At 39.9% G+C, this 119,007-nt stretch overlaps 1 protein-coding gene and 2 non-coding genes across 3 annotated transcripts; 1 reads left to right on the top strand and 2 right to left on the bottom strand.

Annotated features, from left to right (window-relative positions):
* Positions 1-21,555: 21,555 nt before the first annotated feature.
* LOC131226339 (small nucleolar RNA R71) lies at positions 21,556-21,662 on the bottom strand. Its single transcript, XR_009161731.1, has one exon. It is a non-coding gene; the product is annotated as a small nucleolar RNA R71 (small nucleolar RNA).
* Positions 21,663-46,944: 25,282 nt separating this feature from the next.
* On the top strand, positions 46,945-60,578 carry LOC131225760 (ras-related protein RABE1c-like). The gene is made up of 8 exons (XM_058221348.1): positions 46,945-47,150; positions 57,588-57,660; positions 57,742-57,842; positions 58,793-58,858; positions 58,965-59,062; positions 59,139-59,201; positions 59,291-59,383; positions 60,064-60,578. The coding sequence occupies exons 1-8, from the start codon at positions 47,078-47,080 to the stop codon at positions 60,145-60,147; spliced, it is 651 nt and encodes a 216-aa protein (XP_058077331.1). The 5' UTR covers positions 46,945-47,077; the 3' UTR covers positions 60,148-60,578.
* A 33,302-nt stretch (positions 60,579-93,880) lies between these two features.
* LOC131226428 (small nucleolar RNA R71) lies at positions 93,881-93,987 on the bottom strand. The gene has a single exon (XR_009161814.1). It is a non-coding gene; the product is annotated as a small nucleolar RNA R71 (small nucleolar RNA).
* Between the last annotated feature and the right edge of the window lie 25,020 nt (positions 93,988-119,007).

The following is a 119,007-nucleotide window of genomic DNA, read 5'->3' as shown; positions in this document are numbered from 1 at the left end:
TCAAATCGTTATTTATTCCTCTTAGACAATTTCGGGGACGAAATTGGTTTTTAAGGGGGGTAGATTGTAACATCCCGAATTTTTTCCAACTTGACAATGGACGTCCTTGGACGCAGAACTGCCCTAGGACCTTATTCTGTTGTAATTAGGGCATACTTTTGTTAAGTATTAATAACTTGGATCACTTTCTATACAAACTACAAAGGCCCAAGTACCACCTCAGGCAGAAATCCAATAGGACCAAATCCTTTAGAAACTAAACGAGAATTAATTTAGCGCTAAACTAGATTTTCTGTGTAATGGGCCCAAATACAAACTGCAAGACCCAAAATGAGTAGAATCGATACCGCTACAACACCTTAAAACTTAGGATTAATCCCTAATCCCGTTTACTCTTGGGAGCACCTTGAAACTCCGTATCGGACCTGGACCGCACGTCGAAAGTCCGATTACCCCGAAACCATATGGTTATAACTACCTTGCTGGACTTGACAATCTCCTCAGAAATCAAGTCCTAATAGTGTCTAGAAACGCACAACTTGAGCCCGGAGCAAAGTGTGTGAGAAACGTGAATGTTTTAGAAATAAAAATTCAAACTTAAGTAAACTGAGTCGTGTCGCTTACAGGCTAAATATAAGGATTCAGACCGTCAGAATCTGACCCAAATACACCCTCAGATCAGGGGAAATTTCCCATATATGGCAGTGAACTTGTGGCCCTGATCGAGTGTCGATGATCGTTGAACTGAAACTGGTCCGCCACGGTCGATCTGTAAATTCGATCGGACCGAAAACTTATCCTGACCTAGATCCATGGTCAGGGAGCTTAACTCCGACTGCATGCAGAAAAGGGGCCTCCAGAACATCTCCGTTGGACCGAAACGGCCCGTATTTAGCTATAACCTAAGTATACCTCGACCCTGGGGTCATTTCCATCAGTTCTGGGCCTATATAAGGGCCTTAAACCCTCTTTCTCTCATTCCATACGATTTTGCAACCTTAGGAGAGAGAAGAGAGCAAAGAGAGAGTAAAGAGAGAGAAAGTGAGAGAGAACTTGGAGAAGATTCCTGGTATCCTACCCTGCCTCTTCCCGTGCTTATTCATCACTACCGGATCGCTATTCCGGCGAATTCCATTCCACTATTGGGTAAGGAATCCTAACCTTAATCCGTTCTAAGGTTTCCATTAGTTAAAGTAACGAAGTAACTAACCTATGTCATGAAATAGGTTGCCGTTGGGCCGTAGACGGAGCGTGAGTGAACGAACTGAGTTCGTTACATGTCTATCAGCGTAAGGTACGGACTATAGACGTATAGGTTATGATTTTCAAAGCTTTCAATGTCGGTTAATGATTTATAACTGACATGGGTGCTATTTTACATGCAAAATGCGTTGTCTGTTTCGTTTTACAAGTATATATGAACTGTGTAGTATATAGTGTATTCTATGTATATGTTGTGATGTTTGAATACGTATGGAATTTGGATTTGTGCCTAACATGATTATCTGTCGTGGATATATGCTTGTTATATATGCGACAACTCCTTAGCAAAAGGACTTACCCTAAATTACACAACAGCCAATATACGTTATATATGTTAAAGTGTGTAGCCCAAGTGTTTGTGGAAATGATTAAATGAATATGGAACCCGGATTCATGCATGCCATGATTATCCGCTGTGGGTATATGCGTGTGGTATACGGGGCAACTCCCTAGTGAAAGGATTTGGCCTAATACATGTGTGATCAACATACATCATGTATGAAGATGTATGTTGACTAAGTGTTTGTAGAAATGTCTGAATGAGCTAGTTGTTACTAAGGAGTAATTTGTATGAGGGTTGAGATATGAATCTCAGCTACCTTAATTATGTGTACGATTTCCTCCATGTATGTTACACTATGATGTCTGTTTCATTATGGAATTAATGTTTGTACACTCATGTTTACGTTGCTTTTCACTACATGCTCATATGATAGTAGAAATTGAATTATTGTCCGTTATTGCTTTGACGGTCTCGTATGATTACTTATGGAAACTGAATGAGGTTGGGACTATGATATACTCCAGGCAATCGATAATAGGCCCTGATTTGGTGGCTGAAGTTGTTTTCGCCACATTGGACATGTTAGGTGAACCCGAGTCGTACTTGGTCATCGTCAATGGTTAGGCGACACGAAGTGCTTACGTACTTCATGTCGATCGATTCGATGTGCGCTCATACTAGTCGAGCTCGTTAAGTAACCCGATTAGCCCTATTGTATGTTTACCATGTATGAACGCTACTGTTTAAACCTAAGGTACCAAACTTACCAGTGAAACCCCGTTAACCTTGGTACCTCGATCCGCTAAGACTCATGAGCCGGACATGGTGGTATGGGACACCATGGTTGAGCTGTTGGCCTACGCTGGGGCAACGAGCCTCCCCGTAGTGTCCATTGAGCAATATAGACTCGTGAGCTGAATACGGTGGTATGGGACACTGTATTCGCGCTGTCGGCGTACAATGATAGGTGACGAGCCCTTTGTAGTGACCTCGAGCATACTCTGAACCAGCGGTGAGGCGACGAGCTTTTCCATAGTAATTAGAGTATAACTAGGCCTACACTGATCTGGTGACGAGCCCTTTGCAGCAACCTAGAACCACAACATCGTATGAGATTAACTAGGACTGACGACCCTAGAATGGATCCTTGTTTGGGAATGATACAAGGGAGGTACCTTAGATTCTCAATCCTGCTGTATGAAAGGGACTAATAATAACTCGGTAATCACACTCATTCCATCGCACTGCATGTGCCCCGGGTTGAAGAGCACAGAGGGAAGAAAGTATACCGCGACTGTAAGATGGTGTCGCACGAGGGAGTGTAGGCGAGGGCATGCATCATGCTTACATTTCATCCTTGCATTAATAAGAGTATCTAGGAATGTCTGATATGTCTACTTTATCATTACTGCTTGACTGAATTGATAACATGCTAACCTTTGCTCTATGGTTCCACTGAGTTGATCACTCACTCCCACGTTACGGGACGATGTTTTAAACACCAATCAGACTCTGTCTTAGTTGCAGTTGATGGCGATGCTTATGAGGCAGAGCCGGACTTTAAGGATGATGAGGAGGGTTTCTCCTATATGCAGTTATCAGGCATGTCTATGTAGACCGTGTTCTGATCGACGGGGCTTACAGGGATGCTGACTAGATATCATTATACTCGTTATGATTGTATTTTGGAACATGCATGTATATTCATTTTGTACATTTTGGGAGTATATATGTACATGTTTAACCTAGTAACCTGATCATACTTTGGAGACTTACTACAGTTCATATATCTTAAAAATCTAATACAGTCTTCCGCTTGCACAATTCACTTGTCTCTGGAGTATGATATATTATTTTGGTATAATCCCAACCCTGTTTAAGGCACTAATATGGACAACATTTAATCATTATTATCTATGTTGCATAAGTGATGCGTTGGAACTCGGGAGTCGAGTCTATGCTCGACCCCCGATTTCCAGGGCGTTACAATAACATTTATTTTCAATCCAGTTTGTTCATAAGGTCATAAAGACCTAAACTAAGAGGAAAAGCAAATTTTATATTGGTCCAAAACTTCTGTGACCCAAAAAGGTTTCAATAATGGACGTTCACTCCCCATGTTTTCTGCAGTGTGGTCCACCTAATAGATTTGCCTCATTTATTATTATTATTATTATTTTAAAAGCCTTAGGACGATCTCACCCAATGGATGGATGGTTTGGATGTAACACATACATCAGGGGTGGGGTCCATGTACATGGCCCACCAGAGATTTGAATCTGCTTCTTTTTTTGTCTCAAGCCTTAAGACGAGCTCACCAAATGAATGAACGGTTTGGATATAACACATACATCAGACGTGGGCCCCACTATCCAGCAGTTATTGGATGGTGCAAGGTAAAACCCATGCATCAAGGTGGCACCGTCCAGATGGACGGTGCTGATATACAGCATATGCATTTAAAGGTGGGTCCCACATAATTACTGACGTCAATACATCAAATATATAGTTGGTGTATGGACGTCCAGCCAATCCACTCTCTCAGCAGGTGGGTCCCACGTGGGGCCCACCAGATATATATGCATATATATTATATCATTTTATTTTATTTATTATTATTATTTATTTTATTATTTTTTATGCTGAAAGGGCCCAGCAGGCTGCTGGCCAGATGAACGGACGATGCTGATGCATGCACTAGGATCTGTCCCACCGTCCAGCCATCTGGACGGTGTAAATAAAACACATACATCAGCTTGTGTAACGCCCTGAAAATCGAGGGTCGAGCGGATGCCCAACTCCCGAGTTCCAACGCATCACTTATGCAACATAGATATTGATGATTAAATGTTGTCTGTATTAGTGCATTAAATATGAATGAGATTATACTAGATCAACATATCATACTCCAGAGACAATTGGATTACGCAAGTGGAAGACTGTGATAAGTATATAAAGCATATAAGTGGTTGTAGGTCCCCAGAGTATGAACATGATACCAGGTTAAATAATTACATGTTTAGTTCCAAAATATACAAAATGATGAAGTGTAATGTTATCTAATCCATATCCCTGTAACCCCGGTGATGCAACTTCAGATCTACATAGACCTGCAAGAGAGTTCCAGATAGGAGAACTCCTCTTCATCGTAGAAGGCAGGCTCCATCTCGTAAGCCTTGCCATCATCTGAAACTACAACAAAGTCTGGTTGGTGTTTTAAAACACCGTCTCAGAGTGGGAGTGAGTGATCAACTTAGTGGAGTCATAAGGCAAAGGTTAACATGTTATCAATTCAATCAAGTAGTAATGATAAAGCAGTACAACAATCATGTTCTAAGTACTCTTATTAATGCAAGGATGGGATGCGATAATGATGTATGCCTTCGACTGCACTCCCTCTGCGACATCATCTCACGATCGTGCATGCAACACTACCACTGTGCTCAACTCCAATGCTAAAGGCACATGCAATGCGGTGTATGTACGTGATTAGCCAAGTTCTTAATTAGACATATTCATACAGTAGGTTTGGGAAGCTAAGGTACCTCCCTTTATATCATTGACCCAAATAATGATCCATCAAGGGTCGTCAATCCTAGTTAATCATATATGATAGGTAGTTCAGGTCACTACAGAGAGGCTCATCACCTCAGCGCAGACCTAGTTTATACTCGAGGTCACTACGGAAAGGCTCATCACCTTAGCATAGTCCTAGTGTATACTCAAGGTCACTACGAGAGGCTCATCACCTAATCATAGGCCGACAACTCGAATATAGTGTCCCATACCACTATATTCAGTTCACAAGTTTGGTTTGCTCACTGGTCACTACGAGAAAGCTCGTCACCCTAATGTAGGCAGACAGCTTGACCACGATGTCCCATACTACCAGCTTGACCACAATGTCCCATACCACCATGCTTGGCTCATGAGTCTTGGCGGATCGTGGTACCAAGGTTAAATGGGCTTTACACTGGTAAGTTGTTACCTGAATCATAACCTAAACGTGGAATACATTATTTTCAACATATTCATACGAACATTTAAACAAACACATGGAATGCATTATTTTCAACATAGTTCATATATGTGTAATACACGGAAAACATCGTATCTAAGCATATGTGATAGCAATCAAGTTAATCATAAATCATTAACTGACATTGAAAGCCTTGAAAACCATAACCTAAACGTTTATAGTCCGCACCTTCCATTGGTAAACTCATATCGAACTCAGTTTGAACACTATGCCTTCGTCTACGGCATAACGACTACCTGAATCACGAAATAGGTTAGCTATTTCATCGATTCTTCTACTTGGATACCTAAAATAGATTAGGGTTAGGATTTCTTATCCAAAAATGGAATCAGAATCGCCGGTGTAGTGACACGGGTAGGGTGATTCGGCACATGGAGCGGTGGGAACGAATCCCGGTAGCAAACCCCAACTCTCTCTCACTTCTCCTCACTCTTTCCTTCTCTTTTCTCTCTTCTCTCTCCTAAGGTTAGGAAATTCGTATGGAATGAGAGAGGGGTGGGTTAAGGCCCTTATATAGGCCCAGAATTGATGTTAATGGCCCCAGGGCCATGGTATACTAGGATATAGCCAAAGGGTGGTTGTTTCGGGCCAACGGAGCTCATCTAGAGATCCATTTCCCACGTACGGTATAAGAAAAGTTCCCTAACAATGGATCTAGGTCAAGCTAAGATTTCAGTTTGATCAGATTTATGGATCGACCGCGAAGGACCAGTTCCAGTTCAACAGTCATCGTTACTCGATCAGGGCCACAAGTGCACTGATATGTGTATGAAAATTTCCCTAATACGAGAGTATAGTTGGGTTAGAATCTAATGGTCTGAAACCTTAGATTTGGCCTGCAAACGAATGGCCCAATTCACTTAAGTTTGAGTCTATTTTCTAAAGATATTCGCGTTTCTCACACACTTCACTCCGGGCTCAAGTTGTGAGTTTTTGGATACTATTTGGACTTGATTTTCGAGATGGTTGTCAAGCCCAGTAAGGCGGTCATTACCGTATAGTTTCACAGTAATCGAACTTTCGACACGCGGTACAGGTCTGATACGGAGTTTCAATGTGCTCCCAAGAGCAACTGGGTTTTGAGATCGATCCTAGGTTTTTAGGTAATGTAGAGTTAGCGATTCTACTGGTTTTAGGTCTTACAGATTGTATAGAAAGTGGTTCAAGCTAATCTACCGATTAATTCAGTTTAGCACTTAATTAATTTTCTATGTAATTTCTAAAGAATTCGGTCCTTAGTGATTTATGCCTGAGGTAGTACTTGGGTCTTTATACGGATTTTTCCAAGACGTTACAGCTTGGTCCCACAGACCTTACTGATGTCATAGCAGTGGGACCCACAAAATTTGGTGGCGTCAATACACTAGCTATATAACTGGTGTGAGGTATTCAGCCAATTCATTTCCCCATTTCAGGTCTGTCCCAAGTGCTTAGCCCACCAGAGCTTGCTGTCATTGTACAACAACTATATAGCTACTGTAGGTACACCGACCAATCAGCTTTCAAGATGGGGTCCATCTCGTGGACGGCGTGGATCAAGTGGGCCATGCAATCATCATCATCATGAACGAAAGGAAAGAGAGAGTGAGAGAGAGAGAGAGATCGATGAAGTGGAGGGACCCCGCCACTATGAGCCCCTCTTTGATCACAACACATACATCAAAGTGGGCCCTTAATATGGAAATCAACGGTGGATCACCCACCTATCACATTCCTGCTTGGTCCCTTAGCTTCCTTAGCTCCTATGCTCAACTTTTGACGATAGAGGATGAAGTTTTGATGGTGGGGATGAGAGATTGGGTGGTAGAGAAGTAAGCCACACTTGGGTTGCTCTTGGAAGGCTTGGACGTTAGATTTTTTTTGTTGCTTGGGAGATTGTTTGAGAAATAAGGGAGAGAGAGAAATGATGGATTGATAAGGAATGGTGGAATGGGTGTTATAAGGAATGGGGATAAGAAGGTATGGGTTTGGTTGAAATTTGGGTAAAAGAGGAATGGGTGGGGAGATAGAGAGTTGACTTGGGAAAAAGAGAGAATGGATGCTTATACTTGTGATAGGGTGAGGTGGCATGGGGTATGGATGATGTACTTGACTTGATTGATGTGATGGATCGTAGAGATTCTCTCGAAATTTGCAACGCGCGGCATTTCTTTGGAATGAACGCGAACCCATATCTTCTGGTCTGGGTATCGCATTGGTGCATGAGACGCGGCGATGGCGCAGTCGCTAAGTTACAAGTTTCGAGTCGAGTCGACTTCAATATGTAGGACTCAACTTAAGATCACGCGTAAACATCGGATATAGTTCGAGGGTTGCCAGAATTCGACTAGGAGGACCACGGAAGCCTACGGAACTGTACGGACTAAGACACGGGCCTTACAGCTCCCCCATGTCCTCTGGGTGTATAGGACCACTGCCCGAATGGCTATGGGAGAAACTCCTTTCTCCCTAGCCTTCAGTGCTAAGGTCGTTGTCCCAATAGAGATTGGGCTCCTTACTACTTAGATTCGCTCTTACGACGAAAATCAAAATGCCGAACATATGGTGCTGGACCTCGACCTGCTTGAAGAAAGAAGAGAACAAGCCCACCTCAAGGTCGCAACGCGACAGCAGAAGGTCACCCAATTCTACAATTCCAAGGTAAAGACAAGAAGGTTTTGAGCTGGAGATTTGGTCCTCCGCCGAACCTTCCAAAACACTAAGGATATCGATTCGATGATATGGAAAGGTGACCGCTACCACACCCATGAAACACTGAACATCTGAAGATCTACTACCCATGAAGACCGACCAAACCTTAGGTCGAAATCTACATGTCTCTTGTTTAGAATCTACAATAAATGACCGACTAGGTAGAAATCTACATGTTCTGTTCAGAATCTACAATAAAAATCCCAAGGTTGGAATTTTTTTTATTACACTCGTTGTCTATAATGTTCGGTCTACACGAAACTACTGAGGGCTTTCCTTAGTGCAAGGGAGAAATGGCTCTCACTAACCGTCTGACCCCTGAAGAAGAGGTTGGACCGTTAATCAAATCTACTACGTGGCCTACTAAGAACTTCCCTTAGTGCAAGGGAAGAACAGTCCTCGACTAGTCGCCCAACCCTTAAAGAAGAGGTTGGACCTATAAGTGCTATGGTTTTATGCTCCTTTGGTTCTCAAATTTTGTGGTGCCAAAACCTCAATCTATGTCTTATGTAGCTCATTGGTATATAAGTTCAAGACATTGCATATGGGTTCAAGACATTGCATCATCTCTCTAAACACTTTGCTTCAAGTCAAGAACGAAGAACTACTTTAAACCATTTCAAGAAATGCAAGTATAAGCTACAATGAAAGAAGTGATTCAAGTTAGTGTACAACTCAAGATGAAGTGTAATTCAAGCTCTAGAAGATCTCAAGTTCAATGTTACATCAAGTATAAGAGGTCTCAAGCTTTACAATCTTCAAAGGTCAACTATAATCTGAAGAAATGAAGATTCAATGTCCATACTTCAAATTTAAGGTATGAATGACCTTAGATTGACCTTAGGGTAGGTCATTTTGTATACATAAGTCAATTGAATCTTTTTATAAGTGTTTAGACTGTTCTAAGACTAGTCCTGGACCTTGTTCGACTAGTCATAAAACTGGCTCGACCAGTCCAAGAAATTCTAAGACCAGTCCTAAGTTTGTTGCAATTTTTTAAAATTTTTTGTTCGCCTACGACCAGTCCTAGACTCTGCTCGACCGGTCATATGAATAGTGCACGACTCATCCTACAACCAGTCCTAGACCTACGACTCAAATTCCAGCAACTGTTCCTGGTTTCTCACAACTAGTCATGAGTAAGTCACGGCCAGTCGTAGAGGGCTCACGACCAGTCATGGAAACCCTACGACCAGTCGTGGAACGATTTTATCCGATCGTACTTAAAATTTCAAAATGCAGTTCGTCCTACGACCAGTCGTAGGTCCTCAGGACCAGTCGTAGATGTGATTTCTGCAACTATAAATAGAATATGAATTTCAGAGTTTATTAATCCAATTCAAGTAAAATCAAGGCATCACTCTGAGAGATAAGTTGTGTTCTTTTTAAGCTACATTGTGCATATTTAATATTCTCTTTTGTTAGCTTTATTGATTTGATTTTGTTTCTATATTCCAATCTGAATTGAAAAGAGGAATTGTTGTATTCCTTCTTCTTGGAATCAAAATCAAATATAGCTAGCCCAACTGGTTTAATTTAAAATCAATCTAGAACCTAAAACCATTTCTTAAGTGAGTATTGGATATTGAACTTCTACATTCGAACTTCTACTCCGATTTGGCTCTTCTGGGCTACAACAAAAGGAGAAATCTAGGTATTTTATATTATTGTAAATTTTCTTCATTGGTTTTATTTGAGATTAAGCTAGAAAAATCTCAATTTGTTGGTTATCTGAGGAGACCCAGAAAACTCAGAAGTGGGGTTTTTGAATTGTGTAAGCCCATTTGAAAGACACAATTGTGAGGGGTTTAGGTGAACCTGAGAAACCTATTTTCATAGTGAATGCTAATATCCCCTGTGTGAGGATATTAGGAGTGGAGTAGCAAGCTATGTGGCTATTGTTTAACAGTTGGTATACACACAGGCGAACCACTATAATTCTTTATGTCTTGTGGTTTGAATATTTGTTTAATTTCTATATCTTTTATCATTCAAGTTTGTGGGATGTATGTGTGGATGTGAATGTTGTAATATTTACATTTCAAGCATTGTGGGGAATGTTGTAATAGTTTAGAATTTATTTCTTATTATTTCCTTTATTTCCTTTCAGTTTGAGTTTTTGATATTCAAATTGTTCTAGTAAGGTTGTCCTGCCATAAACCCTTGGTTTTTATGGTGTAAGGTTGTCCTTAGAACAACATTGGTATCAACCTCTCTCTTCTAGTATTTGAAGGTTGCTTTACATTTTCATACAGTGATTAGTTTATAATGTTATCTTTACTTTATTCATTTAAATTCCGCTGTTAAAGTTTTAATTTGGCATAGTCCTATTTACCCCCCCCCCCCTTTCTAGGACATATAGCTTGGCCTTTTCAGGACCACTAATTAATAATGCTACTCGGATTGCGCAATCTACAATGAGGATCCCTCAGTATGGGGGAGAACAATCCTCCCAAGTAAACTGCTCGGCCTTCCATGGAGGGATCATTGCAGCTCGTTCTTTTACCCTAAAAAGGCAAAATTTCCTTAATAAAAGGATGAGCTCAAAGGCTTGGCTAATATGCTTGGCCTGTCAACACGGCCGACGAATGGTAAATTGACCTAATAAGTCCACTTAAAATCTCATACACAATAGATACCACAAAAAAAAAAATCCCTTTTTATTGATAAGATGAGGGGATATGGAAAGCATACAAAAAGAGGCCCAAAATAGAAAAAGGAGAGAGTTCAGAGTCCCATCGAGGTCGATTGCTCTGTTCTTATAAAAGATGGGTCCTCGGGTTTCGAAAGAGTCAGATCTTTGGCAGGGCTGTCCTCGAGAGGAGTCAGGTCGAGCTTGGGGTATAACACCTTATATAACACCCCGAACTTTTCAATACCCAAGTATTGAAAGTTCTCAAGTGTTATCGTGGAATTTAATGTAATATGTACATGTGTACGATACCAATCTAACTATCCTAACCTTACATATATTCCCTAACACAAATCAAACCGTTGGGAATGATCTCCATTCGTAGATCAACCCATCCATCCATTAATTTTCAAGATAGGCCATCATGTCATCCCGAAGTCGAATCTACACCGTTAACCTTGAGTCCTAAATCCATTCATACCTAAAACCATGTGATCCAACTGATAAATACTTAGGTAACTACCTAAATCCACCTAAGACCCTCTTAGGAACCTTAGTATCACTAACAACCAGGTTAGAAATTGATATGACCATCTAATTGACAAAAACCCACAATAAAACTCAAAAGTCATTAAGTATGGCCCACATGAACATTGGATTTGCCTAATTTTTTACTAGGAATCCATTTGGACCTGAGCAAGCTGATGGACAGAGTTGATTGGGTCACACGCTACTGTGGACCCCACTCTGTGTCGCATGTGCACAGTAGGTGCATGCACCTGCGCTGCACAGGACCGGGAAACCCAGTCAAGCAGGTTTGAAAAAGAGATTTCTCTCTTCTTTTCTCCCACCACAACGAACAGACGAACGTAGTCCATTTCGCCTGGCCAGTGGCCCACCAACAAGAACCGCCTCAATGATCAGAACCGTCCATCATGTGCGCGACATGGGACCGAATAAAACCATGCCATCCATACAAGTCCATGCAAATGTGCATGCACACAAACACAAGCCCAAGCAGTGGTGCGTGTGATGTTTTCGAAAATGAAAACTTTCCATTGTTGACGCGATGGTGGGCCACTATCACGATTCGTTGGAAGATCTGGACCGCCCATTACGCATGGGACCCACCTCCGACCAAGGCCTAATAAACAGAACACAATACACGCCATGATCAAATGCTGGGGCTACCAGAACACGGATTGCCTCGAAACTTAGGGTCGTTAACTGAAATCTCTCTACCAAACTGATGAACGATGCAGATGGTCCAAAGAAGTAGTAAAGATGGGCTTCACGGACTCCAACAAGAATCAGAATCCAATCCCACCGCACCTCTTCCGCATTCCTTCCGCAAACAGCAACAACACAGAGCAATCGGTGCACTCGTAAAGTCTTCCGCATAGTGCATACGAACTGAGAGACTTGGCTTCGATCTGGGCTGTCCAAATCCAAAGAAAGGGAAGCCGATTCCCTCCATGACATCCAAAGGAAAGAAAACCGGACAAGTTTCTGCACCAGCTGATCTCTCGTGCAAGGAAACCGCACCGCACGAAAACACGTATGCAGTCCCACTTTCGGACGATCAGACCTCTGATCTGATGGGCCAGGGAGCTTTGAAGAATAAATCCGAGTTGTCTGAAAGAAGTGCTTCGAACCCAAGAATCTCAAAAACTTAACTGCCAACAAGAGCAGAATCTGCCTCCCCAACTAGCGGACCCGACACCCAAGGGTGCACATCGAACCGGTAGAACCGTGGAACCGGACCGGAACCAACCAAACGGTCTGGTTTGGTCTGGTTCAAGAGTGCACCTGTTCCGATTCTAAAAATTAAAGAACCGATTACATCGGTTCGGTTCTCGATTTGGGGGTATGTAGAACTGAACCGAACCGTGAACCAATCCGTAGAACCAAACCGTGGATCCGAACTGCGAAACCAAACCGTGGAACCGAACCAAGAACCCTTTGATTGTTTCCATATTTGACTCATGATTTATTGTTTACAATGAACCATTTGATTGTTTCCATAAATGTATTTTAGCATACGTTATACAATATCTAAACCATTCATCAAATGGATCACAACACGAATGGACATGGGTAAGATTATAAAATAAAACATACAATTGAGCTAGATTATAAAAGGCCCAGAACCATGGAACCGAACTGGTTTTAACGATCTAGTTCCAATTCAATTCTAGGGTGCTAACGGTCCGATTCCGGTTCCGAATATCCTAGAACCGTTGGGAACGGTTTGGTTCCAGTTTCAACCCAGAACTGGACCGAACCGACCCGTGTGCACCCCTACCGACACCAACAACCTTACGCTCGATCTTACGCATGACTAGCATATCCTCTACATAGGAAGCCTCTGGAAAACAATAAAGATCCTATAAATACCCAACCTTTTCAACAGGGAACGCACCTCGTGGAAAGAAAGAAGAAATGAGCGAGAAAGAAGAGTAAGAACAGGAAGAGGAAGCAGGGCGCTGAGAGCAGAGCCCAACCCCACTAAAGATCAACAGGCATCTGGGCCTGACGGAGCAACTCCGGCCAGCCACCAGAGGCAAGGAAGAAAGAAAGAAGGAAAGAAAGAAAGAAAGAAAGAAGAAGCGTTGTTCCATCGAGTTCCGTCGAATATCAGCAGCAATTCAGGTCAGGCCGAGCTCGTCAATTGGTGAAAATCTTCCCTCCTCTTTTCCTTAAATAACTTTCCTTCAAAATTCTTTTACCTATAGTGATGGAGAACTCCACCATGATAGGACCGAGTTGACTTGGTGGAAGAACATCCAAGTCTCAAATAACTTGGGTTATGCATAATTCAACTTAGAAAACTCTAAACTCATTTAGTCGAATTCAAAATAGGTGAATCAATATTCTAAAAGTTACTCGAACGTTAAACCTTAAAAGACATCCAGGCAACTAAGGTGAGGGTTTTATTCTTTAAGATTTCTTTAATTTAAGTTGATATGATTTAATTGCCTTTTTGCATGTTTTTATGTTACTATGATTCTCTCCCTGCAATCATATAATTTTACCACTATTAATTATTTATCCTTTGAAAATTATGATATGACTTCAATTACACATGATCTTTATGAATTTATGTGGGGCAATGGACACAAGTCTTGCCCTTACCTTTACCAATTTTACTGAGTTAACCCTTGTTACTCTTCTTTTTATTGAACTAGCCATTGCCACTCTTCTCTTTATTGAGTTGGCCTTTGTTGAGTTAGCCATTGCTACTCTTCTCTTTGTTAAGTTGGTCATTGCCACTTCTCGCTTTGTTAAGTTGATCATTGTCATTTTTCTCTTTATTTTGTTAGCCTTATACTATTTACCTTTAAGGCTTGGGCATGTGTCTTGATATTCCAAAACCCCCATGATTCAATTTACATTCTCTATCAACACAAGTGATGTGTTAGAGGTATCACAACTAGTGATGCAAATATTTATCGTGGACGTAATGCGTTATAGGTAGCGGCCCTCTTGGTTGGCACATAATTTCATGGGTTGGTTGGTTTGGTGGAAAATCGACGTAAGTAAATTGCCATGTGTGTTACATCACTTTTTAGGATTGGATGTCACAAATAGTCATTCTATGAACACATCATGTTATGTAAATCCCTTAACCGCATTGTTGTGTCACTTTGAGATGTTCACATAAATCCACATTAACGTTGGACATGCCGACGAATATCCGTAGTTATGGAATGCAGGCCAACTCAGGTTTTCTATGAATTATATTCCACATTGTGATGATCACAACGTATGATGAGCCGCACAAACTTTGCTAGGCATGCATCTCATGTAGGTTGTTTACGCATGCTGATACCCCTTATAGTAGTGGAGAATGAGACACATCAGAACCCTTTACATTACTTTTATGAATCTCTTGAATTATTGTTAATCTTAAAGGATAACCATCACTATGAGTAGGGCATTGACCCTCTCAACTGTACAGATGATGCATGTGATGTACAGATTGAAAACCTGGAGGACCATCTCCCTATGAAAGATTACACTGAATGAATTAGAAGATAGTTTTATGATTTAGTTTTATATTTTCACTGCGCCACTCTAATAATGTAAGAAGCTCTTATTGAGAGTGCATTTGATAGTTTGTTAAATTTTTTTAACTCTAATGAAATAATAAACACAGTTGATTTTATTCTTGTGAATGGTTACCTTCATGAATGTAACTGGATGTGATCTATATATATATATATATATATAATGTAATTTTTAAAGCATCCAATTCATTCAATTATTAACACCTGTTTTCTCGAGCATGAGTATAAACTCTGGCTATGAAAATTCAAAATGTTATACCCTAACATCTTCAAGGCACTTGTCGTACCCGATATTATAAAGCACGTCCCTCTCCTCCTCCCATTCTTTGGAGGCCTTAAACTCCTCCAGAACCACCACCCGAGTTGCTGGAATAGCTGCCTTGGCTTCCTTCAGTTTGGCTCCCAAACTGATCTTCACCTCAACTAGCTCCACCTTCCATTTGGCGGCCTTCTCCTGGGCTTCCTTCAGAAGTGAACCCGACGCTTCCATCTTGATGTTCACCCGGGACTCGTTCTTTCGAGCCTCCTCCATCTCGACCTTTAGAGCAGCAACCTCAGATTAGAGATGCTCAGACTCAACGGTCTTCCTCATAAGACCCACCTCTGCCTTCTTGCACTCTTCCTCAACCTGTAACATATTTCAACGAGCAGATAGGACAATAGGGGTGAATTGAAAAGTATATCCATGTCAAAAAACCAAGAAAAATCTCTAAATATAAAAGATGTGACTATAACGGGGAAAGCATCCTACCTTATAAAAAAGAGCTGCCACCTAGCCTATAGTAGCTGACGGAGGCGTCTCCATCACCCTGGTGAACTCAACATCAGGAATGTGTCGAGCTACCCAAGGCAAAAAGGCCCTCTATCATGGCAGAAGTAGACCAGAGAGCCCCTTGGGCCTTGCCCCCTTGGCAATCAGCCGAGTTGCCCGCCTGAGCACGAGAGATGGGGGGCTGAGCCTCAGGAGCATGAGCTACCCAGACCTTGAAAGGTTGGGCTTCGACACTAGGGGTTGCCTCCCTTGATGAAGCGACCTCAACCAATTCTGAGACCACTGGTGGGTTTGAAGTGGGAGTGGCGGCAAGGTCGGTGGCCGAGCTTGACCAACCTATCATAGATAAGGGGCGGTTCCCCTCCTCTTCGAAGATAATTTTTATTTTTTCTTGGCCACTTCGGCCTTAAAAGGAGCACGACGCTTAGAGCGAGCTTGCTCAGGCATCCTTACATGACAAAAAAGGAGTGATTAATAAACGAACAAAAGATAAAATGATTTCCGACTAAGTCAACCCATTCCCTAGTGGAGGTGGCTAACACTGAAGTGTGTACTGACAATGGGGGTGTATACTAACAAGTTAACCCAAAAAAATAGACGTACCTGATACAGATGGGGCAAGACCAGATTGATGGAGCAGCTTGGGGCGTGATCAGTAGCCTCCAAGACCTTAGCCTGGTATCCAACGACCTCGCCTCGGCAATCCGACTGCGCTCCAAATCACTCAAGTCAGAGGGATACTTGGGCAAAGCTGTCAGAAGGCACTATAGTCAGAGATAAGACTACAGAAATATAAGCTGAAGAGAAAAAATCAGTTTGGATATACTCGACTTGGATGAGCAAAATGGGTCAGAACCCGAGGTCATATCCCCAAGAGCAGCTGGAGTCTCCCAGTCTTGAACGCCTAGAACCACCTGCTCTTCCTGTTCTTGTTCGAGGTCAGGGCATCTATAATCAAGGCCTTGCCTTTCTTCGTCCAAGCCGAAAAGTAATACCAACCCTCATGACGAGGGTAGGACTTCACCTGGTATAAGTGGAGAAATTCATTCGCGGTTAGGTCAGGGTGCCCAAGTTGGAACCACATAATAAATGACCCCAGCAGGGCTCTCAAGGCATTTAGTATTATCTACCTGGGAGCCAACCCCAAGCGTAGAAGGACCTTCCTGATTATTAGATGGAGAGGGAGTCTCAAGCCGCACTGCGGGGCGACCAAAAACATGGCTACCTCAGCATCCTTGGGATCACTTGGAATTTCACCAAGTGCGGGAGCTCAGAGCACCATTAAGTCTGGAATGTGGTACTCTGACCTGATCCGCACCAAGTCGGACTCCTTTAGTGTCAACCTTATCAGCCCGGTTTCTTCTAACTATGCCGATGACTGACCAACTTCCTCCCTTGCTGGGGTAGACCGCTCAACATCTATTGGTCACTTGACTGAGGACTATTCGGCCATCCTTGACCCGTGCGATGCCTGGAAATCCTGATAGCTCATCATCACGAGTGGAGATGGTGGGTTTTCCAGTAAGTCCAAATCCTTCGGTACTCCATTGTGCTGGAAGGACCTCGATTCCTCCCACTGATTGGATGGGTGTGACATTATTGACCAAAGTTATGATAAAGAAATCAGGGGCCCATAAGAAAAATGAAAAAGGGAGGGAAGATGGGAGAGATGATGCTCACTGGAGAAGGACGAGGATCCCTTTGAGGATTGTAAGAAATTGCCTAAGTCTGAGAGAAGCAAAGAGAGAGGCAGGGAGATGACAGAGCAAATGGGCATAACGATGCTAGGGCATCCCCTTTTATAGGGGACTTAGCCATACAATATTTAATTCTCACACTTATTACAATAGCCAAAATGGATCCTCGACGCCCGCGCCTAAACACGTGGAGCTCTGCCACTCGCTAGTTGACCCGACTTTTCGGAAGACGCCACGCCTCAGCACCCCATAAATTGAGAACCGAACAGGCGCCCTGACAACGCACGTTGAAATTGCTGTTTATACCGCTGATACTGAAGAAAGAATCTGAGTTAAGGTCCTAGAGGGGGTGAATAGGACTTTTTAAATATTTTCGCCTATTTAAAGTCCTGATTGCCAAACTTAAATAATCATTCAGTTTAAAGGAAGTAAGGTAATATAAATCTAACAGCTTCTAGGCCAATTAGAGGTTTCAATCACAAAGGTCATTAAAGATATGCAGATACAACAACTAGCCTAGTATTATGAGCTTGTGTGTGGAATGTGCTTCCTATCAATTCATAACATTCATTCAATCATGTAGGAGAAGTTAAAATGTTCAAGTATATAGAAGCATGATTAAACAGATGCGCAAATGACAGTTGATCAGGGTCAAATATTGCATATCAGACCCCAGTAATTACCAGATTTTACGTATATGAAAATGCTTAATAGAGTATTTTAATTGTATTTTTGTTACAGAATGAAGTCAGGAGCGTTAATTGAAAATTGATGTTAAAGGCATGGATTTCATGATCCAAAGTCTCCAGAGCACGGGATGGACTCTAGGGAATCAATAATGAAGATTTTACACGCCTGAGATCTGAGGAAAGTAAGCCAAAGGGGCCCGAAAAGGGTCCAGAATGCAAGATCACATGGTTCCCGCTATCCGATCAGTTCGAAACTTCATACATGGGATGAGGGCCGTAAATTAACCGTACATATTAAATTTTAGCCATTGAAGAGCTCGGGAAGTGGTCTAACGGCCAGATCAGCCCCTTAATTCATTAAGTGGGGCCCGTTGGATATCTGGATATACATCAATTTTGGTCCTGACGGTGGAAATAATATGAGAAAAAGGATAGACGGTGCGGATTTCTCGAAATCATCACAGTGGACCTATATCTATAGCGTGTGTACACAGTGCACATGTGCACTGCTTGAGCACCGAACGGACTAAAGTCGGTCAGCAGCGCTGACCCGACTTTCTTATTTCAAAAACGGAGATTTCCGTTTCAGCGCGCGTAACGGACGGAAATCCATTTTTTATGGACCGCTGTGGGCCCCACCGGCAGCACGTACGGATAATCTAAACCGTTCATCGTGTAGAAGGGCTCAATATCTACAAAACCATGTTTTCCGTTTATGCTCATGCGTGCACACGTGCGTGATACAGAGGCCACAAACAGGCCGTCTTGTGACGTTCAAAACTGATTTTGTTCTGATTTCTTCTCTGGGCTGCGTCCACGCAAATTCAAAACCATCCATATTTGAACGAAATCTCGTCCTCTATCCAATGGACGGGGTGGATTTCCCCGAAAAAGCTTATGTGGGGCCCACCGAGCATCGCAGCGCCGGACGTGCGAAGGCTTACGCACGTCCGCGAAAAAACTGACTTCCGGGCGGTTGTGGCCCACCATCTTCGATCAGATGGAAGATCTGATCCGTCCATCGTGTAGAGGGCGTCGAGAGCTTTAAAACTATGTTGATATTCCTCGCCCATGCGTACACACGTGTGCAGTGCAAAGGCCAAAAGTAGACTGCCCCGGGACGTTCAAAACTGATCTTTTTGTATTTTCTTCTCTGGGCCGCACTAATGGACCTTCAAAACCACCCATGCTTGACTGAAATTTCGTTCTGAATCCAATGGACGGGGTGGATTTTCCATAAAATACCTCTGTGGGGCCCACCGATCACAGCTGCGAAAATTTGTACTCCGAGTCCTTCTACGACTCTGCCACCGACCCCAGCCATCCAACAGCTATAAAAGGGGAGTTTTGGATGTGGGAAAGGCATTCAGAACCAGGGGATTTCAGAGATCTGGAGCAAGGGAGAGAAGAAAGAGAAGAAAGAGAAGAAAGAAGAGAGAAAGAGATTGTTTGGTTTGACGTTTCTTTTATGAATTTTATTTAATATTTTTTTTATGGATTTTATGGGTCACTAATCTCTCAGCTAGGGCTGAGATGAAGCCCCTAATTTGATTAGCTCTTGTATTGGTTGATTTACTTTGAATTTCAATTAATTTGTTTCTTTCTTTAAGTGGGCTTTATGGGTTTAAATTCTATACTTCTCCATCTATGAACTTGATTAAAGTATATATATGGATGTTGTTTGGATGCTTATTATAGGTACTTGTGTCTGATCAAGAACAAGTTTCCTATAGAGGAAGAAACATGGTGCTTTAATGAATGTACATTCCATGTACCCGACCAAGGATACGGGATATGTCATTCATGGCATTGCTTAAAGGAATTAGACAGTTTGTATGCCCGATTAAGGACACAGATTGTGCTTTCTCTGTATAAGTGGTATCAATCTAGATCAAGGTGAATCAACAGACAAAACAAGGTTAGAATAATTAGGGGTGGATTCGAAAGTCCTAGTGCTCTCTCTCTGATTGAAATTTTCTTCCCTATTCTTAATTAATTGTTTTTCATAAAATTGTGCTTAGTAATTCATTCCATTATTTGTTGGATTAGTTAAGGAGAATCATAGATTTGAATTGTGACGACCAGTCCTCGTGGGAACGATCTCGTAATACGTACCGTATCTGCATCTGATTCGTATACTTGCGAGTTTAAAAATCATTTAAATCGTGTTGGTTTAAATAAAACATCAAGTTTTTGGCGCCGTTGCCGGGGACTGTTTTGTTCCAATTGGATTTAGGATTCTCTCTTATCATAATTCATAGTCTTAGGTTTTTTTACTAACTCTAGGTTAAATTTTTTTGAAACTAACCTATTTCCTGTTTTGTAGGGACCTGACATAAACTACTAATTTGGTAATCTCTTTCCAAATTTTCTATTTTTTTCTAATTTCTATTTTTAGAATTAAGGTTTTATTTTTTTTTTTTAGAAAGTTTCTATTTCTAGGCTATTTCATTTTATTTTATTTTATTTTTAGAAATTTCCTATTTTCTAATTCTAGATTCTGATTCTTCTTTCAAGTAACTTTCTATTTTCTAGTTTAGGTTTTATTATTTTTAGAAGAGTCTTTAGGTTTTATTTTTTTAGAAAGTTTCTCTTTTTAGAAACTAACTTAGCTTTTATTTCTAAGATTACAAACTTTCTTTTTTTAGAAATTAACCGTTGCTTAGGATTTTTTTTCTAGCATTATTTTAGTAAATTTAATTTATTTTTGTTTTCTTTTTGTTTACAGGAATTAAGGAAGGAAGCTGCTAAATAACATTGACTTCAAAAGGAGGAGCTCTCTATTCTTCAGACATCAATCATCTCCTTTTCCGGGTTCTTTCTTCCCATTCTTAATTACATAGTTTTAACTTGTTTTAGAATCTCATAGTTTCTAGGTCTAGTTTTATTTCTCTTAGGTTGCTTCTTAGTTTAGTTTTCTTTCTTACATTGCAATAACATAGTTTATGCTAGGACGTAGATCTCTGAATTTAGAACTAGCACCGTTTGATCCTGAGATTGAAAGAACAATTCGTGAAAGATTGAGAAATAATCCTGTTGAAATGGCGAATGAGACTGAAGTTAAAGCTCTCAAAGATTATTCAGCTCCTGTCCAATTTAATGCGCCTTCATGCATAGTGTTGCCAACCACTACGGCAGCACACTTTGAACTTAAACCTGGAGTCATACAATTGTTGCCATCCTTTTATGGATTGGACAAGGAGGACCCATATCATCATGTGAAAGAATTCTTAAACATTTGCTCCACCTTTAAGTTCCAAAACTTCTCCGACGATTCGATCCGCATACGCATGTTTCCTTTTTCTTTGAAGGATAAGGCGAAAGCATGGTTGAATTCTCTAGAAGTTGGATCTATCACTACATGGGACCAACTGTCTAAGAAGTTCTTAAACAAGTTCTTCCCCGTTCACAAAACCAATGCCCTCCGTAGAGAAATTACTAACTTCACACAAAAAGAGGGCGAGCACTTTCATGAATGTTGGGAAAGATGGAAGGACTTGCTTCTTAAATGTCCTCACCATGGTTTTGAGAAGTGGCAACAAGTTCAATACTTCTATGACGGTCTGACACCACAGAACCGTCGCATGGTTGATGCCACCAGTGGAGGGTCATTCATGACCAAAAGTGATGTCGAAGCGTGGAACTTCTTTGAAACCTTGTGCGAAAATTCCCAGCAATGGGATTATTCAAATAGAGGTGACAGAAGTCCCCAACCACAAAAGAGAGGTGGTATATATGAGATAGGAGTCATGCCAGAGCTGAGCGCCAAGCTTGATAACCTGACAAAGAAAGTTGATGCTCTGGTATTAAATAGTGGACCACCACAAACAGCTCAAGTCGATGCATATGCCACATGTTCTAGTCCTGCCCATCCTATGCAGTCTTGTCCATCTGGTGCAGCATTCCCAGAACTTCTCTCTGAACAAGTTCATGCTATGAACACTTTTCAAAAATCTGGGAATGATCCTTACTCGAACACATACAACCCAGGGTGGGCTAGACATCTAAATTTCTCTTGGGCAAAAGGACCACAACAAGGAGGACCATCTGGAAATCCTCCTATGCAACCTTACTCCCAAGTTGGCAGTCAACAACCTCAACAGTTTCCACAATATCAACAACTGCCTACACAATCAAGGAAACCATCTCTTGAGGATACACTCCATCTTTTCATGCAGAGTTCTCTCCAATTCCAAAAAGACACCCAACAAACCTTACTGGCCAACCAGCAAAGCTTACATGCAAATGCACAATCCATTGCCAAGCTGGAAGTACAATTGGGTCAACTAGCTGCCACATTGAGTGAGAGAGAGAAGGGCAAGCTCCCTAGCCAACCTGAGGCTAATCCAAAGGGACAGTATGAGATTGGCTCTAATTCCAACCAAGGGCAATATCATGAACAGGCCAAATCGATCACTACCCTTAGGTCAGGCAAGCAGATTGATAACAGAATAGAGATGCCTGGGGATGAATCAAATTCTAAAACAGAAGATCAAGATGAAGCAGAAAGCCATACCAATGCATCCAAAGTCCAAAAGCTCTCTGACTCTCCAAGAGCCACTAATGTGCCACCTTATGTGCCCAAAGCACCCTTTCCTCAACGTCTGGCACCAATAAAGAAAAGAAATAACTTTGATGAAATCTTGGATGTGTTTCAAAAAGTGCAAGTCAACATCCCGTTGCTTGACGCTATCAAGCAAGTCCCTGCTTACGCTAAGTTTCTTAAAGATTTATGCACTCAAAAGCGTAAGCAGAATGTTCATAAGAAAGTCTTCCTTGCAGAGCGCTCAGCTCCATGATTCAACATAACACCCCTCCTAAATTTAGGGATCCAGGAGCTCCCACCATTTCTTGCGGCATAGGAGATCATAAGATCGGGAAGGCATTACTTGATTTAGGGGCGAGTGTCAATTTGTTACCATATTCGGTTTATGAGCAGCTAGGACTTGGGGAGTTGAAACCGACTAAGGTAACATTACAACTAGCCGATAGATCTGTCAAGGTGCCCCGGGGTGTTATTGAAGATGTGTTAATCCAGGTTGATAAATTTTATTTTCCAGTGGATTTCATAGTTATAGATACTCAGCCTGTCCAGAATCTTCATAGTCAGATCCCAGTCATTTTGGGTCGTCCATTTTTGGCCACATCTAATGCTATTATCAATTGCAGGAATGGAGTTATGAAATTGTCCTTTGGTAACATGAATATTAAACTCAATGTTTTTAATGCAGGACAATAACCCTCAGATTTGGATGACATATTTGAAGTGGACATGATCGAGAGCCTTGTGCAGGACTCCTTCCGTACATCTTTTGAAGATCCTCTTGAGACCTGCTTAACACAATCGGGCATGGATTTTGACATTGATAGTCCCATCCATGAAGTCAATGCATTGCTCAACTCCACTCCTATATTGGAGACTGAAAAATGGAGAGCGAAAGTGGAACCTCTTCATCCCTCTGAGACTCTTCCTGACAGCACAGTTTGTAACTCTGAGAAGACAAAGGCGAGCAGGCTGCTTAATGTTCTTAGAGCATATAAGGCAGCAATTGAACGGAAGATAGAAAAAATCCAGGGAGTATGCCCCCCTGCATGGATGGATCATGCTGTGGTAATATCGCATAACATGCAAAGGAAGCGTGATCCTAACATAGAAGAAGTCGTTCGAGCAGAAGTCCTTAAATTATTTGACGACAGTGTCAGTTGCCTTATTTCAGATAGCACAGTTCATGGGAACTCACATCACTTGTCTAGGATCGGTTAATGAAAGTGTTGAGGTAATTTCTTTGGCGGACCCTGGTTATAAAGATTATTTCATTCATGGTCCGTTCTTGTCTGGCTGAAGACGTTAAACTTAGCGCTCATGGGAGGCAACCCGGCCTTTTGCTTTATTGTATTGCTTTTTATTGCATTCATTTTCCTTTTTCTTAGTTAGTTACTTCAATGTTTGTGGGTAACATTACTGCAAACCCTCACGAGACTACAACTCGTCCACTAGGGGTAACCTAGGGGTTTAAAGGCTTGTTGCATGCGCTAAATGCAATCGAGAGCACCTGCGAAAGTGGTATAGGTAGGATCTTCTTTTCTTTTTCTTTTTGTTATTTTTGCTTCTGTTAATTTCTCTCTTGCCCTAACTTGCTCTTACATTGATAATTTTGGGAAGCCTCTTGATTCTCCGTCCAGGTACTATCTTTCCCTCATTCCTCTTTTATTATTCGTTGTTCCATGTGCATCGCATGATTATTTCTTTTACATTGAGGACAATGTAGATTTTAGGTTGGGGGTGGGAGATTAGGTTACCTAATCAGTATTTTCTTGGTCTTGAGCAAAATTTGTGAAAATTTTAAAATTTTTTCTGGAATTTCTATTAAATTCAAAGTGATTTTGAAGGATAGTTGTGATTTTACCATTATAAGATACATGATGTTGGTAACTAATGACTCTTGGATTCGGCCATCTGCTTGATTTCACAGTCCATTTTGATTTGTTAATCCATGATTAGACATTGTAAACATTGATTGAGTCATGATTTCACATATCACATCTCGCTTACACATTAAGCTTTCGGTTCAATAACTGAATGATTAACTTGGTAAAAAGAAGAATTAAAAGGCTAAGTCACATAATCTTCACCATAGGTTTGCTCCCTATAGCTATAGATTTGATTCTCCATAGTTGACTTATAAAAAATGAGGCGACGAGTTTTCGCCATAGGTTTGCTCCCTATAGGTAAGAACTTGATTCCCCTCATTTGCGTTACTGCTCATAAAGAAAATCAAAGGCTGGTAAAATTAAAAATTAATCTGTGAGATAAGTGTTGGTTTCAAACTTGGTTGTCACGAATTACCAATGATATCATGAGATTGACAATTGGATCTCTTAATGTTTGTAAGTCGAGATTACACTTTACATTCATGGAGCTCGATGTTCAGAAATGTTCTAATTAATGGATTAATATGTTGAACTCGATTATGAAGTTTATTGTGAGCTTGATTTCATGAGAAAATTCTACTTACCATTCATGAATCTTAGAATTTTCACATCTCATCTATGTTCACAAGTTACTTGAGTTACAGGAATCATCTTTTATTTCTAAAATTATTTTTCGCATACTTTGCTCGGGACTAGCAAAATGCTGGTTGGGGGTTGTGATCAGGGTCAAATATTGCATATCAGACCCCAGTAATTACCAGATTTTACGTATATGAAAATGCTTAATAGAGTATTTTAATTGTATTTTTGTTACAGAATGAAGTCAGGAGCGTTAATTGAAAATTGATGTTAAAGGCATGGATTTCATGATCCAAAGTCTCCAGAGCACGGGATGGACTCCAGGGAATCAATAATGAAGATTTTACACGCCTGAGATCTGAGGAAAGTAAGCCAAAGGGGCCCGAAAAGGGTCCAGAATGCAAGATCACATGGTTCCAGCTATCCGATCAGTTCGAAACTTCATACATGGGATGAGGGCCGTAAATTAACCGTACATATTAAATTTCAGCCATTGAAGAGCTCGGGAAGTGGTCTAACGGCCAGATCAGCCCCTTAATTCATTAAGTGGGGCCCGCTGGATATCTGGATATACATCAATTTTGGTCCTGACGGTGGAAATAATATGAGAAAAAGGATAGACGGTGCGGATTTCTCGAAATCATCACAGTGGACCTATATCTATAGCGTGTGTACACAGTGCACATGTGCACTGCTTGAGCACCGAACGGACTAAAGTCGGTCAGCAGCGCTGACCCGACTTTCTTATTTCAAAAACGGAGATTTCCGTTTCAGCGCGCGTAACGGACGGAAATCCATTTTTTATGGACCGCTGTGGGCCCCACCGGTAGCACGTACGGATAATCTAAACCGTTCATCGTGTAGAAGGGCTCAATATCTACAAAACCATGTTTTCCGTTTATGCTCATGCGTGCACACGTGCGTGATACAGAGGCCACAAACAGGCCGTCTTGTGACGTTCAAAACTGATTTTGTTCTGATTTCTTCTCTGGGCTGCGTCCACGCAAATTCAAAACCATCCATATTTGAACGAAATCTCGTCCTCTATCCAATGGACGGGGTGGATTTCCCCGAAAAAGCTTATGTGGGGCCCACCGAGCATCGCAGCGCCGGACGTGCGAAGGCTTACGCACGTCCGCGAAAAAACTGACTTCCGGGCGGTTGTGGCCCACCATCTTCGATCAGATGGAAGATCTGATCCGTCCATCGTGTAGAGGGCGTCGAGAGCTTCAAAACTATGTTGATATTCCTCGCCCATGCGTACACACGTGTGCAGTGCAGAGGCCAAAAGTAGACTGCCCCGGGACGTTCAAAACTGATCTTTTTGTATTTTCTTCTCTGGGCCGCACTAATGGACCTTCAAAACCACCCATGCTTGACTGAAATTTCGTTCTGAATCCAATGGACGGGGTGGATTTTCCATAAAATACCTCTGTGGGGCCCACCGATCACAGCTGCGAAAATTTGTACTCCGAGTCCTTCTACGACTCTGCCACCGACCCCAGCCATCCAACAGCTATAAAAGGGGAGTTTTGGACGTGGGAAAGGCATTCAGAACCAGGGGATTTCAGATCTGGAGCAAGGGAGAGAAGAAAGAGAAGAAAGAGAAGAAAGAAGAGAGAAAGAGATTGTTTGGTTTGACGTTTCTTTTATGAATTTTATTTAATATTTTTTTTATGGATTTTATGGGTCACTAATCTCTCAGCTAGGGCTGAGATGAAGCCCCTAATTTGATTAGCTCTTGTATTGGTTGATTTACTTTGAATTTCAATTAATTTGTTTCTTTCTTTAAGTGGGCTTTATGGGTTTAAATTCTATACTTCTCCATCTATGAACTTGATTAAAGTATATATATGGATGTTGTTTGGATGCTTATTATAGGTACTTGTGTCTGATCAAGAACAAGTTTCCTATAGAGGAAGAAACATGGTGCTTTAATGAATGTACATTCCATGTACCCGACCAAGGATACGGGATATGTCATTCATGGCATTGCTTAAAGGAATTAGACAGTTTGTATGCCCGATTAAGGACACAGATTGTGCTTTCTCTGTATAAGTGGTATCAATCTAGATCAAGGTGAATCAACAGACAAAACAAGGTTAGAATAATTAGGGGTGGATTCGAAAGTCCTAGTGCTCTCTCTCTGATTGAAATTTTCTTCCCTGTTCTTAATTAATTGTTTTTCATAAAATTGTGCTTAGTAATTCATTCCATTATTTGTTGGATTAGTTAAGGAGAATCATAGATTTGAATTGTGACGACCAGTCCTCGTGGGAACGATCTCGTAATACGTACCGTATCTGCATCTGATTCGTATACTTGCGAGTTTAAAAATCATTTAAATCGTGTTGGTTTAAATAAAACATCAACAGTTCCAAACACAAGCATTTAGAGTGGTTCGGCTATGTGCCTACTCCACTCCCGGCATCCACACCCAATCCCAGAGTGAATCGGATTTCACTATTAATGGTTTTAAAACAGGTTCACCAATAACCTTTATAGTTCTACACTAAGGACACCAATGTATGCTCCCTGCAAGAGCAAAGGTCCTACACTAAGAACTCATGTTTAGGCCCACCGGACAAGGTCTCACACAAGGAACCTAAACGAGTTTGTTGATAGCAAACTCTTAGCTTCAATCATACACGAGGAAAGAGACTAAACTTTGAACTTTTAACCATGACACTTATTTATCGGATATAGTTCTCTTTTGTACCTCGTCTTAGGATGCTTGATCTTCGCACTCTCATGCTTGAATCAACTTCCCGGTGCTCCCCTGATCGCGTAGCTTAGATTTACCTGTTGGTTTGGCTTCACGATCAAGAACCATGCATAAGATGTACATATAAACGTGACCAAGGTAATGGGAGTTGGTTGAATCTCCTATCTAGGATAATGAGTGGATTTCCTAAGGGATTCAACCTATCGATGCTCTAGAGTATCAAAAGATAAAGGGTTTTCCAATTGGTTTGGTCTTTGTACTCTAGAGAAGGCACGAGTTCATGTTCTTCATTAATAGGAGCTTTGAATGCTCATAAGAGTGAAAGATCACAATGAAGAGAGCATGAAACTCGTATGGATAGAGTTTAAATGGGCTAAGATAAGCTTGGGATACACTAGAGACTCTATGATGCCTATTTTCACCAATTTTGTAAGTTTCTACAAGCCACTTTTATAGATAAAAAGTTCCAACGGATAGAAAATGTCTAGTTTACAGTTCTACTGAAGCCAACTTCGGTATCACCGAACTTACTTCGGTGGTACCAAAATATCTTTCAGTAGTACTGAATTAATTCCTCAAGTTGTTGAATGAAAAAGGTCCCTTTCGGTGGCACCGAAATTTGTTCGTCGGTGTCACTGAATTAACGTTGTAATCTTACTGGATTGTTTTGAGCCCCTTCGGTGATTCCCAAGGTGCTATGCGGTAGCACCTTCTTCCTACTGAAAGTGGAAAGATTTCCTTTTTTGTCCATTTAATCATTCACCAACTTGGGACTTGCTAAAGCCAAGACTAAAGGATAAAAACTATGAACTCAAAATTGCTTTGAATAGATGACTTAAGTAGGTTTTCCTATTTGGGTTGGGATCATCCATTTGCAAGGTTAAGATGGTAGAAGCAGTCCTTTGTCTTCAATGTGGCTTCAATGCTTCTGATCCAGTTGCGTCGCTGGTCTTCATTTGCTAAGAACTTGTCTGACTACTTGACACAACTAGTCACGTGATTAACAAACACGTGTGCAAATAAGTGCACTAACAATCTCTCCCTTTGTCAATTATGTGACAAAAAATAACCTAACCTACGACCATGTCATGGTCCATACCAATGACATATCAAAATAATAAAAGATTACATATCAAAAGTGAAATTTACAACTCAAGAGTTGACATGTAACACAAAATCATGCTGCTCCCCCTTAGTGTCTTCCAAGAATAACCTGTAACAAGGGAAAAAGCAATTTCAGCATAAAACAGACATTCTTTTGGTGGGTAGGTTTCTTCTCCCCATTTTTGTCAGTTATTGGCAAAGGATTTACCAATGAGTAATCCAATAACATTGAGATGATAATCGAGAGGGTAAGAGAATAGGATAAATATATAATGATATAAGCATAAAGACCATCATCTAAACAAAGAAATATATCATTATAAGCAGTCAAATCATATGTTAGATAGAAAATAAAACCATAAAAGGAGTTTCTAACATGAGCAGAAAAGATAATACCATAAATTCTTCAAAATTACTACCCCAAGATTGGGTAGAATAAACCACCATCCAAAAACCAACAAGCCCTTAAGGGCATAAATATCCAAAAAGAAAAAGTATTATGATTTAGCAATAACACAGTAAAATTCATTTGGATGATCCACCCTCATATGGAGGGATATAAGAACTGCGAGTCAGAAGCAATTCAATGATGTGCTCCCCAGTATGTTGAAGAGTGAAAAGACGCGGTTCAATCTCAGAGAGTCGATTTTCGCACTGTCGGAGATGAGCTTCTATATTTGATTGCCCTTTAAAAAGTTGACGAGCTGGATCGTTCTGGCGAAAGAGGCGCTTAGTATTGACAGATAGTGGACTTGGTGCAGGTACTGGGGTGCGACAAGAGTCCTAGCCAGTGGTCATGGGAGTGTCTTGAACTTCTTCCTTACCCTTGCATTCATGATTATCTTTAAGTGCTTTTAGTAGTGTTTTCTTGGTAAGGTATACGGCAGGATATATTGTATCACAAGTAGGTGGCATAGTGAGAAACTTTGAAAGTTTGCAGATGACGCTTGGAAAGGGAATACTTGTGTGGTGAATACCTTTGACAACTTGAATTAATTGTTTCAAAATTAGAGTGGGTAGACATAATTCAGTTCTCTGATAGATATTACATGGGGTATTTAGAACAACTGTGGGAGATTATCTCCAAAAACTTCACAAGGATATGCATTAGTACTCAGTATCTTGTGAAGCACTTTTGTGGTAGATTCCAGATGCAATGAAGACAGGTAGTTTCCTTTGTTTCTGGGTATCATTAAGTCACCACATAGTGTTCTGGTCACTTCTTTCCAGACACTTGGATCATTTAAACAATGATCAGTTGGTGAGGTATGTGTGACTGGAAGATTCGGAAGCTGTACCAACATCAAAGGAGTGATCTCCTTGGTTTGATTCATGTAGTTGATGTCGATTGATGGAGGATCATCTTAAACATTATGACAAGAATTCAAGAATTGATAAATAAGGTCATATTATATTTCTCTCCCTAAATAAAGAACGTTATCCCACCCCATTAATCCCAGATAAATGTCTATCCCGTATGGCTCTATGAGACTGGATTTAACAAATCGGTCAAAGGTAAATTCATTTGTCTTGGCAGTAGAATGCGAATAGGGAGTATGGGTTCTAATTTTTCTAGATGTGGTTTCTCCTTTCGCATCTTCCTTTCCCTTGATCTTGACCATGTCGTGCTGAAATAATAAATTAAAACAATAAGTATAAAAATAATAACTAATCTGAAAAGATGCTTGTATCCCCTGACCGAATCAGCGAATCAGGTTATAATTACAAAATTTTCAATTAAGTATATATAGATCATATAGTGAGTTCCTTTCAAAATAACCACTTTTGATTCTGTGTATTTGTAATTCAATAGGTTGTTTTGGAACACAATGGTATCCTTGTAAGAGTTGATATGCGGTATAGAGTGATTTAACTATTCCACCATCACAGTCCAATTTAACCCCCCCCCCCGGATAGTGTGTAATGGGACAATATTAATAAGGCCAAGATTTCATTTATTGGTCTCAAAGTATAGGCATCTTTGGAGAGAGGAAATCTCTTGAACCTTGAATTTTTCAAGACAACTTTCATCCATAATTTTTGCACACATAAAAAAAAATGTAGTAATGTGCCTAAAGGGATTAGGGTTTTAGGAAGACGAGGGTCTATAGGTTTAGCTAGATGATCGTCCTCGTTTTGGAATGCTGAGTTTATGCTTAGATGTGATTGATTCTTTAATGTCATGTTTCTTCTCGGATCGATTTTTCTCTAAACAAAGATGACTCCATTTTATGGAAAATGAAGTGGAATGATAAGGACCTATTAAGAGAAGATAAACCTAAGTCAAATGGTCCTAGTTTTTGAGATGTAAAGAGAAAGCACTAGGAGATACCTTAGATTTTGCTAATTTTGGCTCCACAATCCTTCAACCGAACTTTGGAAGAAATAAGAGATAGTCTAAGCAGAACTGAGCAATGAAGGATTTAAATAACTTGACGCGACTTGATTTTGGTAGCACCGAAAGTAAGTTCGGTGTTATCGAAGTGTTCCTAGAACTCAAAAGGATCTTTAAAACTGATTTTCCTACTATGCATAATTTAAAATAGGATTCCATGGTATGGTTGAGAGTGTGAAATCCATCTATGGAATATTCAAAATGTTTAGAGGCCAAGAATCCTCAGATTTATCTTTTAGATCAAAATGAACTAATAACCATTCATAGGAGATGGTTGATCAATAGGTAATAAATATTTAATTGCAGTATGTGTATCAACCTTTTCTAGTTCAAGATAAGTATCATAATATTCATGAGTATTTTAAAAGTTATGTATGATACTTGATATATGTGGAGTTTTGAAGCATTTTTATCAAACTCCATGAAGAAATTATTAGTCAAGAATTTTTGTGAATTGATTCAAAAGTAATATGCTTTTGAGAGCTCAGATCAATTTTAACCAAACTAAATTTATTTCTTGACCAATCATTTTTTTAAATTATTATTATTATTATTATTATTATTATTTTATGGCTCCCCTTTACTTGACCCATTATTAAATATATCAAAAGATGGGTCGAGGTAACTTGTTGATTTACATGGACCGGATGTTACAAGGGCCTGAGTCATTTCTAGGGCATTTGTGTTTGTTTTTTGTTATCCATTTGGTAATCATTTTTTTTGAGCTAGAAGAATATTTCTCTGAGTGACTTTCAAATGATTTGGATGTAACTTTGTGGTTTGTCTTGGAAGTAACATCAGATTTCTTTACCATAAGACATTCTCATTTGTAGTGTCCTATCTTTCCACAGTAATGGCATTTAACTAGATCTTTCTGATTTGGAGTAGTTGAATTTGTCATCATTGATGAGGTAGAAGAGGATTCCGATTCATATCCTAGGCCTGTTATATTTTTGAATTTTCTTCCCATTCCTAGAAGTTTCTCAAATTTTTCATTGCTTTAAGTAAATTTTCGGGTTAGTTCTGCTTTTTGATCAGAATGTTTTACTTCCATTTTTAGTTTCTTGTTTTTTCTTTTTAATTTTTCAACTTTTAATTCTAGAAGTTCAATTTTTTTGATCAGATTATCGAAAGTTATGCTTCTAAGTCTAGTTCCTCTCCCTTTTTTAATTTTCTCAAGATCAAGTTCATCTTCTTCATCCAAATTTTTGATAATGACTGTAGTGGTGGAGGCCATGAGAATCTTCAGTGATTTTATGTCTCTATCAGTACTTGACTCATCTGAATCTAAATTTGAGTCGTCAGTGTCATCCTAAGTGGTTGCCATAGCTTTTCCTTTGGACTTCTTTGTAGGACATTCCGTGGAGATGTGACCAAACTTTTTACAATTGTAGCATTAAAGCTCTTTGGACTTGTTAAATTTTTCAGTTTGGCGCTTATGGTTTGATTGGGCTCCCTTGTTGTTGTACGGTCTTCCACGATTCCTATTAAAGAATCTTTTAATTTTTTTTAGCTAAGAGAGCAACTTCCTCATCTCCATCTTCATTCTCACTATCTTCTTCCTCTATTGTATTAATGGTGTTAGAGGTTTTGGAGAACAATATTTTTGAATTTTGTGGTGGTTTGAAGTATAGTTCAAAAGTCTGTAGGGAACCTACTGGTTCTTCTACTTTCATTTCTTCTATATTCCTACACTCTTCAATGGTGGTGACCTTGGAGTTAAAACGTTCCAGTAGGGATCTCAGAATTTTCATACATATTTTGGGTACCAGAATTCTTTCTCCAAGTCTACCCACGAAGTTATATATACAATTTAGTCTTGTGAAAAACTCTATGAACATCTCTTCTTCCATCTTTATGTGTTCAAACTGAGATGTTAGGAGTTGAAGCCTTGACATTTTTACCGTGTTTGTTCCTTCATGGGTAATTTCCAATAACTCACATGCTACCTTAGAGTTTGCACACATGCTTATTTGATGAAATACTTCCTGTGAAATTCCACAGCAAATTGTATTCATGGCTTTGGCTTCAAACATCCTCATCTCTTTGTCATACTAGGTCCAGTTGGCCTTTGGTTTTGATTTGGTGATTGTTGTGCCATCCTCAAGAACAATTTATTCTGTAGGTGCACTATATCCTTTTTCGACCATCTCCCATACATCATCATCTAAGGCCTGGAGAAAAAATATCATTCTGGCCTTCCAGTACGCATAATTTGTACCATTAAAGACGGGTGGTCGTGAGACGGATGGTCCCTCTCCTTTGCCCATAATTCTTTCTTCAGTCAAGATCTTCTTCCAGGTTGTTAAACCTTTTTCAAAGGAACCTCGCTCTGATACCAATTGAAATTGTAATTTATACCACTGATACTGAAGAAAGAATCTAAGTTAAGGTCCTAGAGGAGGGTGAATAGGACTTTTCAAATATTTTCGCGTATTTAAAGTCCTGATTGCCTAACTTAAATAATCATTCAGTTTAAAGTAAGTAAGACAATATAACTCTAACAGCTTCCAAGCCAGTTAGAGGTTTCAATCAAAAAGGCCATTAAAGATATGCGGATACAACAACTAGCTTAGTGTTGTGAGCTTGTGTGTGGAATGTGCTTCCTATCAATTCATAGCATTCATTCAATCATGTATGAGAAGTTAAAATGTTCAAGCATATATAAGCATGATTAAACAAATGCGCAAATGACAATTCCAAACACAAGCATTTGTAGTGGTTCGGCTACGTGTCTACTCCACTCTTGGCATCCATACTTAATCCCAGAGTGCACCGGATTTCACTGTTAATGGTTTTAAAACAAGCTTAACAATAACCTTTATAGTCCTACAATAAGGACACCAATTTATGCTCTCTGCAAGAGCAAAGGTTGTACACTAAGAACCCACATTTAGGCCCATCGGCCAAGGTCCCACACTAGGCACCTCCGTTTAGGCCCACTGGCCAAGGTCCCACACAAGGCACCTCCATTTAGGTCCACTGGCCATGGTCTCACACAAGGCACCTACGTTTAGGCCCACCGGCCAAGGTCCCACACAAGGCACCTACGTTTAGGCCCACCAGCCAAGGTCCCACATAAGGAACCTAAACGAGTTTGTTGATAGTAAACTCTTAGCCTTAATCTCACACGAGGAAAGAGACTAAACTTTGAACTCTTAACTATGACACTTACTTGTTGGATAGAGTTCTCTTTTGTACCTCATCTTGGGATGCTTAATCTTCGCACTCTCATGCTTCAATCAGCTTCCTGGTGCTCCCCCGATCGCATAGGTCGAATTTACCTATTGGTTTGGCTTCACGATCAAGAACCATGCATAAGATGTACCTATAAATGTGATCAAGGTAATGGGAGTTGGTTGAATCTCCTATCTAGGATAATGAGTGGATTTCCTAAGGGATTCAACCTATCGATGCTCTAGAGTATCAAAAGACAAAGGGTTTTCCTATTGGTTTGGTCTTTGTACTCTAGAGAAGGCACAAGTTTATGTTCTTCATTAATAAGAGCTTTGAATGCTCATAAGAGTGAAAGATCACAATGAAGAGAGCATGAAACTCGTATGGATAGAGTTTAAATGGGCTAAGATAAGCTTGGGATACACTAGAGACTCTATGATGCCTATTTTCACAAATTTTGTAAGTTTCTATAAGCCGCTTTTATAGGTAGAAAGTTCCAACGGATAGAAAATGGCTAGTTTATGGTGCTACTAAAGCCAACTTCGGTATCACTGAACTTGCTTCGGTGGTACTGTTCACTCCCCAAGTATAGGGTTGTGATGTAGTAATAAACTCGGTGAGACCGAGGTTGAATCCCAAGGGACTGATACTTGTACGTAATCTGAAACTAGGTAGAAATAGAACTAGCCTAAGATGAAATCTAAATCAATTATAAATTGATGAATAATGGTGAGAGATTAATGTAAAACTTAAGAGAAATCAGAGATAAGAAACTAGGGATTCAGAGGATCCACTTGTATAGATCAGGGAGATCTTATGCCTGCTTCAAAAATCATGGAAATTAAACTGAACTTCCTCTGATATAATTTTAAAGAGATGAAAAGTATATGAAGTAGAATGGATTCCATCACCAAACCATGCCCAGAAGACAAAGCAAATAACAAAATTAAAGTAATTACCAACCAATCAACATGCTATGAAGGTTAGGAAGGGTACCATCATCCTAACATGCCCAAGAGACGATGGTGAACAACAGGGCTTCCTGATGTCATAAACATATAAGGAAGGAACATGCTCAAAGCCATCGCAGACCCATTGTAATTTCAGTCACAACAGACCATTAAAAACTAAAAATATTCCCATAATAAAATTAAATCAAAATCCATTCAATCTAAACAAAAGGCACACACATAAATTCTCCCATCACGCTACAAGCTTCACCTCTTAGCCCTAACTAAGAGGTTTAGCCAGACATGATCTAGCTAAAATATCTTAAAAACATAAAAGGGAAAGGAAGAAAAAGACTAGAAGAAAGAGGGAGAAAACTCCACGTTGTTCATGGCTGATCACACGTCCAAGCTTGGATTCACCTTCACGTCCACAACCGAGCTCATTTTCTCTCTTTCTTCTCAGGACTGAATCCATCACCTCTCTGACATCTCTTTCTTTTATAGGCTGATGGAGGATGGACAGCTGGGTGTAGAGGCGGTGGAGATCTCCTGCGGAAATTTTTTTACGCAACAAACTGTGAAAGTGGAAAGTCGGTTACCTACGTAACTCCTTACGCTAATGTATTGGTGGCCCCCACATACGATCTCTGATAAAAAAATCCACTCCGTTCACTAAGATCAGCACGGAAAAACGGTCGGACATGACCATTTTTCTTCTGTTTTGGTGTGGTCCACACAATCTTTTGTGCTACCGTCCGTCCTCCGTTTGGATGGTTGAAATCCAATCTTTATTTATTCCTGCAATTCCGTCATCTAGGCTTGGATGATAGGGAGCGTGGGCTTCAGATGGATGGTCCAGATCCGACCGATGAAGCACGGTGGTGGCCCACAAGATTCATCCGCAGGCTCTGTTTGTGAAACAGAGTTTACAGACCGCTACTGCGATGATCGGTGGGCCCCACCTTTATGTCTATGAAGAAATCCACCCCATCCATAGAAATCCTGGCGAAAAACCAGTCGAGAAGGAGTAGTTTTAGTAGGTTCTTGTGTGGTCCACTGTACTAACTCAATTTGCCGTTCATCTTCCATTTTCTGACGATTCACATGCGTACACGTGTATGGGCTAAAAAGGGCAGCTAGGTGATGGTCACACCCCCCTTCTGGACATGTTGAACGGTCCAAATCATCAAAATATGATATAGGTGGGACCCACTTGCCAAAAACGGCCTCTGTGAGTAAAGATGCTGGATGGCCTTTTATATTTTGAAAATTGGAGTCGGTCAGCGTGTACTGACCGACTTTGTGATATTTGGTGCATGGCTAGTGCACGTGCGCATGTGCATGCACGATGCACATGTGGGATACACTGTGATTTTTTCGAGCAATCCAATACATCCATTTAGTTTGTATCCCCATTTAAGCCGTTGAGTCCAAAGCTGAGGCATATCCAGAGATCAGGTGGGCCCCACTTAAGGAATTAAGGGGCTGATCTGTCCATTGGGCCACTTCCAGAGGTATTTAACGGCTGAAATTTTACATGTACGGTTAATTTATGGCCCCCATTCCATGTATGAAGTTTTGAGCCGAATGGATGGTTGGAACCATGTGATCTTACATTCTGGACCAATTTCGGGCTCGTTTAATGTGAGTGGCCTAATTTTCTTGAATCTCTGGCATGTAATTTCTTCGATCTTGGTTCCCTGAAGTCCATCCCTTGCCTTCGTGACTTCAGAGCGTAAATTCCATGCTTTTAGTATCCTTTTCAGTCCACGCTTATAAATCCACTTTGTAACACAAACACGATTAAAATAGGGCATTAAACAGTATCATGTTCATAAATCCAGGTAATAACTAGGGTCTGATATGTAATATTTGACCCTCAACAGGTACTGAAATATCTTTTGGTAGTATCGAATTAATTCCCCAAGTTGCTGAATGAAAAAGGTCCCCTTCGGTGTCACTGAACTTTGTTCGTTTATGGCAGTCGATGTCACTGAAACATCCAGTCAGTGACACCGAATTATAACGCCCTAAAAATCGGGAGTCGAGTAAAAGTCCAACTCCCGAGTTCCAACACATCACTTATGCAACATATTTAATGATGATTAAATGTTGTCTGTATTAGTGCATAAAACATGAATAAGATTAAGCTAAATCAACAAAACGTAATCCAGGGACAGTTGTAATATGCAAGCGAAAGACTAAAACAAATAGGTATAACTTGATAAACTAGTTTAGGTCCCCAAAGTATGTATGCATTGCCAGGTCAATAATTACATGTATTGTTTCAAATTACAAAATGTCAAAATGTAATAGTCCACTACGAGTATAACCCTAAAGCCCCGCCGATCAGAACGGTCTAGGTAAACCTGCCAGAATACTGCATATAGGAGAAGGCATCCTCATCATCTACGAAGTCCACCTCCGCCTCATCAGTCGGGTCTCCATCTGCATCTAAGACAGAGTCTGGTTGATGTGTACAACACCGTCCCGTAACGTGGGAGTGAGTGATCAACTCAGTGGAACAATAAAGCAAATGTTAACATGTTATCAATTCAGTCAAGCAGTAATGATAAGACAATACAATCAAACATTCCTAAGTACTCTGGTTAATGCAAGAATGGTATGTATAAATGATGCATGCCCTCGCCTGCACTCTCTCTGCGATCTTCATCTAACGGTCGTGCATATCAGTCACTTCCTCAGTGCTCTGCCCAACGCCAAACAACACATGCAGTGCGGTGCATGAACGTGATTACCAAGTTCTTATTAGTCCTTTTCATACAGCAGGATTGGAAAGCTAAAGTACCTCCCTTATATCAATTCCCAAACAATGATCCATTCTATGGTCGTCAATCCTAGTAAATCTCATATGATGTTACAGTTCTAGGTCGCTGCAAAGGGCTTGTCACCTTATCAGTGCAGGCCTAGTGTACTCCTGTTGCTACGTAAGGGCTCGTCGCCTCTATGCAGTCTTAGCGTACGCTTAAGGTCACTACGAAGGGCTCGTCACCTTATCAGTGTAGGCCGACAGCTCGAATACAGTGTCCCATACCACCGTATTCGGCTCACGAGTCTGTGTTGCTTACTGGTCACTACGGGGAGGCTCGTCACCCCAGCATAGGTCGACAGCTCGACCACGGTGTCCCATACCACCATGCCCGGCTCATGAGTCTTAGCAGATCGAGGTACCAAGGTTTAAAGGATTTTCACTGGTGAGTTTGGTACCTTAGATTCAAGCAGTAGCGTCTATACATGGTGAACATACATCAGGTCAATCGAGTTACTTGACGAGCTCGACTAGTACGAGCGCACGTTGAGTTGATCGACATGAAGTACGTAAGCACTCCGTGTGGCCTAACCACTGCCGACATCCCAAGTACGGCTTGGATTCATCAATCACGTCCTATGTGGCGAAATCAACCTCAGCCACCTATTCAATGCCTGTTATCGATTGCCTGGACTATTCCGTAGTCCAAACACATTCAATTATAACAGATAATCATACAAGCTTATCAGAACAGTAATGGATCAACAATTCCAATCTTATAAGCATGTGAGCATTTGATGGATTTTAACTTAAACATGAATTCACACATATGCAGTCCCTAAGTAAAACAAACAAAGAATATAAGTTGCATGGAGGAAATCATACACATCGTTAAGGTAGTTGAGAATCTCTTCTCAACACCCATATAAAGTACATTATATTACACACTTGTTCATTTAGATATTTTTACAAACACTTAGACTATATATTCTGAGGTACATGACGTATGTTGGTGATAACACGTCTTAGGGCAAATCCTTTCGCCAAGGAGTTGTTATACATACAACTAGCATAAACACACGACAATTAATCATGGCAAACACACGTTCAAATTCCATACGTATACAACCCGTTCTACAAATACATGGAATTCACTAGACTTGATATAGTTCGTATATATCTAAAACGCGAAACAAACATCGCATTTGGCATGTGAAATAGCACCCACATCAATAATAAATCATTAACCGACATTGAAAGCCTTGAAAACCATAACCTATATGTTTATAGTTCGCACCTTTCACCGGTAGACTCGTAACGAACTCAGTTTTAAAACTAAGTCTTTGTCAACGGCGGATATGCAACCTATAACATGAATTAGGTTAGCTATTTCATAACTTACATCATCTAAAATCCTAAAACAGATTAGGGTTAGGTTTTCTTACCTAAGAACGGAATCGGAATCACCTGTATAGCGATACCGGAATGGTGGTTGAGTGCGTGGAGTAGCGGGATCGAATCCCAGGAAGATTCTCTAACTCTCACTCTCACTTTCTCTCTTTTCCCTTCTCTCTCTCCTAGGGTTTTCTCAAATTCGTATGGGGTGAGAGAGAGAGGGTTTTAAGGTCTTTATATAGGCTCACATTTGATGGGAATGACCCCAGGGCCAAGGCATACTTAGGTTATATCTAAATACGGACTATTTCGGCCCAACGGAGCACTTCTGGTGGCCCCTTTTTTCACGTGCGGTTGGAATTAAGCTCCCTGACCATGGATCTAGGTCAGGCTAAGTTTTCGTTCCGATCGGATTTACAGATCAGCTGTGGCGGACCAGTTTCAGTTTAACGATCACGGTCACTCGATCAGGGTCACAAGTACACCGACATGTGTGGGAATTTCTCCTGATCCGACGGTATATTTGGGTCAGATTCTGACGGTCTGAATCTTATATTTGGCCCGCAAGTGACGCGACTCAGATTACTTAAATTCAGATTTTTATTTTTAAACATTTTCACGTTTCTCACACTCTTCGCTCCGAGCTCAAGTTGTGCATTTCTAGACACAATTAAGACTTGATTTTCGAGGGGGTTGTCAAGTCCAGTCGTGTGGTCATAACTATATAGTTTTGCGGTTATCGGACTTTTGACGTGCGGTCCAAGTCCGATACGAAGTTTCAAGATGCTCCCGAGAGCAACTGCGTTTAAGGACGGATTCTAGATTTCAGGGTAATGTAGTGTCAATGATACTGCATAGTTTGGGTCTTGCAGATCATATTTAAAATGATTAGTGTTAATTTCATAAGCACTCTAGTTTAGCACTTGCTAATATTAACCTAATTTCTAAAGGATTTGGTCCTGGGTGATTTCTGCCTGAGGTGGTGCTCGGGTCCTTGTACGGATTTTTTTGAGACGTTACACGAATTAATGTTGTAATTTTGCTGGACTGTTTTAAGCCCATTCAGTGATACCAAAGGTGCTATTCGGTAGCACCTTCTTCCTACCGAAAGTGGACATATTTTCCTGTTTGTCCATTTAATCATTCACCAACTTGGGACTTGTTAAAGCCAAGACTAAATGATAGAAACTATAAACTCGGAATTGGCTTTGAATAGATGACATAAGTAGGTTTTCCTATTTGGGTTAGTATCATATATTTGCAAGGTTAAGATCGTAGAAGTAGTCTTTTGTCTTCAATGTGGCTTCAATTCTTCTGATCTAGTTGCGTCACCGATCTTCATTTGCTAAGAACTCATCCGACTACTTGACACAACTAGTCACGTGATTGACAAACATATGTGCAAATAAGTGTACTAACACACGTGACCTCGAACCACGACACACCACCTCGAGCGTGTTGTGTCATGATTGCAGATACGCTTCGGTTCCTATGCACGTTGCCTTATCTAGCATTGATTATGAGCATGCTCGACATCCTAGGCACAAGAAAGTTCAATCTCACCAATATCGACTTACTTCCCGAGCCTGCTGCGTAAGCTCGAAAGTAGGGGGGCTTCTTTACGAGTAAAAATGGACTGACCAATAAGATAAGGTCAAGTCAGACACTCGCAGTCAGGTCGGATACTTGCGTACAACCTAAGCTCAGACAACATATGTTATGACCAAGGAGCCCCTAAACGGACAAAAAGAAACAACACCCTACTAAGGAAATAGTCTACCCCTCGAGCTTGGTTGCTAGAAGATGAAGTACCTCTGCTTCCATCAGATGTCAAGCTCTTCCATGGTCTCATACATTTTCAAGTTACTGCTTGGATCATCTCTTGAGAACAACTCCTGTCCTATGCGATAACATGAAGATGATGGTCATGCTGGATTTCACCTACATTTTGCTGAGGAAAGGAGCTAGACCTCTGCACTCGGACAAAGGTAGGTTTGCAGGTCGACCATGCGCTTGGTACCGAGGGAAAGCCTATCCACGGTTCACAAGAGATTCTAGGTGAGCAAGCCGCTTTCAGAAGCAACCATATATGTCACCTCAGACTCTCCACCTCGGTTTCTTGCCACGCGCTTTTACTAGTTCTGACCAGGTACCGATTGTCCAGATCTTACCAAACTTACTCATCCGAGATCCTAGCCGAGAATATAGGGAGACGACTACAACACGGGTCTGTCTGAGATCTTCGCCGAAGATCTCGGAAGATTATTGCGATACACCAGGGATCCGAATTCCTCTACAATACGTCCCTGCTAAATAGGGGGATCTCCTTTCACACCACCTCCTTCTCTCACCTATAAATAGGAGAGTCCCTAGTGGTGAATGGTACTCATAATCTAACCCTAAAAACCCCATTCTCTAGTAGACCCAGATTTCCTACCTAACTTAGGTATCGAAGGGTCCCCTGCTACAGCCAGGGTCTCTTTTGTTTTCTCTGTGTGCAGGTACTCGAAGGTCCAGGGAGGGTTAACCAAATTTCCGCATCAACATTCTTATTTTAATATGAAGAAAGAGAGAATTAAATATTGGTTTTTGGACTGAGATTGAACTTAAGACTGAGAAGACAGACATATCTATTTGTTTTGAACATATTGTGCTTGAGAGCCTTGAACAGAGGACAAAGAGCCATTAATAGGGGAAAGGCATAGATTGAGCTAGGGTATCCATAGACAGAGATGGCATGCCAACAAAGAGATAGTAAATCCTATTAGATAGAAGCGGTCTCTAACGAGCCCTTTAAATGTCATGCGTTGGATGAGGAGGACGAGTTGAGTATAAAAGCATAAGAAAGAGGCAAGGGGAATTGGGGGAAATAGAATGCATGTACATGTGCAATGTACAAATGTTGGAATTTAGTGTGAGTCTTCCTCTTTTGAGGAATATCTGACTTCATGGCAAGTCACTTTGGAATATAAGTACTTACAATCCACTCCATCTAAATTATCCAGCGAGTAAATCTCACCATTGATCAATAGACTCACCATTCTACGGCTCACACACTCTGAAAACACTCGACATTATGAGATGTTACTATGTGGTTGAGCGCATGTACCTTTCCATATATATATATATATATATATATATATATATATAAAAGAGGAATGCTCCACTACACACTAGCTCTCATTGGTGCTCATGATAACTTATTGAGAACTCATTTATGGGGATATAAGTCCAAAATCTGAACCTATCACCTGATGTAGCACCATATGTTGCCCCTAGGCTTAACTTTTTACCATTCAAAACTTTGGTGAGCCATTACGGAAGATAGGTGAACCAAGGGAGAAAACTATTTTCTCTTGCTATGGCCTGCAGAGTCGTAAATCAAGGTAAAAGTCGGGCCTCAAGGGTTTCATGGGGTGCTGCATGAGGTGGATGCTTCTAATTTTTGGCTCATATATTAATAAATGAGTTCTCCAAAAGTTCTCACAATACACACACATACACGTGGGAAATGCATAGTTGACTTCATCATGAGGTTGAGTTGTGTGGGCCTAAAGTACTGTTTGTCTAACATCAACACCGTGCATTTGATGGGTCCATGAGTCAGAAAATCTCCGTCCTCTCTTCCCGGGGTGTGGGCACATGAGTCAGGAAATCAATGTGCGGCTACACCGTTCTAGGAAGTGGATTGGCTGGTGTACCACACACCAGATATATAGTTGGTGTATTAACATCAGTGAGCTATGTGGGTCTCATCATGATGTATGTGTCATATTTAAATCATCCATCCATTAAGTGAGCTTGTCATAAGGCTTAAGACGAAAAATAGGACAGATCTAAAGATCATTTGGACCACATTGCAAAAAGCAGTGGGGGATTGAACATCTATCATCGAAACCCTTATGGGGTCACAGAAGTTTCAGATTAATATGAAATTTGTTTTTCCTCTTCATCCATTTATTTTTAACATTAATAACAGATTGGATGGAAAATAAACATTATGGTGGCCCTTACAAATTTTTTAATAGGGAAAATCACTATCCTCGCTGCTATTTTTTGTGTGGTCCATTTGGGTATTAGATATGATTCATTTTCCATCTAATGCTCTAAAATAATCTTAAAAAATAGATGAACGGTGTGGATATAATAAATACATCATTGTGGTCCACGTAACTTTAATCTCCTTTCAACTGTTCATGCAACTCGGCGCTCAAGGAGTGACGGCGCTCGCCTGCGCCCTTGGCCTAGCACGTATCTACACCAGCTATATATCTGTTGTGTGGTACACCAGCTATACCGATGATGTCTCGGCGAGTCCCATCATGAGGTATCTGTTATATCCAAACTGTCCATTCATTTGGCTTAAGGCCTGAGCAGAAAAGTAAGATATATCCAAAGATCAATTGGACCCCATTGCTTTGGGGATTGAATGTCTACCATTGAAACCCTTTCGAGGGTCATAGAACTTTCATATCTCTTCATCCACGTATTCATGACCTTATTAACAGATTGGATGGAAAATAATGTTATGTTGGGCCCTGCGATTTTTTTAACGGTGAAAATCATGATCATAACTGCTATTTTTGGTGTGATTCATTTTAGAATCGGATATGATTAACTTTTTTGCAAAATGCTCAAAAATTATCTTAAGAAATTGATGAACGGTATGGACATAATAAATACATAGTTGTGGGGAACATGTAACTTTGACCTCCTTTGAACCGTTGGTACAACTCGGAGCTGGAGGAGCGTCGGCGCTCATCTACGCCAGCCAATCCAGCTCTATAGCTGGTGTGTGGTACACCAGCCAATCCGCTTCCCTGTAGGACCGAATCCGTGCGGGGTACTTATACTCTGGCAAGTGTGATGATTGATACAAGGGATCTGAGAAACTGTATACCTGGAAACTGTCCAAATGGTAATCTGTCATTGATAGGTCATCGTGATTCGGCAATTAAACTCTCACTAATGGGTATTTGTTTATTGCTTATTCTGGACAATCAACCAGTTCTCATTTCAATCGTTTGTTAAATGTGCACCGTTCATCTAGTAAAAAAAAAATTCGAATCACCTTAAATAATACATATAATCCGCTAAAGTGGGTCACATGATATGGACGGTTCAATTTGAGTTAAGTGCATACGACAGGTACAATCTCTTAGTGCCTGCATATCAACAATTTACACTGCTAGAGTATCAAACTTTCCCAAGAATGATTGATACTTTCCACAAGTACAGCCACTGTACACTCTGCACAAGTATACCTAAAAAACACACCATTGAAACGCACAGCCACTTTTAATGCGCTTTTCCTAAAAATCACAATCCTAACCCCTTATTAGGTGACATTTTCTTTTGAATTTGGACCGTTGGCTATTTCTGGTTTAATTATTCATTCGATGGCCAGTAAGTATTATCTGCAGTAGAATATTTTTTTTCCACTTCTACCTTTCTCCATTGTTCCTCGCTTTGAACGGTTTGGATGAAGGCATGAGCCTGCCACGTGTACGGATATATGTATATATATATTGGAAAAGGTTTTATGGTCGAGCTCATGGGAACCTCCCATGAGGTCGAGCTGTGTGGGCCCCACCATGATGTATATGGAACATCAACACCGTGTATTTCATGGGTCCTCTTTCAATTATGGGATATCTAAAAAATCAGCCGTATACGGAACTTAGGTGGGTCATACCATCTAAAATCATGCGAATACATGCCTAAAACATATAAAAGCACTTGGTGGGGGCTCACCTGAAATTTGGATGCATCTGAAACTTGGTCTGACCACTCATTCAAGTGGGACACACATAATGGATGGGCTGCATTTGTGAACCACATCTCGGTGGGCCCAAAAAATAATTATGAATGTTTTAATGGTGGGTAACCCCTCTCAAATTTTGTACGTGGTGTGGCCCCAAAAGTCACGGATTGACTTGATTTTTAATCCCTGGTCCTACCATGGAATGGTGCATCTGAATGATGGAGTAGATGTTCGACAAACATCATGGTGGGGCCACACTGCTCGACTTCATGGGAAGTTCCCATGAGCTTGACCGCATATATATATATATATATATATATATATATATATATATATATATATATATATATATATATATATATATATACAGTTTGCTTGAGAATACCGCCCACTGTGAATGGACGGACGGTATCCATTGGAACGCAGTCGCCGTTGAGGGCGCGGATGTCATGAGAGAGTCTTTTGCAAAGTTCCTGCGCAAGGATGTTGGGTGGCCCACCAAAGTATTTAATCAGTCTAAAAGTGGGTCTTGTAGGTTTCATAAAATGTTGCATCACTTAGATGGTTCAGATTTTGATATCATATCATGAGAGATGAGTTCTCAAAAAGTTCTCGCGAGAATTTGTGCCCAGGTGTGTGTGTGTGTGTGATATATATATATATATATATATATATATATATATATATATATATATATATATATATATATATATATATATATATATATATTTTGCGTGCGCATGGATCTTGATACTCGCTCAGCTAAGCAAACAACTCCTCACAGCGAAAGCAATAATGACTGCTCGCATGAGATGGACAGTGAAGGTCGCGGCGCACGTGGTAACACAAGCAGGTGCCATGCCACTCATCTGGTAGGCCTCGTGATCAGCAGCCCTGGACCAAAATCAGACGAGTCCAGTTGTCAGGTAGGCCACTGGTCGACCATTGAATATGGACCGTTGTAATTTCTTTCAGCCATTCAATCTTCTCAAACAAGCAAGGCCCATCTGATGAACGGGTCCCATCTACAATATTCGCTACCTTATGCATGTTCTGGATCGGTCACACGTGTCCGTTGTAGTACCGTGTACCCCAACACCCGATTCCTTCGCGCCAGCGAGTACACCCGAGTCGTCGTCCTGAAGTTATTTTGTCTATGTTGCGACTGATTCCAAGCGTGTGTCGCCATGCACTGGGGCCAAAATGATGAGATGGTCCAATGATTTGAACCGTCTATATTCTCTGTACTACCATAAATAAGCTATTACTCGATAATCACACATCAGTGAAGATCTTAACCTATGATTTTTAGAGTTGAATGCAAGCCATTCAAAATGCTCTGGTCATTGTTCTAAATTAATCTATAGATACGGATGGTAGAAGTAATCCGTTCGGTGTATAATTCCTGTAATTGTCTGTATATCATAGACTACTCAACATGGACGGTTCCGATCATTGGAACGCAGCAAGTGGGCCCCAGTGGCTAGCGACCTATTCGTCTTGACAGAGGCAAAACGAACTCTTCCCTGCAAAGAGAAGGAATTAACTGGAGTCAGAGCTGGGTTTGGGGTTAGATCGAAACGGAGAGAGAGGAGTCTCCTTCTCCAACAGGTAACAGCTTCCGTTTGATCGAAAAGCAACGAACAAGATATGGCAGCGGCCCCTTCGCGAGCTCGGGCCGATTACGATTATCTCATAAAGCTTCTGTTGATCGGAGATAGCGGCAAGTCTTTCTTATTATTTTTTTTTCCCAATTTTTATTGATTTTGACGGAGAATCGTCTTTTCTTTTCTCTTCCATTTGATTATTTAAGTGAGAATTCTATCATTCTTATCGTGTTTCTCTATTCTTCTCGGATCATCAAATCATGAGGTTCGCTAGGGTGGCCAGCGTGCGGCATGCTCATAGGGTAATTGGAACCGTTGATCAGGTGGGCCACTGATGGCATATGGGATCGATGGATTGAATAACTACTGATGGTCCCTCAATCACGCAAGCAGGGAAAGAAAGGAGAAGGGGAATTCAGGGAAATCTGATATATTTGGCTTGCAATTTGCAATCCAAACACCCAAACTAATACAACTAGATCAAGGAAGAAACTAATTATAATGAAGTTCAACGTACCAATTGAAAGTTCAAATCACACAAGAGAAAGATGCAAGAAACGGTGAGCAAGCTCAACAGTCTTGTCTTATACTAAAGTTCACTACTTCCCCCTCAACCCACTACTGTAGAGAAACAAGAGAACTTGCTCACATAAAATATCATTCGACTTAGTCTCAGGGCCTCTGCGTTATTTTTAATGAGTGTTTACAAGGTTTCCTCCTTGAGAAAATCTCTAGCATAATCTAAGAAATCTAAAAATAGAATTCTTTGTTAGCCAAGATTCCTAAAATAAAGAACCCTTAAACGTGAAAACCTAATAATACTTATTTCCTACATGGAGATATTTTTCCTAACATTGAGATATGAGATAAAGGAAATTAGAATAAGTTGAAAAAGGCAATGGGGCCTTTTCTCCTGCTCATGTGTGGAGTGTATACATGTGGGATATGACGCGATTGTATCAATTCCACTTGGCTTGGAAAAACTTGGCTCTGTTGAGTTAACGACCAGTGTTTTAAATATCGACAATATTGGCCGATATATCCCACAATATATCTTATATCCCACCTATGCGATACAAAATGCACAAGTAATGTGATATATCCCACATGTTTGATCCAACGAGCATTTTTGATTTTCAATCCTTTTTTTTTTGGCCTATAAATCATGTTAAATCAGTGTCAAATTGTTATAAATCCATGAATTTTTTTTCTTCATATTTTGTATGAAAAATCATAGATTTAGAGCTTCGATTTCGAGATTTGGAGGAGATGGGCCGAGTTGTTGAAAATTGAAAAAAAAAAAAATCAAAATTTCTCAATTTCTCGCAAATCAGTTGCAATCTTTGTGTCCAATCATAAATTCAAACATTTATGTAACCTAATCTAGCGATTCTTTTTTCGTTTTTGAATGTATTGCTTGTGTTTCCACACGTTTTCTTATATTTATAAATTATATGAATAAACTTTGAATATACTTGCATCAATTCAGTTAGACAACGCATAAATAGGACTCCATATAAAGAAAACCTATTATGTGCACTTGTTTTTTTTTTTTTTTAATATTTTGATTTATAAGTGTGTATTGATTTCTTTTTTTAACAATCACTGAAGTTTCATTGAAAAATTCGACCAATTTCCCAGTGTTTCCAATAACATCGGTACATTATGTGATACAATTGATATATCCCATGCGATAATTGATACGTATCCGTATCCCAAGAATGCGATATGTAATGCAATACTGATATTTTAAACACTGTTAATGACAATGTACTCATAGAGCTCATGGTTGATGTGCTTGAAATTGCAAGCTGAGATCCATGTGTTGTCAGATCTCGATTAGTCCCTCCACTTGACGAGAGACTTTTGATACCCTCCTTAATGTGTAGAAACTATCTGATCGTCCAACATGTCTTCAATAATTTCTTTAAACTAGCATGGTACCTCGGGTTATCTTGTTAGTTCATTATGTCGTGCTCTCGTCTTAATGATATCCAAAATAAACTATAAAGTCTTCCACATCGAAAAATGGGTTGGTCTTCGTTGTGGGTTGAAGCTCGATCAACTTATGATCTCATGAATTGATTCGATCACCAACCAAACATCGAAGAAGATTCCCAAGAATGCGATTGTCGACCTTGGTCTGTTCATCTGTTTGCGGATGACAAGCACTTGAGAATTCTAATTTAGTTCCCGTTTTAGACCACGGAGTTCATCAAAAGTAGCTCATAAACTTATCATATAATTGATGTGGGCGCATCTTGGTGTGACTCCAAGGATTCACCGTATCTCCACACTGGGGGTTGGGTGGCCAACGAGGTGGGGCCTGTGAGATGCGGGATGGCCACGAGGTAGGACCCATTGTGAGACCGTGTGATTCGGGGACCTGTGCGATGCGGGGTTGCCCATAGTGAGGACTCGCTTGGGTTTGCCTGGGATAGCCAGAATATAGGGATAAATCAGTACTCCAACAACTCTGGGGCTTTTAGTGTATTGACCGGCTGTCTGCTATCAAAGTGGTATTAGAGCAGAAGCTTAGGGATTGAGTCTCCTCACCGATGTAGGTGGATGACGCTGGGGCATCTTGGTGCAACTCTAAGGATGCACCATATCTCCGCACTGGGGTGGGGTGGCCCATGAAGTGGGGCCTGTGAGATGCAGGATGGCCACGAGGTGGGACCCATTGTGGGACCGTGTGATTCGGGGACCTGTGCAACGTAGGGGTCGCCCACAGGGAGGACTCGCTTGGGTTTGCTTAGGAGAGCCAGAATATAGGGATAAATCAGTACTCCAACAACTCTGGAGCTTTTGGTGTATTGGCTGGTTGTCTGCTATCAAAGTGGTATCAGAGCGGAATCCCAGGGATCGAGTCTCATCGTCGATGTGGGTGGATGATGCAGATGCATCTTGGTGCGACTCCAAGGATGCATCGTATCTCCACACTAGGGATGGGGTGACCCACGAGGTGGGGCGTGTGAGATGCATGATGGCCACGAGGTGGGACCCATTGTGAGATCGTGTGATTTGGCGACCCGTGTGACGCGGCGGTTGCCCACGGGAAGGACTCGCCTGACTTTGCCTAGGAGAGCCAGAATATAGGAATAAATTGGTACTCCCCCAGCAGCTCTGGAGCTTTTGGTGTATTGGCCGGTTGTCCGCTATCAATAATAAGATTCAATTGTCTTGGGAACACATGTAGACGAATCACCTCCTTGAAGAAAATATTAGCATGTATCTAATGTCTTATTACAAGGGATGTAATGGGCCATCTTAGAAAACTTGTTAACTACGACATATATAGAGCCATAGCCATGTTCGGTAATCCCAGAATGAAATCCATGCTAATGTCTTCTCAGGGAGCCTTTGGCATAGGCAGTGGAATAAAAAGACTGGTCTTCTGCTTGCTATCTTTACCTAGCTAACATACTCAACATTGTTGAATGGCAATTCCAATATATTTCTTTAAACCTGACAAGTAGAAACGGTCCTCGATAAGGGTTGATCTTTTTTCAATCCTAAAGTGACCACCGAGGCCAACCATATGAAGCTCTCCTATCACAAACTCTCACAAGGAGCTTTTAGGAAGACGCAACCTCATATCATGGAATAAGTACCCATCCCGCAGATTATATCGTGGGCACTCGGTACTTACACTTGTGGAGAGTGTTGAAAATACCTTCATAAAATCATCATTTGCTGCACAATCTTTTTTAAATTCCTTGAACCAAAAAATGGAGATGAATTTTGGCTGAGGGCACCTACTTCCTTATTTTCTATGACAGCCTAGTGTTTCAGATTGAATGTAAGCACTCCACTTTGCATGTTATGCGCTAAATTTATTCAGGGAATTCAAATAATGCAATGCTTCATGATTGGAATATAACACAAACTCCCGTTGAATGAGGTGATGATGCCATGGTTTTAAGCCTTTACAACAACTTAAAACTCCGTGTCGTATGTAGAATACTTATTTTGTGCCTTGTTGAGTTCACTGAAGAAGGCATGTTCTTCCTAACTGAAGACGCCAATTATGCCTTCGTGGGATGCATCGTAGGCACCCTTGTATTATATCTTCACAAAATTAGAAAGCATAAGCACTAGAGCTTCCATCATTTTTCGCTTGATTTCTTTAAATGCCTTTATTGCTGCTTTCGTCCACTCAAAAGTACCAGCCATTGTAGGCTTGTACATTCAGTAATGGGCACCATGATGGAACTAAAGTTCTGGATAAACCTTCAATAAAATATTGCTAACCCAAAATAATAGCCTTTTCTTTTAAGGATCAACCCTCATGCCTTCCACTAACACGACGAACCCTAGAAAGACCATGTAGGGATTTATGAAGATACACTTCTTTAAATTGATGTGGAGTTTCTCATGGCGTATACTTTCATCACTTGCAAAGATGGATCAAATTATCTTCTCGTGAACAACTGTAGATGAAGATGTCGTAGAAGTACGAAACGATGAACTTGCCTATGAATGGCCATAAATTTGCACTCATCATCGCCATGAATGTACTAGGTGCAGTTGTCAAGCTAAAAGGCATGACTGGCCACTGATACAATCTATCATTTGTTTTAAAAGTAATCTTCCATTTATCCTCATGATCAATTCTTATCTAGTGATACCCACTTCGCAAATTGATCTTCGAAAAGATTGTAGCATTTGCCATCATATCCATCATGTCACTTATTCGTGGAATTGGAAAACAGTACTTTATCATTGTCTTGTTGATGGTGTGGCTATCAACACACACTTGTCAATTGCAATCTTTCTATGCCATCAACAATGCTAGTGCAACAAACAACTAAGGCTTTCATGAATGAAACCCTTGGCTAGCAATTCCTTCAACTATCGATGAAGCTATGCATGCTATGCTGAGTTCATTCAATATGTTGGGAGATTTGGTAATGGCACTTCGGGTACTAAATCAATCGTGTGCTTTTTGTCACATATGGGTGGAAGCTCAGTAGTGGTTCGTTAGGGATCAAATTCTGAACTTGGGACATAATGTTTTGAATCTCAGGCAGTTGGGTAGAAACTTCACTAGTTGGATCAATGTTGGATTCACATCCTACCAGAGCATACATGATTTCTTGTTCTTGACTTTCCTCTACGAATCAAGCTACACTGAATATTGTGGAAGTCAACTTTGCCTCTTTGGGTTTGTCATCTCTCATAGGTTTGAGAGTGGTGATCTTTCCTTTGCACATTAAGTTGTACATGTTCTTGTGACCTTCATAAATCACATCTCTATTGTGTATCCATGGGCACCCCAACAACATATATGTGACTTTCATTGGAATGATGTCAAACCAAAGTGATTTTTTGTAATGACTAAAGGAGAAGTTCACTAAGTACTGCTCAATCACGGGAATGAATGTGTCATTCACCCATGAAATCTTATATGGCTTAGTATGCTTTTGAGTCTTTAGCTTTAACCTGTCCACTATGCTTTACAAGGCTACCTTTATACTGTTGTCTTCGACAAAATGGCCTCAACAACCGTACCACCACATGATACTTATGTATGGAAGATGTTGATTCTCAACCAGTCTTCTTGGGCCTCCTTTTTGGTGCCGTTAGAATCCTCTTAACCACCAACGATAACTTAGTTTCCTTAAGGCCATCTATGCCTTCCTCAGGTTCCGGATCCTCACCTTTCGGATCACTTTCATGTTCACCTTCCTCTGTCTTCAACAAAGTCCTTTTTGAACCATTTATCTCTTGTATAATGCAAAATTGGAGATTGCAAGGGGGAATACTCTATTGCATAATGTTTGTGACCACCACACTTGAAACAAGTGTTGATTGACCTCCCTTTTGTTGGCACAATAGACTTTCCCTTTGTGTCAACGTCTTGGGAAAGAGGATTCACCCGCTTATTGGGACCGGGAGTGTTAAAGGTGGAATTTTACCAATTTTGTAATCCCTAATGAAAATTATTGTGGGGAGCAATTGGTTGCGAACGTGCTATGGAGCCACTAGCAGTATGGTGGTCGAGTGTGTTGCCCTCAACTTGAGGGCTAGTGTGTTTTGCCACTAACTTCTACTCCTGCACTTTTCAGACCATCTGCTATGCTTCGCTCACAATGTTGACCAGTTCTCTTTGAATATCTAACTGTAGTCCATTGTAATAACGCGACACTTGTTGCTTTCCCATCTTTGTTAGGTGGCAATGGATAACCAATTCAGAATAACACTATGCATATTCCTACACAATCAGATTGCCTTACTGCAGTGTGGGGAGCTCCTAGATGGAAGCCACGATGTTGCAAGTTTTCTTCGACAGCCAGGCTTGGGCTGCGCTTTAAGTTTTAGGAGTAGCAAAACGCAGCTTGATGGCTTCTTCTCCATCGACTTTAGCCAATCAATGAAAACCTTGGGATCTAGATTACCATAATAATATGTAATTTTAATCTTGACATGCTTGGTGAGATGGATTGCAAGGTTTGTGGTGAAGGGATGAAATAACAAGCTGGTTTAGGGAACTCTTTTGAGGACATGTTTGGGTTCAATAGGCCAAAAGGACGTGGTTGGATGTAGTAAGAAAAGACTTTGTGACCTATGATTGTATTGTAGGTATGGCCCTTGATAGATGGAACGGCAGAACATGATTCATAGCCAACCCCAGTTAATTGGGATGTAGATGGTGATGATGATTAAACAGCTCTCGAGGAATGCTCTTATTGACAAATTTAATTACTTGCTTAACAAAATCCTTTAATTTAGTTGTTACATAGGTCATATTAATGTGGGAAAACAAGAGATAAACATATAAACATCATAAAACAAAGGTGTAACCTGCATTGACATTGACACATCACATGAAGTAGTGCCTAACTACTTTCCCTTAGTTTGGGGGGGAGGGGTGCTCATGAATGAGTAAGAAGATGTAAGAATCAGCAAACTACAAATACATCGTCATTATTGGTTAAGATGAAGAGGGTAAATAATCAGTTCAAGGATACAAGACTTACATACCAAATTTCCTTCTCACCTTATTAGATAGTCATTCACCAATTTTAAGGCAAAGAATTTCTGATATATTCAACACATTCTCTCCATCATACTCTAGCACTTCTCCCCTATATGATAATAATTTGGCATTTTTTCTTTTCACTTGTAATCTCACCCCAATATCATGTGTGTAATAAATTTGAAACTAATTTGCAATAAATTCTTGTTAGTCATATCGAAGGCATATTTCAACACAACTTCTATTGCCTCGACAACACTATTTATGGTTTCCCAGCTTCTTGAACAAGCGCAATGGTTTTTCCCCCTCCAGTAGGGTCATGATGAATGAAAGTAGATATATCATATTTACTATCCTTTCTCACCCATTTGTTCTCTTTATCTAATACACAAGCGTCTTCTAGTGCCCTGGGTCTGGCTGAATAAATCATTGTTGAATCATCAATAATGTCATTCGGAAAGTCACAGAGAAGTATTTTTGGGCAGATGTGGATTCTTGTGTACAGATGCCACCATCTCCGCCAATTCCAATTCATCCAAAATAAACCAATCAGATGTATATTTTCCACATTAATAAACATATCTTTTCAAAGTCCGCTACTGCCAAAACTGATGATTCAGACATCTTTTGGGTGGTTTGAAATCTATATATTTGGTTTTTTTGTCTGCGCAAATTGTTGCCCATCTAAGCATTAACTTGCATGAGCCGCGATCATGCTAAAATTTCACATGAATCAGTGATAAAATGTAGCCAATTCACGGAAACTTTGTACATCACTAATAATTTTAGATGTAGGCCACTTGAGTATAGCTTTTGCCTTTCTCTTATCTACATGAGTCCCATCTTTAAGGGTGCAAATGGGTTGGATGGGATTGGCTTGAGGGCAGCCTCAGACCCAGCTGATTTAATAATTGGGTTGGAACTCATGCCCCAAACCCTACCCATCAAAATTCAGGCTGCGTCTGGGTCGGGTCCAAGTAAAAAAAGCCAACCCATTTATTTAATGGCTTGGGCCTAGGTATAGGACCCAAACCCCACCCATTTATCTCATGGGTCAGTTATAAAAGTTACAAGTGGGTTTTCATGCAAATAATATTCCAACTACCTTAGTTGTATCAAGGTTTAAATCAGATGAGATTCCAGAGCAGATGGTCCTCCAAAAGGAAGTTTCCAAAATCCAAAATGCCCATTTCAAGTGGGTTTTCATGCAAATAATGTTCCAACTATGTTAGTTGTATCAAGGTTTAAATCAGATGAGATTCAAGAGCACATGGTCCTCCAAAAGGAGGTTTCCAAAACCCAAAATGCCCATTTCAATTTCCAACTTACCAGATCTATATCCAGGGATCAAAATCCAGTTATCAAAAGTGGAACTGTACAACCACTTTAGTTTCATAGATCCTGCTACAACATATCCCAATCTGTCTTTCCCATTGCCACCCCACCCAACGTCCCGACCTTTTCCGACAAGTGATCAAGATTTTGACGTCTTCCTAGAAGTGATGTTCCGGGATTTTGCACATACCTACCTATGGTTGGGTTTATTGATTGTTGGATCTTATACAATTCCTAGTCTTCCACTTGCCTTGGGTAGTATTAGTAATAATTAATCAACCAAATGCTTAGACTTCCCTATTCTCACATTAATTAACTACTTTTTTCTAGATCTTGGTTGGGTCTGGGCTTGGGTTGGGTCCATTTTAGGATGGCCCAAATTGGACCCCTCTAAAAACCAAATTCAGGTTGGGTTGATTTTAAAAGGTCTAAGACCCGGCCCATTTAGTGATTCAATTTGAACTTTTGGACCTAGACTTGCTCCATGTATTGTCAGGTTGGGTCCAGTTAACCATTGGGTCAGGCCTACCCATCTCCACTAACCAAATAGCATAAGAAAACAAGGCTATTGGTTATAAAGTTGCACTCTATGAGATTCGCATACAACTCCCTTTGCAATACAATTACCACATCTCGCAAATGTTGCTCATGCTCCTCGCTTGTGCTATAAATGAGAATGCCGTCAAAATACACGAAAACAAATTCCCCACGAAGAGTCAATAGTACTTGATTCGTCAACCTCATAAATTTAATTGTATCATTTGACAACCCAAAGAGCATAACCAACCACTTGTATGGCCACTTGTTTATTTAAAAGTAGTTTTTCATACATCGCTTAGTCTTATGTGTATTTGGTGACACCCGCTATGCAAGTCAATCTTACAAGAGATTCTCGACCTGGCTAACATATTGAGCCTGTCATCCAAGCCTGGAATGGGAACTGATACTTTATAGTTATCTTATCTATGGCCCTACTATCCATGCTTGTTCTCCAGCCACGGTCTTTTTTCGGTGTTGAAAGTGTACAAATGGCATATGGATACCAGCTCTCCCATAGTAAACCCTTTTGCAATAAATCATTCACTTGTTATAGTTCATCATGCTCTTTCAGATTCATCCGATAACGAGCTAAGTACATAATCCAGAAGATGGCAAACACAATCCAGAAGATGGCATCAGACCTAACGGTCAATGGAACTCAAAAATATTGACCACGTGGATCCCACCATGCCATGCGTCACTTGAAGGTGGGACTAAACTCCATTGATGACGGATGTAGACTTATGTTTCTACACCAATAATGATCAGCATATAGACAAATTCGAGAAGCTCCATTACAAACAAATCAAGCTTTCATCCGCTGCCACCTAATCCATATAAGATGATATTTCGACATCCTAATCCATATCTTTCTTTCCAGTCCATATCACATCTTTCTAGTCCATCACATTACATTTTCGCTCATCGTGACGGAGAAAAAGTATGGCATCCATTGGGTTACTGACCAATTTTTTCCCCCTTTGTGGGGGTCAAGGCAATCACCACCATTGTGTTTGTGAATAGATTTCGTTGAACCCTATCAATCCTAATATATTTCATCGAAATTGGAAATCTTGTTGAGCCCTTTCTTTGCTTCTCACCCCTGCAATTTTCGGAAACAGAGGAACCTTGATAAAGTTTGGCAAAATGCTAAATAAATATAGGCAACTTAATGCCAATTGGATGGTGTATACCCAGACTAAGTAGATGAAGTTGACTGTAAAAGAGGAATTTTCTGGACTATTAGGTCCAGACTGAGATCTGGAGGAAGTGCTAATAGATGCGACGAGAGTCGCAAGTCTACATGTTATTAATCCATGATGCCTATTTGCTTTGGATCAATGCTTGCAGACTGGAGTTTACCTAGTTATTTCTTTCATGCTGTTACTTTCTATAAGCCCCTTTCAACTGTTTTACCATTGCTGCATTGTTTTAACCGTTTGAGCTTCATATTAAAATAGAAGTTCTTTTTAATCTTCTTTGATTGGGTGCTTGGTGTACCCATCTTTTCAATTTTTGGTCTTTATAACTGCGGTCGGTTAAAGCCCTGCTTTGTTGTTCTTCTTCAGGTTTGCATTGACTCTTGGCTTATCAAGCAAACTGTGTGATCTTAAGATGTTACAAGGATGAACTTTCTTTTTATTACACCTGTTTTCTCTTGTCAATTTATTTGTAATATTTTAGTTCAACTCTGCAGGTGTTGGAAAGAGTTGCCTGCTGTTGCGTTTCTCCGATGATTCTTTTACTACTAGTTTCATTACCACAATAGGGTGTGTAATCTAAACATTTGATTTGGAGTGCCTGGTAGTATATCATTCTGCTTTCTAAAGTTTGGATGATCCCTTTATTAGGATCGACTTCAAGATTAGGACCATCGAGCTTGATGGGAAGCGTATTAAACTGCAAATATGGGATACAGCTGGTCAAGAACGTTTCCGTACTATTACCACAGGTAATTTTATGACATTTAAGAAAGAAAGAAAAATAATAGAAAAGATTGGTTCAGTAGCAGGAGTTTCTGAACTCTCTCTCTCTCTCTCTCTCTCTCTCTCTCTCTCTATATATATATATATATATATATATATATATATATATATATATACAGCACTCTATTTGAGAATATTACACTTTCACTAGTGCTATTGGGGTTAAGTGATCCAAAACAGTTGATGTGATGGGGCCTGATGTAGATGACCCATGCACCAAAAGTCTCCCAGACTAGAAGATCCTAGGCATTGAATCTTTGGCCTTCTCGACTGATGTGGACCATCATGCTAATAAAAAGAAGAACATCACTTTTTTTTTGGAAGGTAGCACCATCACTTTATTTCCCCATTAAGCATAGTGTCTGGCCACCAAATGAAGGGTTAATGTTTTGCCATCATGGGGAATTTTGGTGCTGTGGCCATCTATTGTTTGGTCCAGCATATCAGTTGTTTGGATTCCTGATCGATGGGCCCTGTTTGTAAAAATTGAATGCCCAAGTGAACTGTGCAAACTTGGGCCCTGATGTTGATGGCCCATGCACCTAGGCCCCCAGACTGGAAGATCTTAGCTGTTAAATCTTTGGCCTTTGCTTGATTGAATGTGTACCGTGAAATTATCCCAAAAAGGACCATCAATCATATCACCACCAAAGTGTTACATTTTGCAATCTTGTAAATTTTTGGTGCAGTGGCCATGTACGGTTTTGACCAGTATTTTGGATTACTGAACCATGGGCCATGCTCGTAAAAACCGAATACATAGGTGAAGTTCACCTACTGGAGTGAGCATTGTGTAATAACCCTCTTCCACGACACTTTTTTCACTTTTAAATCAAACTTTATTGTCTTATGATCTTGACTATTTTTATGTTTTCCCATTCATCTTTTTTTATTCAGTTCATTATTTCCCATGTAGCTTATTACAGGGGAGCCATGGGCATTCTTCTAGTGTATGATGTCACGGACGAGTCTTCTTTCAACAGTATCCACATCTTCTTTTGTTCTTTATTCTCTCTGTTTTAAAATTTTCTAGATTTTCAAATTTCAAATGCAATAATTAGTTGTGTGAACTCATTGAAAATGTGTAGACATTCGGAACTGGATCCGTAACATTGAGCAACATGCATCTGACAATGTTAACAAAATATTAGTGGGCAACAAGGCAGATATGGATGAGAGTAAGAGGGTAAGCTCTGTTCGAATTATCTCATTGCTTTCCTTTTAGATGATGTGCTCATGATATTAGTTGACTTATTCTACAGGCTGTGCCGACGTCACGGGGCCAGGCACTAGCTGATGAATATGGCATTACGTTCTTTGAGACGGTGAGTTGAATTGACATATGCTCTCACAGATCCCATTCTCATCTCTCCACTGTTGCAATGATATTATGATCCACCCCTTTTGTCTACAGAGTGCGAAAACAAACTTCAACGTGGAGCAGGTTTTCTTTTCCATTGCTAGAGACATAAAGCAAAGGCTTGCTGAGAGTGACTCCAAAGCTGAGGTATGGCCCTGCTATAAGCATGGTATTCAGTAATGGTAACGGCTGGCTGTATGGATGTTACAGCCCTGTAACTGTCTAATTTTTTGAAGGAAAAAAAAAATCCATTGCTACTGTTTTGCCCTGTATTGGCCCATTACGGCCCCATAAAGGTCGTTAAGGCTGATGCAGGCCTGTTACCAGCCAGTCTTTCTTCCAGATTGGGCATTACAGCTCTATATTGTGTAATGAGTCCCACCATTACCATTACGTAACCTTTTTGAATACCTTGCAGGGTTGGATTCACAATCCTACCCTTGGCACAAGTTCATGAAATCTGAGCTGTTTGTTAGGTTGCCTCAGTATGTATGTGCTGTGGCAGTCAACTGGTCTGGTCATCAGGAGGGCCGAGGGCCTTATGTTTTCTTTGATGCAGGCACTGGTCACTTTTTTCTTTCCGTCCATTTTTCCTTACACAGTGACCCACCTGATGATGCCCATGCTAGGCTAACATTCAGGCCACAGCACATACTCAGTGGGTCCTATGAAAAGACGGCTTGGATCGCTCATGCATGGAAATAGTAGGATGAAGATTCACACTTTCCAAGCCTACACATTTCCCCGAAGGTGTATGTTATGCTTTTTGAACTTGTTCTGGTACAATGGGGGTTTTGCAAGTTAAAACATATTTTCATCTTATGTAGCCACAAACAATCAAGATCAGTAAGCCAGATCCAGTTAAGGGTTCTGGCACAGCTCCAGAGAAATCTGCTTGCTGCAGTACTTGAAGGTTCACGAGTAAGGATCGACCTGGGTTTTTCACCCGCATCTGCCAGTCATATGACTAGGGAATTGTATCGCTGTTGCTGAGGCACCCTGGGTGGCACCTATATCACTGTATTACTGTTTTCTCACCTTGTATTTTCCCCCTCAGTTTGATTGTAGAGTCCTTCAAATGCTTTATAGGCTTTGGGAGATGCTTGTCCTGCAGTTAGTGGGTCTCTATAGTCTTATTTGGATTCTTTCTCATTTAGATATGGACATCTCTCTCCTTTGGTCTGAACTATCACCGACCAATCTCTGGTTGGCTGTATTTCATTTTCATTTCCTTAGAAACAAAGTGTGTATATTGTACTTCCATGATGCATATATTTGCTTGTACTCTCGTTAATACTTGCTGTTGGTACCAAAAGGGAAGTGCAGGATCGTGTTCTCAGTACATTGTCTTCTTGACATTTATCTCTTACAATTGATTCAATTCATCTAGAAATTATGGTTTTGCAAGAACCCAGAGATGATACTACAATGCATATATTGTGCACTTTTACTGACTGTGTAAGTGGGCAAGGACAAGTTGAAATCCCTTTTTCTAACTGAAAAATACCACTGTTTACTTGAAAATCAGCTGAATCGCTATGAGACTTCCAACAAGATACACATGCTTCTAAGAATGAGACTAGAGATGGACAACTGAACCGTTCATGGCACTCACCAAAATCCCAACGAAGGTTGCTTTGAAAAGCTTCATAGGGACCTTTCGGCGGGGAAAGAGTGAGACCACAAATACCACCCTGCGAAGCACGATTATGTCAAAAGAGAGAGAGAGAGAGAGTAATGCGCACACGCTAGGCTTTCAACCGGCTCAAGTAACAAGCCAGAGAAATATAATGAGCAATTGGGGGGAAATTGGTTGGGTTTTTAACTTTTGGGTGGTTATTTGATACTCTGCTAGAATATGACAATTGGTATGCAGGCAGGCAGAAATTGTACATGTGGCACATGTAAAGTTAAATTAAACGTGCTAAAGTAGAACCCGCTATCGCGCTAAGCAATGCTATTAGTTGTTTTTTTATTTTAAACCGTCATCAATCTCACAATCAGATGATCCGTAAATTTTTTTATTAACGATGCATCTAAACTCAGAACGGCTGTTTGGACGTTTTTAATTTGATTACTTGAACTCCATATATGGAGTTACATAGTAATTTCTAAGTGCCTGCGTATTATATATCACAAGATCAGAGTATCAAAAGTCTCTCTTTTAGCGAACCTTTATTAGCGTTGCTTGTCTTGGCGAGCTACAGTTAAGAGTAGATACTCACCCATTGAAACCTTCGTGATCATTTATAGGGCCATTGGGAGGTGGTTAGACATACAGCCCATCCATTGTGTGTCCCACCTGAATGAGAGGTCACACTAAGTTTTAGCTGTATCAAAAACTCAGGTGGGCCCTACCAAGTGGTTTTATTTGTTTTAGGCACAATTTCATATGGTTTCAGATGGTATGGCCCAGTTGAGTTCCAGATATGGCTGATTTTTGGAATATCCATGACCTAAGGGATGCAGCAAATGCAGTGTGGATGTCCAACACGCCCCATGGTGGGGCCCATAGAGCTCGATCTTATGGGAAGCTCTGATAAGGTCAACCTCATACGATTTTCCACATGTATTTCGCTGCTTGTATTTTCTCTCTTCATTCTCCTCGACTCCTACCTCTGACTGTACTGAAGTACCAGGTTTTCTAGGTTGCCTTTTGGTGCTAACTTTTTCATGGACTGTCCTTGAGCCAGATTCTCACTTTGGACAATCTTCAAAGACAAGTAGGAAATGTGGCCCTTCCACACATTTTTGTTTCTTGTTGGAAAGAGGCGAACCAGTAGACATTTGTTCATTTGTTGCCCAGCACATGTGGGGGATTCATATCATCATCATCATCTAACCTTTATCTAACTAATTGCAGTCAGCTGCATGAATCCTGTTACCCCAATTATCGGGATTTCAAAGTTATGGAAGATGTTTCATGCCAGCTGCTAACATGACGCATACCTCCTCTATCAGGGCTTGGGATTGGAAATGAGTGCACAAAACTATCACACGTGCTATTTGATAGTCTATATAGGTTGATTAAAATAAACAAGTACAATGCGGGAGATTTTTTTTTTAGTTGTTTGAGGTCTTCCAAAGTTGGAAGTAGGATCTCTTGATGGATTGGAGGAAAACTTTTCTACTCTGGCAAAGTGTAGTGGATAATAGTCAGGTGGTTGGAAATAGCATATGTGAATCCAAGTATTTCATATTACTTTTGGTAGCCATTAAATGGTTGGTTAAGAGTATTAAATTCAATGGGTAAGTAAATGTTCAGGATAATTCACTGATTAAGAATGGGTTTGATGATTTGGATGATCTGGATTTAGTTGAAAATTTATCAAGATTGTCAATGGAACCTGCTATATCGATTAATCGTGAATACGTAGGAGTGCGCACTAACCATTTCACCAAACAGGTTAGATGTGCTGCAACGGTTAACATGCACCAAAGAAAGGTCAGATGTCATATAGGTGGAATCGTAATTTTTGGGGATTTTTGGTGTGTGGAACATCCATGGTGAGGCACATCATATCCAACAATTGGATAAATGATACATGGGCCACACTTGTACGAATAGAAAACTAAAATCAAGCCATCCAACCCATGCATTAAGCGTGCCCTACCATGATCATTTGTGTTGTGCCGATGCCTTGGATTCTGCATAGTCTGGGAGACAAAGCAAGATTCTATCGGTCCAACAGGCATAGTTCAAGAATTTCTTAGTAGTAGAGCAAAGCTCTATTGGTCCGACCAACAGTTGCCGACGGTCAGACCAACGGATCAATGCACTTACACATTTTTGTGCAAATTGGAGTATTTAAGCCTTGTTTCGATTAGGGTTTGTTCAAGATGGGTGTTATCTCTCAAAGGTCTAGAGTTTTGCAAAGTCAGAGGGTTTTCTACACTTTTTTTTTTTTTTTTCCTGTTAGCTTGTTAGGAGACCCCACTGTTAGTTCACACATCACTGTTAGCCACCCCTACTAGGGATCGATACCAAGACCTCGGGTTTTCTACACTTGTAAAGGCTTAGGAAGGGATTTTCTCAAGGGTTAGAGTTTTTCTAGGGTGCGCATTGCAAGGGGAGATCAGGGTGCTTCTGTAATAGAAGAAGATGAGTAGTATAACTTTAAGGTTTTGATTATAATGGAGATCTTTGTTGCTTTATGCCATAATTTTTCCTGCAAGGGTTTTCTATGTAAAAAAAATCGTGTGTTTGTGTTTGATTTGATCGGTTGTTTTTATTTTTATCGTTTGATCTTCATTAAACGTACTTCCGCAAAGCATAAGATTAACAATGGTATTAGATCCGAGTTTCTAATATTTAAGCTTAATACAGGTTTGTTGTGGCTCAGAATTACAACAAAGTGATATCAAAGCGTAAGGTTAAGGATGCTCAGTGATTCAACGAATATGTCAGGGTTGAAGTTCGATATCCAGAAATTCGACGGGAATAACAATTTCGGTTTATGTTAGTGGAATGTTAATGATATTCTAGTATCACAAAGGTTTAGTAATGCGTTATTGGAGACTAAACTAGAGAAGACGTGGCAACTGGAGCAAACTCAAGGAGAAGCCTATGGGCATCATCTGTCTTTGTATATCGGATGAAATCATGTACAACGTTCTAGATGAGGAATCAGTCCCGGATATGTGGAGGAAACTAGAATATCTATACATGGTGAAGTCCCTTACGAACAAGTTGTTTGTGAAGAAACAACTTTATGGACTATGAATGACATGTAATGAGGATTCTCAGCCAGAAGGATTAGTTAGGAAAGGGGGTCAAGGATGTGGGAGATCCGTGGAGTGATCTCAGTCTGACAAGAAGAAAATTTCTATATCAAAATCAAAGGCCAAGGACGGATGCTTCTACTATGGTGTGAAGGGGGCACTTCAAGAGAGATTGTCAGAAACGGAAGGAAGACCTAAAAAGAAAGAATAAAAGAAACACGGGCTTATCGGCAAGAAAGCTTAGAAGGAGTCCTTCTCTCGATCTCATCAGGTATGAGTCATCTTATAGATACATGGATACTTGATTCGGGATGTTCGTATCATGTGCCCAAATAAGACTTAATTCGATACCTACAAGTCCTATGATTGTGGGAGTGTTCTAATGGGGAACGATGTTGTATGTAAGGCCATCGGAATAGAGACCATCAAGATAAGAATATTTGATGGAGTTGTACAAATTCTAGGTGATGTTAAGCATGTCCCAAATATGAGGAACTCGATATCCTTGGGCATTCTAGATACGAATGTGCGCACATTTACTACATTTAACAGTGTAATCAAGGTTACCAGAGGTGCAATGGTGTTAACGAAGGGACATAAGACGACAAATTTGTACAAGTTGGATGGGAGCATGTTTACAGGTGAGGTTGCTACCACCTCACCTGCAGAACCTGACACATATGACACTAATCTATGACATATACGGCTAGGGCATATGAGCAAGAGTAGCTTGATGAAACTCTATAAATGAAAACTGTTGAAGAGAGTTAAGGTGTGCAAGGTGGATTTATGTGAGCATTGCATCTATAAGAAGCAGTGCATGATAAGGTTCAAGTCTGTTATATATGCTAGCAATGGGGGTGCTCGATTACATACATTCTGATGTATGGGGCCAGTGACAGTACTGTTTAAGAGAGGACCACGATACTTTGTGAGCTTCATAGATGATTACTAAAGGAAGGTTTAGGTCTACTTCTTAAGGCACAAATATGAGGTATTCGCCAAGTTTAATGAATGGAATGTGAAAATAGAGAAGCAAACCAGGAGACAGGTTAAGTGTCTCAGGTTAGATAATAGCATAGAGTACAGAGAAGCGAAATTCATGAAATTCTGCGAGGAGCAAGGCATCACAAGGCACTTCTCAACTCCAAAGACCCCACAGTAGAATGAGGTGACAGGGGATAAACAAAACTCTGTTACAGAGGGTGAGAAGTATGCTGTTACATGTAGGACTGCCTAAAAGCTTGTAGATAGAAGTGATTAACATGACATGCTATATTATGAATCATTTATCAGCTATATCGTTGGACTTCAAAGTTAATGAGGAACTCTGGACAAGGGATTACTTAGGGATGAGAATCTTCAGGTGTCCAACATATGTCCACGTGTAGAGTGGGTAGAGGATGAAATTGGATCCCAAATCTGAAAAGTGCATCTTTATCGGTTATGAGAAAGGTGTTAAGGGTTACAAACTTTTGGATATAAATTCTGAGAAGGTGATCATTAGTAGAGATATCATCTTTGATGAGGAATTTATGTTGAAGGCCAACAAGGATGCTACAGAGAAATCGAAAAACATATAGTGAGGCATAGAGATTGTTGGTGCAAGTGGAGCCAGTTGAGCCGGTTATTGAAGGTGAAATTCAGAAAGACCAAGAAACTGATTAAAACAATCAGGAGGATACCTAGGATAATATAGCTATAGATAGAGAGAGATAAATCATTAGAGCCCCAGTTTGATATGGGTTTGGGGAAATGGTTTCTTTCGCATTGTTCATAGAGAGTGGAGATCCCTCCACCTTTTAACAGGCTAAGTCCGAAAAGGATGGTGACAAATGGATGTTGGTCATGGCGAATGAGATAGATCTCTACACAGGAATTAGACATGAGAGTTGGTAGAACTTCCAAAAGTTCAGGGGGCTATAGGGTGCAAATGTGTGCTCAGAAAGAATGAAGCATTCACATAAAAAGAGGGCAAAAAGTTCAAGGTACGGCTTGTAGAAAAATGATACTCGCAGAGGGAAAGAGTAGATTATAATGAAGTTTTTTCTCTGATTGTGAAACATATGTCAATCATGGTGCTACTGGCTATGGTAGCAAAATCCAATTTGGAATTGCAACAAATGATGTGAAAATGGCATTCCTTCATGGGAACTTGGAGGAAGTTGTTTACATGAATTAGCTAAAAGAATTTGAGGTGCTTGGTAAGGAAGATCATGTGTGTAGGTTGAAGAAGTTATTGTATGGGCTGGAGAAATCTCCTAGGCAGTGGTGTAAGTAGTTCAATTCCTACATGTTGGAGATTAGTTATATCAGATGTGACTATGATTGTTACGTATATTACAAGGTACTTGAGGATGGCTTCTGCATTCTGTTGATGCCATATGTTAATGACTTGCTGATTACTGCAAAGGACAAGAAGGAGATACTATTACTTAAGTCTCTGTTAAGAAAGGAGTTTAATATGAAGGATTTGGGCAATGCGAATAAAATCCTAGGCATGGAGATTCATAAAGACAAAGAGTCTAGGAAGTTTTAGCCATCTCAGAAGGGATATGTATAGAAGGTGCTAGAGAGGTTCGACATGGAAGGAGCTAAGCCAGTTAGCACGCCTCTAGTAGGTCACTTTAAGTTATCAATTAGGTCATGTCCAAGCACAAAAGAAGAGATTTCAGACATATCACGGGTGTCGTACGTGAGTGCAGTGGGGAGTCTCATGTATGCGATTGTTTGCACAAGGCTAGATATCTCATAGGCAATTAACGTGGTCAACAGATATATAGCGAATATGAGAAAAGAGCATTGGAATACAATTAAGTGGATTCTCATATATCTCAAGGGTATAGTCAACACTAGGATCATGTTCGGGAGACATGGAGCTTCAGGTGGAGTTGTAGGCTATGTGTATGAGGATTATGTAGGAGATGTGGACAAAGAAGGTCCACTATAGGATATGTTTTCACATTAGTAAGTGGACTGATATGCTAGAGATCTACGGTACAGTCTACTATAGCATTGTCTGCAACAGAGACGGAATATATGGCAGCGACGGAGGCATCAAAAGAGGCATTATGGTTGAAGGGTTTGATTGGTGAAGTCCGACTGAAGCAAGAGACAATTCGATTGCATTGTGATAGTCAGAGTGCTATCCATCTAGCGTTGAATCAAGTTATCATGCGAGAACCAAGCATATATCGAGAACTCATTGCTTTGGAAGAAATTCAGTTTTAGAAGGTCCACATGGACGAGAATGCCGTAGACATGTTGATGAAGCCGGTGACCATGGACAAGTTCAAGCACTGCTTGGGCTTGATCAATCCCACCAATCAATGATGAGATTAGGCACCTTTGCACAAGGGTGCAGATGAAGTTGCATTCCAGGTGGAGGATGTAAGGAATGATCTATGCTCAAGGTGGAAGCTAGCATGGGAGATCTTCAGGGTGACTTGGCAAAATACAAGTCAAGGTAGAGATTGTTATGCAGATGCTTTAAATTCTATATAGTTTCGGAGACAGAGTAGGAATCTGTCAGTTTGACCAACAGAGTTCAGGAATTTCTTAGTCAGATTAGAGCAAATCTCTGTCAGTCTGACCGAGGACCCTCTTGGTCTAACTAACAGTCGCCGACGATCAGACTAATGGACTGATGTAGTTATGTAGTTTTGAGCAAATCGGGGTATTTAAGCCCTATTTTGATTAGGTCTTATTCAAGACCGGTGTTTTCTCTCAGGGGGCTAGGGTTTTGTAAGTGAGAGGGTTTTCTACACTTGTAAGAGTTTAGGAAAGAATTTTTTCAAGGTCTAGGGTTTTCCTAAGGTGCGCATTGCAAGGGAGAATCGGGTGGTTCTGTAGTCAAAGAAGGTGAGGTGAGTGGTCTAACTCTAAGGTTTTGATTAAAGTGGAGATCTCTGTTGCTTTGTGCCATGGTTTTTTCCCATGAGGGTTTTCCACATAAAAAAATATGCGTTGGTGTCCACTTTGATTGGTTGTTTCTATTTTGATTGTTCTATCTTCATTGAACATGCTTTTGCAAAGCACAAGATTAATAGTGGTATTAGATCCGACTCTCTAATATATAAGGTTAACTCGCGTTTGTTGTGGCCTGGAATTACAACAATTTGATTGCCTAAAAATCAGGGCAATCCAATCATTAGATGTGCCACACCCAAAACAAAAAAAAAAAAAAACAACATACAACCACCCAACACCCACCAAGTTACCGTGGTAGCCTACCTGATAATTGGATTCCCCTGATTTCTTGGGTGTCCAGCATCCACCTTTCATAGTGGGGAGACCCTTATGGATGGGTGCAGATTAGGTGAGGTAGGGGTAATAGCTTGGTGAAGCCCTGACCGTGGGTTTGACCTTGATGAATGTGTTGTATATTCACATGTTCCATCCATTTTTCCAACTCATTTTAGGGCATGGTCCAAAAAATTGGCAGATCCAAATCACAAGTGGACCACACAATAGGTATTAAATTCCCATCATTAAAAACATTCTTGGGGGCACAAAGTTTTGGATTAACCAACTGTTTATGTTTGTGTGCAAATCAAAGTGACAATACAAAAATTAATGGATGATAATTACTCCAAACACAAGCAAACAAACAATCAAAGAAGTTGAGTACAAGAGACATAAAGATTTTTATGAGAAATACCCTTTCATATGAAGGGAAAACCATAGGATCTACTTTGGCAAAATCCATTATAGTATAATACTGGATGGATACAAGTCTTCTTTACTTTGAACTAGAGTATTTAAAAAAAAAAAAAAACCTCTTTTGGATACACAAATTCATTATCAAAGCTGGATACAAGTAAACACAAGAGATGAGTTTCTCATTAATTTGGGATGGAAGAAAGAACTAAAAAAGGACCTAACATTGTGGATTGAACTTCACGAATCCAGAGATAAAGATTTTGTTTGTAAAAGGCTATTGACCTTTTTCTTCTTTAAAAAAAGCATTTCCTTTCTTTCTTTCTTTTTTTTTTTTTTTTCTTCAAGTTTCTCATTTTTCTCTTTCAAATATGTTGCATGACCTCTAAGGCAAAAGGCTAATTTTTCTTTCTTTTCACCCCACCAAGGGATGAGGTCTACTACTTATTAAGTTGGACAACTCGTGGCACACATGCACATTCACAACAACAATGTTGCAGAAAAACACCCATACATGCAAGGAAAACAAAACCATAAAAGAAAATTGTCAAACAAAATCCAAAGGACCAAACAAAATATAAGAGAAGAGGTACATGAATTTACGTGGTTTAATATGACTCCATCTACGAGGCAATGACATAGAGTTTTCTTCTTCACTAAAATAAGAAAAATCAGAACTATAAAGCTTACCTCTCTCCTAATGTTCCTCTGTATAAGAACTTTTCACACCAAGGAATACCCAAAAAGATGATGAATGAATTAAGTACCTCTCTTTACCAGTGCTCTTCCATATATAGACCACAAGAGAGAGCATATAACAAAACTTAGTGGAACTATGCTTTACATGAGGAAAGAGCTTAGGGAGAGAGAGAGAGAGAGAGAGAGAGAGAGAGAGAGAGTCCTCTCTCTTCATAAGAAAAAGTTATTATGCTTTAATGTTTTCCCACTTGAAGACTAGTTTTTTCTAATAGTGCAAAAAATACTCCCAATAACAACCGCCTAAAACATTACCAATTGCCAAGTAACAACAAGCTCAAGAGAAGTCATGCACAAAACTTTTATCTTGCTATAGGCTTCGTCAGCATAGCCGCTACATTTTCGTTAGTGTGAATCTTCTGCAATGAGATTTGTCCTTCTTCCACTGCATCACAAACAAAGCAATACCGAATATCTATTTGCTTAGTTTGAGCATAAAATACTATATTCTTAACCGAGTGTAGGGCGCTCTGATTGTCATAATGAATCACCATCACTTTTTGCTTGAATTTCAATTCTTATAGCAACAACTACATCCAAATACCTTTTTTGTATGTCTGTATAGTTTACATGTACTTTGCTTCTAAAGCAGACAAGGCCACTATTGACTGCAATCTTAACATCTAAGTAATCGTACTACTAGCTAAAGAGAAAACATAACCAGTGATAGATCTTCTGCTATCTTAATCTCTTACTGTGAACATTGGGATCCTGGGCCAGAATCGACTCAAGGTTGATTTTTTACTGGTTGCCTCTTTCGAGGGCTTTGTGTTGTGATTGATTGATTATGTTTGACCAGAGTCACCACTAGATAACTTATTCATCTCTACAATGGATTAGACCCTATAGAAACATTAGGGTAGAGATCTAAAGATTTTTTGCCCTAAGATGACTCTTTGGTTTTACAAGGAGGAAAGGTGTTTGGCACCCACTTCGCCCGTATAGATGTACAGTCTCTACTTCATAGGATTTGCTTGTTCTTAAGGGTTAGGATTTAGTTCTTGTATATGAATGTGTGCAATGCTTATGACAAAATGTGAAGTAATTAACATGTTTTCTATTGGGAAGGGTCCGATTAAATCAGCAAGCCTCAAAGCATACTTTTGAGCTAATTTGGTATAAGGTGTGTTGAATGATGAGATGAATATTGCGCTATGCAAATGCTATGGCTAGATGAAGCTTGATTCGAAAATAGTTGGGTGAATGGTAGTGTTGCAAAGATCGTATCGAGTGGCTTGAATTGAACTTGGGTTGGCTCAAGAGGCTAGTGTTAGGACTGGACCTAGGCTAAGCTCTCTTCCTCACTCTTATTGTAAGACCCTACCTGAGTATCAATTTTGTTCCTTTAGGTCCCGCGGTCCTACCGGTCGAATCCCGGCGACCCTTGACCTATGGATTCCGTTTGTGGTCATCCTTAATTTTCATCTTGCTTTCTTGAACCGGATCGACCCGAAACCTACACCGTTGCAACCGCATCGACGCCACGGTTCCAACGCCGTGTCTTGTGCATCTATCCAATATATACATCTTAAGTTATAGGTTACGCATTATATGGGCCATTGATTATGTATGTGGGACCCACCTAGACCCTTGCACGTTTCCCCATGTAGGCCCCACCCTAGTGCACCTTTTTCTATGCTAGCTACTCATTGTCTAGCCTATAGCCTAGCAATGATTGTCCCTCTTCTCTAAACTAATTATGAGTCTCTTTTTCTCTTTTCTAGAACTCATCATGAGATATTTTCTCTATCCCATGCAATCTCTCTTCCCTAGCTAGCGCTCTCTCTACCAAACTACTCATTACACTCCTACAACCCCTCCTCCCTCTCTCTCCTCTCTCATTTCTCTCCCTCTCCCTCTCTTGCATGGTGGAACGTCCACCATTTCTTCCAAAATCCAAAAACCTTCTCCTCTTCTCCCTCCCAATCTAGCCTTCCTAACACCATCACCACCATTAGAATCCCACCTTTGGAGCTATGGAGTCTATGGCTTGAAGAGGATGGGTGATCTTGAAGGTGGGTGATGTATTTGGAGCTTCTTCCTTCCTTTCTTCTTGCATATTTCTTTTCTCATGTTTGGGAGTATGTAGGACCCACCAATTAATGGTGGAGGTCCTACATAGTTCCATGATGTGTGGCTAAGAGCCCACTTGATGCATGCATGTTGCCATGGTGGGCCATCCTCCATGGACCCATCATGATGGACTCATTTTGATCTAGGATTTGTTGGGTCAACTAGACCATAAATGTATGGTGGGGATGGCATCCCCACCTCAGAAATTTCTTGATTTGTAGAGATCTTATGCATGCATGCATGTAAGATGAAAGGTGTTGATTGTGTTGGTGGAGGATTCATAGTATCCGAATCCTCCCCTATGGCCATTGATCTCTCTCTCTCTCTCTCTCTCTATATATATATATATATATATATATATATATATATATATATATTCTTCTTTCTTTTTACTACTGATGATGGTGGCCCACTGATGTGCCATAAAGATCCCAAACCCATCAGATTTTGGGACGTCCAGGCCCACTAGGTTGGACGTCCATGTGCATGTGGGTTGTATGGATTGGATGGCCCCATAAGGCATGATCTCTTGGAGATTTTTAGATGGATTTGGGTCTGAAATTTTTGTGGTCCATCTAGGTGGACCCCACTTTTATAATATGGACATTTATCCCTCTGATTATTTTTCTATGGGTTGGAAATGGACAGCATATGTTGTTGTCCATATTTCAGGCCCATTCGCTGCATAGTTTTTGGGCATTGATTTGGGCCTATTTGCATGTCTTTTCTCCTTGATTTCTTTGGGGGTTTTCTGAGGTGTGGACTCCGCCTTGATGTAGGATGGAGCCCACACCCTCTATCCCATGATTGAGACCTATGGGATGGGCCAAAGAGGGCTGGACATCTAAAATTTTTTGGACAGTCCAGCAATGTTGCATGTTGGAAATGGACCTAGTATACCTTGAATTTGGAGAAAGTGGGCCACTCCAGTGGACCCCACTTGCCGTCCATATGTGGGACCATCAAACCCACCATTTTTCCAGTGATTTGGGCAAGCCTAGGTCCACCCCATGAGGTGCTAAACATGGGGACAACAAAAATTTCAGCAGCAGAATTTTTCTGGTAAATACTTTGTTGTATTTTTTTTTGTGTGATTGTTTGGGTTGGTGTTTGACCCTAAAATTTATCTCTCTGGTGGCCCACCTTGCTGGGACCCACCCTATGTGAACATAGGCCATTAGGGCCATCAGATTGTGGGGTGGAAGTGGCTGGACAGCCACCTTGCTGGACGTTCCAGCTAGTTGACGTCCAGCAAGGGTGGCTGTCCCACCTCCATGTGGCCCAGCTTGATGTAATGTTTCATCCATACGTCCATCCATTTGTGTGGCCCACTTGGACGTGGCCCCCTCCTAAGCGGGACGTCCATGGTGGGGCCCACTTTAACCTTTGATGTGGGCCAGGACATCCAGCCCCTTGGACGACCCACCCCTAGTGGGACGCCCACTACATTGGGCTGCTGCTGGACTTTCAATCCAGCAGCAAGGCCCACCTGATTTATGTGTTGTGTATGCACTCCCTATGTGGTGGGCCCCCTTGTACATGTTGCTAGACCACCCTGGACTTATATCTCAGTCAGAAATGTATTTTTACTGGACTCCAGCAGGCCCAGATAGCTGGTGGGCTGAAAATCCAGCATGATACTCTATAAATGTGCATTGTTTATGGCTGGAGTTCAAGGGTGTGGGTCCCACCATATTGTGAGGATTTGTGGGGATATTTCATGCCTTTATTCCCCTAGCTTTTGGGCTTAATTAGTGCATCTTGGAGGCCCACTTTGGTTGGGTTGTATGAGCATATATGTAACCAGATTTTTAGGACTCCTCGTAGGCCCAGATGGGTTGGAATGTCCTAGTTAGGCCCAGTGGATTTATGGGCTATGTCCACCATTATGTTAGGCTGGTTGGGCTGGAAATGTATGTGTGGTTGGGCCCTTGGTTGCCCACCAAATGAACTAGATTATTGGGCTAAGGTTGTAAGGCCTAATTTGCTTAACTTGAATGTGATTCTTGCCCATGTGATTGGGATAATGGGCTGCCCACTAGGCCCACCATAATGTATGGACTTGGTGACCTTATTCTTGGGCCATAACCTTCCCTTTAAGCCCATGATATTAGGTATGGATTGGGCCATGTATTGCCGTATTGCCCTTTGGACCCTTGTTATGTATGTAGGCTTTGGGCCATTTATTTGAGGCCCAACATGTGATGTATGTGGTATGTATATAACTGCCCATTTCCTTTGTATGATTGTACTCGGGCCATGGGCCTTGATTCTTGGTAGGATGTCATTGGGCTACCTTGTTGGGACAAATAGTGGTTGAATGTCCACATTTGTGGCCCCATGGTAGGCCCACTTGCATTTATGAGTGGTTAAAGGTCCACTATAGACCCTTATTAGGCCCATTCTCATCATTTAGGCCCATGTCATAGTCTATCTTAGACTTGTGGGCCACCCCAGGCTATTTGGCCCACACTAGAGGTTGTATTCCTTTTGGAAAACTTTCCAAGTACCTAGACCCTACTTGGTTAGGAGGCGAGTACATCTTCACTGTATTGGCATCTTTGTTCATCTTCATAACCCACTCCCATACGTATCATATGCATGCTTGGTTGAGATGTGATTGGTCATAGTTGTGCCAATGGGTAGGATATTTTGGTATTCCCTGAGGGATGGAGTATCCCCTCTTGAGCACGTTGGATGCTTGGGATTATGCATGGTTGATTGTAAGACCCGTATCCTAGTCCGTACTGTTCCGTCGACTCCTACGATCCTTCCCATCGAATTCCGACAATGTGCGACCTATAATCGATGTTTGCGCATGATCCTAAGTCTTATCCTATAAATTTGAGTCGGTTCAATCAGTGACTTGTACTATTACGACCGCACCATTACCGCGGTTCCAACACCGTGTCTCACATACCGATCCGACACCGTGGCCAGGGGATATGGGCCCGCGTTCAGTTCGAGAAAAACACCGCATGTTGCAAATCCCAAGAGAATCTCTACAATATGTCTCATCAATCAATCAATCAATCAAAGTACACAACCCATGCTTTCTTTCTCCCCAAGTCAAGCAATCTACCCCAAAAGTCAACAAATCTCTCACCTCACCCATCACTCACCTCACATCCATCACTCATACCCATCACCTCTCTTACAACCGCCCCTTCCCTCTCTCTTTCTCAACAATTTCCAAGCAACACCAAAGAAGAAAAAAGTGCACGTCCAAGCATTTTTCAAAGAGAGAAAGTGTATTGTGTGGTCCACTTCCTCTCCCAAAATCCTTCATCCTAACCCTTCATTTCTCATCATCTTCCATCAAAGTGAAACACAAGGAGATCGGCGTTCCATCAGACCAAGAAGATTGAACGGTGGGTGTTTCTATAGGCCTAGATTGCATGATTTTGATGATGGGTCAAGTGGGACCTACTGATTGATGGTATGAATCTCACTTTAGACCTTAGGTGTGCTGATGGCTCACCTTAATTCTCATGATCATTCCATGATGGGGCCATTCTCCATGGACCCCATCATGATGTTTATTTTCCTTGCATAAATAGGGTCATCTAGACCTTACATTTTGGTGGAGAAAGGATCTCCACTGTTGATTTTCGATTTGATGGGCCCATGTGTAATGGGACCCACTTGATGTATGATTGAATGTAAGGGAGGGCCCATAGTGTCGGGGTCCCTCCATCACCACTTGTCTATTTCTCTCTCTCTCTCTCTCTCTCTCTCTCTCTCTCTCCCTCTCTTTCATATTTTTTTGGTGTGATGATGTGGTCGTGTGGCCCACCCGGATGAACCCCATCTTGATGTATGTATTACCCATGCCGCCCAACCTTTTTTTTTTGGTGGCCCACGTCTATAAGTGGGGCCCACCTTAAATGTATGTGTTGTGCCCAAACCGTCCAACGTCGTGAACTAGAAACAAAAATATTAGCTTGGTTCAAAGCTTTGGGCTGAGCTGCTCATGTAGGCCCCACCTTGATGTATGAGTTTAATCCACACCGTCCATCCCATTCCTCAGCTCATTTTAGGCATTGAGCCAAAAAATGAAGTGAATCCGACTATCTGGTGGGCCATAGCATAGAAAACAGTGGCTTTACTGTTGAAATCTACTTTGAATTTTCCACATGCCAAAACATACCAGATATTGGGCTTGATTGGTCTGTCTTAAGCCATGGAATGCAATGGCTGGAGTGGATCCACCTGATGTGGGCCCCATATACGAAAAACCGTAAAAAAACTAATTTTTTTCAAAAAAAATAGCATGTAGCGCCTGCTGCTGCTGGACGCTGCAGCAGGACGCTGCTGCGTTTTGGTAGGCAGGCAGGGACCACGGTCCTAGCTGTGGGCCCCACTGTGATGTGTGTAGAACATCCACACCGTGCATTTGGTGGGCCCCCTCCAAAAATCAGTTGTATGAGGAACTCAGATGGCTTACATGGTAAGAAACAGTGGGATTAAATGTCTAACAATGAAACCCATTTGGGTTTTCATAGAAGTTTTGGATCATTACGAAATTTGTTTTTCCTTCTCATTCAGGTTTGTGTGACCTTATCAACGTTGGATGGAAAATAAATGTTAAGGTGGGCCACACATGTGGACCCACCTTATGAAGCAGATTGGCTGGAGTGCCACGCACTAGCTATATAGCTGGTGTACATGACGTCACCAAGTTATGTGGGCCCCACCTGTTTCACCCTCGCCGTCCATCTATGGGACCCACCATGATGCTTGTGTTGCATCCAAACCGTCCAACCATTTTGAAAGATAATTTTATGGCATGAGACTAAAAATGAGACAGATCTAGGATCAGGTGGACCACATTACAGAAAACAGTGGGATTGAGCGTCCACCATTAAAACCCTTGGACTACAGGGTTTAGACCATTATGATATTTGTTTTCCCTCTTAATCCAGGTCTTTAAGACCTTATGATTAGATTGGGTGGAAAATAAACTCTATGGTGGGCCCTGTGATTTATTTAACAATGAGAATTATTATCTCCACTGCTATTTGTGGTATGGTGCAAATGATCCTTCAATATGACTCTGTTTGGGTATGTATGAGACTCATCTTGATGTATTGGTGGTCCATCTGTTGAGGACTACCTTGGTATATATGTGAGGCCCATCTTGATGTATTTATGGCCTTCCGTTGAGGCCCACCTTAATGTATATAAGGCCCATGTTATGCGGCCCATTGTGATGTATTCAAGACTCATGGGTTATGACCCACTACAATGTACATAAGGCCCATTGGTGTGGCCCATTAATGCGGCCCACTTGATGAATATAAGACCCATGTGATGCAGCCCATTTGATGTATCTAAGGCCCAATGGGATGTGTGATTCCACCACGGTCTATGTAATGATGTTTATGGCAGGCTATGCCTTGGGAGCAATGATGGTTTGACGACCACATTGTAAGTACAATGTTGGTTAAATGTTCGCATTGTAACTCTCTTTAGGGCCTATTGATAGGCCCATACTTGTTGTGTGTAGGCCGTCTAGGCCCATCTGCGTTGTAAGGATAGTTCATTACTTTATAACATGCTTAGTATAATTCCATGACTCATGCTATACGCATCATATGTATGCTTGATATGAGTAGTGACTGATCATACCATATGCCATTGGGCAGATTATTTATGGGACTCACTGATAGGAGTTACCCACATAAGCGCGTGGTATGCACAGAATTGTTGCATGACTGGACAGTGTGATTCATGCATCTCGCATATGTGTGACATGATCATTATACGTCCTAGCGACGTCAGGGCCTCGGCCTCCACAGGCACATCGTGGATGGCCGGATTGGATACAAAAAATATTGGCTCTAACACTGTGGGCACTTAGGATGTCCTTGGGTGAAAGTCTCAGAACCTTTTTGGTACCAGGAGATGCTCTAACTTCTAGACCGAGTGGATACATGAGCACAATATTGCCAAATACCAGTATGCCGCGTCTCCCACTGTGTCGTGGTCGGTTGAAAGGGGGTGTGGCCTTATCTACCCAAGTGAGGGGGTTATAAGTTAGGCTGAGTTTGACTAGCTCGCAAATGAGTCCGCTATCGATGAGCCGGGTAGGTATTGGCAGACTACTGGTCAGACAGATAGTGTGGTCTATTCTACTTACTAGGCTGTGCAGCTAGGGAGACGGTAGTCAGTGTGAAGTGTATTAGACCCCGGTGATATCCCAGAGAGAAACTGTATTGATATATGTACTTGATGATGACTGGCATGCTTGCTTTGCATCTCGCATATGACATTTGGCTACATAGGCCTCACATTGCATGGCCTTGGTACAGCCGTTAGCATTCATGCTTTGCATCACATAGCTTTGGTATAACTGATAGTATTCATGGACTTACCCGCATACTTCCACATTACTCTGATATTGTATACTTGGCATTTGCCATGCGCACATACTTACACCACCCTCTAAGCTTTTGTAAGCTTATGTACGACCGTTGCGTGTAGGTGTCATTAGATTGCAGCAGCGTTAAGGTAGGAGTGCATATCGAATTATTTTGGAGCTTTTTGATTATCCTGTATTTTCCTTCCCGCATTGTACTTAAAGCTTTTGATATAGTGGATATGTGGTGATGTTGTTTTGTGACTTGGTTATGCTTGTGGTTATGCTCCATTACAAAAAAAATACCGAAAATCCTCCTTGTAGGATCCCAGGATCGAAATCTGACATATGAATGCCAAGAGCCGAGAATGGGGCACTACGAAGGCTGTTGACGCCGGATTCGGCAATCGAAAATTTTGTGAGCCTATTTTCTAAGTTTGGGGTGTGATGTTGATTGTGTGATTCATGCATCTGGCATTGTATAGCTATAGCATATGGAAATTTACCCTTGCTTCATCAGGGCCGTAGCCTCCACAGTTGTATCGTGGATGGCTGGATTTGGACACCGAAAATGTTACTTAAGCATTTAGGACACTTAGGATGTCCTTAGGTGAAGGCCCCTAAACCTTCATGGTACCAGGAGATGCCTCAACGCCGAGACCGAGTGGAAAACATGAGCGCCTGAGTGCCTTATACCATTAGGCTGTGACTCCCACTTAGAGTGGTCAATTGAGAGGGGGTGTGGCCTTACCCGCTTGAGTGAGAGGGCAATAGCTTGGCTGAGTTTGACCAGCTCGTGAATGGGTCCACTACCGTCGAGCCTTGCTGGTGATTGACTATCCACAGGCAGGTAGTGAAGTCTCTTACTCTCACTAGGCTGTGCAGCTAGCAGAACGGCAGTCAGCAGGTAGTGCATTAGACCCCAGTGGATTCCTTAGAAAGGAACTATATGATACGTAGACTGGATATAAGGACTAACATATCGCATTTACACTTTACATATGGCATTGGCTATGTAGGTCTCTTGTGCATCGCCTTGGTATGGCGCCCAGTACTCATGTGTTGCATCGCATAGCCTTGGTATGGCTTATGGCATTCATGCTTGGTATAGCATAGCTTGGGTATGATTGTTGGCATTGATGGTATTCATGGTTCATGCCGTATTTTCGTATTCCCTGATATTGCTTTCCCAACACTGGTATTACACACACTTACACCGCCCTCTAAGCTTTCTATAAGCTTATGCATGATTGATGCATGTAGGAGATTCTAGGCAGTAGTCGTATCTAAGGAGGAGTGTTGGAGAGTACCGAGGACCTTTTGGAGATTTCCCTTATTCTGTTTATGTATTTCCCTTTGAGCCTTGTACCTTGTATAAAGTTTAAATTCGTAGTGAATTTTGTAATACTGTTCCTTAGTTATCACCTGTGGTAACTATGTTATGATCTTGGGTATACTCTTTATGAATCGGATTATGTTATAGAAATCCTCCTTGTGGGATCTCAGGATCGGAACCTGGTGAATGGGTGTCAGGAGCCGAGAATGGGCTACTACGGAGGCTGTTGGCACCGAAATCGGCTATTGGGATTCTTGTGAGTTCCGGTCACCAAATCTGGGGCGTGACACTTACTCTCCTTGGTGGGGGATGGCTAATGGGGTTTAAGATGCTTCTTGATTAGTAAGGAATAGTAAGGGATGATTTATTGAGGATGCTTGAATTTTGAAGGGAATAGGGGTATTTATAGCCTTTCGGCCTGGTTTTATAATAATTCCTGCAAAGCTTGAGGTTAAAAAGTGCTTGGATGGCTGGAATTTGATATTACCATGTGGCAAGATCTCATGTGTTGGTTTGGATGTCATAAAATTTAGCTCAAGGGAGGGGCATTGAAGTAACTTCAAAGTTTTGCACATGCATGAAATAGGTAGGGAGGACAACTGCACACAGGTGGGCAACTAGCCGAAGTGCGACTAGTGCCACATGGCGAGCAGCACCCTAGGTGACGCTCGTCCTTCACTTTGGGTCCAACTTCGGAGGAAGGCTCCTCCTGGACACATGGACATCTTTGGTCCTCTAAAGCTACCTTGCTATCTCCTCTCTCCTCTAATTTGGGCTTTGAAATGGGCTTAGGCCAAAATGGGTTTAGGGACTTAGCTTAACAAGATGAGTTGATAGGGTCGGCTATGTGAGTTGACCAGGTGAGTTGACTCAGTGGGTTGACTCTATGGGTTAGGTTTTTCCCAAAGTTTAGGTTTGGGACCTATTTTAAGATTGGTTTTAATGGTTCTAGGGTTTGGATTAGGGCTCAGATCAAGGTTTAGGGTTAGGATTCGAGTTTGGCTTAGAGTTACGGGTATTGATCAAGGTTTGACTTAGGGTTAAGGATTTGGATTAGGGTTTCTGTTCAATCAAGCTTATCGGCCCGATGTGGGGTGTCTATAGATGCTCCTCTTTGGCAGAGGTTGTGTGAAACTGAATGTCAAAGCAAGAAGATACTCGACCCTCCGTAGTCAAATTAAAATGTGGTTTAGACTCATCGTCTGCCTTTGTATATGAATCAATTGATTGTTTGAAAGTACATGACTTGCACATATCTCGAGGGTTTGGAAAAAATGTTGTGATTGTTTATGCGCTTTCTATGGCTTTACGGGTAACCAATTATAACCTTTTTGCTCCTGATCAGTACTAACATCGAAAGAACCTAGTACAGTAGAGCACCTGCGCTTTCCGCGGCCTTACGGTCTAGAACTGGAATGTCCATTACTTCCTATATCACCCCAGGAGTACATGTTTCATATGATCGTCAAAGTGGTTAGCTTTCCCAGTGCTTTCAGCGGCCTTATAGGGATCTCACTACGCCGACTTAGATTCAATCAAGGTATGCAAATATCCAGGACTAGGTACGTATAGGTGATTATTTTTTGTGCAATTTGCTAGTTTTGATACTTAGGTTACGATTTGTCTTTTTCACCATTTCGAATGGTTTTTTCTGACTACGAATTGGCCTATCATCCATTCATAGTTTTGACATTTAGTGCGACCGTTCTGTCACTCTGAGTTTAGAACGACCATACTTTGTGCGCATGTGGATACAACGGTTTTGGGGAAATCGAGAATCATCGTATCTTATTTGCTTTTATACTAGCCTCCACCTAGAGATATGAAAGATCTCTTAGTGCCTTGGAAGCATGACGTTCTTTTTGAAGTTTTTCGATAAAACTCACCCCACACTGGGGAGTGATACTCCGTGGGGTTTTTTTTTTATTGCAAATAATTTTTATAAATGTGATTTAACCTGCATGATTATCTCTATTAGGGATGCTTGCAGACTTTCAGCGAACTAGATTTTATTGAAAATATGCAAAAGATCGATCCGTCTTCCCATGGTCGGGGCGGCTGAGTTATGAATTTAGATTTTCTAGGGACGATAATTGGGATATGATATTTCAATTTTCTTCCCTCTTGTTCTGACCATGATTGACATCGATTTGACAGTCGTGATCAAGATTTCGACCTATGTTTATCAATTCCATCATCTTAATGCCATAGTGTGACTCATTAGGGATAATTGAGGTTTAAAACTCCACTTGGGAGTGAACCTTTCGTGGGTGCCTTATGGGGGTATTTTTTAAAAAATGTTTTTTAAATGATCTGTTCCATCAAATTGCAAACTTGATAGTCACAAATGATACTAGTTTTTATTGAAACATATTTTTGTTTTTTTTGGGAAGTGATCCAGTCCATTAGATCGCAAAAATTGACGGTCGTGAACGATGCTGGTTTTTATTGAAATTATTTTGTGCTTTTTAAAGATGATCTAGTCCACTAGATCGTGAAATCGATAGTTGCAATCGATGATGGTTTTTGTTGAAATATTTTTGAGACTTTTGGAAATGATCTTGTCCATTAGATCGCGAAATCAATGGTATCAATCGATGGTGGTCTTTATTGAAATATTTTGCGATTTTTAAAAATGATTTCATCCATTGGATCTCGAAATCGATGTTTGTGATCGATGCTGGTCATTATTGAAATATTTTTGAGATTTATGAAAATGAACCAGTCCATTGGATCACGAAATCGATGGTTGCAATTGATGATGGTCTTTATTGAAATATTTTTGAGATTTTAAAAAATTTTAAAAAGTCTCTCTCTCCCTTTCGTTCTCCTCAATTTCCCATTAGAAATTTGGATTTGAATTTGTTTTAAAAATTTCCTCCATTTTTTAATTTATTCCTCTCTCTCTCTCTCTCTCTCTCTCTCTCTCTCTCTTCCATAATTTTTCGCTTCCTTTCGTGCAAGATTTTGTTACAAAAACCTTTCCCAAAGCTCCTCTTTTTTCAAGGGAAGAGTGTTGTACCCAATCCCATCACCTCAAAAGTGACGAGCGACCCACTGGGCGCCCCTCATCCTCCCTTTACCCATTGTTTTTTTTTTTCATGCACCGGTTAATGGCGTGCATGGATGTTTTCTATATAATGTGGCCCAAGGGTGGTCGTTACCATCTTATGTTTTCAAGCTTCTCTCTCTCCCTTTTTCATTTTCTCTCTTCTTCTTTATTTTCCCCTTATTTTCCTTAGTTTCTTCTCTTTTCCTTTGGTGATGGCTTTTTTGGAAGCCCTTGGACAACAAGGTGGTGCATGTAATCCTTCCTTCCACCCCCCCCCCCCTTTTTCTTTCTCTCTCTCTCTCTCTCTCTCTCTCTCTCTCTCTCTCTCTCTCTCTTTTCTTTTATTTCCATCGTTCTCATGTTATTTCGCTCTTTCCTTCTCTCTTCTTGTCCCCATAGGTGGTGTTTGGATCGATTAAAGGAGACCAAGGGCAACAAGATCAAGTGTTTCTCAAGATACCATGGACATGGAATTGAAGTTTCTTCCTTTCATCTTTCTTCCATTTTCATTTTTAGTTTTCTCTCCCGCTTGTACAAATGTTGTTCTTTTCATGTATGTCATGTGTACATGGGAGAGTTTTATTTTTGGGAGGAGACTTGGTCATGTAGACAAAATGGTTCCAAAATGAACCTTTAGGTCCCATGTGTATTTTGGTGGATCTAAAGTTCATTTTGGCTCCCTCTTTCTTTCATGTACTTTCTTTCTTACCTCCCCTTTCTTTCTTTTGTTCCTTAAAGATGGTTGGACCCACATGAAGTTTGGAAGGTCCACATCATTTTAGTTGGTGGTAGAGAACACCGTGGTTTTTTCTTTGGATACCTTGTACGACCTATTTTTTGGCAATCATGGTGTTCCGAGGTCGACCTACTCTCGAAATGTCCAGATGTTTTTCTTGATTGCTGAGATCTTGATTTCAGGCTAGCTTCAGTCTTTCACTACGCCACTCTTTGAGGTATTGGGCCGAGTTTCTCAGAGGAGGAGCATTGTATCCATTGTGTTGGCTGATCTCTTTCATGGGTTGACAGACCGTGCATTGGGACACACGTGGGTCCTTCGTGGTTATCGGGCATTTCTCCAGGTATTTTCATTTCATTGCATTTCTTTTCATGCTAATTTATTTGTTGTCCATGTATTGATTTTATACTTGCTAACTTGGCAAGTTTGGCTCTTGGAGCGGCTGTCGATGACGATCCCGAAGTCCTATCCTGAGTCACATGGCCCTGATATCTTGCATCACATCATGGGGGATCCGCCTCATATTGTCAGGATGAGCGAGCCCTTGTACAAGTAGATATTTTCCCAATTGTGGAGCTGGAAGGTTTGATGGGTGTCACTTAGCTACTCCTTTCTCTAGTGATTTATAGCACTCATCGTCGCTCCCTTGTTTTGGTAGGCCTTCAGTCCCTTTACGTGTATCATCTCATCCGATTCCTACGTCGGTTCGGGTATAGGTGGGATATTCCTCCTTTTGCATTCTCTGACTTCGGCCATCGTTCCTATCCTCGGCTCATTGCTAATCTTCGGACTGAGGTAGAGTCTCGCTGGATTGGTTGCCTTATTGTTGACATGCTTGGATTTGACTATTGGGGCATTTTGATGGCTACTGCTCCTTATGTGCACTGGGTAGCTGAGCAGTCTCTATTTTGCTGCCTTCCTGGTTCGCATCAGACTATGGAGGAGAACAAGTCAGACATTTTGGGTGATGTAGGGTCTTCCATTGGCTCCTTTGAGCCCTTTGAGGCGCGTCCCTTCACTGATCATGGCCTTGTTATCCACTCATGGCCATTTCTTGTCTAAGATTTCAACGTTGTGGTATCACCGTGAGGTGATATCCCTTTAGTTGGCTGCTTCCCGTCGAGCTAATGAGGAGGAGAGAGTTCTCAACCATATGACACTAGATGAGGAGGAGAGAGTTCTTAACCATATGGTGGAGGAGAGAGTTCTCAACCATATGGTGCTAGATGAGGAGATTTATCTATGCATGGAGGTAAACTGATTGAGAGAGATTTTGACAGGATATATACGAGGCCATGGAGAGATACTTACCTAGCGAGGGTTCTGATGAGGAGTGAGAGAGATTTATCTTACTTTTGTGGGGTTTATTGGGCTGTCCATATGTGCTTCTTGTATGGTACATGAATAATAGACAAATGGTTATATATTTTTCTTTTGGGAAGAAAGGAAAGACATATACATGTAAAGAAAAAATATAAATGAAATGAAAAGAAAGCTTCTTTTTTTTTTAAAACCGTTATGCCTTGTATTGCTTGTGTATGCATATGTTTGAATTTTATGCTAGGATGTGGGAATCAGAACCATGGCTTTAGCTTATGCTGTGACATGTGACTTTTGTTACTGACAGATGTCTTAAATCTGTATTTGCTGGTTCGATGACATGGAACTAGTTTCGATGTCATCGAAGCCAACTCGATGACATCGAAGCAAACTCGATGAAATCGAATTTTTTCGTATTTTTCAACCCCGGTCGCTGGACAGTTTTGATCTTTCTTCGATGACATCGAACTAAGTTCAATGTCATCGAAGGTTTACGCAGATTCATTTGCAGAAACGCAGATTCTGCAATTTTTGTTTCCTATTTCGTTTCCACTTATTTTTAAGTCTATAAATAGGGGTGGATATGGGACTAGGAGGTATTCTAAGAGGTTCTAAGTATTTCTAAAAGGGTTCTAGGGTTTCTAAAGGGGTTTTAGGGTTTCAAAAGGGGTGGAGAAAAGGTGAGGTTTGAGGATTACTCAAGCTGGATAAGTCCTCTATCTTTATAATCTATGCTTTCATAGTGGAATTTTCTGTCGCTTTGTGCCGTGATTTTTTCCCGTAAGGGTTTTCCACATTAAATCTTTGTGTTTCTTATGATTGCTTGGGGCTCTTGGATTGTTATCCTAGATCCATATCTGTGTGATTCCACAGGCCGAAACCCCAACAAGTGGCATCAGAGCTATCGTTGGGGCATAGATCTAAATCTACAAGATTAGCAATAATGGAAAACACCAAGTTTAATATTGAGAAGTACTCAGGCAAAAATAATTTTGAGTTATGGAAGATTAAGATGATTAGTCTATTAACCAAGTAAGGCGAAGTTAAGGCTCTTGAGGAGTGGAAATCGACTATGAAAGATGAAGAATGAGAGACTCTTGATAGTAATGCTTTAACTTCCATCTATTTATGTCTCACGGATGAGGTTCTTTACAATGTCATGAGGGAGAAAACTGCAGCTAAGTTATGGGCGAAGTTAGAGGATGTCTATGTGAAAAAATCCTATGAAAATCGCCTACACTTGAAGTCACAATGGTATACCTTTAAGATGGCAGAGGGTGGAGATCTGGAGGCCCACATCAACAACTTTAATAAATTGGTTTGCAAATTGCTAGATATGGAGGAAGTGATCAAGGATGAAGAACAAACATGTATGTTGTTGAATTCTCTTGCAGCATTGTATGAGTCATTCAAGGACACGATGTGCACCGTAAATAAAACCATGAGTGTCAACACCATTATCTCAGCTCTTCAAGGGAAGGCTATGAGAAAGCGTAACAACGACATAGGGACATCTTCCAATGCACTGATTACGAGGGGTAGGGATACTAATCGAGGTACAGGATCTTCAATACCTAGATCCAAATCCAAGGGCAAGGGCAAAGGAAACTGAAGTGCTAGAATTGTGGGATGATTGGACACATGAAGAAGGATTGTACCAATCCTAAAGCGAAGAAAGAAAATTCAGCGGCTTCTTCCAAGGAGGCCAACGTTGTCACATCTGATGAAGAGACAAGTGGTGGTGAAGTTTCGTCTGTGTTCATGATCAGACATGTACACGACAATCATGTGAATGAGTGGATCCTAGACATAAGAGCGTCATATCACATGACTCCTCATCGGAATTGGTTCGCCAGTTACAAGGAATGCGATAGTGGACAGATTTTTATGGGTAATGACAATGCCTGTAATGTTGTCGCTATTGGTACTATGAGCATCAAGATGTTTGATGGGATGGAGCATACCTTGACTGATGTCAGGCACATTCCTGATATAAAGAAAAGTCTGATTTCTCTTGGTGCACTCAAGGATATAGGGTGCAAGTTCACTAGTATTAATGGTGTCCTTAAAGTTAAAAGGGGGCACTCATGGTTATGAGAGCACAGAGACACGGAAACCTTTAGAGGTTGATCGGGAACACTTTGGTAGGTGGAGAGGTAGCAGCTGTTGCAGATTCCACGTCTACATGTATGTGGCATCACGTCTGGGCCACATGAGCGAGCGAGGCATGGAGGTACTTTCTGATCGATGTTTGATTCCAGCTTTTAAGAATTCTAATTTAGATATATGTGAGCATTATATATATGGTAAATAATCTAGATTATCTTTTAAATATGGAAAACATGTTTGTAAGGGTGTGCTTGATTATGTGCACTCTAACGTATGGTGGCTATCAACAGAGATTTCCATTGGAGGTCGTCTTGGTTTGTTTCATTCATTGACGACTACTCTAGGAAAGTTTGGGTTTACTTCATGAAACGTAAATCTGAAGTTTTCACCATATTCAAACAATAGAAGGCAATGGTGGAAAACCAGTCAAGGAGAAAAATAAAGGTTTTAAGGACTGACAATGGTGGAGAGTTCACTTCCTCTGGGGTTAATGAATATTACAAGGATGAAGGGATCATTAGGCACAACACTGTGCGTCACACGCCCGAATAAAACGGTGTGGCTGAGCGGATGAATCGGACTCTCTTCGAGAGGGCCCGATGCATGTTAAGTAATGCTGTGTTGAGTAAGAACTTATGGACTAAGGCCGTTAACATGACTTGTTATTTGTTGAACTGGTCTCCTTCTACAGTAATTGAATGTAAAATCCCATAGGAAATATGGAGTTGTCATAAACTCGACTACTCAGATTTGCGTATATTTAGTTGTGAAGCTTACTCTCATGTACCGTAAAAAAATGTACCGTCAATTGAGAGAGATAAGCTAGATCATCGAGCTAAAAAATATATTTTTGTTGGCTATAGTGTTGGTGTAAAAGGTTACAGGTTATTTGACAAGGTCACACGCAAGGTCATCATTAGCTGTAACGTCAGATTCGATGAAAGATCTTTATTCCGGAAGAATGATCAAGAGGAGCAAGAGGAACCAGAAAGGTTGATCGTAAACGTCCAGATTGACACAGATGATACTTAAGCGGAGACAGATGTGCAGACAGAGGTACAAGATCAGGTGGAGCAGCCACCTATAAGAAGAAACTCATCGCGTGATCACAGGTTATCGGTAAGATATAGGGATGACTCTAATATTGCATATGTCCACATTACAGATGAGGGGGACCCATCTACTATTCAAGAGGCTCTTAGTGAGCCTGATGTAGAAAAGTGAAAGGTGGCTATGGACGATGAGATGGACTCGTTGCACAAAAATCATACATGGGAGCTGGTGGAGCTTCCAATGGAACGAAAAGTGATTGGATGCAAGTGGTTATTCAATAAAAAATAGGATAGATACAAGTTAAATTGGTAGCCAAGGGTTATGCTTAGAGAGAAGAAATCAACTTCATAGAGATATTCGCGCCGGTGGTTAAGCCGGTGTCTATCAGATTCGTGTTAGCACTGGTTGCCAAATACGATCTCGAGTTGGATCAAATGGACGTCAAGACTGCATTCCTACACAGGGAGTTAGAAGAGTAGATCTACATGAAGCAACCAGAGGGCTACGAAATTAAAGGGGCGGAGAAAAAAGTTTACAAGTTAGAAAGGTTGTTGTACGGCCTAAAATAGTCACCTAGGCAGTGGTATAAAAAATTTAATTCTTTCATGTTGAGTCAGAAATTTACTCGGAGTGAATATGATCACTGTGTCTATTACAAGACACTGAGTGATGGTAAATTCATCATCCTAGTATTGTATGTTGATGATATATTAATCGCCTATCATGATATATCTATAATCAACGTACTAAAGACTCAGTTATCAGGGACATTTGAGATGAAAGATTTGGGTCTACAAAAAGGGTTCTTGGCATAGATATTCATAGAGATAGAAAGAGGAGTAGGCTTTGGTTATCACATACCTTGAAAAGGTGTTGATCAAGTATGGGATGGACCAAGCAAAGCTAGTGAGCATTCCCCACGTGGCTCACTTCAAGCTTTCCTTAGCACAAAGTCCTAAATCAAGTGAGGAAAAGCAGGTTATATCTCATGTACTTTATTCGAATGCAGTTGATAGTTTAATGTATGTTATGATCTGTACGAGACCAGATATTTCACAAGTAGTCGGTGTTGTGAGCAGATACATGTCAAATCCTGGCAAACAATATTGGGAGCGGTGAAATGGCTACTTTGATATATTCAAGGTACAAAAGACTGCTTCTTAACTTTTGAGAAGAGAGGGATAAAGCTAGTAGGGTATGTGGATTCAGACTACGCATGCAGTTTGAATTTTAGAAAGTCGACTTCAGGTTACTCATTTGTACTAGCAGGTGAAGCAATCAGTTGGATGTCAAAGCTTCAGTCCGTGGTAGCTCTTTCCACGACCGAAGCAGAATATATGGTAGTGACAGAAGAATTTAAAGAAGGTGTTTGGCTCAGATGCATGATAAATTAGTTGGTACTTTAGCAAGAGGCCATGCCGATTAACTGTGATAGCGAGAGTGCTATCAATTTGGCTAAAAATTTTGTTTATCACTCACGTACTAAACACATTGATGTTCATCACCATTTTATTATCCGATAGGTGCTTGAGGAAGGAGGCGTCACACTAAAGAACATTCACACCTGCGTGAATCCAGCAGACATGCTCACCAAGGTTATTCTTATAGAGAAGTTCAAGTTCTGTGCAACTTCTCTGAGTTTGACGATGGCGTAAAAGAAGGACAGAGTGTGCACGAGAAGCTATGATCAAGCTATTATGTGAGGCATAGATAAGAGAAGGGGACAAGAAGCTATACATTTGAAGATTGAAGACATGGTGGAGATTATTACTGACAGATGTCTTAAATTTGTATTTACTGGTTCGATGACATCGAACCAGCTTCGATGTCATCGAAGCCAGCTCGATGAAATTAAAGAAAACTCGATGAAATCAAAATTTTCTACATTTTTCAGCTTCTGTCGCTGGATAGTTTTGGTCCTTCTTCAATGACATCAACCTAAGTTCGATGTCATCGAAGGTTTACGCGGGTTCGTTTGCGGAAACACGGATTTTGTGATTTTTGTTTCCTATTTCGTTTCCACTTGTTTCTAAGTCTACAAATAGTGGTGGATACGGGACTAGGAGGTATTCTAAGAGGTTTTAAGTATTTCTAAAAGGGTTCTAGGGTTTCTAAAGGGGCTCTAGGGTTTCAAAAGGGGTAGAGAAAAGGTGAGATTTGAGGATTACTCAAGCCGAGTAAGTCCTTTATCTTTATAATTTGTGCTTTCATAGTGGAATTTTCTATCGTTTTGTGCCGTGATTTTTTCCCGCAAGGATTTTCCACGTTAAACCTCCGTGTTTCTTATGATTGCTTGGTGCTTTTGGATTGCTATCCTAGATTTATATATGTGTGATTCTGCAAGCCGAAACCTCAACAACTTTAACTTGATCCCTTGGGGGCTTCCAATTTTTCATGAGAGTAAGCAATGGTATTTGTTGACTTTCCATAATTTTGGTAGATCCTATGGATTACATACTGTTAGCTATATTTTCTTGCTCTCTGTCGCATTTGTTTGCACTACCTTGGACTTTTTGAGCCATCTCAGGTAATATGAGATGTCTTCGGGTACCTTTTTCTTCTTCTTCTTCTTCTTCTCTCTCTCTCTCTCTCTCTCTCTCTCTCTCTCTCTCTCTCTTCTTGTTCAAGCCATTTTTTCCTATAGTGCCTTTTCAAGTTTTCACTACAATCGACTTTTCCCATTATTTTTGCCCTTGACACCCGTTTAGGTTTTCACCACGTCCCGGGTCTTTGATCTTTACTACCCCTTGGTAGCTTATGTTTTTTTTTAACCCTTGGCGCCCTTTTGGATTTTCACCAAGTCCACTATGTGCCCACTATTTTTACTTGAAGCGCCCTTTTGGGTTTTCACTCTGCCCTCTTTGTTTAGGCACATCTTTCTTTTTTTATTTTCTTTGACTTTTGAAGTGGTTGAAAGGTTGGAAATTCCATCGTTGCCAGTCGATTGGTAGTCTCTCCAACCTCGTCTTGGGTCATAATGGTAAAGCTGTTGACTTTGGTTAGGTTCATCCTGAGGGGTGAAGGGGTGGTTGATTTGTGCTTTGAAGTCAATTTTTCTATATCTTTTGGGTTGCGCACTCTTTATTTTATCCTTATTTTCTCTTTATTTCCTTTTGTATCTATATTTTCTCCCTTTTTCTGCTTTAACCCTTCATTTGTAGCACTTATTGGTGAACAATGGCAGGATGACCAACCTTGGTTAGTTTGGTTTTAGCTCTACTACTGTAACCCTTCTAATAATGTTAGATTGACTTACCCATGAAAGACTTTCACGTTGTCGGCATTGATTGGCTCGAAAGATCTTCTCCCTTCAAGTTGGTGAGCCGAATAGCGCCTCCTGGAAAAAAATTCTCGAATGATCAGCGCTCCTTCCCATGAGGGTTTGAACTTTTCTCAATGGAATAGTGCACTTCTTGACCATATCACCTACTTTGAAGCTTCTCTTTCAGACTCTCTTTTTGTAAGCCCGAGAGATCCTTTTTTTATAACATTGTGAAAGAGTTAGCGCACGCATTCACTTCTCGTCTGTAAGATGCAATTGATATTATCTGACTTATTGCCACTCCCCCTTCCTCGTCCTTGCTTTCTAGTAACACTTATAATGATGGAATTTCCGTCTCAACTAGTAGAACTGCCTCTATGCCATATGTAAGCTTGAAAGGAGTTGCGCTTGTAGCAGACCATGCCAACGTTCGATAAGCCCAAGGTGTATATGGAAGCATCTCTGACTAGTCACGATATATCTTAACCATCTTTTTATGTATTTTGATGACTGTCTTGTTGGTGGCTTCGACCCCTACATTCACCTAAGGATGATAAGGTTTAGATCGATGTCATTGAATCTTGAATTTTTCTTGAAAATTGTCAATTTTCTTGTTGATGAAACGTGTCACATTGTCAATAATGATGGCATATGATACTCCATGTCAGCTGATGATATTGTTCTTCATGAACCTAATCACATGAGATGCTGCTATAATGGTGTAGGATGGTGCATCCACCCACTTGGTGAAGTAATCGACCACCACAAGTATATACTCATGGCCATTTGAAGCTCTTGGGTTCACTTTCCGATGATATCGAGACCCCACATAGAAAAGGGCCAGGGTGTAGTCGGGCTTTATAATTTTGATGCCGGGACATGAATTTGATTTGCATGTTCCTCACACTTAAACCATTTCCTGACACTTAAACCATTTTGATGCCGGGACATGAATTTGGTTGTTGGGTGTGAAATATTGTATATTTCCATCCTATTATGCATTGGTATTATAAGTATTGATGTGCTTAATTGATCTACTTATGTATATTTTATTATGCGAGTTGATTGCAGAGCTAAGATGAAAAGAATGATTAAAAAGAAGATTTAATGCTCAAAAAATGAACAAGTGAAGTTTTAAATATTTGGAGGTGATTAATGAAGATTTCAAGTGCCAAATATCCAAGAAAACTAAGTGCAAAAGAGAGAGAGAAAAGACTGAAAAAATCACAAAGTTCATCAATAAAAATAACATACTTTCGGTCCCACTTGAAGTTGGTTCGGTTTGACCAAATGTGCATAGAACAGTCCAACAAGAAATTGTGATTTTCGAAGATAATTCAGCTTGACACTTAGGTACAATTGAAGCCATGCTTGGTACCATCGAAGGGAAGTTCAATGTGACCTGAGGGAGATAGAGACTACAGATCTATTTCAGAGAAATTCGGTTACAATCGAGAGAGAATTTAGTGCGACCGAAGGTATGTTCAGCTATAGTTGAAGGCTACAGTCGGTGCGACCGAAGCATAACATATGTGCGTAAAATTGAAGTCTATTTCAAATCGGTGTTGATTTTCCTATATAAAGGGGTAATTGTAGCTTTCCTAGATATGAATTAGGGTAGAAGGGATAGAGCAAAGATTTTTGAAGCTTCTACTTAGTCCTCCTCCAATCCTTCAATTCTTCTTCAATTTTTATGTTTTTCTTTGGATTTTTAGTTTAATTATATCTTTGATTGGCTAAATCTCTTAACTAGGGCTAAAAGGTGAATATTGTAGTTATTTTTAATGTCTTAGTTTATTTTGATTCATGTAATTGGTTTTATTGTTGAATAATTCATTGATGCTTGGTTTGAATGAAGATATATTTCTAGTTTACTTTGATCCATTGTCGACTCTGGGCATTGGATGCTTAAGAAGGCTAAGAGTAATTTCTTATCTATTTTGCAAAGGATTGATTGTAAAATCCATTGATCTAACGTAGACTATGGTCACAATGGATGCTTTAAATTCCCTACAATCAATACTTAGATGCTCAATGTCAAAATCAATTTATTGAAATTCAAATATATATTTGTATATAAATAATGATTTAACTACTCTATTATTCTACTAGATAGGATAGGACTTTGATTCCAATTGAGTTATACAATTGAATCAAGTAATTTAAACATTAAAGATGGTTATAAGTGGATTCTCGGCCTTTTAGTATTTTATCTTTATTAAATTTATTTTTAATTACATCATTATTCTTTAATTAGATTTTAGAAGTAGTTTTAGTTTTAATTCTAAAGTGTTCCAGAAATCGTACAATCATAAGTCCTTGTGGGTACGATCTCAACCTCACTAAGTTATTACTATATCACAGCCCTGCACTTAGGGTTTGTTCGATTAAGTTTTTAGCGTCGTTGTCGTGGACTTTAGCTGTGCATTTTTTAAATATCTTAGTATTAGAATTAGTATAGGATTAGGGTTAACTTTCACTGCATTTCTAAATTATTTTAAAAAAAAGATTTTTAGTTACTACCATTGTTTCTTCTATTTAGTAAAACCTAACCTAGAATCATCAATTAGGTACTATCCTTTCAACCCTCTTGTTTTTTGTAGTTTTTATTTCTAATAGAAGTAGGTTTAGTTTAGAGTTAGGGTTGAAAGTGTTTCATGCCCAAGTGGGTTTGTGACAACACTCTCCGTCTCTTAAGTAAAGGAGGATTAATTGAAGGATTGCCTATCCATCACCAGATTAGACAACACTTAAGGTCCTCTAAATTGACTGAGAACACGACTGAGAATCAACCTTATTATCGTGCTGAGGAACAATAAGATAAGAACAATGTGCACAATGGTTCTCCACCTAGAACTCTACGCGATTACTTACAACTAGGGAGGACGAATACACCTTCCTGCATGATCTTTCCACATAATGCAAGAAATGTGGATTTTAAGCCGGGAGTGATCCAACGACTCCTGAAATTCTATGGACTAGTTTTTGAGAGTCCATACCTACATCACAAAGAGTTTGATGAGATTGTAGCGACCTTTCACTTTAACAATATGTCAGAAGACACCCTGAGACTAAAATTATTCCCTTTCTCATTGAAGGAGAAGACCAAGTTATGGCTTCACTCCTTAAGACCAAGGTTAATTGGGACATGGGCTAAGATAACCTGGGAGTTCCTTAAAAAGTTCTTCCCAGTTAAAAGACAAATACCCTTAAAAGGGTCATCATGAATTTCCCACAGAAAGAGGAAGAAACCTTCTTCTAATATTGGAAAAGGTTCAAGGACATTTTAAGTGCTTGCCCACATCATGGCTACGAAATTTGGCAAGTCATAAGCTTTTTCGATGATGGACTGACTTTGGCCAAGAGCCAATTCCTAGAGATGATATACAATGGGGAATTCATTAATAAAGAACCCGATGATGCATGGAAATATTTTGATATGCTAGTAGAAAATGCACAATCATGGGATACTTGATCCAAGCCTATTAACCCCAAATCGACTCAATCCAAGGAGAAGAGAGGAATATACGTCTTAAGGGAAGAAGACGACGTCGAAGCCATGGAATTGAAGAGAGTAGAAACAGTCAAATTCGACGAGACCGTTGAAACTGTTTGTGCCATTTGTACTAGTAATATACACTTGAGGTAAGAGTGCCCTACAATTCCTACATTTTAAGAATTTTAACACGAGCAATCCAATGCTCCCATCTCAAACATGTATAATTCTAGTTGGTGGAACCGCCCGAACTTCAGTTGGAGGAATGGGCCAACGGCTAATGCAAACAAAAAGCCTTAAGGAACTTTTCCTTTGATCCTCATTCCGCTATTAAATCAGAAAAGAACCCAAGAAGATCCATTTAAAAAATTCATCCATGATTAAGAGTTGTTTAATCAAAAAGCCCTGCAAGGATTTAAGGGCATTACCACATCCATTCAAAGATGTCACATCTAATTGTTAGGGAGAAGGGAACTCTTTCAGGACAACCTTTACCTAACCCAAAATCACAATATGAAATAAGTGACCCTAGCTCTTTGAATTAGCATGTGGATCAAGCAAAGTCTATTACCACTCTTAGAAGTGGAAAAACAATTGATAAAAAAATACCGACAAGGGCTGAAAAGCCTAAGGACTCGGAAGAATCCAAGAGAGATGATGGGCTTAATGGCACTACACATAAGAAAGAATCGAAAAAGGAATACAAGCCAGTTGCTCCATTCCCACACAGGTTGATATCACTAAAACCTTTACCTAATGCTCATGATATCTTAGAGGTGCTAAAACAGGTGAAAATCAACATCCGTCTTTTGAATGCCATAAAATAAATTTCGTCATATGTCAAATTCTTAAAACATCTTTGTACAACCAAGAGATGGCATAATGTCTAGAAAAAAATATTTTTAACAAAGAAAGTAAGTGCCATCATCAAACGACATTTGCCCAACAAATACAAAGATCCTCGTAGCCCAACCATCTCTTGTGTGATTGGAGACAACTGGATTGAACATGCACTGCTTGATTTGAGGGCGAGTGTAAATCTGATCCCATACTCAGTTTACGAGTAGTCGGGTCTAGTAGAATTAAAATCCCCCAAGACCACACTCCAACTTGCTCATTGATCGGTTCGTATACCAAGAGGGATGTTCTTGTCCAAGTTAATGAATTCTACTATTCAATAGATTTTATTATTTTGGATACACAGCCCGTTATTGATATCAAAACTCATATTCCTATCATCCTTGGATGACCATTCCTAGCCACATCAAACGACATCCTCAATTGTAGGAATGAGATTATAAAACTATCCTTTAAGAATATAACACTTGAGCTGAATGTGTTCAACATGTGCAAATAACGGGAGGATAGTGATGATGCCCACGAGATTAACTTAATAGATTCATTCATGGAAGATAAGTCATTTTTGACTTTATACTCCGACACTTTAGAGATGTGCTTGGCCCACTCCACTAATCTAGATGATGACATGATTAGGGAGATGGATGTTGTGCTTAATGCTACATCAGTACTTAAAACAACCGGTGGAGGCCTGAATTTGAAAGATTACCTCAAAATGACTTGAAACTTCTATCATCTAATGTCAAGACACCGAATCTTGAACTGAAATAGTTGCCTGCTGATCTTAAATATACCTATTTAGGTCAAGATGAAACATATCTAGTGGTGATTTCTTCCCACTTTGATGAGGAACAAGAGAGTATGCTGATTTCTACTCCCAGAGAACATAAAAGAGCCCCTGGATGGACGATTGCGGACCTCAAGGGAATAGACCCCCTGATTTGTACTCACCGCATTCACCTTGAAGATAATGCAAAAATATCTAGATAATCACAATGTCATATAAATCCAAATATGAAGTAAGTTGTAAAGTTTGAGGTGTTAAAGTTATCGGACATCGGTATCATATACCATATATATGATAATCAATGGGTGATTCCAACTCAGGTAGTTCTCAAGAAGTCTGGGATTACCATCATAACCAATTTGGATGATGAAATCATGCTAACTAGGGTCACTACTGGTTGGAGAATATGCATTGACTACCGAAAATTAACTATCGTCACAAGAAATGATCACTTTCCTTTACCCTTTGTTGATCAGATTTTAGAAAGGAGCAGGTCATTCCTATTACTGCTTCCTTGATGGGTATTCGGGCTACAACCACAAAGAGTGAGCCCTAGAAGAATAAAAAAAAAAGACAACATTCACATGTCCTTTTGTCATTTTCGCTTAACGAAGATTGCAATTTGGACCATGTAATTTCCCCGCCACATTTTAGCAATGCATGTCGAGTATTTTTTCTGACATGGTGGGGCAATTTTTAGAGGACTTCATGGATGACTTCTTTGTCTTCGGTTCGTTCTTCAGCGAGTGCCTTGAACACTTGAAATTAGTGCAGAAGAGCTATGAACAAAAGAACCTTGTGCTGAATTGGGGAAAATGCTATTTCATGGTTTGGAAAAGGATAGTCCTTAGAGACATTATATCATCCAATGGAATTGAGGTGGATAAAGCTAAAATCGATTTAATCTCTACCTACCACCACCCAAGAGCATACCCGACATGTAATCCTTCTTAAGGCACGTCAGATTCTACTGAAGGTTCATAAAGGACTTTAGTCTCATCTCTCGTCTTTTGTGCAACCTTCTTCAAAAGGAAACTCACTTGAGTGGAATGAAGAATGCCAAAAGGCTTTCACCAAGCTCAAAGGCATGTTAACTATAGCTCGCATCATGCAACCACCCAATTGGAGTTTACCTTTTAAAATCATGTATGATGCGAGCAACTATGTAATTCAGGCGATGTTAGGCTAAAGAAAAGAGAAGAAGCCCTATGTTATATATTATGCGAGTAGAACTTTAAACTCTGCCAAATTGAACTGCTCCATTACATAAAAGGAACTCCTAGCCATAGTGTTTGCTTTGGACATTTTATGTCCTACTTGATAGGATCCATGATCATCGTATTTATTGACCATGTGACGCTGAAGTACATTCTTTCTAAAAAGGATGCTAAGCTTCATCTGCTGAGATGGATCCTTCAACTCTAAGAGTTCGACCTTGAAAACCAAGATAAGAAAGGAGTAAAAAACATAGTGGCTGACCATATCTCTCGGCTTGTCCTATCTGATTCCATGGAGATGACACATATAAATGACATGTTCCCTGATGAACAACTTTTTAAAGTCTCCCAATTACATTGGTATGTTGAAATTGCCAAATATCTTTCCACAGGTAGAATCCTATTCATTAGACTGTGCAATGTAAGAAAAAATTCTTTACTGAGATACGTAAGTTCTTCTGGAATAATCCATATCTTTTTAAATATTTCCTAGATCAAACAAAATAGTGTCATATACTTTTGTTATTTTTATACGTGTTGTGCCTACTTTTTGGCTAAGAAGACTATAACAAAATACTGCAGTGCAACCTTTTTTGGCCCACTATGTTCAAAGATACAAATGAATTTCACAAAGCGTGCGAGTGATGTAAAAAATTGGGAGGTTTATCTCATTGAAATACCATGCCATTGAAGCTCATTTTTATCGTTGAAGCATTTGATTGCTGGGGCATCAATTTCATAGGACCATTCCCCCCATCTTTTGAAAATCTCTATATTCCATTCGTTGTAGATTATGTTTCTAAGTGGGTTGATGCAATTCCATGCCTGAATAATGACCATCGCATGGTTATTATGTTTTTATAAGAAAATATTTTATCTAGGTTTGGAACACCTCGAGCCATCATAAGTGATGGAGGATCTCACTTTTATAATAGACCATTTGAATAATTAATATCTGAAGAAATATTGTATTTTGCACAAAGTGAGTACCCCTTATTATCCTCAGATGAGAGGACGAGCTGAAATATCAAATATGGAGATTAAACAAATTATTAAGAAATGGTTAACCCGGATTGCAAGGATTGGTCACTTCGACTAACCGATGATTGTGGGCTTACCATACATCATATAAAACCCCTATTGTTATGTCACCTTATATATATATATGTGTGTGTGTGTGTGTGTGTGTGTGTGTGTGTGTGTGTGTGTGTGTCTATGGGAAGGCTTGCCACTTACCTATAGAGTTGGAACATAAAGCGTATTGGGCTATAAAGAATTTTAACTTCAATATCGACAAAGCTATCTTACTACGCAAGTTACAACTTAATGAACTTGAAAAAAATCTGGAATGATGCTTATGAGAACTCTCAAATATACAAGGACATGATGAAAGTGTTTCATGATATAAACATCCTTTAAAAAACTTTTGAACCAAATCAGAAAGTCTTTCTATATAACTCAAAAATTCATTTATTTCCCAGTAAACTAAGATCTCGTTGGACCAGTTCATTTAAAATCAAAACAATTTATCCTCATGGGGTCGTCGAGATAGAAAATCCGATGAATGGTAACTTTTGTAAAGTGAACGGTCATCGCCTTAAATCGTTTGTTAAGAAATTCGACTCAGGGGATATGTCCATCCCTCTGAATGATCCTGTCTATCAGGACTGACCTTCTAGTATAATGGAGGTTTATCTATCCATTTACTGTTTTCTTAGGATTGAATATTTAGGTTTATTTTAGGTTTTATTTTATTTAGTACTAACCCCTTTAGATTGTGTAGAATTCATGCCATTACATTGATCATCTTCAGGTACTCTCTCTTACGCATTCCTCTTTTATTTTCTTTATCTCATGTTATGGTGCAATGCATATCTTTTTTACATTGAGGACAATGTAGATTTTAGGTTAGGGTGAGATTAGATGGAACTAATCAATATTTTCTTAGTTTTTTAGTAAAATTTTTCAAATCTTTTCAATTTTCAGATTTCAAAACTCTTTTTGAAGATTGATATTTTGTGTATCTGAATATATTTGAGTGTAAGATGATAAGATATAAAGTAATCTTTGAAAGTTTATAGTCTAGCTAATTACTAGATTTTTTAACAAAGTTTTTTTAATGAATTAATTAATAGAAAATTTTAAGCATCAATAAAGTCTAGTTCACAATTCACATTTAACTCATATTATTTTCAAACTTAACTTGAACTCTTAATATTTAACTTGATGATTACTTTAAAAGTGTTAGACACTAAGTCTGGAGATCCTTATCTACCTTCGTATAAAAAGAAGAAAATGACAAACTAAAAAATAGTTGGAATAAAAAATAACTACCTATTGCATGTGCCTAAAAAATGAAAACAATGAAGAAAAAGAAGGAATGATATTGTGAAAGTCGTCAAAGAGAAATCTTGTGTAGATCTAACCATTTTGAGGTAATTTTCATGGTTAACAATATGGAGAAAAGTTTAACTTTTATTAATTATAAGTTTAAATTCACTGAGCACCTAGGAACCTGATGTTTGGATGTAGTATATTAATTGATTGATGAAGGAGAACTTAGTTTAATGGTTTGCTAGTGATATTAGATTGTAGACTAACATATTTCATCCTTGTATCTTTAAATTTTACTTACATGTATAAGATTGCACAGAATGTTGTTTTTCTGATAAATGTTTGAAATTTGGATTTTTATGATTAGTTGTTCACATGTTTTGCTCATGACTAGTAAAATGCTGATTGGGGGTGTGTTGAGTGTGAAATATTGTATATTTTGTTATTATTATACATTGGTTTTATAAGCATTGATGCACTTAATTGATCTAATTATGTATGTTTTACTATGGGAGTTGATTTGGAAAGCTACGATGAAAAGAACGATTAAAAAGAAGATTTAATGCTCAAAGAATGACCAAATGAAGTTTTAGAGATTTAGAGGTGATTAATGAAGATTTTTAAGTACCAAAGATCCAAGAAAACTAAGTACAAAAGAGTGAGAAAAGATTAGAAAAATCATAAAGTTCATCAACAGAAATAATAGACTATTTGGTCCCCCCCTAAGGTTGGTTTAGTCCGACTGAATGTGCACAGAACAGTCCATTAAGAAATTATGATTTTCGGAGATAATTTGGCTTGAAACTTAGGTGCGACAAAAGGAATGTTCGGTGCCACCTGAGGGAGATAGAGACTTCAGATTTAGAGAAATTTGGCTACAACCGAGAGAGAATTCAATGCGACTGAAGGTATGTTCGGCTACAACCAAAGGCTAAAGTCGGTGTAATCGAAGCATAGCAGAAGTGCATAAAATTGAAGTCGGGTCCAAATCGGTGTGGATTTTTTCTATATAAAGGGGTGATTCTAGCTTTCCTAAAAATGAATTAGGGTAAAAGGGATAGAGCAAAGAGTTTTGAAGCTTCTATGGAGTCTTCCTTCTCCAATCCTTTGGTTCTTCTTCGGTTTTTATAATTTTCTTTTGAGTTTTATTTCAATTATGTCTTTGATTAGCTAAATCCTTAGCTAGGGCTAAGAAGTAAAGATTGTAGTTATTTTTAATGTCTTAGTTTACTTTGATTCAAGTAATTGGTTTTATTATTGAACAATTCATTGATGTTTGTCTTGAATGAAGATATAGTTCTACTTTACTTTGATCCGTTGTTCACGCTGGGCACATTGGATGCTTAGGAAAGTTAAGAGTAATTTCTTATCTATTTTGCAAGGGATTGATCTGTAAAATTCATTGATTTATCATAGATTAAAGGCATAATAGATGCTTTGAATTCCCTACGATCAATACTTTGATGCTTAATGTGGGAACCAATTTAATTGAAATTCAAATATATATTTGTATATGAATGATGATTTAACTACTCTATTATCTAGCTGGATAGTATAAAACTTCGATTCTAGTTGAGTTATATGATTGAATTGAGTAATTTAAACATTAAAGATGGCTATAAGTGGATCCTTAGCGATCTAGTGTTTTATCTTTATTAAATTCCTTCTCAATTATATCATTACTCTTTAATCAAAATTTAGAAATAGTTTTAGTTTTAGTTCTAATTCTAAAGTGTTTCAGAAATCGCACAATCATAAGTTCTTGTGGGTATGACCTCGGTCTCACTGAGTTATTACTACATCGCAATCCTACACTTGGGGTTTGTTCGATCACTAGCAACAGTCTGTCTCCATTGTCATTTAATAGTAGCCAAGTCATAGGATCTTCTTTGGCATCATATGGCCATTCATGTGAGGACCTCATACTCCATCATGGATTTCTTCCATGATTCTTGCTACTTCGGCTTCATCCACGAATCGAAGATGGACTTGGTTAAAGGATCACTTGTAGATAACTTCATTGCTGATCGTAAATTGTCCCACCAAATGTTGGATAGTTCGGCGGTTGGTTGATGTTACTTCTTCTAGGTACTCTTGGCTTTTCAGATACCATTTAATGTTAGTATACTAGGGTTTGTTGGCAGGGGTGGCTTTGGTCTCTTCAATTTACAGGCCAAAGGAAGGCTCTTCTTGGATTTCTATTATGAGATCCCATTCTGTAGCTATTTTCGGAATCTCTAACATTGATGTTAGGGTGGCGAGAGCATCTGTGAATTGGCTTTTCTCTCTTGACATGTGTGAGAAGGTGACTTCTTTGAATTCTTCGACCATATTTTTGAGATATACATGATATGGTATCAACTTCTCATCTTTGGTTTTCTAATCGACATTGGTCTGGTTAATGATAAGCTGCGAATCTTCGAGTACTCGTAACTTCTTTACCCCTAAGATTATAACTTCTCTCATACCAACAATGTAGGCTTCATACTCTACCATGTTGTTGGTGCATTCGAAGGCAATTCAGCTTAAGATAGAAATAGGGACATCATCGGGAGAGTAGAGAATTGTTCTGATTCCTCTTCCTTTAGAGTTTGTTGCACCATCGAAGAAGAGCATCCACTCATCCACCTTCTTGTCCTCTTCTCCCTCAATGATGAGGAGATCCTCATCTAAGAAGGTCTTTTAAAGGTTGGTAATCTGGTAGCGAGTGGGCAGCTAGATGATCGGTGAGTGCTTGCCCCTTAATTGCCTTTTGATTGACATAGGTGATGTCGAACTCGGATTGAAGTAGTTGCCACTTTTCTATCCTTCCAGTGAGTGTCGACTTCTCGATCAAGTACTTAAGATGATCCATACGAGCAAGGAGAACGATATGATATGCAATCATGTATTGCCTAAGTTGCCGAGTTGGCCAGACTATGGTGAGACATGTCTTCTTGAGTGCTAAATACCGAGTCTCGTAGTCGATGAACCTGAGGCTTAAATAATACACTGCTTGTTCCTTCTTGTTTCATTGTATTGACCAAGAATGCAGCCGATGGCATCTGCTGCCACTAAGATGTATAACAACAGAGGTCATCTAGGAGTTGGCAGTATTAGAACTCGGGATTCATCAGATATTTCTTGATTTGGTCGAAGGCAACTTGGAAATCTTTATTCCATTCTTTTGACACGTTTTTTCGTAGGAGCTTAAATATCGACTCACAAATGGGAGTGAGCTATGCAAATAAGCAACTGATGTACTGGATCCTATCGAGGAAGACTTGAATTTCTTTTTTAGTCCTTGGAGGAGGCATTTCAATGATAGCCTTTATCTTTGTTTCATTGACCCCGATGCCCTCCTCTCTTACTATGAAGCCGAGAAATTTACCTCTAGTTGCACCAAAGACATTTCTGAGGGTTGAGACGAAGCATGTACTTTCCTAACTTGTCAAAAAGCTTCTTTAGGTCTTCAAAGTGCCCTTCAATCATACGATATTTGATGATCATGTCATTTACGTATACTTCTATTTCCTTCTTCATCATGTCATGAAACAGCCCCGTCATTGCTCGTTGACATGTGGCTCCTGCGTTCTTTAGACTGAACGACATAACCTTGTAATAGAACATTCCCCATGGCATGATGAATGAAGTCTTCTCACGGTCTTCTATAGTCATCTTGATCTAATTATAGCCTGAGAATCTGTCCATGAATGAGAAGATCTTGTGCCCTTCAGTGTTGTCGACCAGAGTGTCGATATGGGGCAGGGGAAAATCATCTTTAAGACTAGCTTTCTTGAGGTCTCTGAAGTCGATGCACATTCGAACCTTGCCATCCTTCTTTGGTACTGACACAATGTTGGCAAGACGTTAAAGATAGTTGGAGACTACCAAGAATTTTGCATTATATTGTTTGATGATTTCTTCTCAGACTTTTAGAGCCCATTTTGGCTTCATTCTTCTCAACTTTTGTTTGATTGGCTTTATTTCAGGCTTAGTCGGCAAGTGATGCACCATAAGTTCTTCATCGAGTTCAGGCATGTCTTCGTATGAGAATGTGAAGTTGGATAGCCTTGGAGTCAAGAAGTCTATCATTTTCTACTTGTACTATGGGGACATCGACTTCCTGATGCGCACTTCTTGAGGAACTTCAGAAGTTCCCAGGTTTACAATCTCGAAGTCATTTACCAAAACATTAGCCTTAGTTTTGAACTTTTTGAGCATATCCTCTAGTTTGGAAGCCATGTCATCATCTTCCCCATCCCAAACTATGTCCAGACCCATGAGTTTAAAGTCTAATTCGATTTCAAAAACATATGCGTCGACGTCAAATTCATGCGGCTCCATGAACAAACTAGGCATATTATTCAATGCTGATTTTGATAGATTTTTTGATGTTTTGGTTTTTTTTTATAGCTGGAATATTTGATGTTTTTGGATTTTAACTGTTTTTAGCTTTTTTTTTATAGAATTTTTAACTCCAAGGGATCTAGAATAAGTCAGCATTGCAAACCATAACTGAGGCTAACTTGGTTTTAGATGCCAAATGCTACTTAAATTAGCATTTTTTTTTATATTGGTGTCCTTATATGGCTCACCAGCCGATTCTACTGTCAGGGAGATCAAAGTCCAACTAAGACCCCCAACCCTTTTGACTAAAGTTGATGAGATAGGTGGAGGATCATGGCCTGGCCCAATGACTGTTACGTCCACCAGGTCGAGGTCGGGAACAAGGCTAGAGTTGTACTTTGTTCCTGTAATATCCCGAAATTTTCGCGGCCTGAGTACATACTCGTGCCTGAGACTTTCTGGTGTTAATAATGTATAAATTGGATGCTTTAAAAATCGCACCATATATTTTTTTTTTCATTTAGATCACATCCAGTAACATTTATGAAGGTAACCATTCACGAGAATAAAATCTACTTTGCTTATTATTTCATTTGAGTAAAAGAATTTAACAAATTATCAAATGCCCTCTCAGTGAGAGCTTATTACATTATCGAGTTTGTAGAGGAAAAATAAAATTATCTTCTTATTCATTCAGTATAATCTTCCATAAGGAGATGGTCCTCTAGGTCTTCAATTTATGCATCACCTGCATCATTTGTACGGTTGGAGAGGGTCAATGCCCTACTCATAGTGATGGCTATCCTTTAAAATTAACAATAATTCAAGAGATTCATAAAAGTAATGTAAGGGTTCTGATACGCCTCGTACTCTACCACTACAAGTGGTATCAGTACGCGCAACCAATCTATATGAATGCATGCCTAGAAAAGTATGTGCAGCTCGTCATACGTAGTGATCATCACCATGTAGAATATAATTCATAGATAACCAAGCTAATCCCGCATTCTCATACTACAGAGATTCGCCAGCATGTCCAACACTACCTTGGATTTACGTGAACACCTCGAGACGGCACAACACATGAGTCGGATGAATTATGTTACACGATTTGTTTATAGAGCGACTATTTGCGACATCCAATCTCGAAAGTGATGTAACAACCATTGCAAATTACTTACATCGATTTGTGCACCATACCCAAACCCATGTAATTATGCATCGACCCAGAGGGTCTCTTGTAATGTCCAGATTTCTTCCGACTTGGAGTTAGACATCCTTGGGCAATGGGTCTATCATAATACCTTATTTACTTCTCAGAACTCAATCCCAAAGTCACAAATCCCCTTCTCAACCCATTTCCTTCAAAATCTCACCTTTCACGACCTTATTCTTCAAATTTTTCCAAATAATTTTAGATAAGACACAAATCCTAAAGTTTAAATGATGAAGAACAATATTTAAACTCAATTTTGCTATAAATAGTAAATTTATAAATAAAATGGGTTCTTAACCATTAAACTTTTAGATTGTTATGAAATAAATAGGTTATTTTGATAGATCAGCTTCTCCTACCCCAAAATCATATATGACATGTCATGTAACTCATTTCAGATTGAAAGATATGCCCGTTTCAAAAATTAACGCGGCAAGACCACCACTAGGCGGGCACGATGCCATCGCACTGACCATGATGCCATCGCGGTCGGGTCCAGCGGACCATGATGCCATCACGCTGACTGCGAGGCCTCGCTAGTGCACTAAAAATTTGGTGCACCCTCGCTGCAGTTTTCTGCAGTTTTCGCGTGACTTTAAAAAGTCATATCTCCCTCGTTATAACTCCGATTTAGGTGATTCAAAAGCTAGATTGAAGCTTGATAAGTCTAGTTTTATATAAAAATAATTAAAAAATAAGAAATATATATAGTTAAATTTAGGTTGATGTGACAACTGTTCAAAAATTATTGGTCCGGACAGCTACTACTTCTAGAATTTTTAAAATTTTTCTACAACACAAAATCTAATGAAATTTGGTAAAAATGGAGCAGACTCAATGATAAACTACTAAAAAAATAATTAAAATAATGTACTAACTAAAAGTGCTAAAAAGGGGCATAGAACTACCTTATGACCTTACTCGATCGTAATTAGGGCGGAAACTAGTTAAGTACAAAACTGAATTAATTGACGAATTGGCTCAAACCACTTTCTATATGAACTGAAAGACCCAAAACTATTAGAATCACTAACTTAACATTTTCTAAAAACCTAGGATCAGTCTCAAAATCCAGTTGCTCTCGGGAGAGCATTGAAACTCCGTATCGGACCTAGATTGCATGTCGAAAGTCCAATTACTGTGAAACTATAGGGTTATGATCGTGTTATTGGGCTTGACAACCATCATGAGAATCGATCCAAATAGTATCCAAAAATGCACAACTTGAGCCTTGAGCGGAGTGTGTGAGAAACGCGAATATCTTTAAAAAATGAACTTAAACTTAAGTGAATTGGGCCATTTGCTGGCAGGCTAAATTTAAGGTTTTAGACCATCAGATTCTAACCTAACTATACCCTTGGATCAGGAAAATTTCCGTACACATGTCAGTATACTTGTGGCCCCGATCGAGTGACGATGACCATTGAACTGATACGGGTCCTCCACGATCAATCCACTAATCTGATCAAACCAAAATCTTAACCTGGAGTAGATCCATGATCAGGGAACTTTCTCTAGATTGTATGCGAACAATGGACCTCCAGATGAGCTCCATTGGCCCGAAACAGCCACCTTTTGGCTATAACCTAAGTATACCATGGCCCTAGGGCCATTGACATCAGTTCTTGGCCTATATAATGGCCTTAAACCACCACTTCTCTCCCTCATACGAATTTCCTAAAAACCCTAAGAGAGAGAGAGAGAGAAAAGGAGAGAAAAGTGGGAGGAATGAAGAAGGATTCTTAGAGATAGTTGCTGAGATCTTTTCCCACAACTCCTCACGCCGATTAACCTCTCTACTATGCTACTCAACCTGTTTCAATTCCGATTTAGGTAAGAAATCATAACCCTAATTTCATTTTAGGAATCCAAATAGAGTAATTGACGTAATAACTAACCTGTTTCGGGATTATGTAATTGTTGTTCTGTAGACGAAAGTGTAGGATTTGAACCAAGTTCGAAACGAGTTAACCGACGAAAGGTGCGGACTATAAATGTTTAGGTAATGGTTTTCAATGCTTTCAATGCCAGCTAATAATTTATGTCTGACTTGATTGCTGCCATATGATCTTAGTTACGACGTTTTCCATATGATCTACATGTATGAACTATGTCGAATGAATATGCATTTCACGTGTTTGTTGAAATATTTGTATGAACATGTAAATATGATTTGTGTTTGCTATGACAATTAATCTAGGATTCATGTTTGTTGTATGTATGACAATCCCCTTGTGAAAGGATTTGCCATAATATATGTCGTAACTAATTTAGTTTATGTATAAAGAAATGTGTAGTCTAAGTGTTTAATAAAATGTCTGAATGAGTAATTGTTTAATGAATTGTATTTGATAAGGGTGTTGAGATGGGATTCTCAATTACCTTATCTATATGTATAATTTTCTTCATGAAATCTATATTGTTACTACGTGATTTATGGGTGAAATGCATATGTATGATAACATGTTCAATGTGTTTAATAAAATGCTCAAATGATTATTGTAATTGGATTGTTGTTAAGTACTTGCATGATTATCACGTATATCCACATGCTATGTCTGAGTATGATTGGGACTACTACGTAGTCCAGGCAGTCGGTAACGGTTCCCGATTCAGTGGCTGAATTAGTCTAGCCAGATTGGATACGTTCGAAGAATCCGAATCATACAACGATTGTCAACAGTGGTTAGGCCACGTGGAGTATTTATGCGCTCCATGTCGATTAATTCATTATGCGCTCGTACCAATCAAACTTGTCAAATAACCCGATTGGTCTATTGTATGTTTACCATGTATAGACACTACTGCTTGAATCTAAGGTACCACTTACCAATGTAAAGCCAGTTCAACCATGGTACTATGATCCGCTAAGACTCATTAGCCGGGCATGGTGGTATGGGACACCACGATCGAGCTGTCGGCTTACGCTGGGGTGACGAGCCTCCCCGCAATGACCAGTGAGCAACCCAAACTCGTAAGCCGAATACAGTAGTATAGGACACTGTATTCGAGCCGTCGGTCTAAACCGACGTAGCCTGGATGCTGTCCTAGTGTGGGTTGGGGCGTACCGTCTGATACGGACCCCCTTCAAAAATAGCGCTCCATTTGGTAGGGCATTGGTGGAGTGATCTCGAGTATAATCAAACGAACTTGCCTATCCACTGCTTTCAATTCAGGGGTGATGTTGCCCTATAACTTGCTTATCGTATGTGATTAACTAAGATTGACGACCCTAGATGGATCATCGTTTAGAAAAATGATATAAAGGGAGGTACCTTTGCTTTCTGAATCTGCTGTATGAATAAACCTAATTAACTACTTGGCAAACCCAACCATGCACCGCATTGCATGTGCTTTGGCGAGGAAGCGCACGTGTCTGGAGTGGTGCATGCGCGATCGTGAGATGATGTCGCTGAGGGAGTGCAGGCAAGGGCATACATTATTATCACATACCATTCTTGCATTAACAAGAGTACTTAGGATATGATTGCTGTATTGCTTTATCATTACTGCTTGACTGAATTGATGATATGTTAACTTTTGCTTTATATTTCCACTGAATTAGCTACTCATTCTCACTTGGGATGGTGTTTTAAAACACCAACCAGACTGTTATAGATGCAGGTAATGACAGAGTCTACGCAGCTGAAATGGACGTCATGCACAAGGAGGAGGAATTCTCCTATGTTCAACTATCAGGCCGGTCTTCGTAGACCTTGTTCTGATTCGGCGGGATTACAGAGACTTATGGATTATTTGGACATTTACACTTTGATATTTTGTAAAATTTGGAATCATACATGTATATATTCAGCCTGGTATTATACTCATACTCTGGGGATTGAGAAACACCTTCATATTTTATATACCTATCTCAGTCTTTCGCTTGCTTAATTTAATTATCTCTGGAGTATGATATGCTATTTTAGCATAATCCCACTTATGTTTAATGCACTAATATGGACAATATTTAATCATCATTATCTATGTTGTATAAGTGATGCATTGGAACTTGGGAGTTGAGCTTTGCTCGACCCCCGATTTTTAGGGCGTTAGAAGATGGTATCAGAGCATAATTTGGATTAAACTAGACCTGGGTTATAGGTAACACGATGCACTCTGACGTACTCTGACTTAGGAATGGAACGATGGAATTAAGAGACGACATTAGGATCCCAAGGTTTAGCCCGTCAGGCGAGACCGAATACTGTAATTTAGTCCACAACATATCTTTGATCATGTGGATTGACCTAGGTCGCCTCTAGGCCGTCAGTCGATGGGTTTGAGTCATTAGTTGATGAATTTCAAACCTGAAATGGATCCAAATGGCACGAATAAGGGCGCATTAGACCATACAAATGGACCCTACAGGCCTAAGGACCCAAACTAAGAAGTTCAGAGCAGAGTAATGAGATAACTAGGACCTTGGGAATAAGGATTATATAAACCACAATGACCATCAAATGTTGGGCCATTTAGAGTTTTGGACCTAAAATTGGTACTCCTAGATTTTAAAAGATCTGACAATATAGGAAATCCAATAAATTAATAACGAGAACCCTAGGACCTCCTTAGCTGGTATGGTCATATGTAAAGTGCTCGAGCGCAATACATTCAAGTTCGGGCAACTCAATTTCAATCAGACAACTTTTGACCCTAAGTGATAAAACAATTTCTTGTATTAGAAATTGTATAAAAATCATCTAGCGTATAAGCATAAACTCTGGATTACAACTATTGGATTACCATTGCTCCTAAGTTAAGACTAGGCTACTGGTTATTCTAAGGAATGTAAAAGACTAATTATACTAAGATAATTGGAACATAGACTTAGTTAGTTGGCTTGATTAGGTTGGAATGAGACCTCATTCCTTTGTTGGATCCCCTAGACACTTATAGGCTTCTTTAATGACTCTTAGGAAGGTTGTTTTGATAAAAAACTATTCATGCTCAGAGAAAACTTATATATCCTTCAGATTGAACGTTAAGTCAAATCAACACACCCCTTAGAATTGCCTTCCCAGAGACTTATTACAATCGGGAACACAAAGTAGAGAAACTATATATAAGCGAAGTATTCGCGGTCTGAATCGAATTCTCGATCCTGGTAATTACCAATGAACTCAATGCTCTAATCAAGCCAAAGATCGGGATCAACTAAGATTAAGAACTAATATAACAAATGTTTTGTCATAGCTAGGCAGAAGGTCTATGTATCCGGCTCAGACCCATTACACAACTTTCCTTCCATGTTGGTCCGACCACTTACAACCAAAAGTTTATTACTTTGCCTTTGAGAAGTGTTAAGAACATATAGCCAATAGGGATATTTTGTTTTGGCCCAAGAAATTTCTCAAATGAGCAACAGACAGTTAGGGATTAGGCCCCAAGTCACAAACCATTCTGGCATACATATTGTGCATATGAACTTAGAAAGATAGTCTACCCGTTAACCTATTTTTTTCAAATTCCATATGTACTAATAATGTATAGATTATCTTACAGTATTAAACTAGACATGATTAAAGAGGATAAGTCGGGACTGTAGTAAAAGTCCTTTGGTAGAATTAGGCATCTTGCCACAAACTCACACCCGTCCCTGAAATCAACCACAACACCCACCATTATTTTTAGCACCTTTCTATGACCATAGGTACCAATGCCATAGTACACATCAACGATGAAAGGAAGACCAATGTATTGAGAGACCGTTTCCCATTTCATGTCAAGGATAGGACCTAAATTACACCTTGTTCCGACATACGGATCAGGACATAGATTCTTGAGTCTTGAGAGTAGAAACAATTTTAAGGGGGGTATAAAAGTCATGAACTCAGTCAGGTTAAGTAGGTACACTCGTCTACCCACTCATAGGTGCAACAGAAGCTTGGTGAACTAATAACCCACTGGCCCAGGATCGAAGGAAATTGATCCAGGATATACGTAAGGATAGGTCACTAAATTAGAATCTAAATCTTCCTTAGAATGTCAATAATGAATTCATCGAAGTAAAGCAATTAGGGTTCAAGTATTAGACCAATTCATATTAAAGAATAGGCCTAACAATAGGTACGAGCTGAATTACAATAGCCGAGGTCAGTATATCTATAATGTGCTCGTTGAATACAGACCCAATAGGAGCCTTAGCTAATTTCAGGGTGAAAAAGTTTTAAGGAGGGTAGACTATAATGAGCCAGACTAGCATAGATAGTATACACTCTACCATGCATATAAACTTGAAATCATTAAAACTTAAGCAAAAGGAATAATAAAATCTCTACCTATTACCCTTAGGCAATTTCGGGGATGAAATTGTTTTTAAGGGGGCTATATTATAACGTCTCAAATTTTTACCGACTTGGATTTAGACATCCATGGGCAATGAGTCTATCATAACACCTTATTTACTTCTCAGAACTCAATCCCAAAGTCACAAATCCCCTTCTCAACGCATTTCCTTCAAAATCTCACCTTTCACCACCTTATTCTTAAAATTTTTTCAAGTACTTTCAGATTAGACACAAATCTTAAAGTTTGAATGATGAAGAATAATACTTAAACTAAAATTTACTATAAATAGTAAATTTATAAATAAAATGGGTTTTTGACCATTAACTATTTGTAATCTCATAAAGTAAATAGGTTATTTGGATAGAGCAGCTTCTCCTACCCCAAAATCATATATGACACGTCACATAACACATTCCAGATTGAAAGATATGCCCATTTCAAAAATCTACGCTGCAAGACCACCACCAGGCGCGTGGGATACTATCGCGCCAACTGCGAGGCCTCGCCAATGCACCAAAAATTCGGTGCACCCTCACTGCAGTTTTCGCCCGATTTTAAAAAGTTATATCTCCCTCGTTATAACTCCAATTTAGGTGATTCAAAAGTCAAATTAAAGCTTGATAAGTATAGTTTCATATAAAAATAAGTGAATTTTTTTAATATAGTTAAATCTAGGTTGATGTGACAACTGTCCAAAAATTATTAGTTCAGACAGCTAATACTTCTAGAATTTTTAGAAATTTTCTACAAGATGAAATCTAATGAAATTTGGTAGAGATAAAGTAGACTCGATGATGAACTATTAGAAATATAATTAAAATAATATACTAACTAAAAGTGCTAAAAAGGAGCATAGAACTACCCTAGGACCTTATTCGGTCATAATTAGGGTGGAAACTAGTTAAGTACTTAACTGAAATAATCAGCGAATTAGCTCAAACCACTTTCTATATGAACTGTAAGACCCAAAATTATTAGAATCACTAACTTAACATTTCCTAAAAATCTAGAAAAAGTCTCAAAACCCAGTTGCTCTCGGGAGCACATTGAAACTCTGTATCAGACCTGGACCACACATCGAAAGTCTAATTACCATGAAACTATAGGGTTATGACCGCGTTATTGGGTTTGACAACCATTATGGGAATCGAGCTCAAATAGTATCCAGAAATACACAACTTGAGCCTTGAGTGGAGTGTGTAAGAAATGCAAATATCTTTAGAAAATGAACTCAAACTTAAGTGAATTGGGTCGTTTGCTTGTAGACCAAATTTAAGCTTTCAGACTATCAGATTATGAACCAACTATATCCTTGGATCAGAGAAATTTCCCTACACATGTTAGTATACATGTGGCCCCAATCGAGTGACGATGACTATTGAACTGACACGAGTCCTCCACGATTGATCCACTAATCTGATTGGACCGAAATCTAACCTGGCATAGATCCATTGTTAGGGAACTTTCTCCAAACTTTATGTGAGTAATGGACCTTCAGATGAGCTCCGTTGGCCTGAAACAGCTACCTTTTGGCTATAACCTAAGTATATCATGGCCCTGGGGCCATTGACATCAGTTTTGGGCCTATATAATGGCCTTAAACCACCCTTTCTCTCCCTCAAACGAATTTCCTGAAAACCCTAGGAGAGAGAGAGAGAGAGAAAAGGAGAGAAAAGTGGGAGGAAGGACGAAGGATTCTTGGAGATAGTTGCTGGGATCTTTTCCCACAACTCCTCACGCCGATTAACCTCTCTACTATGCTACTCAACCTGTTTCGATTCCGATTTGAGTAAGAAATCCTAACCCTAATTTCATTTTAGGAATCCAAATAGAGTAATTGACGTAATAGCTAACTTGTTTTGTGATTAGGTAGTCGTTGTTCTATAAACGGAAGCTTAAGATTCGAACCGAGTTAACCGATGAAAGGTGCGGACTATAAACATTTAGGTTATGGTTTTCAAGGCTTTCAATGTCAGATAATGATTTATGTCTGACTTGATTGCTACCATATGATCGTAGTTATGACGTTTTCCATATGATCTACATGTATGAACTATGTCGAATGAATATGCATTCCATGTGTTTGTTGAAATGTTTGTATGAACATGTAAATATGATTTGTGTTTTCTATGACTATTAATCTAAGATTCATGTTTGTTATATGTATAACAATCCACTTGTGAAAGGATTTACCATAATATATGCTATAACTAATTTAGTTTTTGTATAAAGTAATGTGTAGTCTAAGTGTTTGATACAATGTCTGAATGAGTAATTGTTTGATGAATTGTATTTGATAAGGGTGTTGAGATGGGATTCTCAATTACCTTATCTGTATGTATAATTTTCTTCATGAATCTATATTGCTAATAAGTGATTTATGGGTGAAATGCATATGTATGATAACATGTTCAGTATATGTTTGATAAAATGCTCAAATGATTATTGTAATTGGATTTCTATTAAGTGCTTGCATGATTATCATGTGTATCCACATGCTATGTCCGAGTATGATTGGGACTACTACGTATTCCAGGCAGTCGGTAATGATTTCCGATTCAGTGGTTGAATTAGTCTAGCCACATTGGACAAGTTCAATGAATCTGAGTCATACAACGATTGTCGACAGTGGTTAGGCCACGTGGAGTGTTTATGCGCTCCATGTCGATTAATTCATCATGCACTCGTACCAATCGAACTTGTTAAATAACCTGATTGGCCTATTGTGTATTTACCATGTATGGACACTACTACTTGAATCTAAGGTACCACTTACCAATATAAAAGCTGTTCAACCATGGTACCACGATCCGCTAAGACTCATGAGTCGGGCATGGTAGTATGGGATATCGTGGCTGCCGCCTACATTGGGGTGATGAGTCTCACCGTAGTGACCAGTGAGCAACCCAAACTCATGAGCCAAATACGGTGGTATGTGACACTGTATTCGAGCTGTTGGTCTACACCGGCGCAGCCTAGTTGCAGTCTCAGCGTGGGTTGGGGCGTACCATCTGATCTGGACCCCCTTCGAAAATAGCGCTCCAGTTGGTAGGGCGTTGGTGGAGTGACCTTGAGTATAATTAATCGAACTTGCCTATCCACTGTTTTTCAATTTAGGGGTGATGTTGCCCTATAACTTGCATATCGTATGTGATTAACTAAGATTGATGACCCTAGATGGATCATCATTTGGAAAAATGATATAAAGGGAGGTACCTTAGCTTCCCGAATCTGCTATATGAATAAACCTAATTAACTACTTGGCTAACATGACCATGCACTGTATTGCATGTGCTTTGCAAGGAAGCGCACGTGTCCGGAGTGGTGCATGCGCGATCGTGAGATGATGTCGCTGAGAGAGTGCAGGCGAGGGGATGCATCATTATCGCATACCATTCTTATATTAACAAGAGTACTTAGGATATGATTGTTGTATTGTTTTATCATTACTGCTTGACTGAATTGATGACATGTTAACCTTTGCTTTATAGTTCCACTGAATTAGCTACTCATTCCAACCTGGGATGGTGTTTTAAAACACTAACCGGATTCTGTTATAGATACAGGTAATGACGGAGTCTATGCAGCTGAAATGGACGTCATGCACGAGGAGGAGGAATTCTCCTATGTTTAGCTATCAGGCGGGTCTTCATAGACCTTGTTCTGATTCGGAAGGATTACAAGGACTTATGGATTAGTTGGACATTTACACTTTGATATTTTGTAAAATTTGAAATCATACATATATATATATTCAGCCTAGTATCATACTCATACTCTGGGGATTGAGAAACACCTTCATATTTTATATACCTATCTCAGTCTTCCGCTTACTTAATTTAATTATCTCTGGAGTATGATATATTGTTTTAATATAATCACACTCATGTTTAATGCACTAATATGGACAACATTTAATCATCATTATCTATGTTGCATAAGTGATGCATTGGAACTCGGGAGTTGAGCTTTTCTCGACCCCCACTTTTCAGGGCATTACAAGATGGTATCAGAGCATGATTTGGATTAAACTGGACCTGGGTTATAGGTAACATGATGCACTCTGACGCACTCTGACTTAGGAAGGAGACGATGGAATTTAGAGATGACATTAGGATCCCAAGATTTCACCGACAGACGAGACCGTCCACAACATATCTTCGATCATGTGGATCGACCTAGGTCGCTTCTAGGCCGTCAGTCGACGGGTTTGAGTCGTTAGTTGACGAATTCCAAACCTGAAATGGATCCAAATGGCACGAATACAGGCGTGTTAGATCATAAAAACGGACCATACGGGTCTAAGGACCCAAACCAAGAAGTTCAGAGCGGAGTAAGGAGATAACTAGGACCTTGGGAATGAGGATTATATAAACCACAATGACCTTCAAATGTTAGGCCATTTAGAGTTTTGGACCTAGAGTTGATACTCCTAGATTTCAAAAGATCTGACAGTATAGGAAATCTAATAAATTAACAACATGAACCCTAGGACCTCCTTAGCTGGTATGGTCATATGTAAAGTGCTCGAGCATAATTACATTCAAGTTCGGGCAACTCAATTCCAATCAGACAAATTTTGACCTTAAGCGATAAAACAATTTCTTGTATTAGAAATTGTATAAAAATCATCTAGCATATGAGCGTAGACTCTGGATTACAACTATTAGATTACAGCTACTCCTAAGTTAAGACCAGGCTACTGGTTATACTAAGGAATGTAAAAGACTGATTGTGCTAAGATAATTGGAATATAGACTTAGTTAGTTGGCTTGATTAGGTTGGAATAAGACCTCATTCCTTCATTGGATCCCCTAGACACTTATAGGCTTCTTTAATGATTCTTAGGAAGGTTGTTTTGATCAGAAACTATTCACGTTCAGAGAAAACTTATATATCCCTCAGATTGAACGTTAAGTCAAATCAACACACCCCTTAGAATTGCCTTCCCAAAGACTTATTACAATCAGGAACAGAGAGTGGAGAAACTATATATAAGCAAAGTATTCGCGATTTGAATCGAATTCTCAATCCTGGTAGTTACCAATGAACTCAATGCTCTGATCAAGTAGAAGATCGGGATCAACTAGGATTAAGAACTGATACGACAAATGTTCTGTCATAGCTAGGCAGAAGGTCTATGTATCCGGCTCAAACCCACTACACAACTTTCCTTTCGTGTTGGCCCGACCACTTACAACCAAAAGTTTATTACTTTGCCTTTGAGAAGTGTAAAGAACATATAGCCAATAGGGATATTTTGTTTTGGCCCAAGAAATTTCTCAAGTGGGCAATAGATAGTTAGGGATTAGGCCCCGAGTCACAGACCATTCTGGCATACATATTGTGCATATAAACTTAGAAAGATAGTCTGTCCGTTAACCTATTTTGTCCAAATTACATATGTACTATTAATGTATAGATTATCTTACAGTATTAAACTAGACATGATTAAAGAGGATAAGTCGGGACCGTAGTAAAAGTCCTTCTTTGGTAGAATTAGGCATCTTGCCACAAACTCACACCCGTCCCTAAAATCAACCACAACACCCACCATTATTTTTAGCACCTTTCTATGACCATAGGTACTAATGTCATAGTACACATCATCGATTAAAGGAAGACCAGTGTTTTGAGAGACCGTTTCCCATTTCATGTCAAGGATAGGACCTAAATTACACCTTGTTCCAACATACGGATCAAGACATAGATTCTTGAGTCTTGAGAGTATAAACAATTTTAAGGGGGGTAGAAAAGTCATGAACTCAGTCGAGTTAAGTAGGTACACTCGTCTACCCACTCATAGGTGCAACAAAAGCTTGATGGACTAATAACCCACTGGCCCAGGATCGAAAGAAATTGATCCAGGATATACGTAAAGATAGGTCAATAAATGAAGATCTGAATCTTCCTTAGAATGTCAATAATGAAGTCATCAAAGGAAAGTAATTAGGGTTCAAGTATTATACCAATTCATATTAAAGAATGGGCCTAATAATAGGTACAAGCTGAATTACAATAGCCGAGGTCAGTGTATCTACAATATGCTTGTTGAATACGGACCCAATAGGAGCCTTAACCAATTTCAGGGTGAAAAAGTTTTGAGGGTAGAGTAAAGTGAGCCAGACTAGCATAGAGAGTATACACCCTACCATGCATATAAACTTAAAATCAATAAAACTTAGGCAGAAGGAATAATAAAATCTCTACTTATTACCCTTAAGCAATTTCGGGGACGAAATTGTTTTTAAGGGGGTAGATTGTAACGTCCCGAATTTTTTTGACTTGGAATTAGACGTCCTTGGGCAATGGGTCTATTATAACACTTTATTTACTTCTCAGAACTCAATCCTAAGGTCACAAATCCCCTTCTCAACCCATTTCCTTCAAAATCTCACCTTTCACCATCTTATTCTTCAAATTTTTCCAATTACTTTTAGATAAGACACAAATACTAAATTTTAAATGATGAAGAATAATACTTAAACTAAAATTTATTATAAATAATAAATTATAAATAAAATAGGTTTTTTACCATTAACCTTTTGAAATCTCATGAAATAAATAGGTTATTTGGATAGATCAGCTTCTCCTACCCCAAAATCATATATGGCATGTCGCGTAATTAATTCTAGATTGAAATATATGCCCATTTCAAAAATCCACACGGCAAGACCACCACCAGGCGGGCTGGATGCCATCATGCTTACTGCGAGGCCTCGCTAGTGCACCAAAAATTTGGTGCACCTTCGCTGCAGTTTTTTACAGCTTTCACCTAAATTCAAAAAGTCATATCTCCCTCGTTATAACTCCGATTTAGGTGATTAAAAAGTTAAATTGAAGCTTGATAAGTCCAGTTTCATATAAAAATAAGTGAAAAATAAAAAAAATTAATATAGTTAAATCTTGGTTGATGTGACAACTATTCAAAAATTATTGGTCCGGACAATTGCTACTTCTAGAATTTTTAGAATTTTTTTACAATACAAAATCCAATAAATTTTAGTAGAGATAGAGTAGACTCGGTGATGAAATATAAAAAAATAATTAAAATAATATACTTTCTAAAAGTGCTAAAAAGGGGCATAGAACTACCCTAGGACCTTATTCGGTCGTAATTAGGGCAGAAACAAGTTAAGTACTAAACTGAATTAATCGGAGAATTAGCTCAAACCACTTTCTATATGAATTGTAAGACCCAAAACTATTAGAATCACTAACTTAACATTTTCTAAAAACCTATGATCCGTCTCAAAACCCAGTTGCTCTCGGGAGCGCATTGAAACTCCGTATCGGACCTGGATCGCGCTTCGAAAGTCCGATTACCGCGAAACTATAGGGTTACGACCAAGTTATTGGGCTTGACAACCATCATAAAAGTTGAGCCCAAATAGTATCTAGTAACGCACAACTTGAGCCTCGAGCGAAGTGTGTGAGAAACGTGAATATCTTTAGAAAATGAACTCAAACTTAAGTGAATTGGGCCGTTCACTTACAGGACAAATCTAAGGTTTTAGACCATCAGATTCTAACCCAACTATACCCTTGGATCAAGGAAATTACCCTACACATGTCAGTATACTTGTGGCCCCGATCGAGTGACAATGACCGTTGAACTGATACGGGTCCTCCACGATCGATCCACTAATCCGATCGGACTGAAATCTTAATTTAGCGTAGATCCATTGTCAGGGAACTTTCTCCAAACCGTATGCAAGCAATGGACCTCCAGATGAGCTTCGTTGGCCGAAACAGCCGCCTTTTGGCTATAACCTAAGTATACCATGGCCTTGAGGCCATTAAC

The sequence above is a fragment of the Magnolia sinica genome, chromosome 14 (genome assembly GCF_029962835.1).
Source record: "Magnolia sinica isolate HGM2019 chromosome 14, MsV1, whole genome shotgun sequence".
NCBI lineage: Eukaryota > Viridiplantae > Streptophyta > Magnoliopsida > Magnoliales > Magnoliaceae > Magnolia > Magnolia sinica.
The sequence above is the reverse complement of the archived record's forward strand: the minus strand, read 5'-3'. Positions and strand labels throughout refer to the sequence as shown.

What these genes read in the sequence shown, in the direction of transcription:
- LOC131225760 (XM_058221348.1), top strand. Translation starts at nt 47,078, where the DNA reads ATGGCAGCGGCCCCTTCGCGAGCTCGGGCCGATTACGATTATCTCATA. An exon ending in AGTTTCATTACCACAATAGG is followed by an intron (nt 57,661 to 57,741) that starts GTGTGTAATCTA and finishes TCCCTTTATTAG; the next exon opens with GATCGACTTCAAGATTAGGA. An exon ending in AGAGTGACTCCAAAGCTGAG is followed by an intron (nt 59,384 to 60,063) that starts GTATGGCCCTGC and finishes CATCTTATGTAG; the next exon opens with CCACAAACAATCAAGATCAG.